The sequence below is a fragment of the Vipera berus genome, assembly GCF_964194415.1.
Source record: "Vipera berus genome assembly, chromosome: 9".
Taxonomy (NCBI): domain Eukaryota; kingdom Metazoa; phylum Chordata; class Lepidosauria; order Squamata; family Viperidae; genus Vipera; species Vipera berus.
In genome coordinates this window covers 19,403,837-19,548,015 of record NC_138212.1, presented here as the reverse complement: position 1 = coordinate 19,548,015, position 144,179 = coordinate 19,403,837, and the positions used below count along the sequence as shown (strand labels likewise).

The following is a 144,179-nucleotide window of genomic DNA, read 5'->3' as shown; positions in this document are numbered from 1 at the left end:
GGTGGCAGGCAAAACAGATGGCTCCATTCTAGATTCTTGGAAGTTGAAGTAGCTTTAGCTGCTAAGTTATCTTCAAGGCTTGTTCAAGTAATGGGGATGGGTGGGGGCCTAAACATGCAGTCCACCTGACCCAATTTTATTTAGAAGCAAATTCTAACTAAACTCACATTCCCTCTGTTCCTTTCTGTGAACAGAGTAATCCCGGGATCTTGTCATGCAGAAGAATATCAACAGAAGAAACTATTTGTAGCTCAGGGTTGAACTGTGGAGTCCTTGGCAGCCTCTTAATTTAATTGCTCTCTTGCAGATTATCTAACTAGGTAACCTCTTCAGTGTTCTTCACTGAAGATGCTACTTAGTAGGGCAATGGAATGTCTACAAGAAAACAACTAGGTTCAGAGACCACCAAGGGCTCCACAGAAGAATATGGCAAGGGATGGAGTAATCCTAGAATAGGAGTCATTGCAAAGCAGTAATTAGGTATTATAGTAATCTTGATCAAAGCATAGCTAAGGTTTCTAAACTGGGGTTTAGAAGGAGTAAATCAAGGCTGTCCAAGCCAACCAATGATTATATGAGCCCGCCTTCTTACTTGCCTCCCAAGATTATGGCATAGCCTTGGCCTTAAGTAGATTATTTGAGAGAAATATGAATGGGGATCAGAAGAAGAATTTCAAAACTTCCAGTCACATTGAGCACAAGGGGTTGTCTTGCAATGGGCAGTGGAGAGAACAGTTACTAATGGACCAACACACACACGCATACACACACAAACAAACAAACACACAGACAATTTTATACCTGTGCTCTGTAATGTTTTCTATGTGATGTGGTCTTTCCTAAATGTAAAACTCTTGTATTTTTCTGTGGATTTATATATGCAGCAGGACTGACAGCTTTGAGGGTGCACGCTCAATTTTGTAAATTATTATTGACAAGATTTTTTTCCCCTCTTTCCAAAGGAGACAAGTTGGATTTTCAAAAAAAAAAAAGGTTAATGTTTCTCCATTTGGCTTGTTAACTGCATGTACAGTACAGTATTTGGACAGCAAGTAAAGATAATTAAAGCCAGTTTTGAAAACTCTTTTGTTTTCAGGTGTTACTGTTACTAGTTTTTAACCAGTGATGTTTCATGCACACATACAAAACACAAAGGTGTACTATAGTTGAGTTTCTGTTGTATGTATGTGTACTTGATTTTGATATAAGTGTATCTTGTTTACATCATTCCTCTGAATACAGGGAGGAGAATGATTTATCAAGTTCCTTCTCTAACCACTAAAAGTATATTTAGCAGCTTGTTGAAGGTCTGAAATGTCAAGAGATCTTGACTATGGATTTGCCGCAGCTGCAAGACCCAGAAATTTCAACTTAATTTTCAGTGATAGCTGTGTTTCTCATAAAGCTGCATTTGGCACGCTTGGTCTCCCACTGGGCGCATGATATTTTTGATGCTTTTAATACAGGGAGCTTATTACTTTGGGTTAGATCAGTGTTTCTCAACTTGATCTACTTTTAAGAGGGGTGGACTTCAACTGTCAGAATTCCCCAGCCAGCATGCTAGCTGGGGAATTGAAGTCCACAGATCTTAAAGTGGATCAGATTGAGAAATCCTGGGCTAGATGAATAAGACTAGTCTTAAATAGTCTTGTAGGACTATTGCTGTGATTGGTGTGTGTGTGTGCCACCTATTCCCAGAGACTCTGGGTGCCTAACAGTGTCAACATACTCAACAGACTCAAAATACATATAAAAATTGGCATAATGAAAAAAGATAAACACCAAACACAGAAATGCCATGCACCATGAACTCATAAGTTATAACATGCCCTCCTCCTGGCAAGGCAGAAAAAGTAGGTTTTCACCATTTCCCTCTACTTCAAGAAGGATGACGGTGACCAAATGTCTCCTGGTAGAGAATTCCAAAAAGAGAAGGCCTTGGTGGAGCAGTGGGCTAATGCCTCCTTAAGTAACACCAGCTGCCTGCAATTAGTGCAGGTTCGCATCCCATCAGGCTCAAGGTTGACTCAGCCTTCCATCCTTCCGAGGTGGGTAAAATGAGGACCCAGATTGTTGGGGGCAATAAGCTGACTTTGTAATAATGCCGCTTGGGGGGGTGAAAGCCCTAATAAGCAGGCATATACATAGAATGAAGGCTATTGCTAAGCACATTGTGTTTCTTAGATTGTAAGCCGCCCTGAGTCTTCGGAGAAGGGCGGGATATAAATGGGATTAAAAAAAATGTTCTGAAAGCCTCATCAGTTGGCAATCTCAAAGAGATTGAAATCCCAAAGAGGATCTGCAGGAGATTGGTCCTATTTGATCTGGTTGGGCAGATAAGTACAAAAGGCACGGCCTCAGGTAACCAGGTCTAGAGTCATAGGAGGCTTTAAAATTGACAATCGGCATCTTGAATCATCTCTAGAAGCCAACTAGCAACTAATGAAGCTCTTGAAACAATGGAAGGAAGGTATCACTTAAGTATTTTGGGAAAAATGGTCTTGAGAGTATTGCTGTTGCATAAATTCTTGGTATGCCCTCCTTGCTGGTAAGATCAAAGTGAATGGAGGCAGGTAGAGCTATTTAGGCACGAGGGGAAATCAACTCACTTAGAAGGAACTGCAAAATGAAATCCAGAAAGTACTGCAAAATCAGTTTCTTTTGCTAGGAAAGCTGTATGGCTATGCCAAACATTTAAACTATCTGTGAAAACTCCCCAGTTCAAAAGGTACTCCCGTTACTGTGGAAGAACATCATATGCTTTGATAAGTAGATCCGACTGTGATAACATGGCCAGCTTAAAGCTGCAGCAAAGTCTCGATCACTGGTGGTGCCATTCCTGAGAGGCTCCTCATTTTGCACTTGGAAGAGCAGTGTCAGAAGCATCAGTGAAGGAAAAACTGAAATTGACATGGTGGAAATGAAATGAACTAAACTGGATATCTTAATGAATAAATGTATAGTCACTTTGCCACTTTTAAAGAATAGAATAGAGCTGGAAGGGACGTTGGAGGCCTTCTAGTCCAGCCCCCTGCTCAAGCAGGAGAACCTACACCATCTCAGACAGGGGAATGTCCAGTCTCCTCTTAAAAATCTCCAGTGATGGAGCGCCCACGTTTTTTGAAGGCAAGCTGTTCCACTGGTTGATTGTCCTCATTGTCAGGAAGTCTCTCCTTAATTCCAGGTTGATTCTCTCTTTGATCAGTTTCCAACCATTGTTTCTCGTCCTTCCCTCTGGTGCTTTGGTGAACAACCTGACCCGCTCTGCCTTGTGGCTGCCTCTCAGATAATGGAACACTGCTATCATGTCTCCCCTACTTCTTCTTTTCTTTAGATTAGCCAAACCCAAGTCCCGTAGCCATTCTTTGTATGTTTTAGTCTCCAGGCCTTTGATCATCTTAGTTGCTCTTTTATGTATTTTTTCAAAACTCTGAACATCTTTTTTTTGATATGGTTTTGAAAGAAATGGCGTGGCAATCATACTCAAAAGGGATATTGCACACTATGTGCTTAGCTTTAGCTCAGTAAACAGGATTGTGTCTATTAGAATGAGTGGATATCTAGGAAACAATCAAATCATACACAAGGTTGTGCAGCTACTACAAATTCAATGGAAGCTGCAAAAGAGCCTTGGTGGAGCAGTGGGCTAATGCCTCCTTAAGTAACACCAGCTGCCTGCAATTAGTGCAGGTTCGAGTCCCACCAGGCTCAAGGTTGACTCAGCCTTCCATCCTTCCAAGGTAGGTAAAATGAGGACCCAGATTGTTGGGGGCAATTAAGCTGACTTTGTAATAATGCCGCTTGGTGTGTGTGTGAAAGCCCTAATAAGCAGGCATATGCATAGAATGAAGGCTACTGCTAAGCTTGAAAGCCGCCCTGAGTCTTCGGAGAAGGGCGGGATATAAATGGAATTAAAAAACAAAAAAAAAAAACAAAGCACATAATGGTATTGACCAGTATTTGGAATGCAAGTGTTCAAAGGAAAGGGTGAACTTGGAATTGCAAGAAAAAATTATATTGAGTAAACAGAATAATGCAGGAAATGAGTTAGTGGAGTTTTGTGGAGAAAAATGGGGTTTAGGCATGCTGGTGAGATATGAATCGGAAAATATATAATTGGAATGCAAGACTAATGTGAAAATAGTTTTTGTAAACTTAACTTACGTGAAATAAAACTTGGGAAACTATGGAAAGAGAGAATGCATCGAGCACATAAATCAAGAAGTAGCATTGCTAACCTTTATCATAGAAACAAATTCCTCTTTCGTGCCATTTCAGTCTAAGACGTACACCTGCAATTTTCAACAAGCCAAATAAATGTGATTGACATGCCTCTATATAACAGGGGTCCTCAACCTTGGCAACTAAGCTGGCTGAGGAATTCTGGGAGTTGAAGTCCACAAGTCTTAACATTGCCAAGGTTGGAGACCCCTGCTCTATAATCTTTATATCTAAGTATCTCATTCTGGGATTCTCTATTTTTGTACAATTGCAGAGGGTTGGGTGGCATGCAGGTTTAACCCAGGAGACACGACAGTCATAGATGATTATGCCAGTTTATTATTGAGAAACCTCATGCCTCTTCCTCATATGATGCCCTCCAGTGCAGCAAAGGGATTTGCTAGCATAGAATAGTGGAGGTGGATCACTTAGTGCCATGTCTTTGAATCCTGCAACTCCTAAGTTCTACCCAGCAGATGAATCCAGCAGGCAGAAATTCAGAGATGTAGCATTGCAAACAACAGACTAGATTAATTCCATAGCAGTACATTAAAATCTAATGGCATTCACTGTAAAGTCTTTCAACAAATCTGAGAAAAAAATGTTATCTCCATTTGTTTTAACACAGGCATTTAATACAAGGACAAAGAAGGTAAAGAGTTTCATTGCAGCATTTTATTAATGAATTTACATTTACACAAGATAGGTGCCTGGCTTCAATTTGTGCTACAAAGTCTTTCAAAATTGTGGATTGGGTGATCACTGCCTGTGTGAAATGACTGAGATGGGAGACTGGCCCCATCTCTGATGCTTCCCCCACCCCCCTCCGATAAAAGTCATCATGCGGGCAAGCTGAGTGCTTGTGAGAGTTACACAGGGGAAAGCAAATGCAGGTGAAAACTTGCCAGGGTTCTGGACCTTCATCAGCTAGAGCAGTGTTTCTGAACCTCAGGAGCTTCAAGATATGGACTTCAACTCCCAGAATCCTCCAGCAAGCACTGGAATTCTGGGAGTTGAGATTCACACATTTTAAAGTTGCCAAGATCGAGAAACGCTAGGCTAGATCTTTCAAAGGTTAAAATAGAGAAGAGAAAGGAAAAAAAAAGCATTTAAATATGCCAGGACTAAACAAGCAGCACTTGCTTTTAAGAGGTATGTTTCCTCCCAACTCACTTTCAGAAAAGAAGCGTCATTTGTGCTTGAGGGCTCACGGAACTGCTCTTCAGGGATAACGCATTTCAAGCTCATGAAGTAGTTTTGGAAAACACCACAAAAATCATGGAATGTATTGGTGGAATAAAAAACAACAAGAAGAGTATCTGGTGCCAAAGTTCTAAAATACAAAGTGCCTTGAGGTGAAGCCTCGACTAAAGATGCAGAGGTCACATCAGCCATCATGACCGCTCCTTTCGCAATCCCAGAACAGGCTTTGAAATGGATGGTTACATCTACCAGAAAGGCCAGCTGCCATCTTTGGTCCACCCTCCAAAAAAAAAAAAAAAATGCTCGCCTACGGACAAGATGAGCCAAGGTAGCAAAGACTCCGTCGGTGTTTTGAACATGAGGTGGGAAATTGGTAGAATAGATCTCCGTTCGCAAGAGGAAGATCCGTCTGGAGACCCATCAGCAAGGTAAGTAAAAACTTAACGTCAGGGAATAACTGATGCTTCATACAGAACCGGGAAAACAAAACGAAGAGAGCCGAAGGTAAAAATGAACGAGAAAATGGTCCAAATCTGGTGTGTGTGTGTGTGTGTGTGTGTGTGTATGTACTATTTCCACACCTGGGAACTGAGGGCTTGATTGGTTCCTGGGGCACCCCCTCTGCCCATTGACTGTCCATAGCGCATCACCCCGTTTGTGCCACAGAAGTTCATCCCTGCCATTTGCTGCGTCACCTGAAGGAGAAGGCAAGGAGGGGTCAGTTCAGTTCTTCTTACACCCATTGCTCAAGCTTCCCTGCTGCAGACGAGCTTTGCAGTGGCTTTCTATACCCAGTGACACCTTTCATGCCCTCACTGCACTGGAGCTGATCAGCCACCTGGTGACAATCATGGTGCTTGGAAGCTTGAAGATACCTCATGTTCTTATCCTTGATAGGCATGGTTAATGGGAGGAAAAAACTTGGTTGTTGTTGTTTTTTTAAAAAAAATCTGCATAATGTTGGAAATCACCATGCGGGTAATCCATGCCAACAAGAGGTGTAAAACAGTGCTGAAGAACACGGCTGGCTATGATTAATGGGAAGCTGAAGCCAAACACATTTACAAGGCACGAGGTGCTTGAAGGATTGAGAATCTGATTACCTCTCAGCATTCAAGAATAAAGATAACACCAAGGCTTATGTTGACAGACGTAGAAGTTTTCTTAAAAAGGGTAAACTTAAAAGAAAGCCAGACATGTGCAGAAGAAACATTCTCCCTTCCCACAAAGAATTTAGGTGGAAAAAGATTGGAAAAAACTACATAATGAATCTTAATTAATCCAAATCATCCACGTGTCCATTGTAGGAAGCACTGACTTCATGTACGGCCTTTGACATATTACATAACATTTTGTGGCAGGTCACCAATTTACCAGAAAACTAGACTTCCCTTATATCCTGGTGAGCTATGAAATGCTCTTTTTGGGAATGAACTGAGGTTTGATTGGAGTTTGGTTTAGGGTACTTAGGAGAGAGGGTTATAACTATGTATATTAGGATGATTAAAGAATGAATTCCATTCCTAAGATCTGTCCTCGAGTCAAACCTGTATGTAAGCCACAGCAGTATTATTATATAATACTGTGTAAATATTGGTTAATGAAATAAATCAGTGTAATGAACTTGAACCACTGTATATTTAACTTGAATCACTGTGAATTTAATTCAAATTTTGCTACAATAGGCTCTATTCTTAACTATGGGTCATCCTTAAACTGGGCTACTCTTAACCCATAACAAGAATACAGATTTTAGGTGCTATGGTTGCCACTAAAAAAAGGTAGCTCTAAGGATGTGAAATTTAGAGGACATCAGAGAAGAGACCTATGGAAATACTGGTGCCTGTAGGCATTGTGTTAAAATTAAGCACATCTGCATATTATCCTCTACAGGAGGATTTTTGAAATGGAAGAATATTTTTCTATTTCCATCAAGTTGATTTATTTCACTCAACTTATGGGCTACATCATGAGAAACTGCTGATGCACAGAGAATATAAACATGATAGGGCTTCAGAAAATACTTCATCTTTTCATCAAGTGATTCTCAAAGTGGCTTATAAAAAACTTGGGAAAGAATTTTATGGTTGCTGCTGGCCATTCAGCATCTATCATTTTCGCTCTTGATTCGTGACTACCAGATCAAACTCTTTGAGAAAAAAGGGCAAGGTAAAAACTTGTACATTAGGACTAGCAACTTGAAAGAGACCTCACTCAGACGCACACCTGAATTCTCACGGTTGGCTCTTACCTGAGCAAGGTTCCATTGTAACTGGTGAGCTGGCTGTACAACATACACTGGTGGTGGGACAGGTGCCATGCCAGGCATGTACCCAGCTTGCTGTGTTGCCATCATCCCATTGGGGACCCCAATGACTGCAGTCTGCATGCCGCCTACATAACCTGCTGGGATCGCCATAGGTGCCGTCATGCCTGCTGCCGCTCCTGGCTGCGCCATCACCCCCACTGGTGGTGCCATCATGCCACTAGGCGGTGCCATGCCTGGGAAATTGGGATAGGTGGCTGGATAGCCCATTGGGGTTGGCGCTAGGAACACGGCTCCTATACAGAGACGTCAAGAAGGGAGAGATGCAAATGGAGATGTCACCTTCTGCCATGAAAACTCTCTTAAGCTACCTCCTCTATGTGTCCCACCAAGAGGAACTCAGAAACACTCTTCTGGGAAGAAACGGAGGACAGCCCTTTCCCCCCACAGCAACTGGGGCTGAACTTTAGGAAAAGGGATCAGACAAAGATGGATGAAGCATTCCAGGTTCCAACCCCGGGAAGTGCTTCGGGGGTGATGGGAGGGGAAGAGTTTGGAAAGAGGGGAAGGCCTGTAGGGATGGAGACAGGAGTGGAGTGTGATGCAGTCAGCAGAGGGACAGAACACTTGAACTAAACCTTTGGCTCCGGTGGGAAGCTTCTTAGTCCCAGACCGAGGCTGGATGAAGAGGAGATTAAGTGCCTTATTTTAGCATGAAACCCACCACGAGATCATTGGCTGCTCACCTTCATTCATCCCTGATCCTTTGGGCCAGTCACTTGAGGGAATGAGTGTGACTAGAGTGCCCTCTAACCCTCATTACAGAACTTTTCAGTAAAATCCAGCTGTTATTTGGCAGTGAAATTGCTCTGAACCAGGACAGGGAAGCAATACAGGAGGAGGAATTCAGAAATCTGCCCGCCAAAGCCAGGTAGCTTGTCCTACAGATATGGGTTGATCTCGACTTAGGATCACCATTGCGACCAGAAATTCCATTGCTAAGCAAGGTGTGTCAAGTGACTCGTGCCCAATTTTACATTGTTGTGTGGGGTTTTTTTGCCATGGTTGTGAAGTGCATCATGTGATTGTTAAGGAAATCCATCTTCTCCCATCAACTCTGCCCGTTGGAAGCCGGATGGGAAGGTCCGAAATGCTGGTCATATGTCATTGGGCTATTGCAACGACCATAAATACATGCCTGTTGCCAAGTGCCTGAATTTTGATTGTGTGACCATCAGAATGCTGCAACAATTGTGTGAGGACCAGCTGTAAGTAACTTTTCAGTGCCATTGTAGCTTCGAATGGTCACTAAACAAATGGTTGCAAGTCAAGGACTATCACAGAAGTGGGGGCCTATAAATTGAATATGGAACAGCCCCTACACTTAATGAGCTTCATTTCCGAGAATCCGTGGTTAGAATGCAGTATTGCAGGCTTACACTGCCCATAGACTGGAGTTCGATCCCGATGGGCTCAAGGTTGGCTCGGCCTTCCACCCTTCCGAGGCTGGTAAAATGAGGACCCAGATTGTTGGGGGGCAACAGGCTGACTCTGTAAAACTGCTCAGAGAGGGATGCAAAGCACAATGAGGAAGTATGTAAGTCTAAGTGCTATTGCTATTATATCAACCCATTTCTAACAGACCTCATTGGCTCCTAGGGCAAGAAAGGCAATCTTCAGCCATTGCCCACCACCACTCCCTGCACTGGGACCACAGAGCATTCCAGAATGCTACCCACCTCCCCATCGGCACTCAAGAGCTAAGGATATTTCTGCACTTTCCCTGATCCCTGAAAAGCAAATTGAAACCAATCCAGGATGTCTTCTTTCTTGCCAACTTGACAAGGATGTGAGAACCATAGGTGAAAATCTGCCCTGCCCTGAGTTATTACAGAGCCTGCAGTAACAAAGCCATCTTATTCCCACTCATGCAGAATGAAAATTAAATATATTGCTCGAAAACTCTAGCCACCCCCTCATCATTTTTAAAAAAACTTTCTCATGTTACACATTTTCCTGGGGGGAAGCCAGTCCCTCCTAATCTCAACTCAGTTTCAGATCCTTATTCACAGGGAACGGCAAAGGCATCATACCTATTTTACCCTTGAAAGATGAGACACTCGGAAGCCATGGAGGTGGACTGACTGCACAGTGTTAGCTTGCTTATTTTAAAAGCTTTACTGCACTTCCAGATACATCCACAGTTCAGCCAGAATTAAACCAGTTCAGCTTTTAAGTACGAGATCACTAAAGTCTGGAGTGCTTTTGAACTAGAGCAAAATTCTTGCCTAGCAGTATCCTACAATAACCAGGTTATTTTTCTGATGTACTCCTAGCACAGTGGAAAAATCAAAGAGACCATTCATGAAAACTCCTCCAACAAATCCACCTATGCAAATCAGATCTCTTAATGAGAATCTTCTAACCTGGAACGGCTACTCACCACTCGCTCCACGTACTACAACTTTATGTTGCCAATGACTCTCTCATAAAGCAGTGAGTAGCCGTATAGGTAGTTCTCGACTTAACAACCGTTTGTTTAGTCACTGAAGTTACAATGGCACTGAAAAAAGTAACTTATGACCATTTTTTCCACACTTAACGACCATTGCAGCTTCCCCATGGCCATGTGATCAAAATCTGAATGCTTGGCCACTGCTTGAATTTACGACGGCTTGCAGTGTCCCAGGATCATATGATCACTTTTTGTGACCTGACAAGCAAACTCAATGGGGAAGCCCGATTCACTTAACAACCGTGTTACCAACGGAACAACTGCAGTGGTTCACTGAACAACTGTGGCAAGGCCGTAAAATGGGACAAAACCTACTTAACAAGCATCTCACTTAGCAACGGAAATTTTGGACTCAACTGTGGTCATCCCTCAAGGACTACCTGTATGATGAATCCATTCCTGAGTATAAAAAGCCCGCCAGGTGTGTCTGCCGTGAGAGGTGGGGTGCATACCTTGTGCAGGGATCTGTGGCGTATGGGAGCCATAGAGGGAGAGGATGGAGTCTTTGGAGAGCTGCTTCTTCCCCATCTCCTCAGCCTTGCTGTCAGGCTCAGGGAACAGGTTCAGCTTTTCAGGAAGAGAGCCAGCGCTTCCAGCTGTGGGCATTGAGCCGACAACCTGGTGAGAGAATATACTGTACTTATTTCCAAAGTTGGGAGGCCAGAACTGACACAGCAATTTTATTAAAGGTTCCAGTTCAGGTTTTCCATTTTTTCAAAGTACTGCATAAACTAATTTACCACCTTAGAAGAATTCTGCAAGAGAGGCAGTATCTCTCTCCTGACTCTCAAATGGGAGATAAAGCCAAGTCAATATGAATCAACCCGTTCAGATAAGCACAGATTCAAGGGATCAAGAAAGAAAAATAGCTAAGAATTCTCTACAATCACAGTAAATAAAGAACGTCTTCACACCTTGCTAAATCAGAAATGAAGAAGCATACTTTCTTCACGCTGACCTATGCTGCTCAAAAAAATAAAGGGAACACTTAAACAACACAATGTACTGTATTTAATAGTAGGATGTCTTATCTTGTGTTCCCTTTATTTTTTTGAGCAGTATATTTTACACAATGATCTGTAAAGTTGGCTCTTGAATCTAACATGTAATGAAGATCTCGTTGACTGAAAGATTAAGCAAGACTTGCATCTTACTGAACATTTCAATTAAAATTTAGAATTCTTTACTTTTTTTTTAAAATCATGCATCTGTTTACATCTAAACGTAGTTTTAGACCTATTTTTCCCACTCTCATTCCTGGGATGAGAGTGAGGTTCTGGCTCAAGGTCTCCCACCATTAATATAACTTTCTTACCTTTCTCTCAGTACCCAGGGATCCAAATAGGTCCAACTCTTTCTCCAGACAACTGCTGGATCTTCCATTGGGCAGGGCAGCTGAAACAGGAACATCTGGGAGAAATGGGGGCGGGGGGCGGGGGAGGTAGTATCAGCTGGCTTCTTGAGATCACCCAAAGGATCACCTTCCCCAAATTAGCACCCTCCAATGTGTTGGAGTGCAACACCCAGAGTCAAAGGCTAAACTTGGTAAGCCCAAAGATGATACTGTGAGGTCCAAATCACTGTGAGTTTTTTATTTGCTTATATTTAATAAGACAAAATCTTGCCAGACTAAAGCTATAACCTTTTAACCAAATAGATATACCTTGGGAGATTCTAGGACCGTGGTGGCGAACCTTTGGCATGCGTGGCACAGGTGGCATGCAGAGCCCTCTCTGTGGGCACGCACACCATCACCCCAGTCCTAGGCCTTCAACTGGGTTTTATAAAACCTTTTTGCTTTAGGCCTCCGCCGCCGTGTCCAAAAAAAAAAAAAGGTTCAATCAATCAATTTCAACTTCTCACGGGAAAAAAAAAGATCTTGCAAAGTTGGAATTGATTGAACTTTTTAGTCCCACCCAGTAAGCCGTTACCACCGCAGCTACGCCCACCCAATGGGCCACGCCCACCTGGCACCCGACGATACATAAGTGGGTTTGGGGTCGCAGTTTGGGCACTCGGTCTCTAAAAGGTTCGCCATCGCTGTTCTAGGCTGTGGCTACCCTGAACCTTTTCCTCCCCTCACCATCCAGCTCAGGAATATGCAGTCTCTTGTCTTGGGCTTCTCTTTGGAATGTGCTGCCTTCTCCCTGAGAAGCTGCGGTGTGATTGCTAAGATTCCCTCCAATCTTTTATCCATCACAGGATGGATGTCTTGGCCTTCTATATGGGATGGTCCTCAAATCTTGTGGAAATCAACACATAGCTGCTAGGGTAGATCTGGATGGCAGAGAAAGGTCTAACCTTTCACTTTTAGGTTCTGCTTTTCTCCCCAACCCCAACTCCTCCCCCGTAGCGGGCTGTATACATCCTATTGTTAATAGATCACACTGATTCTCTTCAAGCTGCATAAATTGCTACGCTATGCTCCTGTGTTACATTTCTTTGCTTGTGTTACTGGTATGGAGGACAAGAAGCTGTACTGAGGAGTATGAAGTCTCATCATTCTTCCTCTGAATACTTGTTCAGACCCAACTCCTGTTTTTGAGATGACTTGGCAGCCATTACCATCACACCTGGCAAGCTGTTTTGGGTTTGGTGGAAAAGATAAGATTCTTATACAGCTAAACCATTGCCACCATCACACGTGCATGGATGTGCCCTGATGCAGGGGTGGAATTTGCTCGTTTTCAGTTTTATATGCAGAATTCAGCTCTTCAGCTATAATGTACAGATTATCCCTTACCTCTGCCCTTTTCACACTAGCTGAGCCGTTACTGGCCTTTAACGGCAATCATTCTGGTGGCCTATTTCCTCTTTTTAGCCTCAATCGTTTACCATATTTCCTTTGCACAGGAAATACTGATTGGCTCAGCCCTCAAAACGCAACTGTTGACGAGCTGTCGCTGATGAAAGAGGAACTGAAAAGCTTTCCAGCCCACGTGTATCTTCTGCCACTGGTGTGTTATGCAACTTTAGGCTAGGAAAGTCAGGACTGCTATTTGCAATGTTTTTGTTTTGAAAATGTTATAGTACTGTGTTTTCAGTGGGACTGGTGGCAAAAAAGACGTTAAAAAAAAAGATTCCCCGTCTTCTTGTGGAAATCTATCTGCCCTATCATTTTAAGCTGCAACCTTGCACTAACCTGCTCCACTAAACTGAAGAAACCTCTGAGCTGAACTTACTGCAAAGCATTCTGGGATGTTGGCAGGAGTACAGGTAGTCCTCACTTAACAACCAGTGGCTTAGTGACCATTTGAAGTTACAATGGACCACCCAAAAGATACTTACGACCCAATTTCAAAGTTACAATGGCTGCACACCGTCTTGGTCACTTCACTGCATTTTGGGCACTTTGCAACCGGCTCACCTTTACGACCATCTGCAGCGTCCATATGACCGTGATTTTTATTTTATTTTTTTTACTTTTTTTGCCAATTTCTGGTGTTTACTTCTGGTTCTGGCAAAAATCTCTCATGGGATAAAACAGATTCAATTAACAAACACCATGCTCACTTAATAACCACTGCAAAAATGGTCATAAAACTTGGCACAGTCACGGTGTGACCTGCTTAAAGACCACAACAACTTACAACCGTTAATTCCAGGTTTAATTATGGTTGTTAGTTGAGGACTAGTTGTAGTTCTGGGCCTCCTTTTCCTCCAATATAAAATTAGGGTCAACATTTCCCTGCATCTATCACAGCTGAAAAGATCTCACTACACAATAAACAATTGTTTGTTATTAATGACCTCCACGATAAACCTCCATGTTCTAGAAACACAAATAACTGATTTAGCAGGAAATAGTGAAATCACAGCCAGTATTTAGGTCCTTCTTAGCTCTCCTCCCCCAAATGCAATAAATATTGCAACAGGGCAATAAATACTTTGAAAAGAAATGAGTCTGTCAGCCGTGCTCTTACCAAGTCCCAGCAGGTCTGTGACTGGCTCTGAGGGTCTGGAAAGGCTTTTGGTAGGTTGAGCATCCTCTTTCTTCTGAGGCTGAAGGAAGCAGAAACCACCAAAATGCTTTGATGCATATTCCATGAAAAGAGCAAGTTTCTCATTTCTGTATCTCCAGAAAATGTTCCAGGAATGCTCGTGGATTTTGAAACCTATTCTAAGGCCCATCCCAATGATTCAGCCAGCCAACTAAGACAGTTGGGCTTAGTCTCTCTAGATAAGCGTTGCTCAACCTTGGCAACTTGAAGATGGATGGACTTCAATTCCCAGAATTATCCTGCCAGCATATGTGGAACCAGGGTATTCTGGGAGTTGAAGTCCACCCATCTTCAAGCTGCCAAGGCTGAGAAACACTGCCCTAGATTATTCTGTGGATGTTAGCAACTCATTCAGTTGACAACTGTTAGCATTGTTAGTAATCTCTTACTGACTACCTCTAGCCCCCTTCCTCCCCACAAGACACCAGAAGGAAGCCAGAAATAATCATAGCCACCTTACCATTTTGACTTTCTCAAAGATAACTGGCTCCACTCTTTTTTCAGTAGCTGCTTCCTTCTTCCATTTTTCATCCTTTTCTCTCTATGAACAAACACAGGCAGAATGGTGAGAAAGCAAACCAATTGGTTCAATGGAATAATTTCTCCCTCTAGGTCAAAGGGAAAATTTCCCTGCTAAACTTCAAGGGATGGTCAATGCAAAATGCTTCCTTTCGCCCAACCTAACAGTGCTGTTTGCACAAGCCTTTTAATTTGGATTGACCCATTTTTGGTGCTCACATAATACAGCGTTTCTCAAACTTGGTCATTTTAAAATGCTCCCAGAATTCTGGGAACTGAAGTGCAGAGATTTTAAAGTTGCTATGGTTAAGAAACACCGCCCTAAACCCTAAATTAACCAAAAAGGACTGGTTTTTCACATTATGCTAAACTCTTCCTCCCACCAGTGATCAAAGTTAAAACCAGCCAAATCTCATGAAGATGCATTGCCAGGCCTTTCATTAACCTTATACACACACACATATGCATGTGTATGTGTATGTATGTATATGCATATATGCGTATTTTATTTTTACGTATGTATATATGTATATATGCATGTGTGTTTATATGTATATGTGTATATATGTGTGTATGTATATGTATATATGTATATATATATATATGTGTGTTAAATGTTTGTTAAGTATTTAGAATGCACTTGCTTAGGCCCCAAACATGGGACAAATCTTATTTCCTGTTTCAGCCTAACCCAAGGCCATCTACAGGCAGTAGCCACAGGAGTGGCAGCTCATATTTGTGTAAATTTTTTGGCTTGCTAACAAAGAATAAAGGGAGACAGATATGATCATTTCAAACTTATTTGTTCTCATCAGTCAGCCATACCCTTCTGAGATTCGAACATATATGTATGTGTATGTGTGTGTGTGTGTATATCCATCCATCCATCCATCCATCCATCCATCCATCCATAGAGCTCTTTTCTGATTGCTTCAGTCTAATTTGTTTCTTCTCTGTACAGTAAGCAATTTAGATTTCTCTTTTCCACAGCAAACGTCTTAGAAGAAAGTGAAGATGATACCATACTCAAAGAAGAGGGTGATAAAACAGAGTGTCAGAGAGATATGGGTATTTTTACCTATTATGGGCTCTGCCCCATTCACTATTTCCTATATCCCCTCCCACACGACCTTGAAATACAGTAATGGGATCCTTCATAGAATAAAATTGTTCACCCCTCATCTCAAGACAGCTCCTGCCGGTCAAAATTCTGGATGGAAGCAAAAGAACAAGCATTTACGCGTTTAGAACAAACCAACCCGTAACATGTTGATGTCGAGACTTCTGTCCATGTACTTCTTCTTTTCGTATTTGTCTCTGATAAAGCTCTCCACTGCTCTGGAAGGAAGCTAGATAAGGATGAATAAGCCAAGAGCAGATAGTTTCGCTACCAAATTAAATGCTACAATAACTTTGGAGACAACCATCAGGAGGCTGAAGTTAAGCTAATCAGAACTGGCGGGGGTGGGGGGTGGGGGTGGAGAAATGTAGTTGTTTTCACTGTGATAAATGTAAAATCTGGACTGCCATTAGATTGCAGCACAAGTTATAGTAAACTCTAAGCATCTTCTGCCATCCATTGGTCTTTGTGGATTTTGCAGCCAAGATAATGGTAAAGATAATGGTAAAGTTGTGCTCCAATCCAGAGAGTATGGTAGTTTTGCTTCTACTATGCAAAACATGACAACAAATTATAGGATAGATTAGGGCTGTCAATATCAATCTGTGGCCATGGGCAGATAAATTGCTCCTGTCAGCATAGATATTGCTGGTTTTATGAGTTACCTGCCTCCATATAGAGCAGCGGCCAAACTTCACAACATTAAGATGTATGGACTTCAGCTCCCAGAAGTCCCCAGCCAGCCATCCTGGCTGGAGAATTCTGGGAGTTGAAGCCCACACGTCATAAAGTTGCCAAATTTGAAAACAATGATCTAGAGCCATCCTTTTGTTCCGTACAAAACTGTTTTAAAAGTTATCTCCAGCAAATCCAAGCGGTGTTAACTGAAGTAAAAAACAAAAAAAACAAACCCATTTTGGATAAAGGCAACAACAATTCCCATTCATACTGCTGCCAAAAAACCAATATGCAATCTCCAGGAGTGCATAGACTAGAAGGAGAACACTGCACACTGGCCCCCTAGCCAGGCTTGACCTATGAGGCTTGGTTTTCCAGAAGATGCTCGCTAGCAGGGAAACCTGACCAAAATTCTGAAAAAGGCTGCGGACTCCAAAAGGGTTCGTGCAGAAATTGATCTAGAGATATCCCCTTCCCAGACTCCCTCCAGGGATGCTAAGCCTTTCAAAGGCTTCCATCTTCTTGTGGGGAAAACAGGCAGAGAAAGGATGCTGGTCTGTCTGGGGTCGTCTGAAGTTCTCAGGCAGGTAACCCTCGTAAAGGCGATTCGCTTTCCCATTTCCCATTTCTTGCATGCACTGAAATGTAAAATAGAAAGTCTCTGTGACGTTGTATAATTAATTAGGCTTCTCTTGCATTCGTTTCATTTCTTTGAATTAACTTCAGGAAGTACGCTTTTTTTTTTTTTTGGAACCCTGACAACCAAAGCACGGGTGTCTGCCAGAATATTTCTAGAATGGTGTTTGGACATCAACCTGCAGTATCAAGGATTATGATGACTTGGTACTTAAATGCATTATCAGCTTCTATCAGCTCAGCAGAAAACTGCATTTGGATCTACTGGAAGGAGCAGTTATGTTCCCTCACAAATCATGGTGATTTTATCTGATAAAACGACAGGTCTAATGTAGGCCTCTCCTTCTGAAGTGATCGTTGCTTATTCTGAATCAACTTCTCTGAACCTGAAGAGGAATGGTGAAGAAAGGGGTCTTTATGAGCCCCATCAATGTGTTTCCTTACGAAATGTGTATACAGATTACTCCAGATTGGTTTTGTGGGGAATGAGGAAACTCTGAAGAGAGAAAACTAGCATATAACGTTAGTTGACAACTAGATTCTCTACAACTCATATAGTCGTTAGAAATGAGGAAAAATGAGATCAGAAATAGAGATGCCAACTATCACAGGATATGTTAGATTGGGTATGGGGGAGAAAATAAAAACTTGTCAAATAACTTACATTAAGGCCTGGGGTTACTACTGGGATATAAGACTACAATTTTATTTTTTTATTGTTTTTAACATTTTAATGTAATAATGATTAAGGCATAGGAAATGGGAGATTATGAGTTCTGGTCCCATCTTAGGTATAAAGCTAGCTGGATGACCATGGGCTAGACATTTTCTCTCAGCCTCAGGAACAATCTTTCTCAACCTTGACAACTTTTAAGATATGTGGCTAGGGAATTCTGGGAGTGGAAGTCCACACATATTAAAGCTGTCAAGGTTGAGAAACACTGACTAGGAAAGAGACAATGATAACATCACTTCTGAAAAACCTTACAAGAAAGATGCAGATACTGTCCAGGCAATCTCCGAAAATCGGACACAATTTTTGAAGAATACTAAATGTGTATACAAACAAATTACTCCAGACTGGTTTTGTGGGGAATGAGGGAACTCTGAAGGTACAAAACTAGCATATAACATTTGTTGACAAACTAGATTCTCTGCAACTTGTATTGTCTAGTGGGCATTTATTTGAGGACAGAAGAGCATTCCACTAATTTTAAAACTGCACACACACACACACCTATAACTTTTCTCTTATGCTGCTGACAAAAATCTATACTGACCTGTATTTGTTCTTGTGTCCATTGATCCAGATTGACAGATTTTACTCGGGAGATATGAACTCCCATGTTCCGGTGTATTCCAGCACAGCGGATGCAAATGAAGACACCGATGTTCCATGAGGCCCATCTTGGCCCTGCAAAAGTGTAAGGGAAAATGGTCATGAGAATGGCTGTAAGCTTCTGGGCAAGATCTCTCCTCCAAGAAACTGCTACAGATAGTCCTTGACTTACAACTGGCCACTCAGCGACCATTAGAAGTTATGAAGGACATTTGCAGGGGCATTAACGATGAGGATTTGAAGTCCCATCAGCCGCTTCCCCTGGTCGTATGATCACATTTTTGGTGTTTAGCAACAGGCCTGAATTTCCAGCTTTTTGCAGCATCTCATGGTGATGTGACTGTAATTTATGATGTTTTCATCCAGAAAGTGGCATTTACTTTTGGTTTCTGGAAAAAATGCCCATTTACTTAACAACCAGAGTGATTCACTTAATGGCTTAGCTGCAAAATCGGGTGTGCTCACATGGTCACCCACTTAATGCATGACATACAACCATAATTCCAGGTTTAATTACGGTACTGTATAAGCAAAAAAGTCTGGAGCTTCCAGCTATGGTACAAAGTGGTTTTTAAGTATTCATAATTTTATCAGATGAAGAAATAACTAAAAAAATACTAGAATGTGCTGAGATGGACAGACTTACTTTGAGGTTGAAAGAAAAAGAAGAAACAGAGTATTATCAAACTTGGGACTTATTTTATCAATGGCTAGAGAAAAGAATAAAGGATTAGGAATTAAATCTGTATTAGTGAATGTAAAACTCAGACAACACGTTTGTTGAACAAGTACTACTGAATGTATGAAAAAAATCAATAAAAATTTTATAAAAAAGAGAAATTCAAGCAAAGGAAAAAAACATTTATTAAGGGGGGAATCATGTCTTTTTACAGGGTACAGAAACAAATGATACATACATCCAGTACATGGAATATGTCAGTAACTTTGCAAGTTGTTCAAAATATCCACGATTTCTGGATTATGAATCCTGATAAGTTTATAAATCATTTGCCAGTGATTTGCACTCTCTGAAAAAAAACTCTTTCTGAATCATTATCAGCATTAGTAAAGAAACCGAGATGCTTAAATAAAACAAAACAAAATCCCCCCTCCCCCCAAAAAAAGAAAGGATGGAGAAACAATCTACCTATGATACTGTTGTAAAGCAGGGGTGGATCAAGAACAAGAGAGGGGGAAAAAAACCTACACCGGCTTATTGTCTTTTCCAATATTGAGTCCAAACTCTGCTCATGAATAGATCATCTCACTACGTGTACCAACGTTAATTAATCTGTTATTTAAGGCATGACATTCAAAGCTTCAGTTTATTTGAACAAGAAGAGGCATCATTCAACAGAGGCAAAATTACAAGTCTTATTTAAATGGCTGACTGTTTTACAAATGTCAAAAGGTGGGCACAGGATGACACCCAGAAGACTATTATCATTTTCATACTTAAGTGGAGTTTTTCCAGCTGGGTGAGAGGCTGAACAGAGTTTGCCAATGAAGACTGCAGGCAGATGAATGCTCTTTTTTAAAAAAAAAATCCATTTATATCCCGCCCTTCTCCGAAGACTCAGGGCGGCTTACAAGCTTAGCAGTAGCCTTCATTCTATGTATATGCCTGCTTATTAGGGCTTTCACGCGCCCCCCCCAAGCAGCATTATTACAAAGTCAGCTTAATTGCCCCCAACAATCTGGGTCCTCATTTTACCTACCTCGGAAGGATGGAAGGCTGAGTCAACCTTGAGCCTGGTGGGACTCGAACCTGCACTAATTGCAGGCAGCTGGTGTTACGTAAGGAGGCATTAGCCCACTGCTCCACCAAGGCTCTTTACTTGCACTCTCACCACACTCTTGCAAACCTGGTGTTTCAGGGCAGAGAGAAAGGAAAATCAGCTTTGTTATTGGTGTTCTTCCTTGCACACCAGTAGATGGAAAAAAAGAACTACAGGAAGGTGCCATTCCTTTTCCTTTGAATGCCCTTGAAACAGAACATTCCATTGTTTGCCTTGAATATGGGCAGCAGCCACAAGATGCAATCCAGCTCTGGCTGAGACTTTTTTGGCCTGCCAAGTTCTTGAAGGCCTGGAATCAGTTCTTCGAGTCCACAGAGAACCATCATCGTACTTGTAGGAGTGGGTGAAGCAGAGAATCTGGGATACTCCGTGCCAAACTGGGGTGTAAATGTCACTGAAATTCTTTGCTGTGCTTCAGTTTGGAAAAACGTAGCTTAAAATTCTGGGAGTTGGAGCCCTCATACCCGCAGAAAGCTCCAAGGAGAGGAAAATAGTTAAGAATATGACTTGTTCAAACAAGCAAGATTCAAATAACAACAATAGTAATATTGGGAGGGACCTTGGAGGTCATCTAGTCCAACCCCCTGCTCAGGCAGGAAACCCTATACCATTTCAGACAGATGGCTGTCCAGTCTCTTCTTAAAACCTTCCAGTGTTGGAGCATTCACAGCTTCTGGAGGCAACTCGTTCCACAGATTAATTGTTCTGTCAGAACATTTCTCCGTAGTTCTAGGTTGCTTCTCTCTGATTAGTTTCCATCCAAAGAGAGAAGCAACCTAGAACTAAGGAGAGGTTTCCTGACAGTTAGAACAATTAGTCAGTGGAACAACCTGCCTCCAGAAGATGTGAATACTCAGAAATCAGAGATAGAAGAGCTGATGGGATATTAGACCTTGAAAACAGCTACTTCAGGGCACTCTTCACATCGTCTAGAAACAAGCCTGAAGGGCAAATGGGTTTGGAGAAGGCTGCAGTGCCCAATGACAGCTTAAGGTGAATTACTGGAATTGGCAAATTATGGAATTTCCAGGCCTGACTTTGCTGTATGAACAAGACTGGCAAGACCGTAGTAAGGATTGCATCATCTATGAAGCACCATGAATGCAAATGTCAGATGAGTAAGACCTGCAATGTAGGAGAGGTTCAGTCAGTGCAAAGAGTCGCTTCTGTGTTTTTGTAATCTTATCTCACACACCACCATTTCGGCTTCTGCCTCTTTCAAAGAGTTGCTCTTTAGGGATCATTCGACAGTGTCAATCCAACTGCAGAGCAGCAGAGAGGAAGTGCCGAAAAGGAAAACTCGAAAGCAGATCCCACCCGGAGAACTCTCACATCAGACCTGGCAGGTCAAAGGAACAAAGAAGAGAAACTCAAATTTAACACACTGAAGTTGTACTTCCAGCTTCAAGAGCCAGCCAGGAATCATAAGGAGGATGGTATATTTCAGATTTACAATGTAAAGATTAGCAGCAGAGCCTAAACTCTGATGCGGGCACACCTGCCGACACTTTTAAACTATGATACTTGCTCCTTCCCAAACTTAAACATTCGGCCCCCCCCATATTTTAGCAGACTGGATTTATGACATTTCAGTGAGGAATTTCAGGCTGGTTGCCAACATTTCCTCCTCCCCGGCCCACATGCACAAATCTTGCAGCATGATTAAATCAGCTTTGCATGCCTGCAACATGCCGTTATGCACCTATCCTCTCCTGTTTTAAGTGCCTCTACCCAGCTCAAGCCCCAGCACTTTGCAAAGCCAGATCAAAACTCTTGAGGAGCAATGTGGATTGCAATGCTGGGGGGGGGGAACTGCACCTGCCACAAAGTCCCACTGTGACAGGTATGGAAGATACAGCACAACTCAAGACAGTCTTAATATGCCTCCCAGCTCATCTTCCATTTGTCTCTCTCTCTTTTTTTTTTGATAGGGGTGGGGGGGAGACAATCCAGGATAGTTCCAAATAAATTTCTGCATTGCAGCCACTCATTTTGCTTTTATTTTCTCCAAATGCCTGTGAGGTTTAGAGGTGACCCAGGGACATTGCAGCAGGGAAGTCAGGTCCTAGAGCAGTGTTTCTCATAATTGACTGGGCTTAGCTTTAAAGGAGGTATGGACCTCGACTCCCAACTTTGTTGGCCGGGGAATTCTGGGAATAGGAATCCTCACCTCTTCCAAGTCGCCACGGTTGAAAAGCACTGTTCAAGAAACGTATGCTTTGCCATGTAGCAGCCCTTCTGTCATGTGCTTTACAGAATTTTATTTTATTTTGCTGGTGAGTGCCTGGACTTCCATCTTCTTTATTCGTTTTGTATTGTGTTGTTTATCACTTTCGGTATTCATTATATGCGAAATTGTGAGCCATACAGAATTATCTGGGAATTGGACACCACCCATACAATACATACAGACAGACACGGGTGATAAGAAACAAGAAAATGTATGATGGCATGAAAAGACAACAAGATGGATAAAAAAATAGCGAGGTATAATTTTAAAAAATATATCTGCAACCCTGTCTTTATTGAGACTTACTGCCAGTGTATTACATGGTGTAATAAGATGGAGGGTTTGTGTCACTGTGAGTTGTGGGGGTGGGGGCACGAAGGGAGGCTCAGCCAATCTCAATGTACACATGGTTGTACTTTGACAATAAAGGTCCATTCATTCAGTAAAGATAGGAACTCAACCAGGGCTCATACACAAAGTTGAAGGGACTTATCTTTGTCTTGGATTGATTTCTAGGGCTTTCCAATAACACTCAACCCATAATTATTGAGAAAAGTCCCTCTTGCCTGTAGACTTCCTTTTTAGAAAAAAAGTGCAGCTGTTTCTCTTGCAGGATTATACCGTGGGTTCCATTATGCAAATTTTCAATGTTTTACGAAGTCAGGAGCCTTGGTGGAGCAGTAGGCTAATGCCTCCTTAAGTAACACCAGCTGCCTGCAATTAGTGCAGGTTCGCATCCCACCAGGCTCAAGGTTGACTCAGCCTTCCATCCTTCCGAGGTAGGTAAAATGAGGACCCAGATTGTTGGGGGCAATAAGCTGACTTTGTAAAAATGCCGCTGGGGTGTGTGTGTGAAAGCCCTAATAAGCAGGCATATACATAGAATGAAGGCTATTGCTAAGCACGTTTGATTTGTGCTTTAAATTGTAAGCCGCCCTGAGTCTTCGGAGAAGGGCGGGATATAAATGGGATTAAAAAAAATGCAAAACAAAAGGAGGAAATTCTTGATGTTCTTCTCTAAACAAGGAGAAGAAATAACTTCACTAGAAAACATGACACACAGGGAGAGAGTTTCAATTTTGCTGTAGCTGAAATGGGCCCATAAGAGATCTTCAGAGAGTATCTGGAATACTGGCACTCACCTGATGCTTTCTTTCTACTTGATAAAAAGGATATTATTATGGGGAGGACCTTTATAATGCTACTCCCAAGAATTATATAAAAACCCCAAATGTCCTTCTGTTCACGTTTTTAAGATCTTCAGAGGTGGTTGCTATCCTATGTTTGTTTGCTGTGGGAGCACACGGTATATAAGAAGTCGTCCTGGGGCCTGCTTGTGGTGCCCCATCTTTAGGAAGGTCCACTGAGTCCAATATTAATACAGGTAGTCCTTGACTTACGTCCAGTCACTTAACAAACATCCAAAGTTACAACAGACCCCCCCCCAGCTACTTGCAACCCATTTTCGAAGTTATGATGGCAGCACTCTGAACACTAGACAATCAGTTCCCCTTTACGGCCATTTGCAAAATCCCCTGGTCCTGTGACTGTAACTTTTTTCACTTGTTTCTGCATTTATTTCTGGTTTCCAGCAAACAAAAAAAAGACACTGGGGCAACTGGATTTGCTTAATGAGCATGGTATTTTCTTAACAACTGCTGCAAAAAAATGTCAAAAAAATCAGTTGTGTTTATGTCATGCATTGACTCCTGACTACAGCAACTTACTTCTTTTAATTCCAGATCATGGTCATAAGTCAAGGACTACCTGTATTTTAATACCAGAAGTTATGATGCTGGCTCCTGTTTGCATCACATTAACTGGTCTGTATGCTGATGCTTTAGGAAGAGGGGTCATTCAATACACCTAATAATTATTTAAATGAAATATTCCGCAGTAAGAACAGAGACGTAGATTCCCCAGATCCCAGAGACTTAAGCATTTTACAGGTTAGCTGCTAACAATAAAGCCAGCCAGACCTTGCTGGGCAGGAGAAACATTTAATTATCTTGCATACTTGATTACACATGTCACTGAGTAAACTCTGGTCTGCAGCATAGAGGACTAAGAGCCACACAAATGGAAAGAAATAGCCACTTCCGCACACCATGCTTATTAGCTCAATGGCCTCCAGGTTCGCATCAAAGGATTTTCTCAAGAAACTGGGCATCTTGAACAGGATGCTGAGAACTACAGGTAGTCTTCAATTTATAACCATTTGTTTAGTGACTGTTCAAAGTTACGACATTGAACGAAGAAGGGATTTATGACTTATGATTATGGGAACGTCTCCACAAAAAACAGGACCAAAATTTGGGCGCTTGGCGATCAGCACATATTCATGACTGTTGCAGTCACATGATTGCCATTGGCGACCTTTCCAGCCAGCTTCTGACAAGCAAAGTCAATGGGGAAAAAGTCATACTCACTTAACAACCATGGGCCAAAGGTGCTTTTTCAGGAGGCAACTGGACTTTCTTGCTTTTCTTTGTAGACGTTTCGCTTCTCATCCAAGAAGCTTCTTCAGTTGCCTCATGAAAAAGCACCTTTGGGACAACCATGACCTGGATGACGGAGAATCTCCACAGACATTTATCAACCATGTGATTCACTTAACAACTGTGGCAAAAAGTCATAAAATGGGACACAACTCATTTAACAACCACCTTGCTTAGTAATGGAAAAATGTTTCACATCTAAAAGAAAGCCACCAAGCTCAGAGAGCACCAAGGACCCCAAAGTTCAAACTTGAGCTACAAATAGTCTCGTCTATTAGATCTATTTCTTGTTCATCATCAACCTTTCAGGAAATTATTTTGGCATCTGCTATGATTTTAGCTGAAGAAAGAAAGCTCACTTACAGCCATATGCAGGTAGTCCTTGACTTACAACAGTTCATTTAGTGACTGTTCAGTTACAACGGCACTGGAAAAAAAGTGACTTATGGCCATTTTTCACAGCTGCAGTTACAGCCTTTGCAGCATATCTCCATGGTCGTCTGTTGAAAAATCACATGCTTGGCAACTGGTTCATACTTATGACCGTTGCCGCATCCCGTGGTCGTGCAATCACTTTCTGCAACCTTCTGATGAGCAAAGTCAATGGGGAAGCCAGATTCACTGAACAACCAGGTTACTAACTTATTAACTGCAACGATTCGCTTAACAATGGTGGCAAGAAATGTTGTAAAATGAGGAAAAACTCACGTAACAAATTCTCACTTAGCAACATAAATTTGTATATTTGTGCTATTGAGCAGAGGTCCCCAACCTTTGGGACACCAGGGACCGGTTCCATGGAGAGAGGTTTATCCACGGACCGGAGGGTGTGTGGTTTTGTGTGCTGCCTGCATTCCATAGATGGTGCTTTGCTTGTTTGTGCGGACTGGTTGCTGGCATGCCGCGCCCTGGTACCAGTCCACAGACTGGGAGTTGGGGACCCCTGGTCTTGAGAACCTTCACAAAGAAATGCACACCATCTCTGACACAGTAACCGAACAAGATCAATATCGCCATGACTGCTGCTGGGGCTATCCATAAGAAACAATAGATTAGAAAGAGAATACAACTGCATTGCTACTTGATCCAGCAAACCGAGACGTGTGCCTCTTGTAATGCAATTAAAGAAAAAGCAGCAGCAGCGTTTTCTGCAGTGACATCTAAAAGGCTGATTTTAAAAATATAGAAGGCTAGACCTCAGAATTAGCAAATGGCCTAGAATCTATTTGGAATTATTAGAAATGTGAAAGGATCTTTGGGGCTAAAGTAGTACCATAAAAACAGAAACACAGACACAGAGGGTGGGAGAGTATCTTCAAGATGATAATGAGTTACATCGAAAGAAACCAATTTTTCACAAGAATAATTTTAACAACAGAACTAAAACTGGAAATCCATGTGTATGAACAGTACATCTTGGATGTAGAATAGAAGAGAGCAGAGCTGGAAGGGACCTTGGAGGTCTTCTAGTCCAGCTCTCTGCTCAAGCAGGAGGACCTGTATCTCAAACAAGTGACTGTCCAGCCTCTTCTTAAAAACCTCCATGATTTCTGGGGGCAAGCTGTTCCACTGGTTAATTGTCCTCACTGTCAGGAAGTTTCTCCTTAGTTCCAGGTTGCTTCTCTCTTTGTTCAGTTTCCAACCATTGTTTCTTGTCCTGCCCTCTGGTGCTTTGGTGAATAACGTAGTAGTATTATTATAGCAATAGATGCAAGAGAAGTTGCGATACGTCGTGATACATCACGTGACGTGGTGAGTTTGATACCCGTAAGCTAAGCTTTGATTTACAACTGTTCCTTTTGTTCAAAATTACAAGGGCGCTGAAAAAAAATATCCTTGCACTTATGACCACTGCAGCATCCCTATGGTCACATGATCAAAATTTGGATGGGTGGCAAATGCATGTATTTATGACAGATATACCGTCCCGGGTTCACATGATTGCCATTTGTGACCTACCCAGCCCAACTTTCCAACAAGCAAAGTCAAGGGGGAAAGTCGGATTCACTTAACTGCACTGATTTGCATTAAAGGGTTGTAAAATTGGGCACAATTCATTTAAGAACTCTCTTGCTGAGCAATGGAAATCCTGGTCCCCGTTGTGTTCGTGAGTCAAGTGCTCCTGGGATGTTGAGGAGCCGTTTCTCTGCTTAGATGATAATGGATTTCCCCCCCTTGGACAGTCAACTGGACAAACCAAGTAGGCAGGAATTACATATCAGAGTATGTGCGAAAATCAGTGGGATAGTTTTCAAACCCCTCCCCCTCAAAATCTCTTTTACCCAGAAATGGTGAATGGGGTCCTCTAACAATATTAGCCTACAATATTAGCCTAACAATATTAGGAGAATGATGAGCGCTGAAGGTTATGTTGACCCAAACGTCACGTAGGGGTTTCTGGAGTTGGATAGAAATACATTAATCTCAAATTTTTCTTAGCTTTCTTTCACTGCATCCCATCTGGGGAACAGGATAAAAAAATTATATGCTCTTTTGGATACACAGTCATGCATATTCCCTAATACAACACAACACACAGACACACAGTCTGCACTTTTCCCGTCATCTGACTTTTTGCAAATAATTTTCCTGAACAATATGCTTCCGCTTAATGTATTCATTTTGGGGCATTTCCCCCATTTTTATACATTTTTGTACATTCTTTTTGGTTATAAACTGCACTTAAAATTTACAGATTTGGTGTGAAATTGAGTTCCCATTCTGCATTCATTTGGGAAGTACAAATTGATAATTGAATCTAATTTTGTAACTCCGGTTTTAGATCATTCCCTAGGGCACAAATCAGCTCCCACGGCTGTCCTCCACAGGGTCCTCTGGAACAAGGACAGGCAGAACCCAGGATGAAAACTTCTGCTAGATCCCAAGATGGCCTGCAACAGATTGGCAAAGCATCTGAACCACAGTGGCCTAAAAAGAGCATAATGGCTAGAAATTTTGGGCAACTCCACACCCAGCCATCTTGAGGAAGAACAATAAAGTGGCTCTGGCCTTCAACATTTCCTTCCCTACTATTTTTCCAGGAATCTGGAAAAGGATAATTGTGTGGAAACTAGGGACATGTTTTAGAAAAAGATATTTTTTGTGGGATTAGTTTTCATTATTAATCACAATTTCTTGGCTGAACATGTGTCCAGAAGCACATACCCACCCATCTGAAGCACAAAAAAAACTACTTGGAAGACTGAAGTTCGTATCAGAGGGGCTCAAAACTTTCCCACCAGCTACATGTGGCTGGAGAATTAATAATTTCTTGCCTTCCTCAGGAGGAAGGCCCTGTGCTCAGTCACTTATGCCTTAGTCATTTCTTGGTTGGATTACTGCAATGTGCTTTACATGGAGCTACCATTGAAGATATTTGGAAGTTACAGTTGGTACAGAATGATGTGGCACAGAAAGTTCTGGAGGCCCTTAAGGTGGTGCATGTTACACTGCTGTGAGGCAAACCTCTATGGGTTGCCAGTTTTTCCTGGGTCCACTTCAAGATGTTGGTTATCACCTTAAAAGCCCTTCACGGCATGGGATCAGGTTATCTGAGGAACTCTCTTGCATCAATGGGATTGGTTCATCCCACTAGCTTTGGCCGAAGGGCCTTGCTAAGGATCCCAGCGGCCAAGAAATTTCAGCTAATGGAGTCTAGGAGAAGTGCCTTCTCTTCTGTGGCCCTCACCCTCTGGGACACCTTGCATCTGGAGGTGAGATCTGCCTTCCCCTTTCTGGTCTTAAAACTTGGCTCTGCTGGTTGGCTAACCCAATGGGGGTGTGCTGGGGATGGCTGACTGAATGAGACACAAAAGGACGTTGATGCTTAACCTCTTATTCAATTTTGTTAATTCTAATGCTTTTATGTTTATGCTTTCGTGCTATTATAAGTTGCCCAAAGTCATTCTGGATAGTGAGACGGGCGGCATATAAAACAAATAAATGTCCTATAAGTGCATGTTACAGAACGCCAACATGGACCCAAAGCAACTTATTAAACATTTCTTAGCAGTCTTTCTCAGCCTGCAAGACATCTTGCAGCCTTCTGATTCTGGATTTGGGGAATAATTCTAGGACTTGCAGTCTACTACACATCTGAAGGAGACCAGATTCTCAGACTATCCCACTATCCTGAATTGCTGGGATGATAAAAGATAATTGAGGGACAGCATTAAATGCCACAATTAGTCTGCAAGAGGAATAGTTAATACAAAAAAGTCATCCAGAAATCCGAGGTACTCTGGCTGCAGTCAAACGGCACAGCATTTATTTCACCCTCCCTCATTATGAATGGGAGAACCTGACCTGTCCACGAGCCTGCAGAAAGCCAATTTATTTGTACCGTATTTATGAAAACCCAGCCTTGTTTCTGTCAGTGGTCCAGATACTGTCAATTTAGTCTCTGCTAAAATCCCAGGCAGATTCTGTTCCAAGAGAAAATGGCATTCCCGCTTTAGATCGGCATGTGGGTTTCATGAAGGCGTTCTGACATCTCCCAAATGCATTTCATAAGGCGGTTACCCTAGCAACCAGAAGTCATTGCATTGTTCAAAAAATAAATAAACTGAAAGTTCAGTTTTCTGTAGCAAAAGCTGCCTGTCTTATACACAAACCGGCAGGCTTTGATTTTATAATGCATCACAGGTGCTTGTGCTGTAAACCCAGTATAATAAAAAAAAATGTAAGAAATGCCATTGTCCATCTCTCGACAATTTAAGTGTGCTGGCCTCTAGGTGGTTAAAAAAATGTCTTGATTTTCACCAATATAGTATTCAAAACACATGAACAATGTTTGGAATTAGTTGAACTTCTACAATTGTTTGCAGAGAGCCAGTTTGGTCCAGGATTTAAGACATGAGGCTAGAAACCGGGAGACTGTGAGTTCTAGTTCTAGAAAACTAGTTCTAGAAATCTGCAGGGATTTGTCCAAACAGCATTTGAGAATCGGACGCGACTAAATGGAAGAAGAAAAAAACTGTTTCTAGACACTTTGCAAATTTGGAGTTCTAGTTATTCTTACAGGATAATCTTTGTAAGAATGTTTGAAGGGCTTCAAAATTTGAATATTTGAGGAGTTCTAATATTTGAGGGGCTTCTACAAAGACAAGGGGTCAAACTGTTTTCCAAAGGACCAAAAGGCAAGATGAGAAACAAAGGATAAAAACTAACCAAGGAAAGAAGCAACCTAGAATTAAGGAGAAATTTCCTAACAGTAAGAAGAGTTAACTGGTAGGACAGCTTGCCTCCAGAAGCTGTGAGTGCTCCATCACTGGAGGTTTTCAAAAAGAGACTGGACAATCATTTATCTGCATAGGGTCTCCTGCTTGAGCAAAGAGTTGGATTAGAAGACCTCCAACGTGTCTTCCAACTCTATTACTCTATGTTCTAAAATGCTTTCTGCTTCAGAGTGACATTGCCCTGAAGCTACATACTGTATGTCATGTGGCCTGGTAAACTGAATGCAGGCAGTGTCCACTTGGAAGATGACAAGACTGGGTGCTGTTCAGGGCAAAATAAGCAGGTGGCCCACAATCCAGATAGCATAATTGTCTCTCTGCAGGAAGAACTCATAGGAAGATCTTAACATCTTCCAGGTTTATTTCAGTTTGAGCCTTTATATAGTCTATCGACCCAGTGGTGGGATTCAGCCATTTGGCAGAAGCAGTAGCAAATTTTTTGTTGCCCAGGCCCAGAATGGACTTCCGGAAGTGGCATCCACACAGAGAACCGGTTGTTCACATATTTGAATCCCACCACTGAGTCTACCTTTTAACTGAAATACTCAAGTTCTCAATATTTCTCAATTACTACTGTTTGCTAAGGCTACTAGCAAATTCAATATTGATCTCAAGAAACCTATATTTAGCCATGTCTTCCAAACTGCCATTTGAAAGTTGGAGAGGAACACAGCTTGCTGCAGAAATACAAAGCCAAAGCATTGCCAGGAAATTGCATTGCAGTCTTGTTCAGCTACTCTGGAGACAGAAGTTAGATAAATTGACAAATAGGATTTCAAGAAGCTTGTTAATGTTCACTCTAAATATGGTTAAGAGTTGGAAAAACTATTTGTCTGATATTCCCTCAGGAGTACTTAGTCTACAATATGGGATCTATTCACGAATTCTTAATTTCTAAAATAAAACAATATAGGAAGCTGGCTTGCTATAAAGCAATGGTTTCTACTATCACTTTTCTTGCCAAAAAAATTTCTTTTTATCTTACCATTTCTCCTTCTTAGGAAGAAGAAATGGTAAGTGGAAAAGGGGGAAAAACAGAGAAAAATTCTCATTTGTTTTTGGCTCTAAGTATGTTTATGTAACTTCCTTTGTTGTTTTGTCTATTTTTGTACTGCTTGCATGTGTTTCGTCTAACATTTTAAGAGGAGCAGGGTGTATATCTTGTCTGTCTGTATTAAGACAGGCATTTTTCGGCATGTGTATCTGTGTTTCTTTTTGCTTTCTGAAATATCTTACTGTTATCTGTGATTTCCCGTGGTAGCTGTTTATTAGAATACCCATTAACGCCTTTCAAAATTCCAAATAGGGCCACATCAATCTATATAGTAATTTTATCTTGTTTGAATGAATCCATAATTTCGAACACATAGACAACAGATCAAATCTTAAGGACAATGTTGTTGTTGTTAGCTGCGAAGTCGTGTCCGACCCATCACGACCCTATGAACAACGTTCCTCCAGGCCTTCCTGTCCTCTACCATCTTCTGGAGTCCATTTAAGCTCACGCCTACTGCTTCAGTGACTCCGTACAGCCGCCTCATTCTCTGTCGTCCCCTTCTTCTCTTGCCCTCAACCTTTCCCACCATTAGGCTCTTCTCCAGTGAGTCCTTCCTTCTCATTAGGTGGCTAAAGTATTTGAGTTTTAGCTTCAGGATCTGGCCTTCTAAAGAGCAGTCAGGGTTGATCTCCTCTAGGACTGACCAGTTTGATTGCCTTGCAGTCCAAGGGACTCGCAGGAGTCTTCTCCAGCACCATAGTTCAAAGGCCTCAATTCTTTGGCACTCAGCCTTTCTTATGGTCCAGCTTTCACAGCCATACGTTGCAACTGGGAAGACCATAGCCTTGACTATACACACTTTTGTTGACAGGGTGATGTCTCTGCTTTTTAGTGTGCTGTCTAGATTTGCCATGGCTTTCCTCCCAAGGAGCAAGCGTCTTTTAATTTCTTGGCTACAGTCCCCATCTGCAGTGATCTTGGAGCCCAGGAAAATAAAATCTGTCACTACCTCCATTTCTTCCCCATCTATTTGCCAGGAATTGAGAGGGCCAGATGCCATGATCTTGGTTTTCTTAATGTTGAGTTTCAACCCAAGTTTTGCACTCTCCTTCTTCACCCGCAACAAGAGGCTCTTTAGTTCCTCTTCACTTTCTGCCATTAGGACAATATCTGTCCCAAAACAAATATTACATAAGCCTGCATAAAGGTTTTAGGTCCATTTGTCATGTAATTCTCAGGGAACCTTCATATCCATTCCTGGCATCTCAGAAAGATCTGAGAAGGCTTTCTGAAATTAATAGACACCACCTAAGGAGGAATTACATTGTGAACAATTAAGCTATTTGTCTCCCGGAGTTGTGCTCCTTGCTTAAGATGTCAAATGACCAGGGGGGCTTTTGCCCAGGTTCGCCTGGTGCGCCAGTTGCGACCCTACCTGATGCTCTACGCACAGTCACTCATGCGCTCGTGACCTCCCGTTTAGACTACTGCAACGCTCTCTACATGGGGCTGCCCTTGAGGACCACTTGGAGGCTTCAGCTGGTGCAGAATGCGGCCGCGCGAGTTGTGATGGGGGTTTCCCGACACTCCCATGTAACACCTCTACTCCACGAGCTGCATTGGCTTCTGGTTGCTCTCCGGGTGAGATTCAAGGTGCTGGTGATGACCTATAAAGCCCTGAATGGCTTGGGTCCGGGATATCTGAGGGAACACCTGCTGCCGGCATCAAGTTCCCTTCGTCCAGTGCGCTCGCACAGGGAGGGTCTTCTCAGGGTGCCGCCGGTAAAAGATTGCCGGCGGGTAACACCCAGGGGGAGGGCCTTCTCTGTGGGCGCGCCTGCCCTCTGGAACCAGCTGCCCGCGGAGCTTAGGACCGCCCCCAACCTTCATTCATTTCGCCGGGACCTGAAGACCTGGCTCTTCGAGCTCCCCGGCCCAGGCTGAGAGTTTTTAATTGGGGTTTTTATATTTTTTCAGGGATTAAATTTAATTCTTTTTAATTGTTTTTAATTTTTTGTATCAGTGTTTTAAGTACCCTGTAAACTGCCCTGAGTCCTTCAGGAAAGGGCGGTATATAAATCCAATAAAATAAATCTCCTGTGCCCAACATAATAGAGAGAGAAAAAGAGATGGCATTGGGCAGGTGCTAAGTTGTCATCACTTGCCTAATCTTTTTGAAAACAAAGTTCCAGTTTTTAAAAACTGTTTTGACAACCAGCTCTAACGATATTCCCAGAAGCTACTTCTATGTAACTTCCTAGAACAGGGGTAGGCAACCTTGGCTCTTTTATGACTCGGGGACTTCAACTCTATGAGTGGTAAAGGAGCCAAGGTTGCCTACCCCTGTCCTAGAAGCTACTTCTATGTAGCTCTCCCACATGAACTAAAACCAAAGAATAGTATGCCTTGAAATGATTATGGAACTGAAACAAAATCAAAACATTTTCCCTTGCAGCTGAGCCTGACCTGGAAACAAAATGTAAAAATGTTGTTTTGAAACCAGGGAAAACAGGAAAGTGTACAAAACAAAATCCAAACAAAACAAAAGGAGAAATTTAAGGTGGCAGCCTAGACTTTCTGAAAACCCCTAATGTAGCTTCCGTGAGCTAAGAGGCCCACTGGAATGATGATGGACACTACGGCCACTCAACCCTACTTTCAACCACACAGTTGGAAATTGTTGTGTCAAAGCTCCATGGTGAGATGAAAACCATCAAGTATTGAAAAATCTGAAGTTGACATCCAGAGGTTTTGAAGTAGACTATGGAAAGCAAGAACCTAGAAACGTTTCTGGTTGGAGAAAAGGTGTTTGCACTCCAAATTCTCCAACCTTACTCACAGGAAGTGCTTGATATACAAAGGAAAGTAAAATGTTATGATTAAATACGAAGAATAAAGATCATAAAGTTGGTTGGTTCCAAGCAAGAACTGCTAATGCAATCTATTTTTTTCCTATTTATTAACAAAAGAGGACTCTTCTGTTAAAACTGAAAAGTCCAAAGGTTCTCATAAAGCATTACTCAACTCCTTTTCCAGCACCTCCCCACCCTGCTATTTAACTGCATCTATAGTAATTGTACAATCGGCACCGTTTCACTTTGTGTATCTCAGTGCTGAATCTTGGGGGAAATTGTATGAAATCATTTCCAGCTCTGTGCAAAGCAATTTTTCACAAGCACATTTAGTCGTTCTAGATGCAAAAATTACCTTGACTCAGTTTTATTATGGATTCCTTGAAAAACAAAGGACAGAATATTTTATCCTTTCTTTGGGTAATCACTGGACATTAATGCAACAGGATCTTTGGCTTCTGTTAAGCAAAGAGTACAGGTAGTCCTTGACTTATGGCAGTAATTGAGCCTGAAATTATCATAAGTTGTAATGATCATTAAGGGAGTTATCATATAACCATGCCTGATTTTACAAATTTTTTGTGGTGGTCATTAAGAGAGCACTGTTTTCTTTAATGGGCATGTTTTGCTGAAAACCAGAAGTAAAGGTTAAAAATGCTAAAAGTCATGGTCAGATGAACCTGGGATACTGAAAATGGCCATGAGTGTGAGCTGGTTGCCAAATGTCCAAAATCTGATCGCATGACCACAGGATGCTGTTGTATGACTCTGGAGCCAGGTCATAAGCAGCTCTGGGGAGGTTTGTCATAACTTCAAACAGTTGCTAAGCAACCGGTCATTAAGCAAGGACTACTTGAAGGCTCGCTTGAAGCCAGGGAAATAGTCTTTTTTTTTAACCTAAGCCTTCTTCTCTTCCCGGATACACTATGAAGTTTGCGAATTTCCACTCAGCACAACCAACAGCATAATTTAGAGCACCTGGGCTGCAACAGGACAGAAAAGCTACCTTAATTCTCACTTCCTACATACAACTGGAACTGGGGAAAAAAAGTTGCTTTTGGTGAATTTACTTTGTTCTAGCACCATGTCAAGTTCCAGCCACATTAAACATGTCGTTGGTTGCAAGAGAATCCTTTCCTTGGAGCATTCTGCACAAGTAGGTTCTCAAATAGCAGGGAACAAACTGGAATAAGGGGGCACTTTTTTCTCTAAGAAAGTTTTTTTTAATTCCATTTATATCCCGCCCTTCTCCGAAGACTCAGGGCGGCTTACAAGCTTAGCAGTAGCCTTCATTCTATGTATATGCCTGCTTATTAGGGCTTTCACACACACCCCAAGCGGCATTATTACAAAGTCAGCTTAATTGCCCCCAACAATCTGGGTCCTCATTTTACCTACCTTGGAAGGATGGAAGGCTGAGTCAACCTTGAGCCTGGTGGGATGCGAACCTGCACTAATTGCCATCCATGGAGACATGCTTGAAAAAATTAGCTCTGATTTAGCCCAGATTTAAGCATTCCTATAAGCAGGTTTGGAAGATGCCTGCCTTTGATTTCTGCCTGTGGGATATTATATATATATATATATAGGGACACGGTGGCTCAGTGGGTTAGGACGCTGAGCTTGTTGATCAGAAGGTCAGCAGTTTGGCGGGTCGAATCCCGAGTGCCACGTAACAGAGTGAGCGCCTGTTACTCATCCCAGCTTCTGCCAACCTAGCAGTTCGAAAGCACGTAAAAATGCAAGTAGAAAAATAGGGACCACTACGGTGGGAAGGTAACAGCGTTCCGTGCGCCTTTGGCGTCTAGTCATGCCGGCCACATGACCACGGAGACGTCCTCGGACAAGCACTGGCTCTTCGGCTTTGAAACGGAGATGAGCACCGGCCCCTAGAGTCGGAAACAACTAGCACGCATGTGTGGGGGAACCTTTACCTTACATATATATATATTCTTTGTTAGCAAGCCTATATATACACACACACACACACACACACACACACACACACACACACACACACACACACATATATATATATATATATATATATATATATATATATACATACACACACACACTGTATACACACACACATATATACATACACACGCACACACATGCGCGCACACACACACACACACACACACACACACACACACAGAGCTTGGTTTTTCTCAGCCTAGTTGGCAGTACCCTGCAAGATATATTCAGGTCTACCTTTCTCTTTCCTGCAGCCTGTTCCATGGTGGGGGTGGGGATATCAGAAAGAGGAAGGAAAGGAGGGAGGGAGGGAATGAGTGCTGAGAAGATGACCTTGATGGAAATACCTTGATGCAAGAACTGTCAGAGAGGCTGAAACTGTGGTGATTCTTGCAAGCTGGTTTTTTTTTTTTGGCTTGTAACACCTAGAGACAAAATCTTGGCAAAATATCTATCACTCTAGTATCTGCATCTGCAATATATTCAGAGAACTAACAGGAACTATTATTTCCCTCACACATAACATCTGGGCTGAGTTGCCTCTTACTCCTCTGGAATGCAGCCCCTCCCTCCTGGGAATCCATGTCTTCACAATATTTCATCACATCCACATTGCTTAAGTCTTGAGAAGTGAACTAGTCTTGGGAACTGACTCGGGCAGAGAGGCCTTCCTGATTCACCGGAGAGCAAAAGGGGAAGGAGATACAGCCCAATCAGACTAGAAAGATTCCGCTTTAACAGCCAATCTAAACGAAGGTGAAATTTATTTCCTGGTCAATCTACGGGGTGGGGGGGCGATGGGTGACAGAAAGTGTGTCCCCAGTTTTTCTTATGTTCCCTCTCCCCCCCCACTCAGTCTTTGCTTCTACAACATAGCCCAAAGCACACCACAGGTTGTCCTCAGCTTACAACCACAACCGAGACCAGAATTTCAACTGCGAAGCAAGGCGGTTGTTAAATGAGTTGTGCCCAAATTTTTTTTACACTTTTTTGCCAGGGTTGTTAAGCAAATCACTGCAGTTGTCAAGTGAATCACACAGTTATTAAGCGAATCTGGCTTCCCACATTGTTGGAAGCCATCCGGGAAGGTCGCAAATGACAATCACATGAACCCAGATACTTACTGCGACTGTTATAAAGACATGCCGGTTGCCAAGTGCCCAAATTTTGTTCTGAATTTTGCCTGTGGGGATGCTGCAATGCTCTTAAGTGCGAGGACCAGTTGTGAGTTGCGAGGACCAGCTGTGTCACTTTTTTTCAGTGTCATTGTAACTTTGAACATTCACTAAATGAATGGTTGTAAGTTGAGGACTACCTGTATCCGGAAGTTTTCTGCAGAGAGGGAAGTCTGCTTCTGATATACGGCATCCAGTACATTTGTCATTAAATAACTTATTACAATACAAGAAGTTAGGGCAGGCAAATTTCTTTCCCTCAGACTTGAGCACTGCAGCAGGGTGAAGAACTCATTGCTCGATAATAGACAAAAATACCGTAATGTCAGGGAAACAGCAACTTTACCCAACCACTCGCTTTGTAGATGTAAGCTGATAATTGGCTGTACAAGGCATTCTAATTTAAATATAAGGATTGTGACCTATAGGTCCTCTAAGCCAGGGGTCCCCAACCTCTGGGCTGCAGCCCACTACTGGATTGTGGCCTATTCAGAATTGGGCCGTGCAAAAGTGTCTGGTCAGAATGCAACACAAGCGGTGGGCAATTGTGCATGTGTGCTGGCCTACCACTTGTGCAAGTCGTTGTATGCATACACGCCGCTCCGCCAGTCCCACAGCCCAGATCCCCTCTCCCCACCCCAGCCAGGCCACCAAGCTGCAAAGCTTGGGGACCACTCCTTTAAACCAACCTTCTTCATCATCATCCCAATTCTCCAAGACACATGTGGCTTCACAAGGTTGTGGCATTAGCCCGGAGAGACTATTCACTAACCTGGCACACTTTAGATGGAGAATGCAGCCCTTCCCCAAATGAAGCAGGTCTCTTGATATACAAAAGGTCCTATTTTCCAAGCTATAATGGCATATGCTTGCCAGAAAGAGAATTATTCTTCATACAACAATGAAAGCATTGCTCAACTACAGAAGCAGTGTGCTACTTATTTAATCTCAATTTTCATAATCATCAGAGTTGATATAACTGGTAGTCTCTAGATGAAACATGCCTAGTGGAGAATGGACATCATGTCTCTTAAGCTCAGCAAAGAACCCTATATTCTTTTTTAGTCAGAATATCTAGTGGTTTATAGTGATATATCTCAGTTGGGGACAAATAAAATTATCAGTTCATTTTTTTATGGGGAAACGTCTGACAGAATTGATGCAAAGACTCTATGAGAACAAGCACTTACCATCCAGCTAGCATCCGAGATGTTTATATTTAGGATTTGAAGAAGCTTGAATTCTCAGCCTTCCTCAAGAGATGCAGTTTATCCTGATCAACACACACAGAGACAAACCATACACACACAGAATGAAGATGCAACACAAAGGGGAGAGATTTCTTAGGAAAAGATGAGTAACATAGTACAAAGTTGTGGTCTAGTGAAGAAGTCTTTCCATATAGAAGTCTTTCCAGTTAACTATAAAATGAAAGAGAAATGGGTTTATAACAGCTGTTATTTTGAGAATCCATACATGGAGCAACAGAAAAGAAAGCATTACAGAAGGCAGAATTAAAAGACGACAATTGGGTAGGTGTAAAAACCAAAACAGTGAATACAAGAGTTTGCTCTGCATCCATGGGAAGAGGGAGGAGGCAGTACCCAACCTCATGGACGGATCCCTGCCCTTTTGAAGAAGCGGCAGGTGTATCAGTCATGCCTCTCTAGCAACTGAACCTCCAGAGAAACAAGGAAAATAGAGGGCATCCCACTGAGTAAATACTCATTACCAATAACATGTCTTATATTTGACTCTCCCACGTGAACTCAAACCGAAATGGTTGACTAAAACGAGGTGAAATGATTACTGAACTGTTATTGTCCACAACTGAAAAAAAAGCAAAGTAATTTTCCTACTTGCTCAGCCTAAACTAAACAAGCAAAACGGCCTGTTGGTTCACCATTCCTTTAGTGATAGTTACCACCAAGCCCTTTTACAGCCATCTTCACGTCCCCATGATCAAAATTGGGGGGCTGGCATATAGTTAGGACAGCTGCCATGTCCTGGGGTCATGTAATTGCCGTTTGTGACTTTCCCAGTGGGCTTACAACAAGCAACGTCAAGGGAGGAAGCCAGATATGCTTAACAACTACACAATTTGCTTAAGAGTCACAGTGATTTGTTTTGTGACCGCAGAAAAAGGGGTTGTGAAATTGGTTGCATTGGTTGCATCTTACTTAACCACTTCATTTAGTAATGGACGCTCCGGGTCCAACTGTGGCTGTGAGCGGAAGGTGACCTTTATATTTATCAGAGCAAACAAGTTATATAGGAATGCCACTCTACCAAAATTTCATGAAAGATGCAAAATAAACCTTAATATAAGGAATAAGCTTTGAAATACTAGAGGAGTTTAAAAAGAAATTAGATCAGGTAGTCCTCTACTTACAACCAGTCGTTTAGTGACTGTTCAAAGTTAAAACACTACTGAAAAAAGGGACTAATGACTGTTTTTTTTCACTCTTATGGCCGTTGCCACATCCCCATGGACACATGATCAAAATCCAGACACTTAGCAACTGGCAGGTATTTATGACAAGTTGAAATGTCTGGGGATCACGTGATCATCCCCTTTTGCAACCTTCTGACAAGCAAAGCCAATGGGGAAGCCAGATTCACTTAACTCAGGGGTCTTCCAACTTGACCCTTTTATGACTTGTGGACTTCAACTCCCAGAATTCCTCAGCCAGCGTGCCTGGCTGAGGAATTCTGGGAGTTGAAGTCCACAAGTCATAAAAGGGCCAAGTTTGAAGACCCCCTGACTTAACTGGTTTGCCGACTCCACAACTGCAGTTGATTCATTTAACAACTGTGGCAAGAAAGGTTGTAAAATGGGGCAAAGCTCATTTGACAACTGTCTTGCTCAACTGTACTCTTAACTCAAGGACTCCCTGTAAAGCCAGGAGGAAAAGAGGAAAGTCTTGCTTAGTGCAATGGAAAGCTGTTGTCTTATCTAAGTGGGAGATATGACAAGGGAGGCTACCGCTGAATCTTTACTGATGGAAAGGATATCTAAAATCATGCCTGCTTCCAAGCATCTCCCTCTCCAGCCCAATTATCAGACATGAAATCATTTCAATGTAAAAAAACAAAAAACCCTCTGGCAACTGTTTTATTGATGATTACAAGCATAGCCAAGGACAGTTTAGTCAAGCGAGTGTCCAAATATTTTTCCCCAACGGTATCTCCTTCCAAATTTATTTCTTTTCCCCCCTCTTCCCTTCAATCATCTCTGATTCTCGGAGACTGCCTGGAAAGTCCCTGATATTTTCTTGACAAGGTTTTTCGGAAGCCTTTTGCTACTGCCTCCTTCCTAGGGCTGAGAGAGTAACTGGACCAAGGTGGCTCCCAACTGGCTTTGGACCCAAGGTGGGACTAGAATTCACAAGCTCCTGGCTTCTAGCCTGATACCCTCACCAGCAAAATACCAAACTGCTGCTCAAAACGTAAACTCTGAGAACTATTTTTTTTATATTAGCAAAGGGCTATATAATGTAGCAACAGTGTGGATTTCTGCAGTTTCCGTTGTAAACTAACTGATGTGAAATGAAGGAAACATCTCATGTTTTATATCCATGTTATAAACTTTTCCAAGTGAAGTTTAATGATTAACTCTTTAACCCAGATGTTTTCAAACCTCAGGAAATGTACTACAAGGCTATACCAAACAATGCAGCTGTTGCATTGCTGTTGAAGTGACAAACTTTACCTACTGAAATATTGGCTAATCTGTTTGCTTTCACTATTATTGTGCAATTAGAAACAAACTAATCCACTTGATTATAATTCATATTATAATTATAATTCATTATAATTCATAATTCATTGCAGGGAACCGCTGATAAACCAACCTAACAAATCCAAAACCTTAATGATCCCTCCCTCTCTCCCTCAGTTGGGTCAGAACTACCTTACTGGACTCAATGCTGTCGGTTATATTTTGCTAATATTGTTCTTTTTATCATTTCTAATGTAATTTAATTTTAATGTGTTGTGAGATACCCATCCACATCTGAGATGGAGTGCCATATGAATTGTTTAAACAAATGAATAAAACATATCCCAAGAAATTCCCTGGTTCTAAAGGAATTACAAAAACAAAGCTTATAACACAAACCTCAACACATTTATCGGCATTTATTCTAAATGATTAGTGAAATACTACTCAGAAATCATTTTATTTGATTAAATGAATGCAGAATTTAAACAGGACAATTTATGCGCAAAATAGGAATGGCACTAATATTTAAATGTACTGCAGATATTATCCCCAATGAAAACTGGAATAAGATGTTTTACACTGGCATATTATTCCACTACTATTTGCTAAAACAAATACAGTAACTCAGAATACAGAATAACCAAGTTGGAAGTGACCTGAAGGTCTTTAATTTAGTCCAACCCCCGCCCAAGAAGGAGACCCTATCTCAGGGGTAGGCAACCTTGGCTCTTTTATGACTCGTGGACTTCAACTCCCAGAATTCCTGAGCTGGGAGTTGAAGCCCACAAGTCATAAAAGAGCCAAAGTTGCATACCCCTGCATTCTGGACAACTCACTGCCCAATCTCTTCTTAAAAACCTCCAGTGATGGAATACCCACAACTTTTGAAGGCAAGCTGGTCCACTAATTGTCAGGAAATGTCTCCCTAGTTCTATGTTGGACCTCTCTGATAAGTTTCCATCTATTACTCCTGGTCTTGCTCTCAGGTGCTTTTTTTTTTTTTAAGAAAACTCATTTTCGTAAAAAAAAAGTTGAAAATACATCATTGTTTCATATTTGGTGGCAATGTTATAAACTCAAAAATTCTGGAAAATGATTTATTGTAATTTTCGTTAAGTTGAATTCTCTTGCCAACCAGATAAGAGCCTTGGTGGAGCAGTGGGCTAATGCCTCCTTAAGTAACACCAGCTGCCTGCAATTAGTGCAGGTTCGCATCCCACCAGGCTCAAGGTTGACTCAGCCTTCCATCCTTCCGAGGTAGGTAAAATGAGGACCCAGATTGTTGGGGGCAATTAAGCTGACTTTGTAATAATGCCGCTTGGGGGTGTGTGAAAGCCCTAACAAGCAGGCATATACATAGAATGAAGGCTACTGCTAAGCTTGTAAGCCGCCCTGAGTCTTCGGAGAAGGGCGGGATATAAATGTAATAAAAATAAAAAAAATAAATAAATATTTTTCTATTAAATATTGCCATGTTCCCATGAAGGATAATAAGCTGGCTTTTTATATGATAACATCTACTCAGATGCTGTGTGCTCACATATACTCCCCTCTGCTGCAAAATGGCAAATTAAGTTTTAGGAGTAGACAGAATGTGGGGGGGGGAGGGGGGGGAAACATAGTATTTGAGCAGGAAATTTGATACAGAATTTAACTTGGAAATTATTCATGAATAATAGTTCTGCATATGGGCTCATACTACCTCTTAGTTTGGGTTTCTCTTAATATCTTTAATACTTAAAGATAAAGGTAAAGGTTCCCCGCACATGCGTACTAGTCGTTTCCGACTCTAGGGGCCGGTGCTCATCTCCGTTTCAAAGCCGAAGAGCCAGCGCTTGTCTGAGGATGTCTCTGTGGTCATGTGGCCAGCATGACTAGACGCCAAAGGCGCACGGAACGCTGTTACCTTCCCACCGGAGCGGTCCCTATTTTTCTACTTGCATTTTTACGTGCTTTCGAACTGCTAGGTTGGCAGAAGCTGGGACGAGTAACAGGTGCTCACTCTGTTATGTGGCACTCGGGATTCGTCCCGCCAAACTGCCGACCATCTGATCGACAAGCTCAGCGTCCTAACCCACTGAGCCACCGCGTCCCTTTCTTTAATGCTTACATTTTCCTAAATAAGGGTAGAATTTTTAGCTATGCAGAAATTTTGATCTATGATTCACACCACAGAATAGAACAGAGCTGGAAGGGACTTTGGAGGTCTTCTAGTCCAGCCCACCGCTCAAGCGGGAGAACCTATACCATCTTGGACAAGTGAATGTCTATCCTCTTCTTAAAAACCTCCAGTGATGGAGCACCCACAACCTCTGGAGGCAAGCTGTTCCACTGGTTGGTTGTCCTCACTGTTAGGAAGTTTCTCCTTAATTCTAGGTTCATTCTCTCTTTGATTAGTTTCCAACCACAATTTTTTGTCCTGCCCCTCTTCTTTGTGGAAGAAGATATTAGTTCTTTTCTAGCCAAATCTTCCAGCCATTCTTCATATGGTTTAGTCTCCAGGCCTTTGACCATATACACTATTATGGTTATTTATTGAATATTTACTCAATTTTAATATTGTTCTATAGTTTTAAATATAGGATATTTTAATATCCAGCACTATTTTAATAATACTTTTTTTCTCCAAATTCACCATTCTCCATTAAATTGTTTAAGAGCATCGACCCTGCCTTCAACTGAACTTAGATAGGTGCCTGCATAGTTGACTGATTTACCGTTTACCATCTTTATTTTTATTCACTCTTCTCCTGCTGGTAAATCTCTTTTGTATTTTTTTTGTTTTCCAGTGTTCCTTGGTTATGCTCTTAAATATCTGCTGCAATAAAAAGTATAACTTGTATACTCTGGATAGTTTGGATTTAAAATTATGATCTATTTTTAATTCTCATTTTAATAACATAGACAGTTTTGCATCAATTAAAAGTGCAATTGCAGACCCACTATGGTTTTCAAATAAACTTTAGGAAATGTTTAGAAAGCATTTCTAGCTGTCACAAAAGCAAGTCAAAATTTGGCTTCTTAGGGAACCATCACAGAAATCTAGTCTAAGGAAGAGAAGGACTAGGGGTGACATGACAGCAGTTTTCCAATATTTCTGGGGTTGTCACAGAGAAAAGGGGGTTGACCTGTTCTCTAAAGCACCTGAGTGAGGGCAGGACAAGAAATAATGGCAGGACATTTATACAATCTAGAATTAAGCAGAAATTTCCTGACAGTCAGAACAATTAATTAGTAAAATGGCTTGCCTCAGGAAATTGTGGGTGCTTCATCACTGGAGGTTTTTAAGAAGAGACCAGACATCCATTTGTCCAGAATGATACAGAGTTCCTTGCTTGAGCAGAAAAACCTCCTACTCTGCTATTCTATATTCTGTAAATATCATCCAACCCTCCAACAGAGGAAGCCTAGAATAGTCAGCACCGCAAATACACAGGAAAACATGCAAATAAAGTCAAGAAACTTTTCGTTTGACAAATGAACAGGAAGAGGAAGACTGAATATGGCAAATAAGCCATCAAACAGACAAAACAAAGCATTACGCAGTGCTGGCATTTACAGTCTCTCTAGTACATATGCTGAACTATCCACCAAAAAATTACCTTTTTTAAAAAAAACAATTCTTCCTTTAATGAGGCAACATAAGCTTATCTCTACCAGAAACTGAAATCTGGTATCTGTTGTACCTGATCCTGCAATTCAATTGCTAAAGCTATTTGTTTGTCCATTTGCAACCTATTGTAGGAGAAAAGTCTATAGTAATAAAAAAAAAACAGAAGAAGTCTGGGACAGCATCTTTTCTATCAAATTTTATTCAATTATTAAAAGGCTAAAGGACTTGTGAGCCACAGTTCATCTTATCAGATGGCTTGAGTATCTAAGAGATAGATAGTCTATAATTCGCAGACAGAAGCACACTTACTGAATTTCTATGGCTGCCCATCTCAAAGTGACTCTACATAACCACAACCTGTATCTACAACCTATTTATGCATCTGATGAAGTTAGTTGCAGCTCAAAGAAAAAAGGAAAAAAAAAGCTTAGGCTGTTTAATAACATTTACTAGTTGAAACAGGAGCTACCAGATTCTTTGAAACCGAGCAACTGATAACAAGCAAATGGCCCTGAAGAGAATAGGAAGTTTATTTTTATTTTTTCAGTTCCTCTTTAGGACAAAAGATGAAAACAGCATTATATGGGGAGCCAAAGGTATATATATACTATGGAAATTTAGTTAAAAATTGACTCAAGGAAACACTTAAACCAATTATTTCCTTTGTACAGAAGCAGCTACTGTACTGTAAGCTGAATTCACAGAGTTTACATAGCATTTTTAATGTGTTATTTGACTGCCAAGTAAGTTTGCTGGAATATACATTTAATTTTATAGGACTCTGAACTACTGTTTGTCATCTATATTTTTCCTCTTAGATCAGGGGTAGGCAACCTTGGCTCTTTTATGACTCATGGACTTCAACTCCCTGAATTCCTGAGCCAGTCCACGAGTCATAAAAGAGCCAAGGCTGTCTACCCTTCCTTGTCTTAGATGGAGGCCAAAGGCCCTGCAGGTATTCAGCCTTCTGGGTTACAAACCTGACCATGAGCATGCAGAGTGAGTAGCTGGCAAGGACCAGGTGTGCCTCCAAACAGTAAATGCGAAAGCAAGTCATCACCAGACAACTCAAGTCAAAATATGCAAGAAGCAAAATAAACAAGCCGACTAACAAACAACAAGATTCCATTCTTTTTTTTAAATCCCATTTATATCCCACCCTTCTGCAAAGACTCAGGGCAGCTTACAATTTAAAGCACAAATCAATGTGCTTAGCAATAGCCTTCATTCTATGTATATGCCTGCTTATTAGGGCTTTCATACACCCCCCAAGCGGCATTATTACAAAGTCAGCTTAATTGCCCCCAACAATCTGGGTCCTCATTTTACCTACCTCGGAAGGATGGAAGGCTGAGTCAACCTTGAGCCTGGTGGGATGCGAACCTGCACTAATTGCAGGCAGCTGGTGTTACTTAAGGAGGCATTAGCCCACTGCTCCACCATGTTTCATTTTTTTGACCCCAGGGTAGAGTAATTATATCATAACTAAACTCTTCTGACCTATCTTCTAAAATGAAGTTTAGGCCAATATCTTTAATCAGCCTTCCTGAGACTCTTTGAATATACATTTTGAAAATCAGAATTAGTTCAAAAACAAAAGCAACCGTTTCTAGGTACAAAGTTTTCCAACTTCCCAGCAATCATGTTAACTAGAAAAGTATGGCGTTTAAGGATAGGAAGCTGAAATTTTTTAAAGCAAAAACCTGCCTAGGTAGACAGCTATTGGCCAAAAAAAAAAATATATCCAAAAAACTCACAGCTGATTTTTTCTATTTGATTGAATCAAATATTTGCCAAGTTCAACCTACCCATTTCTTTTCTGATGCTTCTTTACTTTACATATGAACCAAAGGTAAAGCCAAAATTCAATGCCAATTTGCTTTCTCTGGGTAGAATACCTGTAACCACAACTGCTGCCAACTTTTGATGGCATTATATAACAAACTGCAAGCAAGCATCCCCTAAATTACAAATGGGTTCCTTCCCTTCTCATGAAAGCCAGCAACCTTTATATTTCTGCATCCTACCACTCTAATTCTCAACACCAGCCACAAATCCTTCACAGCAAATATTTCCGAGAAAGGAACCTGCACTGCATACTATTTGAAGAGTTACTAGGTTCAGGGAAGACAACCTGAAATGCACAGCGCTTGCACCTAGAACCAACACTATGACGCTGCTTACACAAAGCAAAAGCTTACCTGTGTGGGAGTTTGCGTTATTTCTTGCTATCGGCAAGTGCTCACCTTTCAACAACAAAAAAATATGCCTGCCAGTATAGACACTCGTCACATCTACTCTTGCTATGGGAAGACCAAATTCAAGGACCATTCTGGCCCCTAAGACAGACATACACACACACACACACACACAAAACACTTAAAAGCCACACAGGTTACCTTTCGCCTGACAGTCTGCACAGTATTTGTTCTCTTCTTCCAGCAGCAGGTTGGTAAGGACAGCCTGGTATCTGTCCACATCCCGCACGGATTTCCCTGTCATTGCAGATCAAAGCTGGCTCCGTAGAAGTGCAAAGAAATAAAGGGGGGGGATAATTTAAAGGGAGGAAGACCCTTTCCTTCCTCAATGCTTCAAAGGAGCCTCTCTGGCCATGCAACTCAGAGAGAGAGAGAAAGAGAGAAAGTCAAGAACAGCCAGCCAGGGCTTCCCTATTCCCTTCTACATAACCAGCTGCGGCTGCTTGAGAAGATAACCTCCAGGCAGGACTTCCTCTTTCAGTTCTCAGCAGATGCCCTGCTCCTCCTCCTCCTCCTCCTCCTCCTCCTCCTCCTCCTCCTCCTCCTCTTTCTTCAAGGTTGTCCCACAGCCTTGACAACGACCAGAGGGCTTCTCCATTGCCTTCATGTCAATGCCGGGCACAGGCTGGCTGGCACAAGGCAGGCTGGCGAAGGTTGCACCTGCAAAGCCCCGCGGCCTCTTTCTGGGATCCCCAGATGGCACCGGCTAACCCAGGCACCCTGAGGGCAACTCCAAGAGGCCAAGACCCCCCCCCCACACACACACACCACTTGTCCACCCCGGGGGTCTGCGGGGTCAGGGTCTCCCACCCCTTTGGGCCTCTTTTCCAGAAGGACTGGAGCCCCCACCCCACCCAGACAGACAGACACACACACACACACACACACACACACACAGAGTGGCCCTGTTCTGCTCTCTCCACCCACCCACCCAGGCCTGGGGGAGGGACCCTGAGGCACCCCCAAATCAGTTGGGGGACTTTCCAAGCTGAGCCCCTTCCCCTTCAGAGAAGCCCTCTTTTGAGGTGCCCCCTCCCCCAGGCAGGGTCCCTAAGACCCAGCTTGGGACCCCCCCCCAGCCTCTGGGAGAGACCCCGCCCCAGCAGGACAAAGGAGGGACCCGAGGAGGAGGAGGAGGAGGAGCGGTGCCCCTCACGCTTCCCCCAGCCGGGCTGCCTTCGCCTCCCCCCGCACCCCACCTTCCCCCAAATACTGACCCCCCCAAGGCACCGACCACCCCCCCAGCCCCTTCAGATTGGCCGCTCCCAACCTCCTAGGGTCCTCAGACGAGCCCCTCCGAAGCCCCCATTTTGCCTCAGCCTTGGAGTCTAAAGAGAAGAGGAAGGGGCGCTCAGAAAGGGAAGCACCCCCCCAGTCCCCCCCCTCCTCCAATGGGCGGGGGAAGGAAGGAAAGAGAGGAAGAAAGGAAGGAGGGAGGGAGGGAGGAGCGCGCACGCGCCCGCCTACCCGCCCGCGTCTCCAGGCAGCGGCCGACCACGGCTCCTCCCCTCTCGCCGCCTGGCGCCGCCCACCGGCAGGCGCACGCGCTCTCCTTTCCTCTCTCTCTCTCTCTCTCTCTCTCTCTCTCTCTCTCTCGGCCGCGGAACGCGAGCGTAGGCGGGAAGGGGAGGGAGGGGGCGTGGCTTGCCCGTTACGGCCGCCTCCTTCCTTAGGCGAGAGTGCGCGCCAGCTAAGGGAGAAAGAGCGAGCGAGCGAGAGCCAATCCGAGGAGGGGGGCGGAGCGAAATAGGCCCGGAAGGGCCTGGGCATGAATGGAGGAAAGGATGAATGAATGAATGAAGGCGCAAAGCGAAGGGGAGATGCGGGGGGAGTGGCGTAGCGAGGAAAGTCTGGGCTGGGGTGGCGGGGTGTGTGTGTGTGTGTGTGGGGGGAACAGACCCGGGTATCTCCGGGAGAGAGGGCTGGAAAAGGATTTTCCCTGAGGAGGAATGCTTGCGAGCTGGCTGGACTGAGCCAGCCTGGGAAGCCCTGTTGGGCGTTGCCTCGCAGGGTGAATTGTAAGCTGCCTGTCTCTTGCAGAAAAGAACCCTGGAGGCAAAGGAAAAATCTCATTTCTGGGAATTGTATTGGCCATTTTTTTTTAAATTCCATTTATATCCCGCCCTTCTCCGAAGACTCAGGGCGGCTTACAAGCTTAGCAGTAGCCTTCATTCTATGTATATGCCTGCTTATTAGGGCTTTCACACACACCCCAGCACAGGGGTCAGCAACCTGAAACAGTGAAAGAGCCACTCGGAACCGGTTCCCTCACAAAAGGAAAAACTGGGAGCCGCAAAAAATGTGTGCGCATGCGCGTACATGCACGCATGTGCAGAACAGGGTTTGACTGAAGAGTGGAGACAAGGCGAGATATGCACCTACCCTGCATATTTGAATTGATTGGTTGAACTTTTTTAGTCCCACTTTTTTTGTTTTTTGGACTGCACATGGCAGAGGACTGGGAGCTGCAGGAGACGGCTGAAAGAGCCGCATGCGGCTCTGGAGCCGCGGGTTGCAGACCTGTGCCCCAGCAGCATTATTACAAAGTCAGCATTTTGCCCCCAACAATCTGGGTCCTCATTTTACCTACCTTGGAAGGATGGAAGGCTGAGTCAACCTTGAGCCTGGTGGGACTCGAACCTGCACTAATTGCAGGCAGCTGGTGTTACTTAAGGAGACATTAGCCCGCTGCTCCACCAAGGCTCTTATTGACGGGGAGCCTGTAGCTCTCCATAGCAGTGTTTCTCAAGCTTGGCAGCTTTAGGATAGGGGAGTCGGGATTGCAGCGTTCTAATGTTTGAGGGGGCTCCTTCAGATACAAAGGGGTCAGAACTATTTTCCAAATCACCAAAAGGCAAGACAGGAAAGAGTGGATGGAAACTAACCAAGGAGAAAAGCAACCTAGAACTCGGGGAAAAAAAATTCCTAACAGTGAGAGCAATCAGTGAGTGGAGCAGCTTGCCTTCAGAAGTTGTAGATGCTCCCATCACTGGAGGCTTTTAAGAAGAGATTAAAGGTAAAGGTTCCCCCGCACATGCGTGCTAGTCGTTTCCGACTCTAGGGGCTGGTGCTCATCTCCGTTTCAAAGCCGAAGAGCCAGCGCTTGTCCAAGGACATCTTCCGTGGTCATGTGGCCGGCATGACTAGACGCCAAAGGCGCACGGAACACTGTTACCTTCCCACCGGAGTGGTCCCTATTTTTCTACTTGCATTTTTACGTGCTTTCGAACTGCTAGGTTGGCAGAAGCTGGGATGAGTAACAGGCACTCACTCTGTTACGTGGCACTCGGGATTCGACCCGCCAAACTGCCGACCTTCTGATCGACAAGCTCAGCGTCCTAACCCACTGAGCCACCACGTCCCTTTTATGAAGAGATTAGACAACCATTTATCTGAAGTGGTATAGTCTCCCTCTCAAGCAGTGGATTGGACTAAAAGACCCTCAAGGTCCCTTCCATTTTATGTTCTATGTTCTAAGATGGATGGCCCGATTCCCACAATCCCCCAACCAGCAGGTTGCAACACCATAAAGAAGCTGAGAGCTGACTTTGGCAAGAAAAACCTTGCAAGCCCCAAGAATAAAATGTGCCCCTTTTAAACAGAAGAATCTTAAAATGGCTGTGGAGTTACATTGGGCCACGCTTGCCTGATAAGAGAAATATGTGCTCCAAGATAAACCTGCAACTGCACCTCAAGATATTTATAAGTATGTACCTGGTCTATTGGGCTCCCATTAATTTGCCATTTATGTAACCTATAGTTTTGTGCAAACACTAGCACTTTTCGTTTTTGACTGCACATCGTTCTTTTCAGCAAAAGGATGCAAAATGTCTTCAGTGCTCTTCTCGTTCACACCTGGGAGAAACAAAATTACTACATGATTTGCTGTGCTGTGCCTCATTGCCTGACATGCATTTTTTTTGTATTCTCCTCCCTTGCAGAGGGGAAGAGATTGCTTGACAAGCTACCTCTTTCTAAATTTCTTTACTTTGCCCCATTAGTTAATTAGCACTTTTGAAGGTTTGCCCTGCTATTTAAAATAGACATGATCCTAAATAATTTTACCACAATGGTTTCCTTTTGTATTCTAAGCAGCTAGGCCAGAAGCAGACTAAGCTTGCCAGTGCCAACTGTTTTCCTGTTGTGTGCTTGCTTACTCTCTTGTAATTTCTTCCTTTTCAATGAATGTAAATACAACATTGATTTTTCCCTTGCTAATAATCCCAGAACAGAGATGAGGATTATAAAGGGTGGGGTGAGTGGGGAAAAGGGCTATAATATTTACGGTATCCCTTTTCCCCAGCTTCCTCATGAGTCAAATTCTGGAATATGAACCTTTCCATCATTAGGGCTCACCCGGCTAATTGGGGTTGTACCCTCCTGACATTGTAAGAATTAAGGGGGATTAAGAATGTATAGGTAGTGCTCATTTAGCAACTGCCTTGTTTAGTGACTGTTTGCAGTTATAACAGTGATGAAAAGTAACCTAGCTCCCATTTCCAGATCCTCAGATTTATGATCTTCGCAGGTCTGCAAAGCAAAAGAAAGCTGAAATAAGATCATAATCTCAGTTTCAGTTAGTGGCCACTTTGCTTAACAACCAAGTTGCCCATCCCAATTGTCATTAAGTGAGGACTATCTGTAAACCCACAAATTTCCAGTTTTGGGTGGTACTACTGTGGGGCTAAGCATCTAAATTCTGCTTAAGTTGACTTATAGGATGTTCAGATTTGAAATCAGCATTGTGCATAACTCCCAGTGTGTAGTGGGCTTTGCTCTGAAGTTTGTCAAGATAATGCTTGTTGTTGTTGTTAGTTGCGAAGTCGTGTCCGACCCATCGCGACCCTATGGACAATGTTCCTCCAGGCCTTCCTGTCCTCTACCATCTTCTGGAGTCCATTTAAGCTCACGCCTACTGCTTCAGTGAATTCATCCAGTCACCTCATTCAGTGAATTCATCCAGTCACCTCATTCTCTGTCGTCCCTTTCTTCTCTTGCCCTCAACCTTTCCCAGCATTAGGCTCTTCTCCAGTGAGTCCTTCCTTCTCATTAGGTGGCCAAAGGAATTGAGTTTCAACTTCAGGATCTGGCCTTCTAAAGAGCAGTCAGGGTGGATCTCCTCTAGGACTGACCGGTTTGATCACCTTGCAGTCCAAGGGACTCGCAGGAGTCTTCTCCAGCACCAGATAATGCTTATTAATCTTATTTGGGAGTAAAAATGATGCATCTTAAAATTGCTGTCACCATTAGCTTATTTGTCAAGAAAGTGATGAGAGATTAATAATGTGTGAACACATTAATAACTAGATGGGTAATATTATCTGGTGCTTTAGAGAATTTTTTTTCAGTCAAAAGAAAAGAAGGCCTTATAGAGATGCCTGTCTTATATGCACAGATCATGTAAGTCACAGTTCATGGTTTGTTGGAATAAGGCATAGTAGCCAAATTCATAAATAATGGTTAGTCATAAATTTTGTTTTATCTACAACTGTCACTGGGTGTACACAGAAAGCTAATGTGTAATGTGTAAAGCATTTGCTGTGCTTGCTTAATGCACTTAATGTGCTCAGTTGTAAACCTAATAGTTTTTTATTTTTTATTTTTTTATTTTAATCCCATTTATATCCCGCCCTTCTCCGAAGACTCAGGGCAGCTTACAATTTAAAGCACAAACCAATGTGCTTAGCAATAGCCTTCATTCTATGTATATGCCTGCTTATTAGGGCTTTTGGGCCCCCCCAAGCGGCATTATTACAAAGTCAGCTTATTGCCCCCAACAATCTGGGCCCTCATTTTACCTACCTGGGAAGGATGGAAGGCTGAGTCAACCTTGAGCCTGGTGGGACTCGAACCTGCAATAATTGCAGGCAGCTGGTGTTACTTAAGGAGGCATTAGCCCACTGCTCCACCAAGGCTCTCACACAATGCACTATTGCATTAGTTTTGCTTTTCGATTGGTTTATGTTTTGTATCTTCTAGTATCCTGTGTGAATCCAGGCTGTTTTATGAGACTGACAGTTCGATTTCTGTCAGCTGTCTTTCCCTTGCAGAAAGAGACAGAAAAATATTTTGATCTCAGAGGGAATGTATGTATCCGTATGTATTTATTTCTATCCCACTTTTATTATGTTTACAAACAACTCAAGGCAGCGATCATAATATCCAACATACCTAATGTCAACCATCCCACTCAGTCATTCAGCAAAGAAAGATTCCTGGCCGTTTGTGTTTCCCAAGACTCTATTTTACTGAAGCTTAAGTGGTGACAGAAGTAGTGCAAGTTGAATCGGAGGTTTTCCCATGCAAACAATACAAGGTAATTTTTTCTCTTCACCCTCCCACCATTCCCCCCCACACATCCCCTCCCTTATCTGGAAATATCCAAATAGGTACTTGCATATTGTTTAGGACAGGGGTCCCCAACCTCCGGGCCGTGGACCGGTACTGGGGTATGGCACGCCAGCAACCGGTCTGCACAAACAAGCAAAGCCCCATCTGTGGGATGGAGGCAGCACACAAAACCACGCCCCCTCCGGTCCACGGAAAAACCTCTCTCCACGTAACCGGTCCCTGGTGCCCAAAAGGTTGGGGACCTCTGGTTTAGGAAGCAGGTTCTTGGTTCCCAGCTCTGCATACTGATGGTTGACCTGGGCTGGCTGAAGCTTCTCACAAGACTCAGCTGGGCTTCCATTCCCCCCATTCTTCCTCCTTACATTCCAATCTTTCCCTCTCCCCCCTCCCCCCTCTTGCTTATGTCAGGCTGTCACCTCATGAAGTTTGGATAGGAGAGATGCAGCCATGACACCTTCCCCTTCCTATTTTCCCTACAACAACCCTGTGAGGTGAGTTGGGCTGAGAGAGAGAGAGAGAGTGAGTGAGTGGCCCATTGTCATCCAGCTGGGTTTCAGGGCTAAAGCAGGACTAGAACTCATGGTTTCCTGCTTTCTAGCCTGGTGCTTTAGCCAGTAGACCAAACTGGCTCATATAGTAATAGCATGAATAGGAATAGGAACAGTAGTCTGTTACAGAGAAAATTGGGTACGAATGGAATATGATAGTCCTTATATTGGCTGTAGCTGTGCTCATTCAGTATGTTAGCTTTCTTTAACCATAGCTTGTTGAATAAGCTATCAGTGGCTAAGTTCATGCAATAGGTAAAGTAAAGGTAAAGGTTCCCCCGCACACGCGTGCTAGTCGTTTCCCACTCTAGGGGCCGGTGCTCATCTCGGTTTCAAACCTGAAGAGCCAGCGCTTGTCCGAGGACGTGTCCGTGGTCATGTGGCCGGCATGACTAGACGCCAAAGGCGCACGGAACGCTGTTACCTTCCCACCGTAGTGGTCCCTATTTTTCTACTTGCATTTTTACGTGCTTTCGAACTGCTAGGTTGGCAGAAGCTGGGACGAGTAACAGGCGCTCACTCTGCTACGCAGCACTCGGGATTCGACCCACCAAACTGCCGACCTTCTGATCGACAAGCTCAGCGTCCTAACCCACTGAGCCACTGCATCCCTTTTAAGTTCATGCAATACCATACACTAAATGAACTGTACTCTTAATGCATTGTGTGAACTCATACATAAAAGTAAAATATTAATATTAATAATAATTGTACACTATTTGCAGTTACTTGTGTGATTGGGCAAGTGATGTATAGCCTAGTCTTGCAGCTTCAAATCTCTCCAGTGTCAATCACTGTGACCAATTTAACATAACTGGAATTTGATAGCTTTTCCATCTAGTCCTTCTTTCTCTGTTTCTGAATGTTTGCCTGCTTCAACTCCTGCCTGCAGTCTATGAGAAGAGCGGGGCGATAGAATAGCCTCAGTCAGTGGTTAAGGAAGGGCGTTTCAGTTCCCACCTTTTCCTCCCCTTTTCCCCAAATGCTAAATATTAAGGTTCCCACCTCCCTTCCTGACTTTCTCCGCTCCTCTTAGCTCTCTTCATTCAAAGGCTGGCTGTGTCCCAGCCTGAAGCTTCTAGATATGGCTAGATTGCTGGGACTCTGCCTCTTTCTCCAAAGCTTTGTCTTCTCCTTAGGCCAGTTGGTAAGTTCTCCCATCTTCTTCTTTTTTTAAAAAAAATGTATTGGGGGAAGATATAGAAGGTGCTGCTGATGACCTGAAAGGGAATAATGTTTGGGAAACAATGTCAGTCACCGTTGAGGATGCAGTGTTGGCAAAAGAATGGGCCAGTGCAAATGTACATGTGTCAACATCCTTTTCTGCATGCCTTAGAATCAGTATTGTGTAATTGGAAAGCCCTGGGCATTCTCAGACTCTGTGAGTTTGATTGTGTTTGTTTTGTGTTTCTGTGTGTTTTGGGGGTGAGAGGAGAAAATTCTTCTTGATTTACTTTGTATTCCTTCTATAGGTCTAGTCATTCTTGGAAGTTAGTTTCTTCTGACTTAATGGACTAGGTTTCTTTAGGTTTCAGTCTTTATATGCGTTGTGAGATGGTTTCTGCTGTCTCTATGTGCGCTTGGTTGGGAATAAGTTCCACTGACCTCTACAAGGTTTGCTTCTAAGCGGGTGTGCAAAATCACACTGCTACGGTGAGACTTTCAGTCCATTGGGCGGATAAACTATTTCTCGTTTAGTGGACAAGAAGTCCCAATGAACTTTATGGAGCCAATTTTGAGTCCTAAAATATCTGCATGGTCCGGGGCAGAATCTAGGTAGGTAAGACAGGTCTCCATCCAAAATCTGGGTTAGAGAACCAGTCGCATCAAAGAGGCAAGAAGGATGGTGGTGAGGATGGGGTGAAATTAAGATGAACTTATTTTGGAAACCCGTAAAAACACCCCTTTTGGAACAGGATGGTATAGACTTTCTTATCTGTTCCCCAAAGGCAGAACAGGCGACGAGAGAATGCAGGAGGGTTACAGTGGAAGACTATAGCATCCATTCCTCTGTTCTCAATGTTTCCTCTGCACGTATCTTCTGTAATTCAACAAAAAACAGGGAGGCTCTGTCTGGTGAAATTACTATCTTCCGACTGCGGTTTAAGAATGAATGAATGAACCTTTATTGTCAAAGTACAACCATGTATACATTGAGATTGGCTGAGCCTCCCTTCGTGCCCCCCCCACAACTCACAGTGACAACAAACCCTGCATCTTGTTACACCATGTGAGCTAATTGCACAACACACCGACCTCGTAAGTCAATCATACATAAAATTATTTCCCGTTCAAGAGCCTAACAGCCCATGGATAAAAGCTGTTCTTCAGCCTGTTGGTACGGCTGGCTATACGCCCTATATCTCCTACCCAATGGTAGGAGAGTAAAGAGGTACCGACCAGGGTGTGAGTCGTCCCTGAGAATTTTCCTCACTCTTCCAACAACAGCAAGTTGGCTGTTGTCTGGATAGCAGGCAAGAGTTGGAGTCAAATTAAGATTGCATTACATTTGAGTTTCAGAAGCAATCGTTTCCATGAGCAGCAAGGAATGTGAAAGTTACTCCTTTTAAGAAGGAGAGAGTTAGTGTCAGGATATCTGTGCCCATTTTATGATGCTGTCAGTCCCTGCTAGGAGCTGAGTGCTGCTTTCTGAAAAGAATCAAGTACTGTTATGTAGCGTGGTAAGGACAAAGAGGGCCATTCACTCATCAAATACCTTCTGGAAACCTTCACTGCAAAGGTGGTATTTTAAGTTCAGTAGTTCAGTTGTCTTCTTGGAACTTGCAAGCATTCCATACTCAAAATATCACCTTTAAATATATTTATTCATTTCCAACATTCACATAGCTGCCCACCTTCTAACCGACTCTGGGCCGCTCCCAGTCAAAATTAAGCAAAAGTGGAAATACGTAAACAGTTTCCTCAACTTTTTGAGGGAGGGAGGCATTGGGTGTTTGTTTGAAACCTGTGGCATTTTGATTACCCTGGAAGGCAGATGTTCTATGATACATGGCATTAATTAAAGGATTGAATTAGGAGTGAAACATTCTAGCTGATGACCCCAGAAAGTGAAAGTTGAGAGACTTGGGCCTATATTTTATGACAACTTGTTCTTACGTCTTATGACATCTTGAAGCTCATTTTAGCAATTTTGCTGCCCCCATCCCTAAATTAATTTCAGATTTAATTTAACTTAAATGCAGTTTGTCTGAGGGGAAGATATTGACTTTGTAGCCTTCTAGAGGCCCACAGTGGTTCCTTGTTTGCAATTCATTTCTGATTTAGTCTACCTATCTGTAGACAAGCACGCAAAAGTCTCAAACCAAGAGAATCAAGGAGAGATAATTATACTTCGTTTTGACATGTCCCCAAACAATTAGGATTCTTAACCCGACATTATTCTGCAAACAGGTTAAAGGTGAAAGACATAAAACTTTCCAAGTGGGCTCTCAGTGCAAGTAGGTTTGACATTTTATTTCTGAGGAAATAGATTTTGTCCACATGTCTACACAAACTCTAGAAGACCTAAAGCTGTTCAGCGATGGGGCAGACTAAGCTGGAAGTCTATCTATTAGAGATATTTCAGCAGAGGCTGGAGGTCCTTTGCCAGAGACTGTAAGAGCAGATCCAGTATTGAAAAAAGAAGGGTCCCCATGACCTTTAGATCCCATGGAGTCTAACAAGAGTAAGCATGATAGGCCCAGAAGGCAATAAGAAATGTTTTGAGTCTTTCTTTTCTCCCTTCTAATGGTATTTATGTGGTATTGTTGATTTCTTTTTGTCTGTCCTTTAGAGTAGGTAAAGTAACAGAATAACAGAATTGGAAGGGGACCTTGGGAGTCTTCTAGTCCATCTCCCTGCTCAAACAGGAAACCAGTTTCATTTCAGACAAATGGTTGTCCAAACCCTAACCCTAAAAACCTCCCAGGGTTGGTGCACACACAACTTCTGGAGACAAGCTGTTCCACTGATTAATTGGTCAAGAAGCAGACAGAGCGGAAGATTTCAGGAATGCTACTTTTCTGTTATAGGATCCAACCAAGGGAATCTTGGAAAGCCTACCAGAATGTCAATCTATCTGCTCTTATTCCAAACGGAATCCAAGTGGAGTTAAATTTTGAGTTTCTTTCTCGCGTCTTCTCCTCCTTTCCTGGGACTGAGTTTTCATTTAGTTTTCCATAAATTTCTTGCATGCCTTCACTGGTGTTATCTCCACGTGCTCCCCCACCTCTGAAGAGTCTCTTTTAAAAAGAAATATGGAGCTGTTCTTGCTCTTGAATTAGAAAACTTGAAATGGAGATTTAAGTGAACGAGTGCCAGCAAACAAAAGACTTATCAGTTAAAAGACAGCTTTCCTTTACATCTCTGAAAAAGTCCTGCTAAGGGACGGGACTGCACCTACGTTGTGACACCTGAAACAACACTTTCTCAATGGGGTTTCGTCCTTCATTCCCAATGTATTGGGATGCAACACTCAGAGCTGCAAAATTAAGCAATAACTGTCTAAATGTAAAGAAGAAATATCTAATTGATTTGCAAAGACTTAAAGGCTGACTACTTCCATACTTTAAGGACTATCTATTTTACGAGCTGCTTTACAGCTTAAAAAAAGATAGGCCCCATGTTCACTTTAGTTCTTTAAATATATGTAATTATTCACAAGTACTTATCCTATTTTAGAAAGCTATAACTTCTGTGACAATCTTAAATTCACGGTTTGCTCTTTATGTTGCATTATTATTTTTATTTTTTCATGTTCTCTCTGGACCTTGTTATAAATAATAATAATAATAATAATAATAATAATAATAATAATAATAATAATAATAATAATAATAATAAATGACAGATCTGTATGAGAAATAGGTAACTCAAGCAAAGAAGTCAAGCTGCATGCTACTGGGGGAAGCCACTTCTTTTTAGAACTGTAATTCAGAGAAAATATGTGCTCATTTCACAATGAGTTTCTTAGGAAATGAACTACTGCTAAGGTACTCTTAATCCCAAATATAGTACATCCAGGACCGCATTTTTTTAAGAACTAAAAAGGGATTGTTCCTCCTCTGAATGAGATATTATAATTCCAACCTCTGGGCAAAGTAGCAATTGAAATATTACTGTCATTTCCCCCCCCCTCTTCTTTTTTTTCTCTTTTGGATTGAGTGTTTCAAAACTAAAATGTGTTTTAACCTTTCAGTCAATTGGATAAAATTGCACTGCGGCATTTTTTTTGGACTTGGTCTGAATGCCGATCGGGCTTTTCCGGTGGGTGGTTCTGGAGAGTGGCCAAAGAGTCTGGTTGGGCCCCCTGGACTCATGATTGTCCCTTCCTGGCATTTGCCCTATGATTTTCAGGGTTAAGCAAGACTTCTCCAGCCTCTTCTCCAGCCACGGTGTCTCTCAAGATTTGGTGATCCTCAAGAGTCTCTCCTGTTTTCAGTGTGGTTCTCAAACATGGATGGGTCTTCCCAAGTTTCTGTTTTCCCACCCAATTGCCAGGGTGCTTGAGTTTGGATTGACTGAAGACTTGTTTTAATGATCCAACCAAGCTCTGAGGAGCTTCAGACCTCCAGGGCCTCATCAAATATTAGGGTGACGCTGAGGTCCGAATTCAGAATATATTTGGCCTAAGGCAGTAGTCTTCAAACGTGGCCACTTTTAAGACTTATGGACTTCAACTCCCAGAATTCCTCAGCCAGCCCTGGCCTAAGGGGTTCCCCACAGGTCTGCTCTGGGTTGCAGTTTGCCCTTCAGTCCCCATCCTTGCATAGCCCTATAGATTCCAAGCCCTTCTAGGGGAAAAGGTCCCAGCAGCTGCAATCCAAAGATCCTTTCCATCGGCCATATCTCTTTTTTCCCCCACTCTTATTTTGCAATGGTGGAAGAAGTGCCACGGGTTCAGCTCTTCTTCTGTTTTCCTGCGGTTCTTTTCCTCCACTAAATAACTTTTTTCTCCCTTTCTTTCCTTAGCAAGGTCCGCCAGGAGAACCTGGGCCACGGGGCCCTCCAGGCCCGCCCGGTGTGCCAGGATCGGACGGCATTGATGTGAGTCCACCGCTTAGCTCAGAAGCCAAAGCAGGCAGGGAGAGCACCTCTGCGCACAAAGATGGGCATTGTATCCAGAAGGAAATGTGAGGCTCTGTCCCTCCCGTGTGGCCCAAGGTTGCAGGGAGGAGGGGGAGGAGTTGCTGTGGGCTCACTCCCCCCCCTCCCCAACTGGCTTCAGCTGCAAAATTATCCAAAGCCAGCACACCCTATTTTATTTATTTATTTTTTCCGCAGGGAATTTTGCAGCAAAATTGTGAGAGCAGCAGAAGGGGAAGTTTGCAATTGGCCCTCAGCAGCCTTCATTCGTTCACTGGTTTTTAAGCAGAAGTGTTAACTTTTTTTTCCTCCTCCCAAGTGAAGGTAGAAAGGATTCTGTGACTATGGGAAATAGTCCTGCTGGTTACTTTTGGAAGATGGAGTTGTGGGGGGGGGGGAGGAGAGAGAAATGGGGTGGGGAAATAAAACTGAACTAGTTTGCTAACTTGGAGATGAAATTTGCAACCTGCAGCCGCTGTCCCTAAAGAGAGTCGGAGTCTAATTTAATCCTTCTCTCTTTCCTTTCTTAGCAATGGAACATTATTCATAGAGGTTTTCAGTGTGTGTCTGTATTGGCAGTATATTGGCAGTGTAGTCCTTGACTTACAATGCTTTATTTAAGTGACCGTTTGAGGTTAGAACAGCACTGAAAAAAGTGTTTTTCACACGATTGCTGCAGCATCCCCACGGCCATGTGATCGAAATTCAAATGCTGGGCAACTGGCATGTATTTATGACGGTTGCAGTGTTCCGGGGTCATGTGATCACCTTTTGAGATCTTCTGACAAGCAAAGTCAATGGGGAAGCCTGATTCACTTAACTGTGTTACTAAGCTTTAACAACTGCAGTGATTCATTTAACAATTGTGGCAAGAAAGGTCATAAAATAGGCCAAAACTCACTTAACAATTGTCTCGCTTAGCCACAGAAATTTGGGGCTCAAGTGTGGTCGTAAGTCAAGGACTACCTATACAGAAATTGGTATCCGGACTGAAGTAGAGAAATATGGAGACTTTGAATTTCAGTGTGATTTGAAGTGCAAGTTTCTAGTCCTTATGGCTGCGTGCAAGCAGGCACATACAAACACATAGGGATTTGGGGAAACCCATGGGAGTAAAAATGAAGAAGTCAGAGGCCTCATGGTATTAAGGAAGTACCAGCTCTGGGGTTTTACTGTCCTGGCCATTGTTTTCCACCATCCTCTCCAATCATTTTTGGTTACCTTGATCAGGATGATGAATTTTTCTTTCCCCAAATACTTCATTTCTATATGATAGAAGGAGTTACAAGTTGCTGGCAATGTGGTTTTCGAACCTGGATGGTTCCTCCAAGAGTGCCCCCCCCCCAAGTTTCTGTTTTCCTGCCTTACACTGAGGGTGTTTGAGAGGTCCTTGGTTCTCTATGAGCTTAGTTGTTTTCTTGCAGACATTTCATTACCCAAATTAAGTAACATCATCAATGCTAGCACTCATTAACAGAATACCAGAGTTGGAAGGGACCTTGGAGGTCTTCTAGTCCTTCTCAGGTAGGAAACCCTATATCATTTCAGGTTGTCCAGTCTCTTCTTAAAAGCCTCCAGTGATGGAGCACCCACAACTTCTGAAGGCAAGTCGTTCCACTGATTGTTCTAACTGTCAGGAAATTTCCACGTAGTTCTAGGCTGCTTCTCTCCTTGATTAGTTTCCATCCATTGCTTCTTGTCCTGCCTTCAGGTGCTTTGAAGAATAGGTTGACCCCCCTCCTTCTTTGTGGCAGCCCCTGAGATATTGGAACACTGCTATCATGTCATCCCTAGTCCTTTTCATTAAACTAGACATACCCAATTCCAGCAACTGTTCTTTATATGTTTTAGCCTCCAATCCCCTAATCATCTTTGTTGTTCTTCTCTATACTCTTTCTTGTTTGCAACATGGTGAACTTTTTTACATTATAGTGATTATGTTACCTACTTTGGGTAATGAAATGTCTGCAGGAAAACCACCAAGCTCAGAGAGCATCAAGGACTCCTCATTTCAACCCTGAACTACAAATATTTTCCTTTATTTGTAGGGTGTATGAGTTTGGGATGCAGTGGCTCAGTGGGTTAGGACGCTGAGCTTGTCAATCAGAAGGTCGGCAGTTTGGCGGGTTGAATCCCGAGTGACGCGTAACAGAGTGAGCGCCTGTTACTCGTCCCAGCTTCTGCCAACCTAGCAGTTCGAAAGCACGTAAAAATGCAAGTAGAAAAATAGGGACCACTACGGTGGGAAGGTAACAGCGTTCTGTGCGCCTTTGGCGTCTAGTCATGCCGGCCACATGACCACGGAGACGTCCTCGGACAAGCGCTGGCTCTTCGGCTTTGAAATGGAGATGAGCACCGGCCCCTAGAGTCGGAAACGACTAGCACGTATGTGCGGGGGAACCTTTACCTTATGAGTTTGGATTGTTCAAGATCTGTTTTATTGAGTTTGCTGTCTCCTTAGAAGTATTTTTTATTTTTATTTTTTTTATTTATTTTAATTCCATTTATATCCCGCCCTTCTCCGAAGACTCAGGGCGGCTTACAAGCTTAGCAGGAGCCTTCATTCTATGTATATGCCTGCTTATTAGGGCTTTCACACACACACCCCAAGCGGCATTATTACAAAGTCAGCTTATTGCCCCCAACAATCTGGGTCCTCATTTTACCTACCTCGGAAGGATGGAAGGCTGAGTCAACCTGGAGCCTGGTGGGATGCGAACCTGCACTAATTGCAGGCAGCTGGTGTTACTTAAGGAGGCATTAGCCCACTGCTCCACCAAGGCTAGGGAGAGCCTAACTGTTGGCATTAGTGTTTTCTCTGATGAGCCATCCTGAAGCCCAGGGCCGCCTCCCTGGCTGCTCAGCTTCCCAGTCTCAGAAGGGTCCAGGAGAGGCCTTCCCTTGGAGTCGAATGGAATGGTGAGAAGCCAGGGAAGCTGGAGACAAAATAGTCCCACGAAAGGCAGGACGTTTGCCCTCCCATCATGTCCCACGCTTCACTAAGCCAGTGCAAGAACATCTAATCCCAAGGCAACTTCCCCTGGATTCTTCTCTTCGAAGGACATTTGGCAATCCGAGCAGAGCTTTGAGCTTTGAGAGTGAAACGTGCAGTCTCTAAATTTGATAAATAAACAAAATATTGCTGCTCTATCAGATGCTTTGTTTTTGCCTTGAAAGGATGACTTCCCAAAAGGGGGCTGAAAAACTATCAAACCGATTAATAATGACTATTCTTTTTTTCTTCTTCTCCTCCGTAGGGTGATAAAGGTCCCCCCGGTGCAGCAGGCATTCCTGTAAGTATGCTGACTTTGCAAGCCACGATCTGCAGGTTTCTTATGCCTACATTAATATACAAGGCTCAGGATATGGGGCAGAACACCAGAGGGAGTCCTGCAGCTATTTTCAGGGTCTCGTTTTTTGCTAGATGTTGCAAAAATAGCATATTTTGAAGACACTCTTTGTGGACAACTAGAGTATAAGTAGTCCTTGACCTATGACCAGTTGCTTGGCAACCATTCAAAAGTTATGATGCACCTACCTTGATCTACATATGACCCATTTCAGATGATCGGGCTGCTTCTATAGTCACATGACCAAACTTCAGCCATGCAGGAACACAGTTGACTAGGGGGATTTCCAAGATCATGCAGTCATGTGACTGTGTTTTATTTCCATTTTATTTTATTTATTTTGGCAAAACTATGCCCATAATGGGGATGCGGTGGCTCAGTGGGTTGGGACGCTGAACTTGTCGATCAGAAGGTCGGTAGTTTGGCGGGTCGAATCCCGAGTGCCGCATAACAGAGTGAGCGCCTGTTACTCATGCCAGCTTCTGCCAACCTAGCAGTTCGAAAGCATGTAAAAATGCAAGTAGAAAAATAGGGACCACTCCGGTGAGAAGGTAACAGCGTTCCATGTGCCTGTGGTGTCTAGTCATGCCAGCCACATGACCACGGAGACGTCCTTGGACAAGCGCTGGCTCTTCGGCTTTGAAACGGAGATGAGCACCGGCCCCTAGAGTCGGAAACGATTAGCATGCATGTGCGGGGGAACCTTTACCTTTACCTTTATGCCCATAATAAACCATGGGTTTGCTTTATTACCATAGGGTTTGTTTTATGACCACTGTGGTCACATAATAACTGCTGCAAAAAGGGTTGTAAAATCAGGTCAGTCACCTGATGACTGATCCATTTTACAACAGTCACAACTTACAACCGCAATGAACAGGCTCCATCACAGTCATATGGCAAGGAAGTCCTTGGCTTGCAACCATTCATTTAGTCACCAAAGTTACAACAGAATTGAAAAAAAGTGACTCAGATGAATTTTTACACCTGGACTGGACTGGACTAGGAGAGGAGAGGACAGGACAGGAGAGGACAGAATAGAATAGCAGAGTTGGAAGGGACCTTGGAGGTCTTCTAGTCCAGCCCTCTGCTCAGGCAGGAGACAACCATTTCAGATAAATGGTTGTCCCATCTCTTCTTAAAAACATCCAGTGTTGGAGCATTCACAATGTCTGGAGGGAGGTTCTACTGATTAATTGTTCTCACTGTCAGGAAATTTCTCCTTAGTTCCAGGTTGCTTCTCTCTTTGACTAGTTTCCATCCGTTGCTTCTTGTCCTGCCTTCAGGCGCTCTGGAGAATAGCTTGACTACTTCTTCTTTGTGGCAGCCCCTGAGATATTGGAACACTGCTATCATGTCCCCCCTCTTCCTTCTCTTCATTAAACTAGATCTACCCAGTTCCAGCAACCATTCCTTGTATGTTTTTGTGGAGCAGCTTTCACAAGAGATCGATGGAACGTTAGGGTGCTTCCAAGTGAAATAGGCAGAATGCAGAGATGCAGTCATTATGAAGCTTTATTCATCGACAGGTTATATAAAAAGAGCTATATGGCATGGAAGCATCCATGCTTGTAAGATAGAGAATGCATGCGAGAGAATAGAAAGAGAAGCAGAACTAGAAGCTTAGAGGCAGCCCCAGAGCAGAGGTATTTATGGGGGGTCTCGGCCCCTCCCTAGCCATAAAACTCTCTCGCCAATGGGGCTGCTGCAGGGGAGCAAAGAAGCCTCTTTGCTCCATCTGATGACCTATTTGGGGAACTGCCATGGGCTGGCACAAAACATGTAACAGTTTTAGCCTCCAGTCCCCTAATCTTTGTTGCTCTTCTCTGTCCTCTTTAGTCTCAACAACTTTTTTTACTTACAACTGTTGCAGCATCTCTGTGGTCACATGATCAAAATTTGGGTGTTCATATTTATGGCAGTTGCAGTGTTCCAGGGTCATGTGATCCCCTTTTGTGACCTTCCTGGCTGGTTTCCGACAAGCAAAGTCAGTGGGGAAAGCCAGATTTGCTTAATAACTGCATGATTCACTGAGCATCTGTAGTGATTTGCTTAACAACTGTGGCAAAAAGAGGTCTTTAAAGGGGGTACAACTCATTTAACAACTGTCTTGCCTAGCAATGGAAATTTTGGGCTCAGTTGTGGTCGTGAGTCAAGGACTACCTGTATTTTAATTGGGGGAAATGAGGGAATTTTGACAGTCTAACTTGCCCTTCCCAGATAGGCATTTTCCAGATACGTTGGGAATACGGATTCCATCCTTCTCACCCAGCATGGCTAAAATCAGGATTGCATGTCCCAATAGATCTGGAGAGCATGAAGTTGAAAAACAACAGCTTAAGTTTTTCCAGAAGAGCTAGGCACGAGGCCCCTGCTTCTTCTTGAATTTTTGAAGACTCTCTTAATACCTACATCATTTCTTTGCAACAGGGAACCAAAGGAGATCCAGGCCTGCCAGGACCAGATGGAGCTGCAGGAAAACCCGGAATAGATGTGAGTAGTTGCTCAACCCAAAATCTGAACCGCATATTTTATCATTGCTTTTTTTAATTCTGTCTTCTACCCTGATTGCAAGCTCTGACGCTCCATTCTTCCAATCCGCTTTAGTGTGCTTTTACAAGTTTATGCATTATGCTTGACTTGGTTCGCTGCTATTATGGTTAACAACCACCCTGTTACATCCATCACTCTCCAATGATCAAATGTAGGCAGTCATTTTCTAAGTCTAGGCCCTGAGTCTAGGTCTAAGGTTCAGTCTAAATATTGTAAAGGAGGCTGGAGGAAAGCAAAGACTATCTCTCCTTTGAGGGCACCATTGGCATAGTGTTATGTAGTGGGTCCGACGCAAGGAAGAGACGCCAGCCGGAGTACGTGTTCAGCTCTTTATTGGGGGGGGAACGTACTGAGGAACAAGGGTTACCTGGCCTCCTTAAATACCTAGCCAGGTAGGCATCCAGCCAATGGGGTTGGCCCTAGGTTTCCCGCCGAAACTAGGTTTCCCGCCAAAACCATCCAGGCCAACGCCCCCTGGTGGCTGTTGCTATGCAGATGCCTGCATTGGATACATAACACATAGAGTCCCTTTATTTTCTGCCTTCCGGTTGCTGTTGGTAAGTGACTCTTGTGCCATTATTAAGTTCAACATCCTATGGATTTGCGACCTCTTGCTGGCTTCCCCATTGATTTTGCTTGTAGGAAGCCAACAGAAGTTTCTGTTGTTTAAGTGAGACGTTCGTTAACTGAGTTTTGCCCCATTTTACAACCTTTCTCGCCACAGTTATTAAGTGAATCACTGCAGTTGATAAGTTAAGTGAATCTGGCTTCCCCATTGGCTTTGCTTGTCAGAAGGTTGCAAAAGGCGAACAAGTGACCTTGGGACACGGCAACGGAAACACAGTCACTTTTTTCCAGTGCCGTTGTGATTTTGAACAGTTGCTAAACGAACCGTTGTAAATCAAGGGCTACCTATAAATATTTTTCAACTACCTTCCCTCACAGCCCCAAATTGCCAGAAACTCAAGGTTGTGTCCTAGAGTGTTAGTAACCAAGGGACCTTGCTAGATCCTTTTAATATAGAAAGCTTTCGTTGAGAGTCAACCTGCCACAATTTGCTCTCCTCCAGATTGGCTGGAGCAGAATTCTCCAGCCAGAGTGGATGAGACTTGCACTTCAGCAGATCCATGGGGCTCTGGGTTCTTATTTACAAGATTAATTTGCTTCATATAAGTATGCAAATATATGCAAACACATGCTTCTCCCCCCAAATAAACAACAACAACCCACCTTGATTTGACACTTGCTAATTCCTTGATCTTTCTCTTCTTGGCTTACTTTCCAGGCTTCAGCAAAGCTTGTACTTCTCTCTTACAAATGCTGGTTGATACCCACAAGCTGATCCCTATAATTCTCCTTCTTATCTTTTTTTTTCTTTTTGTTTGTTTCTTCTGGCAGGGCGTTACAGGAGCGAAAGGAGAGCCAGGCCGTGTTGGGGGACCAGGTCCCAAAGTGGGTAACTCTTTCTCTGCCTGGGGGAGAGATTTTGATGCATGTAATGTGCTGAAGTGACTGAAGCACCCTTCCTCAGCTTCTTATTCCCCACGTGTTGGAATTGCACCTCCAGATATCCCTAGTCAGCCTCACACATATGGGTGTGTGTGTGTGTGTGTGTGTGTGTGTGTGTGTGTGTGTTTGTGTGTGTGTGTGTGTGTTTGTGTCACAGTTTGGAGAAAACTGCTTTGAAATAAGGCGCAGGATAAAGAACTGTTGGAGAACGACTCTCTCATCTCTCTACCTCACTATCATTTCTCTGTCTTCTATCGTATCTATTTACCTCTCACCTCTTTCTCTATTTCTTTATCGACGGAATCATACAAAACATAGGGCTGGAAGGGACCTTTGAGGTCTTCTATCTTCTAGTCAAGGCAGGAGATCTCATACCATTCCCAACAAGGGGCTCTCCACTCTATCTTTGGAAACTCTAGTGATGGAGCACCTACAACTCCAGGAGGCATCCTTTCCTTTCCTTTCCTTTCCTTTCCTTTCCTTTCCTTTCCTTTCCTTTCCTTTCCTTTCCTTTCCTTTCCTTTCCTTTCCTTTCCTTTCCTTTCCTTTCCTTTCCTTTCCTTTCCTTTCCTTTCCTTTCCTTTCCTTTCCTTTCCTTTCCTTTCCTTTCCTTTCCTTTCCTTTCCTTTCCTTTCCTTTCCTTTCCTTTCCTTTCCTTTCCTTTCCTTTCCTTTCCTTTCCTTTCCTTTCCTTTCCTTTCCTTTCCTTTCCTTTCCTTACCTTACCTTACCTTACCTTACCTTACCTTACCTTTTGCTTTTCTTCTTTTTTCTTTTTTCTTTTTCTTTTCTTTCTTTCTTCTTCTTTTTTCCTTCCTTCCTTCCTTCCTTCCTTCCCTCCCTCCCTCCCTCCCTCCCTCTCCCTCTCCCTCTCCCTCTCCCTCTCCCTCCTCCTCTTTCTCTCTCTTTTAGTTGGTTACCTGCTTTGTATGATGGGCTAAGGCATTGAGCTGTCATATGATGGCGAACCACAAACTACCTGGTCCCATTGTAGTTGGGTTTACCTTATCACACTTCAGCCAGAAAGCAAGGCTACCAGGGAACCATGGGAACAAACAGGTGGCTTTGAAAGCAGATCTGATACTAAACACTTCATGGGAAAGTAGACTAATTCTTTGTTTAGGAGGGTAGGGACTTTTCACCACAACGTTTGCTTGGGAGGAGATCAAACCTGACTAGCAGTGATGATGTTACCCTAGTTTGGGTAATGAAACATCTGTAAGAAAGCAACCAAGCTCAGAGAGCACCAAGGACCCCTTCAACCAGACCTTATTTTCCCCAGGAGTGGTCTTCCCAGAAATCGCCATCCCTTATGTAGCTATTCGTCTTGGAATAAAAGCTTCAGTCAGGCCCCCACAGAGTCAGGGGCAACATGTGTGCCAGGAAGCCATCATCAAAATGCCATAACTAAAACATTTGTAATAGACACAAAAATGCAAGTGCGTAGCTGTGTCATGTCAATATGATTGTGGCTTGCGATGGATGCCACCAGCTTCAGTCATTGCGATTGCCATCCTAACAGTCTGGTGAGATGGAACAAAGGCTGAGAAATGCGGTAATCCTCTTAATCATCCCTGACGGGCGTTTAACAGCAAACGGGCTTTCTAGTGCCACGAGTAGAGTTCCATCTAGCTTTGCTCTGACTTTATAGAAACAGTACCATTTCTGCATAAAATGTAATGGCAGGTAGGTGAGGGTGCCTGCCTCCAAGGGGTGCAAAAATCCACATATTGCTGTGATGACATACAAAGTAGTACCTAGAACAGGGGTAGGCAACCTTGGCTCTTTTACGACTCGTGGACTTCAACTCCCAGAATTCCTGAGCCAGCATAGCTGACTCAGGAATTCTGGGAGTTGAAGTCCACGAGTCGTAAAAGAGCCAAGGTTGCCTACCCCTGACCTAGAACATAGAATCATAGGGCTGAAAGGGACCTCATAGGTCTTCTAATCCAACCCCCTGTTTAAGGCAAGAGACCTTATACCATCCTGCTCAAATCGTTGTCTAGTTTATTTTTGAAAACCTCCAGCGACGGAGCATCCACAACTGCAGGAGGCTGCTGGCATCAGGATTGCCAGGAAGGGCATGCAGACTTTTCTCAGTTGGGTGAGAACCGTCCGTTGGGTTGTGTTCTACTTCCAAAAAAGGTTTGGGGTTCAGCTTTGCAGAAAGGAATGCAAGTGCTGTGATGTACAGGAGATGTGTAGGACTGTAAACAAGCTAAAAAAAAAAGTAGAGGGCCTTTCTCTTTTGTCATATTTGGAACATTTCCTTTGAAGCACATCTGTCTTCAGCCTCATGGATGCTGGGAAACGTATCCCAAGATCCATGACTGGCCTCAGCTTTTGATCCTGGTTTCTAACACCATGATCTGCTGCTGAAGAATTATTTATTTATTTATTTATTTATTTGATTTATATACCGCCCTTCTCCCGAAGGACTCAGGGCGGTGTACAGGGCAATAAAAATAAGAATACAGGATACAAGATTTAAAGTTAAATGATTGTGCCCAATGTAGTAAGTTAGTTAAAAATAATGTTAAAGCCCCAAACCCATCAGGCCAGGCCGGCTTGTTCGAATAGATAAGTTTTTAGATCACGCCGGAAGGAGCGAAGGTCGGGGGCCATCCGGAGTTCAGCCGGTAAGCGGTTCCACAGGTCTGGCGCGCCCACAGAGAACGCCCTCCCCCTGGGGGTCACCAGCCGACATTCTCTGACCGGTGGCACCCTGAGGAGGCCCTCTCTGTGGGAATGTACAGGACGGAGGGAAGTTGACGCCGGCAGTAGGTTCTCCCGTAGGTAATCCGGACCCATGCCATGTAGGGCTTTGTATGTCATCACCAGCACCTTGAATTTCACCCGGAAGGCAACAGGAAGCCAATGCAGCTCACGGAGCAGAGGTGTAACATGGGAGTATCGGGAGACCCCCAAAAGAAGAATGAAGGGCAAAGGTCCCTGTGTCTGTTAGGCATGGAAGAAGAGCTACTGTAGGTCATCATTGCTACCTGGGACAGACTGCCTGGTTTTCTTCTTTTCCTTGCTGATGATGGAAGTTGCCCAAAAAAAATATCCAGGCCTCTCAACAGGTGGCAGATCAGGTTTGGGACCTTGGTGCTCGTTCCCTGCATCTGCCCCAAGAAATGAGCATTTGGGAAACCTCTGAAATGGGAAGTTGAATCAAAAGTCTTGTTTTGTGGCTCCTGCTACATGGCTTTTCTCTTTTCTCTCGCGATGATACAGGGTCAGCTTGGGCTTCCAGGACCACCAGGGCTCCCAGTAAGTATCTGCTTTTATTTCCACGTGCTGGATGAGAAAATGCCGAGCTGAAATGCCTCCAGTGTACACAGTAATGCCAGATTTAACGCAACTAGGGGAAGTCATTGGTTTTCCAATCGTGGCTTGATATTTTTTTTTTTGATCTAGCCAGGACTCCTCTAGAGGCCAGCAAAAGCCAAGCCTTTGTGTATGACATTAGATTGTTAACAATACAAAAGATTGTTGGATTGTTAGGTTGTGTTCTGTACCAGCCTGCTACCGGCCTTGCAGAAAAGGCAACCCCTTTACAGACGGCAAAAGGCTGGAATACGTCTGCCAAATTTATTACAAAAACAAACAAAACATGAAACAAGATACCGGAGCTTTGAAACTCTATCGGAGCGGTTGCTTTCAGCAAACCAGCCCTCCCCCAAACATTCCCTTTATAAAGAGTTCAGGGCGTGGCCTCTCTTTGCCTCCTTCCGAGAAGTCCCACAGCCTTCCTCTACTTGCTCCTACTTGACTGCCTCCTGCGTCGGGCGTCCTTGAACAGGGCCAGCTGTGGGTCATCTTCATCCACACTGTCAGGCTCACACAGCTGGGTCTGGGTCTCCACCAGGTAGGAGGGGCCTGGCTGGGGGCTCTGCGGAGCCTCAAAGCCATCATCAGCAAGTTCTTCAACACCCCCCTCCTCCCCCTCATCTGAGTCATCCGACCCAACTGCCGAACCCACAGGCTGACCCTGAATCACAACAGGTTGTTAACAAAAGAGCCATGGTGGTGCAGTGGTTAGAATGCAGTATTGTAGGCTACTTCTGCTGACTGCCGACATTTTGGCAGTTCGAGTCTCACTGAAGGTTGACTCAGCTTTCCATCCTTCCAAGGTGGGTAAAATGGGGACCCAGATTATTGGAGGCAACATGCTAACTTTGTAAACCACTTAGATAAGGCTGTAAAGCACTGTGAAGCGGTATGTAAATCTAAGTGCTATTGCTATTGCTAATACATCACGCAAGAATGCAAATTTCTCTGAACCTGCAGAAAATCAGAATTTTCTGATTCATTTGGCAGCGGGATCCCCTAATGGAGCATAGAAATGGGCTCAGGTTTTGCCCAAACCCCTTTTGGTCTTGGAACATTCCTATGGAGAACCAGAATTAAACCGTAAATATTTACCTGATCCGTATTTAATGCAGTGCCACTAGACCCAACTCAGATCCCAGAGGTGCCCTTACAAAATTAAGTCATGGGTGGCTGCAGCCAGGTAATTAATTTCCCTCCGGCCATAGAAGTGTTTTATGGTTGGCCATGCCCAGCACGGTGATAATTTTGTGAGAATCGCTCTAGTATGTTCTCCAATTCTACTTGTCTGCCATTGTTGAAAAGTTATGACCCCCTGCCCCCCAATTCAGTGATTGGAGAAAAGCAAGATGTTTTCTGACTCTTGGAAGTTTTGGTGCCAGTGCTACAGCGCTTAATTTTTCAGCAATGGCCCTCATTGAAAAATGATAACCTATTGTATCTCTTTGTTTCAGGGACCCGGAGTTCCAGGGCCTCCCGTAAGTGTGGCTTGTGACATGTTGGGTTAGGCTGGTGATAGGTAGTGTGTGCTTGATGACAGTAGAGAAAAAAATTGCTTGGTTCTCATTTAAATGCAAAATCATCAAGTAACTCCTGAACGATGACCATTCGAAATGACGAGGGTGCTGAAAACTGTGGCTTGTTATTGGTCCTTGACTGTCACAGCATCCCCATGATTACATGAACCGGGTGCTTGGCAACTAACATGCATTTATTATGACAGTTGCCATGTCCCGGAGTCGCTTGTGACCTTCCCAGCGAGCTTCCAACAAGCAAAGTCAAGTAAGGGAAGCTGGATTTTCTGCCTGATTCACTTAACAACCGCAGTGATGCCCTTAACAATCGTGGCAAAAAAGGTCAGGCACGACCAGCATAGCATAGCATAGCATAGCATAGCATAGCATAGCATAGCATAGCATAGCATAGCATAGCATAGCATAGCATAGCATAGCATAGCATAGAATATAGAGAAGAATATGAAGTAGAGTGGAGTAGAGTAGAATAGAATAGTATAAAGGAGTTGGAAGGGATCTTGGAGGTCTTCTAGTCCAACCCCCTGTTCAGAAAGGAAACGTATCATTTCAGACAAATTGTTGTCTAATCTTTTCTTAAAAATTTCTAATGCCCACAACTTCTAGAGGCAGGTCGTTCTACTGATTAATTGTTCTAACAGTCAGGAGATTTCTCCTTAGTTCTAGGTTGCTTCTCTCCTTGATTAGTTTCCATCTGTTGCTTCTTGTCCTGCTTTCAGGTGCTTTGGAGAATAGCTTGACTCCCTCTTCTTTGTGGCAGCCCCTGAGATATTGGAATAACTGCTATCATGTCCCCCCTCGTCCTACTCTTCATTAAACTAGACATACCCAATTCCAGCAACCGTTCCTTGTTTGTTTTAGCCTCCAGTCCCCTGATCATCTTAGCTGCTCTTCTCTGCACTCTTTCTAGAGCAGTGTTTTTCAACCACTGTTCCGCGGCACACTAGTGTGCCGCGAGATGTTGCCTGGTGTGCCGTGGGAAAAATTGAAAAGTAATTATAAAATACTTTCTTTGTGTTTATTTGATTCCTATTCAAGAGAATTACTTTATACTGTATATAGTCAATATAGGCACAGAGTTAAATTTTTTAACATTTTCTAATGGTGGAGTGCCTCGTGATTTTTTTCATGAAACAAGTGTGCCTTTGCCCAAAAAAGGTTGAAAAACACTGAACTAGAGTCTCAACATCGTGGTGACCAAAACTGGATGCAGTATCCAATCAAACTGCCTTGTTTAGCAATAGAAATTCTGATCCCAATTGTGGCCATAAGTCAAGGACAATCAGTATCCAGAGACAGAATTTTAATAAGAAGGAGATGTAATCCAATCAACACAGCAGGTATGGGTAGTCCTTGAGTTACGACCTCAGTTGAGCCCAAAATATCTCTTGCTAAATCAGACTTTTGTTCAGTGAGTTTTGGCCCATTTTATGACCTTTCTTGCCACAGTTGTTACGTAAATCACTGTAGTTGTTAAGTTAGTAACATGGCTGTTAAAGTGATTCTGGCGTCCCCCATTGACTTTGCTTGTCAGAAGGTCCCAAATGATGATCACATGACCCCGGGACACTGCAACCGTCATAAATACGAGTCAGGTGCATCTGATTTTTGATCACGTGACCACAGGGATGCTGCAATGGTCATAAGTGTGAAAAACGGTCATAAGTCATTTTTTTTCAGGGCTGTTGAAACTTTGAACGGTCACTAAATGAGCTACTGTAAGTCGAGGACGAACTGTAGTTAAACTGATTTGAGGCATTGAAATCAATCTGGTGTCCTGCACATGTGCAACCTTTTATTTTTCCAACTGGAATAATACTTTGAAATCAAAAGGAGGGAATTTGCAAATTGGTGTGCCTTTTTTTTTTTAAACAAAGAAACAGTGGGCGAAAAAGTGCTTCCTTTTCTGCCTGAGATTTTAGGCAACTTATTAGTCACGTCGACAATCTGATTCAGCATTGGAGAATTTGGGATGCTGCTAAATGCTGACCCAAGCAGAACTCGCTGCTCTTGGCCGGTGATCAGAAGCTGAATGTGCAAACCTTGGAGCATATCCAGGTCGCTTTCAACTTAACAACAGTTCGTTTAGTGACTTTTTGAAGTTACAACTTGAAAAGAGTAGCTTGTGACCTTTTTTCACGCTTGTGACTGTTGCAGCATCCCCACGTGATTTACATTCGGATGATTGACAACTGACTCACATTTATGACCCTTTTGCAGCATCCCGGGGTCAGGTGATCCCCTTTTGTGACCTTCTGACGAGCAAAGCCAATGGGGGAAGCCAGATTCCACTTAACATCCGTGTTACTAATTTTAACAACCGCAGGGATTCACTTAACAAATGTGACAAGCAAAGTCGTAAAATGGGACAAAAGTCACTTAGTAAATTTCTCACTGAGCAACATAAATTCTGGGCTCAGTTGTGACTGTAAGTTGAGGGCTACCTGTACAGTTGATTTCCCTACTCTTCACTGTACAAAAGAAGCACACAGTGATTTTTTAAAAGATACTTTCCATTTTTTTTAAAAAAAGAAGTTAATACATGAGCAAAACAAACCAGCAGTCTTACAAAGTCTTTTTATTTCCAACCATGCCTTTCGGCACTACTACATGCCGTCCTTGACTTACGACTGTAATGGGCATTATGGCAATAAGGTGTGGTTGTTAAGCGAATCTGCAATTGTTGATAGAACATCACGGTCGTTAAGCAAAACACCAGTTTTCAGCAAAAAAATAATAATTGTAAATTGCACTCATGCAATTGCCAGATGCTACAAATGGCCACTAATGCAGGCTGGTAGCTGAACACACAAAATACAGTCATGTAACTGCTGGGGTGGAGCAGCCATCAAAACTTCAGAATTGGGTTATACGTACCTTTGGGGGGTTTTAAGTCGAGAATTGCTTGTAGGCTGGTTCAGTGTATTCTTGAGATGGATGAGTTAATTGCATTCTAGTTGCTTGCTTGCTCTTATGACAAGCTACACCCATGCTGTGAATAGGCAAGTCTTCCATAGATGGAGGTCAGCAAGGGCGCAAGTGGCAAAGCTTATACCATTTATTTATTTATTTTATTTTATTACATTTATATACCGCCCTTTCCCTGAGGACTCAGGGCGGTTTACAGGGAATTAAAAACCAAAAATACAAAAGTTAAAACCAGTTTAAAAAAGATTAAATTTAACCCTGTGCAACTAAAACCCCAATTAAAATAAATTAATCCTCAGCCTGGGCCAGAGAGCTCGAAGAGCCAGGTCTTCAGGCCCCGGCGGAATGATCGGAGGTCGGGGGCAGTCCTCAGCTCCACGGGCAGCTGGTTCCAGAGGGCAGGCGCCCCCACTGAGAAGGCCCTATCCCTGGGCGTTACCCGCCGGCAATCTCTTACCGGTGGGACCCTGAGCAGACCCTCCCTGTGGGAGCGCACTGGACGAAGGGCACTTGATGCTGGCAGCAGGTGTTCCCTCAAGTACCCCGGACCCAATCCATGTAGGGCTTTATAGGTAATGACCAGCACCTTGAATTTCACCTGGAGGGCAACCGGAAGCCAATGCAGCTCGCGGAGTAGAGGTGTTACATGGGAGTATCGGGAGACCCCCATTACAACTCGCGCGGCCGCATTCTGCACCATGACACCGATTCTGCCTCGGACCTCTTCTAGTCCAACCCTTTGCTCAAGGCAGGAGCCTTAGACCATCCCAGTCACGTGGTTGTCCAGTCTACACCCTGCAAGGATGTTAGGGCAGGATCCAGTATACACCCTGCAAGGATGTTAGGGCAGGATCGAGATTTGCATAATGAAATATGGCTTTTGCCATATTTCTCCCGTGGCAGCCATTGTGTGGGTATATTTGCTACATGCTTTGATGTGCTCCTGGCCCAAACGATTTGCTGTCCTGGTTATCGATAGGCCTTATCATAATGCAAGGTTGGTTTTGAAGGATCGTTGCTGAGTAACACGGCACGTCTGTCTGGCACGTAGATATTTGCAGCATCAGTTCCTGCCTCTCCAGGTAGGACCAAGAAAGATACCGCGCTGAAACCCTCAAGAGTTACCAGGCTAAGTGAAATGAAGCTCTTGTATGATATCAGGAAGCTTTCAGTCTTCCTATCAGCCAAACAAGGAGCCCTCTAGTCTTAGTTTTGGAGAGCTTCCAAAATATGCCTTTCATTCTTTAACCAAGCAAATCTTTTCTGCCAAGGAAGAAGTCCAGCTCAGTCTGCATGGTGTCCTTCACTCTCTTATTCTGTCATCTAGAATACAAATGATGAGAATAATGCTCCCTCCCTCCCTCTCTTTTTTCATGTCTCAGGGGCCTCCAGGTCAAGTTGGACTTCCTGGAGAAATGGGACCTTTGGGACTTAAGGTAAGGGTTCAGTTGAGATACATACCTATTCCTCGGGGTTACTGAGTTGTCTAAAAGTGTTCTGGAAGCAGTATCTGGGTACATATTGAAGAATGATGAGGGTCCTTATAGAAAAAAGATAGAAAGATGGATATAGAATGGATGGATACAACATTGGTGGGGGGGATGGATAGGATATTGGGTGGGTGGGTGGGTGGGTGGGTGGATGGATAAGATAAGATATTGGATGGGTGGATGCGTATGATATTGAATGGATGGAGAGATAGAGGGATGGATGGAAGGAAGAATGGATATACTGTATATTGGATGGATGGAGAGAGAGAGGGATGGATGGATGGATATAAGAATAGATATACTGTATATTAGATGGATGGAGCGATGGATAGTTGGAGGAATTGAGGGATGCATGGATACGATATTGAATGGATGGATGGAGGCCACTCAGAAACTTCTCTGGAGCTGGACAGAATGTTCCAAGGAGAAAGCAAAGTTTGCCAGAATGAGAGAAGAAACAAACAAGGAACACCTCTCCTTCCAATTTCCCAAGTCTTTTAGCCATGAAATTTAAAGTTGGTCGCCAGGTGGACATTGTCAGCCTGAATGTCTTATTTCATGGTGGATGTTGCGCATGCTTGATTATATTAAACAGAGGTAATAATGATGGCTAATGTACTTCATTCCAGGTCTGGAAGTAGGTTTTCTGGCTTTTTATCTGGAGACAAGATACATGATTCTTGTATCAGGACATTTGTAGAAATTGTCCAGAAAATACTATAAATAAAAAATAAATCTGATACAAAATATAATCTGGAGGCAACATGTATATGTAAACCTGTATATAACTAATATATAGTTACTGCCACCATATGGCTGAGGAGACTTTCATCTTTGAGACTAGCTCAACAAACTAGGAGAGAGAGAGAATGAAAGATTCAGAAAGAGACCCTCGTTAGAAATTTTAAAAAATGAAAGGTGCCCAATCTCTCCCTCTTTTCTTTTCCTACGATTAGGACTATGCATGCTAAATGAGTTAAATCAAATTAGATAATGCAAATCTTGTGTTCAGAATAGGGTGGTTCTGCATCCTGCATAATTTACCTTCTCATATCCGCATTCTAAAAATAAATACTGCATAAGTTATTCTGTTGTTGTTGTTTTAAATAAATCATCCATTCAGCAAAACTTTGCTCCATTTTGGGCAGAAGGAGGCAAAAAATAAAGCTGAATTGAAGACCGCCCCTCAGAAATCATTCTTTTCCCTCTCCACCTTGCTTAGTAATTCCATTTTTTCCTTCCTTGTTTTCTTATCTCTTCATTCTCTGCACTCCGGGTTGCTTCTTTGGCTGCTTCACTGTGTAGTTTAACACAGCTCAGGTGGCAATAGGAGAGCCATCCTGAGCAGTATGTCTCAACCTTGGTAACCTGAAGATGGGTGGACTTCAACTCCCAGAGTTCCCTAGCCAGCAAGCCCACACATCTTCAAGTTGCCAAGGTTGAAAAACGATAATTCCAAGAATTATGACTATTAGTACCCACTCCTGATGCCCGTTCTTAAAGACTGTGGATGCTCACAATGGAAATCTTGCTGGAGAACTCATGAGTGGTAGATTGTCTTTTGGACTTTGCTGCTGGAATGCTTTTGTGATTCATCTTGTGTTTTTTAGGGGGAACGTGGACCAGATGGACCACAAGGGCCTCCAGGACCTCCTGGAAAGCCAGTAAGTTCTTGTCAGGCTCCAAAAACCAAGAAAGACACCGTGAGATTCTTCCAAGCAGATTACTTTATTGTTCCTTACCCATAGACAGAATCTTGACAAACTAAAGGACGCTAGCACCCCCTAAAGGCATATACCTCTGGGAACTATTAGGGAGGAGCCATCTTCACCCTCTTTCTCTCACACAAATTATCTGAACTGAGTTGTCTCTTGCTCCTCTAGAATGCAGACCCTCCCACCTGGGAATCCAGTCTACATTCCATCACAGCTCCGTTGCTACTGGTTTGGGTGCTTGACACCGCAGTTTGAGGATGAGTCATTTGTAGATTTGAGAGTAATGTCTAGTGAACAACTCAAATACATCAACACCCGTGATGTATCCCAGAAATGAATTCACTCAATGTTTTGACCAGGCATGCTCGTTCTTATTTCTGGCTATAAAATGGGTTATCAACTGATGTGCATAGCCTTCACTTACTTCAGGGCAGGCTTTTACCATTATATGACTGTGCCTCAGGTGGTGGGATTTTTCCTTTGTATTTCTCCTATTTTCCATTGCCAGTCCCTCCATCATTTCCCTTATCAGAAAGAAAGAAAGAAAGCCATGAAGGGAGAAAGATGAATCAATTTCATGGTGCTTTTTAATCAGAAGTGCTAAAAGCCTTCACTCTGGATAGTTATAGCCACAAAAACTTTTATTTCAGTTAAAAATGAAAAATAAGCTCTTTCTTTCTTTCTTTCTTTCTTTCTTTCTTTCTTTCTTTCTTTCTTTCTTTCTTTCTTTCTTTCTTTCTTTCTTTCTTTCTTTCTTTCTTTCTTTCTTTCTGCAAGTGAGAATGTTCTGCATTTTTGACAGCTTTCTGCTTTCTCATGTTTTCCAAGGGCCCAATAGGTCGCATCCAAGGAGCCGAGGGCAGTGCCGATTTCGTGGTAAGAAGGACTACATTAAATTCCCATTTCAAAACAAAGACCATCGTGTTTTGGGCTATTTGAAAAATAGTAAGATGCAAAGAAACTCTTTCTTCTCTTCCCGTGGTTGGTTTTTCTTGCACTTCGTGATTGTTATTAGGACTTTTATTTTTCATAGCTTTACCATACTGGATGCTCAAGAAACTTCCTCTGACCTTTATTTGAGGCTGGCAAATGTCCTGAGCCAGTCAGAGGCTATTTGGAACATAAATATACTAATGTAGCTTTCGCTGGTTTGAGTTCACATTCACACTTTAATAGGAGGAAATTAAGGTGGGGGAGGAAAGAGAACAATCAGACTTGCAAGTTTGTGTTCTCAATAAAAAAAAATAGTTTTAACCCTGATGTGGAGTTGATTCCCTGGCCTGGTCTACCTAGTGGGGGGTGAGATCAGTCTTGCCTATCTGATTGTGCCGTATCTCCTCCACTTTATCATATTCCTGTGAATTAGAGAGGTGCCTGTTTAAGCCTCTTTGGTATATTTCCTGTTTATTGTGGACTTAAGTATGCTTCCCCCCTCATCGCTTTGGTAACGTATCTTGTATATCTCCTGTTGCCTTCCTTAACTGTACAAAATACGTGGCTGGGCCAGGTAGACCTGCCGTCTGATCCAGCTTCTGGGTGTCCTTTAGGTTCTTCTTTCCTGCTCAGTAACGTACTGTAAAACCAGTGGATTTCCCAATCACCCTGCATGATATCCATATAAGGTCCCAACATTTTCATCTTAGTTGAACATCTTAGGCAACCAACCCATTGGCTAGCTTTTATTACCAGCCCACCCCTCTCTCCCTCTCTCCCTCCCTCTCCTTCCTTCTTCTTCCACTATTCCTTCCTCCACTCACCTTCTTTTCCTGAATTACTCCTTCCTTCCTTCATTCTTTCCTTCCTTCCTTCCTTCCTTCCTTCCTTCCTTCTTTCCTTCCTTCCTTCCTTCCTTTCACCCTCCCTCCCTCCCTCCCTCCCTCTTTTTCCTTCCTTCTTCCACTTCTTCCTCCACTCACTCAGCTTCCTTCCTTCCTTCCTTCCTTCCTTCCTTCCTTCCTTCCTTCCTTCCTTCCACCCTCCCTCCCTCCCTCCCTCTTTCTCCTTCCTTCTTCCACTTCTTCCTGCACTCAATCAGCTTCCTTCCTTCCTTCCTTCCTTCCTTCCTTCCTTCCTTCCTTCCTTCCTTCCTTCCTTCCTTCCTTCCTTCCTTCCTTCCTTCCTTCCTTCTTCTATAGCCACCCAACTCAACCAAGTGTCTCTTGCACTTATTGCTATCCAAATTGCTACTTGGATGAAAGATCCCTCAGATTTTTCTTTTCTTTTCTTCCTTTCCCTTCATGGTCTGCAGTGTCCAACCAATTGCCCACCTGGACTCAAGGGGCCTCCAGGTTTACAAGGGTTGAAGGTAAGGATTTCTCTGCTCCACGATCTGTGGAGGTTGCTTTGTTAGTGATAATTGCCATACAGAGTTTTATAATCACGAAGAGTTTCTCTAGGTTAAGCACCCATGGCTAAACTTAATTAGCTCCCGCCCCTAATTCTGACTCTTGAACAGCAGGAAATATTAATCTATATTACTGAAACTGCCAGTAATATTAATACAGATTAATATTTCCTGCTGTTCAAGAGTTAGCAGAAAAAAATGGCTATATCACGTTGGAAACAAGCAAGGGACATTGGTTAATTTTATTAATACTGTGTTGTTTCGATAGGCAGATAGATGGACAGACAGACAGATGCAATTTTTATTGAAACTTTTGAACAAGGTAAAAAACTAATGCAAACTAATGTAAGATAAGGAAGAAAAAGGAAATCAAAGAAGGGAAAGCATGAAAGGGTAAAAAAAGAAATATAGGAAAGGGGGAAATGGGGGGGGGAGTAATAAAACATAAAACTCAGGCTGAGTTTTAATTGGGTTTTAACTGGGGTTTTACATGTTGCAGGGACTTAGTTTAATCTTTTTTAAATTGGTCTTAATTTTTGTATTAATGTTTTAAAATTATACCCTGTAAACTGCCCTGAGTCCTTCGGGAAAGGGCGGTATATAAATTCAATAAATTAAATTAAATTAATATTTTTTATAGCAGTTATAAGAAGAAGCATATTTTAACCCCCCTCTCTCTAAAGTTACATCATGACTCTCTTCTTTCCAAAATCTTATCTCATCACCAGAACCATAAATCACAAGTTCATTTTTTCCCCCAATTTTACGCAAAATGTCCACAAGAGGCTTCCAGTCACCAATAAATGTAGGTAATGTCTTGTCTCTAATCAAACAAGTCAAGGTTAATTTTATTAGTATCGTATTGTGCAGGAGACAAAAAACGAGCGACGCAACCACCTCCTTTTCATATAACCCTAACCTCTTTCGTTATTACTAGCTTCCATTCTGATTAAAAGGGACCTTTTCTAGCTTGGATTTTCTCCTTCTATTTGCTTATAGATTTTTATTTGTTTGTTTGTTTATATATCACATTTAGAGCCTGCCCATCTCCCTCACAGAGCAGTTCAGGGCAATGTGCAAGTAGGCAGAAAAATAAAGGCTATATAAAGAGCTTATACTAGAAGGCACTTAAAACAAGAATAAAGTATTTAAAAAGATGGAGAGGCAGTAAGCAGCTCCGGGGGCTGCATTCTCCTCTTTGGTCCCCAAGTGAATTGGCACAAACGGGTTTTTTCGAACATTTTTGAAAGGCCGGAAGAGGGGAGGGGGTGTCCACCTCACCTCTGGGGGGGGGGAAACGTTCCAAAGAAGGGGAGCAACTGCAGAGAAGGATCTCTTCCTGCACCCTGCAGGTCAGTATTCTTTAATTCAGGGGTCTTCAAACTTGGCCCTTTTATGACTTGTGGACTTCAGCTCCCAGAATTCCTCAGCCAGGCATGCTGGCTGAGGAATTCTGGGAGTTGAAGTCCACAAGTCATAAAAGGGCCAAGTTTGAAGACCCCTGCTTTAATTGATGAGGTTTACAACGTGCTCTGTCTGCCAGATCCAGTGGGGTGGGCTGAGATAATTTTTATTTATTTATTTATTTATTTATTGATTGATTTGATTTGTATACCGCCCTTCTCCCGAAGGACTCAGGGTGGTGAACAGGGACATAAATACCATAAATACCCAAAATAAAGAAATTAAAAACAAATTAAACCATAGTGCCCAAATGTAGAAAATAAATTACATTAAAACAATAATTAAAAACAAAACCCATCAGACCAGGCTGGATTGTTCAAACAAATAGGTTTTTAGGTCGCGTCGGAAGGAGCGAAGGTCGGGAGCCATTCGGAGCTCAACCGGTAAACGGTTCCACAGGTCAGGCGCGCCCACAGAGAACGCCCTCCCCCTGGGGGTCACCAGACGGCATTCTCCGAACGGCGGCACCCTGAGTCAAAGACGGTTCCATAGGCACTCTGGCTCCATGCCAGATGAACAGAATAAAAAGAGCTGGAAAGGGTCTTGGAGGTCATCTAGTCCAACCCCCTGCTCAGGCAGGAAACCCTATACCATTTCAGACAAATGGTTGTCCAATCTTTTCCGAAAAACCTCCAGCCATGGAGCACACATACATTCCAGAGGCAGGCTGTTCCACTGATTAATTGCTCTCACTTTTAGGAAATTTCTCCTTGGTTCTAGGCTGCTTCTCTCCTTGATTAGATTCCATCCATTGCTTCTTGTCCTGCCTTCTGGTGCTTGGAATAGGTTGACCCTCTCTTCTTTGTGGCAGCCCCTGAGATATTGGAACACTGCTGTCACGTCTACCCTACTCCTTCTTTTCTCTGGACTAGGCATACTCAATTCCTGCACAGCTACCACCTCAGAAGGAAACCAGCACCCAGAGCTGCAGAGGTGTTACTTGTACCTTTCCTCCTATGATGGTGGTTGCTGACCCTGATGAATTGTACAAGTCTGAATGTGCTTCGCTCCTCCTCTTGGTTTCGTAAGAACTAGGGTGGGTCTTGTCTGAGTCATTTTTTTCAGATTATAATCCTGGCCCACACTCGGATTTCTTTTATCTGACTGCTGTCTTGGTTGTGTCTCTTCCTTCTCAAGGTTTTTCCTTCTGCCCATTTACAAATTGTTGATTGACATTTGTTTTGAAAGTTTGATTCGCTTTCCTTTCAGGGACACAGAGGCAAATCAGGTGTTGCTGGAGAGCCTGGAAGACAAGGCCGGCCGGTGAGAATGGAGATGCTTCACCTTCCCTTCATTTTCTTTTTGTTTGTTTAACTGACTGAACATTAGCTAGGGAAGATTAAGGGGCTTTGTTCAGATCCTGTACTGTTTTCTCAGCGCTCTTGGGAGACTGTAGCTATCGAATTCCATCCCAAAATTTATTGCCAACCAAACTAGTGGATTAGCATGTAAGAAAGGGTCATCCAATCCAACCAGGTTTGCCAGCTGAAGAAGTCTCAATCATGTAACCCAATGTTTCTCAACCTTGGCTAGTTTAAGATGTGCGGGCTTCAGTTCCCAGAATCCCCCAGCCAGCAATTCTGGGAACTGAAGTCCACACACCTTAAACTGGCCAAGGCTGAGACGCACTAATGTGGCCAACCTTGCCTGCTTGTTAAACTTTGGGGTATGTTGTATGTTAGCTTTCCTTGAACTGGTGGCCCCTGAGAACAGAGCGGCTGGCACCCCCAAAGTCATTGCCAACAGGATCACTGGCTCCATTTGACTGATAATTTAGAAGTGGTATAATTCTGACAATGGGTAGGGCACCAGGGAAACCTAAATTGGTATGATTGTAGTTGACAGTTTAAACAAGCAGTCAGGCTGATTTCTAATCCTCTGATTTAAAGCCCGTCTCTAGATGTTTGTCCTTTCTACCACTTTGATACTTGTCTGCTTTTATTTCCTAGGGTCCGAAGGGTGATGTGGGCCTGTCTGGAGAACAAGGCATTCTAGGGCCTCCGGTAATGTATTTAATTATTGCTACTTCTTAATCTCGTTCCCTTGGCTCCCGAGATTTTATTACTCTTGTGCCATAGACCCTCCTGTAGCCTTATTCCCTTTTTCCACTCTCCCATCAAGGCTTGATAAGGACAAACAAGAAATGGGAAAAGCTGGAGATGCATTTTTTTTTTACTTTAGGAGCCTGACAAGCAAGCATAATTATTCAACTTTCTCACAATTTCTAAGCTTCCATATCTGATCATCTAGAGGTGATTATTATGTACAATATAGGACATCTCTCTTCATAAGTACCTGTGTTCCCCCCAAAATAAGACCGGGTCTTATATTAATTTTTGCTCCAAAAGACACATTAGGGCTTATTTTCCAGCTAGGTCTTATTTTGGGGGAAATATGTGTCCGTCTGGCTGACAATCTTAACTGGGGCTTATTTTTGGGGTGGGGCTTATATTACAAGCGTCCTGAAAAATCAGGCTAGGGCTTATTTTCCAGTGAAATCTTATTTTCGAGGAAACACAGTAGGTGCTGAGACCTCATACATCCAAGTAATATAATTTTTATTATACCATATATCCATTTTTCTCAAGACTGGTAACTTTAACGTGTGGAGGTCCACTCATGGGAAGAAGATAGGTGGAAGTCAAGAAGGTGGTCATGACCACCCCAATCCAAGCCCTCTCCCTTTTTACGCACATTGCACATTTTAAAATACGCCTTCAGTGACCCCTTCTGGGCCATGGATGATGATGGTTTGTGGGATATCATCTTCCCAGGTTGCAGATTTCATAATCCCTTCTTGGTTTACCTTTCTTTCCTAGGGCGCAGAAGGTCCCCGTGGACATCCAGGAATGGCAGGACCAAAAGGGGAGATGGTAAGTGAATTAAACCCTGGGGATTTGGGGATTGAGGTTACAATAACGCCACAGTGGTATCCCGTGAGGTCTAATCCTACCTTAGACCTGAAAGTCATCTGGGTGACTTTGGGGCCAGTCGTTCTCTCTCAGCTCAGCCCACCTTGCAGGCTGTTGTTGTGGGGAAAGTAGGAGGAGGGAGGATTATTAAGTGTGGGTCAGGCTCAAAAAAAAAACCCAAGAAGGACATGTGATTTCTCCAAGCAAATTTCTTAATTGTTCCTCGCCTATAGACAGAATCTTGCCAAACTAAAGCAAACTACTGCCTCTGTAAGGCATTTACTCTGAGAACTATGAGGAAGGAGCCGTCCTCGCCCTTGGTTTCGCTTGTACACTTGTTTTAAGAATTCTCTGACTTAATATATATATATTTGATCCCAATAATGTCTAGCTTTCTTGCCTGCCTACCAAAGGTGATAGAAGGTGTCTTCGCCTCTTTTTCTGAAAATCTTGTTGTTATGTACTGGAATGTAATGATGCAAGCCATGGACCCTCGCCTATTGTGAAGAAGCTAAGTAGGCATTTCCTGCCAAGCCGAGCTAGCTTAAGGGTCAGCCCCAACAGTTTCGGCGGGAACATTTGTATTTGGGGCAAGAGAATTCATGCAGGTAATTGGAGGAACACCTAAGGGCTTACGTGTATAAGTACCAGCCATTGCCTGTAGCTGAGCATTTTTTTGCTGGAGACTATAAAGAGATGCTTTGACGTTTTGTCGCTCCTTGCCTATTGACTTAACCCACTACATAAAACTTGTGTTGGCAGATAATTTAGAATTTGCAGGATGGATATCAGAACTGGAGGATTTGAGAGGTCGTCACAGGGAAGAGGGTGTTGACTTATTCTCCAAAGCATTGGAGGGCAGGACAAGAAGCAATGGATGGAAGCTTGTCAGAGAATCTTAAGGAGAAACTTCCTGACAGTAATAACTATTAATCAGTGGAACAGCCTGCCTGCCAGAGTTGCGGGTGCTCCATTGCTGGAGGTTTTCAAGAAAAGATTGGACAACCCTTTGTCCGAGATGGTATAAGGACTTGTGTCTTGTTAAGGTGGTTGGACTAGAAGGCCTCCAAGGCCCCTTCCGACACTACAATTCTATGAGGATATTTAAAAAGGTGCCAAATAGCATCTTGTTTGTTTAAATTGTCCTCGTGAATTAGTTACACCACCAAGGGTCACCCCTCCATCTGGAATTCAACTTGCAAAGGGGTGGCTTTAAAAGGAAAGTGACAGATTAATGAGGATCAAATTTCTAGCTGACACTGGATGCCTGCTATGACCAAAAGGGAAAATAATTATCTGAATGGGGTTAGAGTTGGAAGTTTGTTATCTCACAGCTTACAAGAGGGAATAAAAAGAGGTGCTACCTTGCTTCAGCAGCTTCTCTTCCAAGTCAATTAATTAAAGCTAATTAAAACACGCAGGTCAATCACAAGATGTCCTAACATACAAAACTTTCAATGTACTGCTTTTCGGGCACATAGTCTTTTACATTTGGATTCTGTTTCTAGGATGTGGAGCACAAATATCCAACAAAACTCCTACTACATTTAAGGGTCTTGGAAAGAGACCCCAGCCTAGGAAGGGAAGAAATATAAGAGACTGCAATTCAGTGCAATACCGGTGATTATTTGTCCATCTATTTTTTATTGCTTGACTTCAAAACAGCTCCAGGCTTCTTTGCTTCGAATAATCCCTAAGTAGCAGGCAGAATAAAACCAACTGAAACATCTGATGTAATAAATCAATTTCAATAAAGCTATATAGAGAAAAAGGTAAAGATTCCCATGGATCAAGCTCAGCTGGTGGCAACAGGAATATTTCTTTGCAGTTTTCTTAGCAACAGTTTTTAAAACTTCCTGGTCCAGTCCTACTTTAATTTCTGAGACCTGCCAAGGTCACCTAGTGATTATCTATTAGGACATTGAAAAAAAACCATTCATGTAATAAATAGGTAAAGGTAAAGGTTCCCCCGCACATGTGTGCTAGTCGGTTCCGACTCTAGGGGCCGGTGCTCATCTCCGTTTCAAAGCCGAAGAGCCAGCGCTTGTCCTAGGACGTCTCCGTGGTCATGTGGCCGGCATGACTAGACGCCAAAGGCGCACAGAACACTGTTACCTTCCCACCGTAGTGGTCCCTATTTTTCTACTTGCATTTTTACGTGCTTTCGAACTGTTAGGTTGGCAGAAGCTGGGACGAGTAACAGGCGCTCACTCTGTTACGCGGCACTCGGGATTCGACCCGCCAAAGAGCCGACCTTCTGATCGACAAGCTCAGCATCCTAACCCACTGAGCCACCGCGTCCCTATGTAATAAATATGATGAATAAAAATGGATAAAAAGAATAAAACAGGTCAGAGCTAGGGGCAGGGTGAGTTAAGAAGGATATCTTGAAGAGGCATTGAAAATATAGCGGGTGAGAAGGATTAGCATGTGTCAGAATCTATAGGAAATAAGCCAAACAGATTTATTTATTTATTTATTTATTAGATTTTTATACCGCCCTTCTCCCGAAGGACTCAGGGCGGTTTACAGGGCAATAAATACAAAAACAGGATACAAAAGTTAACAGCGAATTAAATAAATGCCCAAGGTTAAAACAGTAGTTAAGATGTATTAAAACCCCAACCCTAACCCATCAGACCAGGTCAGACTGCTCAAATAGATACGTTTTTAGATCGCGCCGGAAGGAGCAAAGGTCGGGGGCCATCCGGAGCTCAACCGGCAAGCGGTTCCATAGGTCTGGCGCACCCACAGAGAACACCCTCCCCCTGGAGGCCACCAATCGACATTCTTTGATCGGAGGCACCCTGAGGAGGCCCTCTCTGTGGGAGCGCACTGGACGGAGGGAAGTTGTAACAATTGCCACGTAAATATCTTGTAAGATTAGTACCGTCATGAAAATGTCCCTTGGTCTTACTGGTTCAACAGGGCAATAATGAGGGAAATGGTCTTTCAAGTCAGCTGATCCCAAGTTCCTTCAAATTTCATATATTAGCCACTGTTAGAAGAGAATAATGGTACATCAGGTTTGAACTGAAGGGTCCTTGCTATTCTTTGAGCTTGGCTGTTTTCTTGGAGACATTTCATTACCCATCCAGGTAACATCATCAGTACTGATGACTGTGGTATTTGTTTCCTGTTTAAACTATAGACCAGGGGTCTTCAAACTTGGCTCTTTTATGACTTGTGGGCTTAACTCCCAGAATTCCTCAGCCAGCGTGCCTGGCTGAGGAATTCTGGGAGTTGAACTCCACAAGTCATAAAAGGGCCACGTTTGAAGACCCCTGATATAGACTGTATACTGTTATAATAGTAGCTTGACCTACCAGTGAAGGACTGAGAGATGAAGCACTTATGATGTTACCTAGTTGGGGAATGGAAACTTCTGAAACAAAACAACCAAGCTCATTGAGCACCAAGGATCCCACATTAGCCACCATGTCCTGACATAGTCCTGTTCTGTGCAGATGGTCAGTCTAGTTCTCTGAATCTCAATAATGGAAGCATAGTCTGGTAGCATCAAAATTTAGCATCGGGCTCTTGACAAGTGTTGGGTATGACTTTCCATCATTCCCAGCCAGCTATCTGGGATTACAGGAATTGAAGTCCTATTCATTCTGCTAGTGATGCCATTGGAGAAGGCTTTGGCTGCTCTCCTCGATACTGCCCCACTCCCCCAGTCTACCTATTTTGCCTCTGTATAATCCCTCGCACGTTAAATCTTCTGAATCCAAATAAATTTTCATGATGGGACTTCTGTTTCCCAAAAGCCAGGGTTGATCTGGAGAGGAAGAAACACAATCTCTCCCTTCTTCAAGTTGTCTGAGCTTGGTTTTCTTTAGAAGCTTCCTGAATGATTTTGCGGTCATCACTTGCTCTCAGATCCCCTGAGTCCACCAGGGTAAATATGGAATAGAAGGCTCTGAGCCTTGTGTGTCTCAGTTAAGGCACCATAAGATTCCATCCATCCATCCATCCATCCATCCATCCAAACATCCATCCATCCATCCAAACATCCATCCATCCATCCATCCATCCATCCAAACATCCATCCATCCATCCATCCCTTTTCTATACTGCCCATCTCACCTATGTGACTCTGGGCAGCTTACAGTTAAAACAGGTCAATAAGAACCAAGTTAAAAACAGAATTAGAAGGAAGGGTTATGGTATTAAAAGTTAAAATGGTGGAGAGAACATCGTTACAACATCAACCTTCCCCACAGTTGCCTACACTCTTCGACACCACCACCCCATGCCAATTGGCAGAGCCATGTGGTGAAGGTCAAAAGAGTAGAGGCCGGCCTCACCACTGATGGTAAGGTAACAGAGTTGGAAGGGACCTTGGAGGTCATCTAGTCCAACGCCCTGCTCTCGCAGGAGACCCTATATTCCAGACAACTGGCTGACCAGTCTCTTCTTAAAAGCCTCCAGTGATGGAGCACCCACAACGTCCGAAGGCAATTTGTTCCACTGGAGTTAATTGTCTTGACTGTTAGGAATTTTCTCCTTAATTCTAGGTTGCTTCTATCCGTGGATAGTTTCCATCCATTGTTTCTTTTTTTTTTATTGAAAAGTTTTAAAGTACAATTTTCCTTTAAAAATCCCCCCTTCCCCCTCCCTCCTCCTCCCCCCTACCTCCCCCCCCTCCCCCCCTCCCCCCCCCCCCGACTTCCCAAAGCTAAATACAAGGTATATATATAAAAAGCAATCATAAACAATCATATACTAACAACTATAAACTCTAAAATCCAACACTCTCTAGCTTATATAGGATAAGACAAACCTTAATAATATCAAATATGTATAAAAAGAAACTAAAATAAGAAAAGGAAAAAAAAAAGAAAAAACGAAAGAAGACTCATTCAAATGCTACATAAAACTTCTTGACCCTATACTTGATCTGGATAAACTCAATCCATTTTCTCCATTCCATAATATAGCGTTCTTGCGAGTGATCTTTCAAATAGGCCGAAATCTTCGCCATCTCTGCCAGGTCGGAAACCTTTAAAGTCCACTCTTCTATGGTCGGCAGTTCCTCTTTCTTCCAATATTGGCCTATCAAAAGTCTTGCTGCCGTAATTAAGTTCAACATCAACTTAGTGTCCACAACTGTAGCGTCTGCAATTATTCCCAACAAAAAAAGTTGCGGACAAAACTTTATCCTCTGTTTAAAAATCTTCTGCATGTTCCACCAGACTTTTATCCAAAAAGCCTTAACCTTCTTACATGTCCACCATATGTGAAAATATGTTGCATCTTCATCTCCGCACCTCCAACATTTAGGCTGATAATTCGGATACATACTTGCAAGCTTTTTAGGATCTAAATGCCATCTATAAAACATTTTGTAAAAGTTCTCCCTTAGATTTTGAGCTTGAGTAAATTTTACGTTCCTCACCCAAATCTTTTCCCAAGTGTCCATTGTAATAACTTCCTGGATGTTTTGGGCCCATTTTATCATACAATCCTTAACAAGCTCTGTTTCTGAGTCAATCTCTATCAATGCAAGATATATCCGTTTGATATGTGCTGGTCCCTGATTTCTAATTTGCTTTATCAAATTTTCATCAGTCATTGTAAATCCATTTTTCTGATCTTCTTTCCACCTGGCCCGTAACTGAGTATATTGAAACCAATTTTGAACAACCTTCTCATCTCGCAAGAGGCTATATGATTTCAAACACCAAACATTTCTTTCCAAGCTAAGGATCTCCTTGTACGTAGTCACATCATGTTTGAAGCCAGCATGTATATTTTCTATTGCGTGTTTTGGAATTGCCCACAGTGGTATCTTACAACTTAACTTATGTCTATACTTCTTCCAAACTCTCAGCAATGCCTGTCTTAAAATATGCACCCTAAACACGTTGTCTACCTTCTTATCATACAACAAATATGCATGCCAGCCAAACAACAAATCATGGCCCTCAAGATTTAATAACCTCCCTTGCGTCAAGTTAATCCAATCACTTATTCCTACTAATGCAGCAGCTTCATAATATAATTTAAAGTTAGGCAATTTAAGGCCACCTCTCTCACGAGTATCCTGCATAATCTTAAGTTTAACTCGTGGCTTTTTCCCTGCCCACACAAATTTATTGATACCTCGCTGCCATTCCTCCAAATTAGAATCTTTCTTAAGAATCGGTATCATTTGGAATAAAAATAAAAATTTAGGCAGGACATTCATTTTAACTGCTGCAATCCGTCCCAACAAAGACAATTGCAATTTTTCCCAACTCTCCAATTCTTTTTGAATTTTCCCCCATAGTTTTTCATAGTTATTTTTATATAGCTTTGTATTAGAGGGCGACAAAATCACCCCCAAATATTTGACCCTTTTAACAATCTCAAATCCAGTTAATCCTTCTAAGAGAGCCTTTTGCGAAACTGTCATATTTCTGGCCAAAATTTTGGTTTTCTGTGTATTAACTTTAAATCCAGAAACCTTCCCATATTGTGTTATTATCTCCATCAGGTCCACAACGGAGTTCTCTGGCTGGGTCACTGTAACAACCAGATCGTCTGCGAATGCTCTCAATCTGTAGTCCTGATCTCCAATTTGTATCCCCTTAATTTTTCCTGAATTCCGAATTTTAACCAATAATATCTCTAATGTTAACACAAATAACAAGGGCGATAATGGACACCCTTGCCTTGTGCCCTTCTCAATATTACATGCTTCTGTCAAGCTATTATTAACTATAATTCGGGCAGTTTGTTTTTGATATAATGCCCTAATCGGTTGTAAAAAATTTTCCCCAAAATCCATTTTGTCTAAAACTTTCAGCAAAAATTTCCAATTCAATTGATCAAAAGCTTTTTCAGCATCTAAAAAAATTAGCACCGCAGCGATCTGGTTGTTCCTTTCCAAAAACTCTAACACATCAACTATATGCCTCACATTATTTTTCATTTGCCTACCACTAATAAACCCCGTTTGATCCCCATGGATCACCTGTTGCAGAACCCTCATTAGTCTATTAGCCAAAACCTTAGCAAATATCTTGTAATCTGTATTTAAAAGCGATATTGGTCTATAGTTTTTAACTTGAGTAGCATCTTGGTCTTCCTTCGGAATCAAAGAAATAAAAGCTGTTCTCCAAGACGGTGGCACCTTTCCCCCCCTCTGAATTGTCTGGAACAGTTCCTTTAACGGTTTTATCATCTCTAATTGTAAATTTTTGTAATAGGCCGCAGTCAAGCCATCCGTACCTGGTGCTTTATCCACCTTCAATTCCTTAATTGCTGTGAAAATTTCATCTTCTGTAATCAGTTGATTAATCCCCTCTTTTTGTACTTGCGTAAGAACCGGGATGCTAGCATTCTCCAAATATATATCAATATCTTTTTCATTAATTTCCTCTTTAGCATATAGTTTTGAATAAAAATCCACAAAAGCGTCCTTAATAAGATCCTGTTGAAACACAACCCTTCCTTTATGCTCAATTTTGTCCATATTAGAAGCCCTTTGTTTTTTCCTCAATCTATAAGCTAACCATCTACCTGGTTTATTAGCGTTGCAAAAAGTATTATGCCTGGCAAACCGCAAATTGGTTGCCACTTGGTCAGCCATTAATTTATCAAATTGTCCTCTTAACAGTCTAATAGCCTCCTTGGTCTTCACATCCTCTGGGTTCAAAATCAAAGCCTTTTCTTTTTCTTTTATTTCATTCTCCAGTTCTTTCCTTCTAGTTTCCACTGCACGTCTATGTTTATTATTCATATATATCAACACCCCTCTCATATAGGCCTTGCTAGCATCCCAAACCATATCCATAGAGGTACCCTTATTCATGTTAGTCTCAAAAAAATCCTTCATCCGCTGTTTGCATTCTTCCACATTTCTCTGATTTCTAAACAAATTCTCATTTACGCGCCACGAGCGCCTGTCTCTTTTCTCCTTATCAATCTCTAACCAAACTGGACTGTGATCAGAGATAGTTCTTGCACAAATCTTCACCTTTTTGATCCTCCAAAAAAATCATTAGTCAGCAAAATAAAATCAATCCTCGAAAAAGATTGATGTCTATCAGAATAAAAAGTATAATCCCTCTCCTGCAAATGTCTCTCATGCCAAATATCTCGCAATTCCAGGTCATCCTTCATTTCAAAAAAAGATTTAGGCAGTCTAGCATGACCTGGAATGCGCTTGAAAACTCCAGCCTTGTCCAGCTGTACATCCAAAACACCATTCCAGTCCCCCATAAAAATAAAAGATTTATAATCCAACTGGGTAAGCTTTGTGTGTAGTAAACTAAAAAAGTCAGCTTGTTGTTGATTAGGTGCATATAATCCAACTAAAAGCGTCTTTTTACCTTCTAACAGCAGCTCAATCATGACATATCTTCCATGCTTGTCTGCTTCAATTAAGTCTGCTGTTAAGGCACTTTTAACATAAACAACCACTCCATTTTTCTTGTTCTCTGCAGAAGCAACAAATTGCGTACCCAACCTCGAGTTCGATAAATACTTTTGATCCAAAACTCTAATATGCGTTTCTTGCAAACATATAACATCTATCTTAAATTGCTTTAAATATTGAAAAACTTTCTTCCTCTTCTGTGGTGAATTTAGTCCATTAACATTCCAAGTTAAGAATTTAGTTGCCATGCATAGCCTCCCAAAGCTCTTGGAGCACAGCTTTGATAGGACTATCTTCTTTAGGCCGTGCTCCTCCCACTGCTTGGCTATGAGTACGTTGTAAAGATTCTGAAGACTTTTGCTGGTCTTGTTCTTTTATTTTCTTTGCTCGTTTTAAAGCAGCACGCGTTACCCTTTGCTCTCTAGGATCGTCCAAGGAAGTTATAGCTTGATCTCCTCCAGCACCATTATCCTCCATCCATTGTTTCTTGCCCTGCCTATAGGTGCTGGGGAAGAAGACAAATCACATGAATTGCAACACTTGTGTTTTAGCTGCAAAACTCTGTGGGAATCTGGCAATGGTTTGCAAGAGAGGAGGGGCCAAAGAACTAAAGATCCTCCCTGAAATCTGGCAAGATTCTTACCTCTAGGCCAGGAGTAGGCAACCAGGCTGGCTCAGGAATTCTGGGAGCTGAAGTCCATGAGTCATAAAAGAGCCAAGGTTGCCTACCCCTGCTCTAGGCCAGGGCTTTTCAACCTTTTCACCCATTGTGCCACGTTTAGGATATGCCAACATCTGAGTACCACCAGTCGCCTAGCAAGGTGGTAGATGACCAAAAAAGGGAAAAAAGTGATGAAGTACAGGTAGTCCTTGACTTACAACAGTTTGCTTAGTGACTGTTCAAAGTTACAATGGCATTGAAAAAAATGCCCCCCAAGCCACAGCTGAGCAAGTCACCTGCCTGCCCGCCTGGCGGCGCTCTTCCTCCTGTCCAAGGTTTTCATTGTTGTGAGCATTTCTGTTGAGGATTGGTAGCGGGGGTGGGGTGGGGGAGTGTTTGGTTTTTATTCCCCCCTATCTGCTGGGTGCTTGCAGCAGGTTTGGTCACTTCAATGACACTGGGACACTGTGACCGTCATAAATATGAATCGGTTGCCAAGAATCTGAATGTAAATCACAAGACCCTGGAGATGCTGCAACGTTCCAGCTGATCGGCGCTTCTGGGCTCAGCAGAAGGACCAGGATCAGCGCCGAGCTCCAGCTGGATCCTGGCACTGATCCTGGCGCTTCCGCTGAGGCCTGACAGCCCTGCAGCTCCAGCCGTCTCTCGCTCAGGCTTGTGTGGTGCTGCCACCAGTTCAGCTCATTCCCCTCCCCCACTACCACTTTTCTAGGATGCTCGCGTACCACCTGCCAGATGCCAATGTACCACAGGTGGTACCCGTACCACTGGTTGAAAAGCCCTGCTCTAGTCGAACAGCAGTAAAGGAACTAGCCTGAGCCATTCGTTGTGATAGTCTCGGTTCCTTGATCCTGACTAAAGCACACTTGGATAAAATTCTGAGAAGCTTTAAGGGAAGATCCCTCCTGGACGGATGAAGTGCAGAGGAGTTGTGATCCTGATATTCAGCAGAGTGAGATTTCCGCTTTACTTTTTTGCTGTTTTCTTTTTTTAGGGTCCTCAAGGTTACAAAGGCATGACTGGGAGTATTGGAGCTGTTGGTCCCCGGGTAATTTTCTGTCCCTTTTATGTTCATTTCTATTTTTTTTTCATTAATTACCCAGCCCCATGGGGCTAGTAGTGTCGGGGTAGAAGAGCTCCTTCTCTCGTTTTCCTGGGCAAAATTCCTTAGATGAGGAGGGGGAAAAAATAGCAAAATGTCACATTTCCCTTGAAAGACGTGTGGTTTATGCACGTTTCCCTGTATTCTGCCTGGCTTGCCACAAGGAGGTTGACTGCCAGGAAGAACTTCTTGGATGGATTCATAAGGGACGCTAAAGGAGCCATGCACCCATTCTCCTTCTTGGTGTATTTTTGAACTTTGCAAATGGTGGACACTACTTGGAAATGGGAAATGGCTTGATCTACCCTTTGCCTCCAAAAAAGCACGGTCGTAATAAATAGTAGCATTTTAAGAGAAAGAGGGAGGGAGGGAGGGAAAGAAAGAGAAAGAGAAAGAAAAAGAAAAAGGAAGGAAGGAAGGAAGGAAAGAAGGAATCTGTAATCCTTTCATGACAGCATTTAGAATTTGGGGGTGATTCTGATCCCGAGAATTTCCATCCTAAAAACCCTCCTGTACCCACTTATAAAACCTGATGATTGGCATTCATTACATCCTGTAAATTTGACTCTTAGAGAATATGGGATGCTTAAGCAAGGCAAGATCTGAGCGATGGATTTCTTGATTTGCAGCTCTCAAGGTTACAGCACTTGAAGTTACCTGGGCCCGTCTCCAGTGCTGCTCACCTCTTAGCCATACATTTTCTCACACTTTCAGAGTTTAAGAGTAATGGTGCCCAGATTACCCCCATTTTCCTGACCTGGCAGCTTTTTCTGATGTGCTGGGATTATTTTAGTGAGAGGCCAGGAACCTCAGTTCCTTGCATCACACGAAGCCTCAAAGAACCCAAACTGGTGTAACTGGTATGTTGAGCAAAGGTAGTCACTGGTTTGCAGTTAGCCCATTATGCGTATTGAAGGGCCGCAGCCAAAATGGATTTGCTCAGGCCAATCCTGTTGCATAAACACTTTTACTCATTATTTTCTCTGTAACCATGATTTAGGGCGAAGATGGTCCCAGGGGCCCCCCAGGACAAATTGGAGAGAAGGGAGAAATTGTGAGTAATTTCCCCCCCCCGAAGAACTGCATTAAATCTTTGAAAAGCGGAGCTCCATACAAAAAGCGCTAATGACACTCTACAGATAGTTCTCAAGTTGCAGTTGACCCAAAAACGTAGCTTATGACCAGATTCTGGAGTTCTGATGCTTCTCATTCACATGACCAAACTTTGGGCGTTCAGCAACATGGCTGCTGTGGGACCATTTGCAGTATCCCACAATCTTGGAGCTGCATTTTTTATGATAGTTTTGCCAAAAATGGCCCTTCCAATTTTTGGCAAAACTGTGCCTATAGCAAACCATTGGTTCACATAACGACCAAAATGTTCACTTAACAACTACTGTGGCTGCTTTAGGACTACCACATTTGTTTAACCACCAACTGCAAAAACAGTCATAAACGGTCACGTATGTGGTAACCGTTATGTCGTACGACCATAATGGGGCACACTCCGTTACAATTGTCTGTCAAGAACTACCGGTATCTGTGTTGTAGTTAATTTATTTGTTCCTTTACCATTCCTGGGGGAGAACTGAATAGCTCCCACCACACAGTGGATTAATATATGTGTGTATTAAAGCTGGTGATTCTACTTCCTCCTCCTTCCAAGGAATTTGCAGAACTTGAATACTCTTCTGCAAGAAATACTCTTCTCCATGTATTTTTGGAATTATTTATTGAAGTAAATAAAGCTGAAAAATCGGGTTAGAGTTTCAGAGCTGAGGCCTCTGTGACTTCTCAGTCTGGACCTACAGTCCTGGGATGTCTGAATGGTCTCTCATTCAAGAATTAGCCCAGTCCAGCCTAGTTTGTATGTTCTGATGCCCTTATTCATGAAGCAACGTTTGCTTTTCTTAAAACCCTGAACTTGGGAGGTTAGCATTCAGTTGATTTCCTGGACTTACCGTGTTTCCCCCAAAATAAGACCCAGTCTTCCCCCCCCCCCCGCCGCCAAAATAGACACCAGGTCTTATTTTGAGGGGATGCCTTTTCCCCTGTGTCACCTTGCAGTGGCGGTACTGACAGCTCAGCTGGCCCACTCACTGCCTCTCGCATGTGTTGCCGTCCCCCCTCCCCCCCAGCCTCCATTTTACCATCAGAGGCCTTCAGGAAAGGCCTCTCCAGCTGAGAATGGAGCTCCGGATTGATGCGCGTCACCCCCGGCCTCCATTTTGCCGTCAGAGACCTTCATGAAAGGCCTCTGCAGCCAAGAATCGAGCTCCAGATTGACGCACGCAGTGCCCCCCGTCCTTTTTTGGTTCTCGGCTGCAGAGGCCTTTCCTGAAGGCCTCTGACAGCAAAATGAAGGCCAGGGGTGACGCGCGCGAGCGGCCATACAAGAATTAGGGGTCAGGGCATGGGAAGCCTGGCTGCAACGGTAAGCAAATGCAGGGTGCGTGGGGTGGCTCCATCCCCCCACCCCCGCCCTAGCTTGATTTTTAAGGTATGTGCCTTACCCCAAAACTAGGGATTATTTTGGGAGTAGGGCTTATATTAGGCCCATCCCACCAAAAAATCAAGCTAGGGCTTATTTTTGGGGTAAGGTAAAGGTAAAGGTTCCCCCGCACATGCGTGCTAGTCGTTTTCAACTCTAGGGGCCGGTGCTCATCTCCGTTTCAAAGCCGAAGAGCCAGCGCTTCTCCAAGGACGTCTCTGTGGTCATGTGGCCGGCATGACTAGATGCCAAAGGCGCATGGAACGCTGTTACCTTCCCACCGTAGCGGTCCCTATTTTTCTACTTGCATTTTTACGTGCTTTCGAACTGCTAGGTTGGCAGAAGCTGGGACGAGTAACAGGCGCTCACTCTGTTACGCGGCACTCGGGATTCGACCCGCCAAACTGCCGACCTTCTGATCGACAGGCTCAGCGTCTTAACCCACTGAGCCACCGTGTCCCTTTACCTTTACCTTTATTTTCGGGGTAGGGCTTATTAAAACATGGCAGTACTTCGCAAGTACTTGTTAGTATTGTTAATGGTATAGGGCAGGGGTCGGCAACCTCGGCTCTTTTATGACTCGTGGACTTCAACTCCCAGAATTCCTGAGCCAGCATAGCTGGCTCAGGAATTCTGGGAGTTGAAGTCCACGAGTCATAAAAGAGCCGAGGTTGCCTTCCCCTGGTATAGGGTTTCCTGCTTGAGCATGGGATTGGACTAGAAGACCTCCAAGGTCCCTTCCAACTCTGTTATTCTGTTATTCGTGATGGTTGCTATACTAACAGAGCCTTTGCTTTCTTCTTTTTGAGGGTCCTCGTGGCTTCAGCGGTTCTCAGGGCGAAATGGGCCCCAAAGGAACACGGGTGAGTACAATTTCTTTCCAGCCCAGCGAGATTTGGGATTAATCACCTAGGGAAGCTTGCTTAATTTTCCATTAGAGGTCAGAAATAATGTCTCACTCTTTTTCCCCCCCTCCTTCTAGGGGCTTCCTGGGATTGATGGCAAAGATGGATTTCCTGGCACTCCTGGGGTGAAGGTAAGAAGATGCCCTCAAGAAGTGCAACATCTGGCTACTCATGGTTAATCTCAGAAAGCTGAGTAGGGTCAACAGCAGCACATTTGGACGGAAGAACCACCATGACAGCATGGGTGCTGTCTTGACTTTTTTGACCAGCCCTTCCATCAGCCCACCTTCACCTAGGGGAAAAATATCCAGAGATGAAATGGGGGAAGTTATTCTTTTAGGGCCATCAGAACTGGGGCTGCAAGCTAAGAGTCTAGGACAGATTTTCTTGTGTTTTCCTGAGCAGGGAGCCGGGTCCTAACCTAGAAAATACAGATGTCCCTCCCCACTTTATCTCCCTGCAGATAAATAAATTATTCTCTGGTCCAGTTTGATTCCTGATGACTTCAGGGAAATGGTCACCTATGATGTTTTCTTGGAAATGATCCTGAAGTGGGTTGCCAGACCATTCTCCTAAGATGCTTTTCAACTTCCCCTGTAATCCTCCAGATCTGTGTGACAGTGGTTGGCCTTACTAAGCTTTTTGAAATCAACCAGGAATAGCCAGATGTTGCCATGACCGTAACATGTTTTGGATGTCTTAAGACTCATGAGGTAGTGTAACTGCTAATTTAATGGAAGTCACGTAACCCTAACCCTATTAACATTACTATTTTTATGTCCTTGTTAGTGGGGCTGAATGCTGTAGGTTGCAAGAGAGGATGGTGGGGGTTAGAAGAAGCATGATTCTGGATCAACATACATTTGTCTCGGTACGATTTAGCCTTCCTTTTCCCTTGGTTAACATTTCTATTAACATCTTGGTTGATGAGGTGGTGAATTGTTTATTGATCTGCAGAGGACATAACTTTGGTGAATTAGATTATACCTTGCATGCTAGAAATGGAATTCAGTTCAAAACAATGTTGATAGATGAACGAAATGGGCTGTAAAGCACACAATGAAGTTACGCACACTTAAGAAAGAGAAATCCAGTGCAGAGGTGGTAGAAAAAAAACACACACCTTGAAACCGTGCTTGATAGCAAAACTTGATATGAGACAGCAAGGTGAAGTCAGAACAAAGAAGGGAAATGCAATTTTAGCCTGCAGCAACAGAGTATAATGGCCAAGTCATGGGAATCAGTCCACTTGACAGGTATTCCTCGAGTTATGGGCACAGTTGGGGCTGGGGTTTCTGTCCCTCAGTGATGTGGTCATTAAGTGAGTCACCACAACGACTGCACCCAGTTTTGCAACCTTTCCCACTGTTTAAATGAATCTGGCTTTCCCCATTGACTTTGCTTGTTTGAAGCCCTCTGGGCAGGTTGACAGTGGTGATCACGAGACACCCCGCCTCCCTCGGGACGCTGCAACCATTGTGAATAGAAGCTGGTTTCCAAACATGGCCCAAATGTTGGTCATGTCATTATGGAGCTGCTTCGATTGTCATAATGCAAGGACCAGTCATAAGTCCACTTTTTTTAGTGCCATCATATCTTTGAATGGTCCCTAAACAAATGGTTCTACATTGAGGGATAGCTGTACTTTGCTTTAGTCAGATCTACAGGCTGGGATATTCCATTTGAAATTTAGTTTAAGTTCTGTTTTAGTTTTAAAGACAGGAAATAAAAGATCCCCTCTGTCGGGTAGCCCAGGGGTCCCCAACCGCCGGTCCGTGGACCAGTTCTGGGCCACGGCATGCCAGCAACCAGTCCGCACAAACAGGCAAGGCCCCATCCGCGAGATGCAGGCAGCACACAAAACCACAAACCCTCCGGTCTGTGGAAAAATCTCTCCACGGAAACGGTCCCTGGTGCTCAGAAGGTTGGGGACCTCGTTTTACGACCATAATTGAGCCCCAGAATCCCATTGCTAAGCAAGATGGTGGTTTAGTCAGTTGTGCCCCATTTTATGACCTTTCTTACCACAGTTAAGTGAACCCCTGCAGTTGTTAAGTGAGTAGCACGGTTGTTAAGCAAACCTGGCTTCCCCCATTGACTTTGCTTGTCAGAAGGTCGCAAAAGGGGATCACACGACCCCGGGACAACCGCAACGGTCATAAATACATACCAGTTGCCAAGCATCCAAATCACGTGACCATGGGGAGGCTCCAACGGTCATAAGTTTGAAAAACGGTCATCAGTCACTTTTCAGTGCTGTTGTAACTTCACTAAATGAATGTTGTAAGTCGAGGACTACCTGTATTTGCCATTCTCTTTGCATCTTTCCTAATATTATAGAAGATAGAATAATGGAGTTGGAAGGGACCTTGGGGGTCTTCTGGTCCAAACCCCTGCTTAAGTAAGAGACCTTGTGTCATGTCAGACAAATGGTGGTCCATTCTCTTTTTGAAGAGTTCCAGACCTTCAAGCTTAATCAGGAAGCTAAGATGGTCCTCACCGTGTAGATGAAGGACAACTGAATGTTGATCAGCTCCTCAAGCTTGGTTACCTTACTCTTGAGGTTCTGGCATCTCTTAGACTTGTTTTATATGTATTATTTTTTTTTTATTCCCATTTATATCCCGCCCTTCTCCGAAGACTCAGGGCGGCTTACAAGCTTAGCAGTAGCCTTCATTCTATGTATATGCCTGCTTGTTAGGGCTTTCACACACACCCCCAAGCGGCATTATTACAAAGTCAGCTTAATTGCCCCCAACAATCTGGGTCCTCATTTTACCTACCTTGGAAGGATGGAAGGCTGAGTCAACCTTGAGCCTGGTGGGACTCGAACCTGCACTAATTGCAGGCAGCTGGTGTTACTTAAGGAGGCATTAGCCCACTGCTCCACCAAGGCTCTTACTGCCTTCTATGAAATTATCTTACCGGGACTTCACAGCAGCCTGAAAGCTGGTCCAGAAAAAGGGATTTTAAGTTTAGGGCTGAATGTTTTAGAGACATGGGAAGAGAAAATCAAGTGGTAGCAACAGAGGAGGATATTTGTAGCTCGGGGTTGAACTGTGAGGTCCTTGGTGGCCTCTGATGGACCTCTCAAGTTTTCCAAAATACAGCCAGCCGCTTAGCTCCAAAGTCATAAACCTTCCCCACTGTAAACTCTCAGTCGCTTTCACGCAGACATGCACACCCCACGGCCAGGTTGATGGAGACTTAGCGACGTCCATTTATTCCCTCTCTTTTTTTTTGTCATATAGGGAAGTGTGGGTCAGCCAGGCCTTCCAGGGCCTCTGGGACACAGAGGAGTGCCTGTAAGTATCGTGTGGTTCCAAAATATGTTCCATCCACCCAAAACTAGATTTGCCAAAGTTTAAAAATCAAATACCTGCTGTTTAATTCTCCTCCAAACAACAACACCACCAACAACAAAAACCAGCCCAAAGCCCCCAACATCCCTGGAAGCCTTTTCTGATATGAAATCACCAGGTTTTTGTTAAAAATCGGCTGGTACCTGCCCAAATTGTAATTGCTGCAAATTGGAGATCTAATGGAAAATTATGTATTATGGGCAAGTTCAGGAAATCTCCTACCAAAAGTGAAAAAGCCAGACAGATGGGGAATTGTCGGGAATGGCTACAGAAATGGGTTCCTTCCAATAAAACAGGAGAGTCACTTGTGTCCAGCGAAATAATTGCATCCGTAATTGTTGCTGAATTTCAAAACACCGCTTATTTTTCCCAGGCTGGCAGAAGTTCTAAAATGATGCCAGGGCATCGTGACAGGACAGTTGGTGGAGTAGTTAAAAGGCACTGGAATTTTTTAAAAAACCTTCTGTTTCTGTTTAGAAACAATGTAGATGACCTTCGTCCAGATCCTCTCTCTCACCCCTGGAAGGAAAAAAAAAGATTTTCTGAAAATGTTGCCAAGAAAAGCGACAGGAATTTGTTCATGCAGACCAAGGGTATCTTACTTTGGCAACTTTAAGACTTATGGACTTCAACTTTCAGAGTTCCCCAGGTGGCCAAAGGGAATTCTGGGAGTTGAAGTCCATAAGTCGTAAAGTTGCCACGGTTGGACACTCCTGATATACACACCAGACGTCAAGTCTGACTTGAAGGCAATGACAGCCAGTTTGGTGTTGTGATGGTGATGCTGGATTGGAAGCCAGGAGACCATGAGTTCTTCTCCTGCCTTGGACACAAAGCCAATTGGGTGGCCTCGGGCCAGTCACCCTCTCTCAGTCCTAGGAAGGAAACAATGGCAAACCACTTTGAAAATCTTGCCAAGGGACTTGGCCAGGTGGTCAAGTCTGTTTCGAAGGGACATCCCAGGCCACTAAGGTGTTGTTTGGCTGAGCTTCCCATCTCATGCTATTTTGGAACAGTGCCCCACTCTGGGAGAAAATGATTCCAGAGCTTCCAATTGGCTTCTCTGTAGCCAGATCATCGAATGAATCATCCTATAGGGAGGCTTGGTGTACAGCAAGTAATTTGGATTTTTCTTATTTCCCCAAAGGGTTTGCCAGGCACTCCTGGGAGCAAAGGTGGTCCTGGGGAGAAGGTATGGTCGTGAGCCTCTTCCTGTTCTTCTTAACTTGAATCATTCGCTTCATTTACCTCTTCCAAGCGCTTCTGATGAATTGGGAGTGGGTTATATGCATTTTCTTCTTAATGTCTTCCCAGGGCCAGCCCGGGGCACGTGGTCCGTCAGGCTTACCTGGGCCATCTGGAAAAATTGTAAGTAAAAGAGGATTTCCATCTCTTTCTCTCTCCTCTCAACCTCACTTTGTAGAACATTGGGGGGGGGGGGGAAAGTTCCTTTCATTGCCTTTTTTGTTTCCTATTACCCCCTCCCTTTTTTTCTTTTTTCTTTTGCATTATTCATCCTTTTTTAAAACCAAGATGATTCCCAAAACAATTCCTTTCTGTTTGGCTGTCCCTCCATCTCACCGTTTCCAGGTTTCAGCCGAGATTGTATCTGGAGATACTTAGAGGCCCTTGCAGAAGGAGAAGCGAGGGTCTGGGGAACTCCCCAACCCGAAATCTTGAGCGCCCTGCCTTTTCAGAGGGCCTCACCCACCTTTGCTGTAAAGCTTTGGGGAAGCCCGTGGCCTTTGGTGTTCCGAACCCCTTGAAGTGGCCAAAACCCATATTCCCACGGGGAAATGGAAGCTTTGCTGCTGCTTAGATGGATCTGCACGGTCAAGGCGTTCTGTGGTTGTTGTTTTGTTTTTTTCATATTGCAAATAATTGTGTCTAATAGTAAAGTCGGAAAAGGGAAAACGCAGAAGTTCAGACTGGCTGGCTTAAGAGGGTTTGAGGCGGAAAGTCCTTTTAGTAATAAGGATGAGTGATCTGCCATTACTTTCAGGCAGGCCTTTTTAAAAAATTTCCTAATACAGGTAGTCCTTGACTGATGCCCGTAACTGAGCCCAGAATTGTTGCCGTTCCTACCTGAGATAGTTATGAAGTGAATTTTTGCCCCATTTTACGATCTCACTGGCCACAGATGTTAAGTGAATCGCTGCAGTCGTTCAGTTAGGGACACGGTTGTTAAGTGAATCTGGCTTCCCCGTTGACGTTGTTTGTCCGAAGGTCACAAAAAGTGACCCTGGAATCTTGGGACACAGTGACCGTCATAAATATGAGTCAGTTGCCAAGCGTCTGAATTTTGATAACGTGAACCTGGGGATGCTGCGACGGTCGTAAGTGTGAAAAATGGCCATAAATCACTTTTTTTTTGCATTGTAACTTCGAACAGTCTCTTAATGAACTGTTATAGGTCAAGGACTACGTGTATATTATTGTTTTATAATAATACTATATTATTACTGATAATAATATATTATGATTGGTCACATAGCCAGATGTTTAGACTGGATTTGACTTTTTTATCCAGTTGTTCAGTATTTCAGGAGGGGGAGGAGGAGGGGGAGGGGCAGGGGTAAGAATAAGGGTAGAAGGACATTGCGGATGACCCCTGACCTTCGGTCCTTCCACCGTGACCTGAAGACGTGGTTGTTCCAACAAGCGGGCCTGGACTGACTACGGTTTTAATTAGCTTTTTACTGGTTTTTTAATTGTCATATAATTATTTTATTTATTGTTTAATTCTTTTTTTAAATTTTCTATTTTATGTTTTTAATTTTTATTGTTGTGCGCCACCCTGAGTCCTTAGGGAGAGGGGCAGCATATAAATTTAATTAAATAAATAAATAAATAAATAAATAAATAAATAAATAAATAAATAAATAAATAATATAGCTGCCTTTTCCAGTGGATTCTACAATCGTGTGGTGTCTCCTCAAGAACTACCCAGGTCATTTAGCCCAGGTCGGCTAATAATTGTTTATTTTTTAAAGCCATCTTCATGTCACCTTTCTTGTCTATAAACATAGAAATAAAGGAATTCAAGAAAGAAAAGCTTGAACTTTGTACAATTCCCTGCGTGAAGAGAAAGTCCCGGGCTCCTTATCTGCCATTTTGCTGGTTCTATCAAATTCCCCAAAAGGGGGATGGCTATGATGCCTGCACTTCCAGTTGCTGCCAGACGGGGGCAGCATTGCCCTATGAAATAATACAAGCAATTCAGCAAAGGCCAGGCAGGAGCTGTGCAGAGTTGAACAAATCATATGTAAATAACTTTGACTTACTTTCATAGCAGGCATTTTCTCTTTCATTCAGTATTTATTTCTCCTGCCACAGGTTTTTGAAGCAAAATGCTACATATTTTTTTGTCTTTTTTCCTTCACTGCCTCTTTTAGGGAGAGCCTGGTCCACCAGGAGCAGTGGGTCTTCAAGGCAGCGCTGGTTTGAAAGTAAGTCTGCAAAGAATTGTAAGCTTACAAGTTCCTACAACTTACCACTCTCCTATTCTAATATTCCAACTTTTCCCCTGTGAGGTGAAGTCTTTCTTCCATCATGTGGGTGACAGAGAATGGATTTCAGTTGTCCATTTAATTTTCCAAAAAAAGTCTTGATTTTTTTCCCTAAGACTTTTGAGAGGTGTGATCCATCCTCTCCTCTTAAGATACAATGTTCTTTTTTTTTTTTTGCAAATCCTGCTCTTCCATTCAGGCTGGAGTTACTGTGTGTTATAATGGTCCTTCAAGGATTGAATGACAACTTTGGGCCTCTCTCATCATGGGCCTCGGTGGCTGGGACTTCTGGAAGGTGTAGTTCCACCCTTTGGGGGGAACTCAGGTTCCTGAACTCCTGTTTTGGGTCGAGAGCTGAGAGTGAAGGGCGAATTGGACCTCCTGACTCAGTCTTTCAACACAGACTCAACTAGGAAGTCATGCCTGCTAATAACTAATTTTATTATCGTGTTATAGAAAGAGAACCTTGCAAGGCTGAATATGCTCTATCTTTGAGAACAAAGGAAGGGCTTGTCTGAGTCACTTAGATTACAGTTCTAGCCGGGTTTTTTTTTTGTCATAGAACGCTCAGAACGGAGTTCCGGCACCTTTTTTGGATGGAACCTTGTATGGTAGGCAAGGCGGGTTGTATGACATGTGTGAGTTCCGGCACCTTTTTCTTTTACAAAAAAAGCACTGGTTCTAGCCCAGATCCAGATTTTTCCTTATCTGACTGTGGTCTTGATTGCACCTGTTCCTCATGGTTATTCCTTCTGCTCATGACCATCTGATCTTCCACCCTCTCTTTTGCAGGGAGATCGGGGTGAGAGGGGGCCTACAGGACCTCCAGGGCCACAGGGAAAAGTGGTGAGTATGAACCCTTGGATCCAAACAGATCCCTTTTTCTTCCTGCCAAGAAGGAAACGGAGATTCTTGGAAAAATCCAACTCCTCCAGACGATGGTCTCTTCTATCTGCACGGCTGTTCTCCACATTCTTATGACTCCTGTGCTAGTAGACTATGTCTGTTGCTTGGTTCATTGAAGTACATTGATTCAAAAATGGTTACCCTAGGGCAGGGGTAGGCAACCTCGGCTCTTTTATGACTCATGGACTTCAAATCCCAGAATTCCTGAGCCAGCTTGGCTGGCTCAGGAATTCTGGGATTTGAAGTCCATGAGTCATAAAAGAGCCGAGGTTGCCTACCCCTGCCCTAGGGTGCACCACTGCATCCAATCGAAGGTTACAAATAGACAGACACAAGAGAGTATGTCACTGTTTTTATGAGGTTTACGTGACTTCCACCATACCTCTTGCTTTACACAGTGTAGGGATATACTTATTCTGACACCAGGAGGCAGTACATGACCAATTTCATTCTTTTGGAAATTCACAGAGTTGGAAGGCACCTCAGAGGTCATCTAGTCCAACCCCTTGCTCAAGCAGGAAACCCTACACCATTTCAGACAATGTTTGTCTAATCTCTTCTTAAAAACTTCCAGTGTTGGAGCATTCACAATCTCTGGAGGCAGGTGGTTCCACTGGTTAATTGTTCTAAGTGTCAGGAAGTTTCTCCTTAGTTCTAGGATGCTTCTCTCTTTGGTTAGTTTCCATCTGTTGCTTCTTGTCCTGCCTTCAGGCGCTTTGGAGAATAGCTTGACTCCCTCTTCTTTGTGGCAGCCCCTGAGATACTGGAACATTGCTATCATGTCACCCCTAGTCCTTCTCTTCGTTAAACTTGACATACCCAGCAACCGTTCCTTATATGTTTTAGCCTCCAGTCCCCTGATCATCTCTGCACTCTATCCAGAGTCTCAGCATCTTTGTGGTGCCCATATGTGTGTTTGTGTGGTGTGTATGTGTGCTTTCTGAAATGGGGACAGGAGAGAAAGGTGTTGCTTCCTAAATTTTGGCATGCTAGGAAAAGGAAGGTTCAATTCCCTTTAGGATAAATAGCTTGAAAGAAAATTCAAAATTTTGTTACCATCTGCGTTGACAGCAGTGAGAATCTCACACAGACAGTCCTCAACAACCATTTGTTTAGAGATGGTTCAAAGATACAACAGCACTGGAAAAGGTGACTTATGACCATTTTTCACACTTATGACCATTGCAGTATCCCCATCAAAATTCGGGCACTTGGCAACTGGCTTGTATTTCCTGACGCTTCCGTTGTCCTGGGGTCCTGTAATCACCAACTGTCACCTTCCTAACCGGCTTCTCACAAGCAAAGCCAATGGGGGAAGCCGGATTCACTTAATGACTAGATGATTCGCTTAACACCTGTGGTGATTCGCCTGTGGCGATAATGGTCGTAAAAGTCGGCAAAATTCACTCAACAACTGCCTTGTTCAGCAACGAAAACTTTGGGCTCAGTTGTGGTTGTAAGTTGAGGAATGGCCTATTCATCATGATTAAATCAACACTGGGCAACCTTCTGATGACAGATGGTCACCATGAACACAGGGGGAGAGGCGGGGGCAGACTGAAATCCAAAGCAGGTGAGCCAGATTAAAAGAGTCTCTGCATTTTTTCCTGGATGTTTTTCTCTGCAGGATTCAGAGAGAATGACATTTTTCAACAGTAAACCTACAGAGACTCTTCAACGTACGACCACAGCAACTTTCTTGCCATGGTTAACTTTGAACAGTCACTAACTGAACTGTTGTAAGTTGAGAACTGTCTATAATTCACACCAGCGTTGTGGGATGATAAGGGTTGCTCCCTTTTTGAACTTTTTTTTAAAAAAGGGAACAATCCCATCAGGTGGGTTGGAACATAATTAATTTAATTTAATTATTTAATTTAATTTATTGAATTTATATACCGCCCTTTCCCGAAGGACTCAGGGCGGTTTACAGGGTATAATTTTTAAAACATTAATACAAAAATTAAGACCAATTTAAAAAAGATTAAACTAAGTCCCTGCAACATGTAAAACCCCAGTTAAAACCCAATTAAAACTCAGCCTGAGCCGGAAAGCTCGAAGAGCCAGGTCTTCAGGTCTCGGCATAAAATTGCTTGACGTAGCCAAAGTCTGATCTTCAAAATATAGCTGGCCTTACTATGAGGCAACTTGACACAGATGACTGACATGTAGCCTACATGTCAATCATCTGTGTCAAGTTGCCTCATAGTAGGGCCAGCTATATTTAAGGCAAGAACACTTATTTATTTATTTAATTAATTAGTTTTTCTATGCCGCCTTATTCCCGAAGGACTCAGGGCGGTTTACAGGGCAATATTTAAAAGACAATATAAATTAATTAAAAAGAATTAAATTAATAATAGCCCAACAATAAAACAATGTTAAAACTTAAAACTAAAAACCCCCTCAGTCCAGGCCAGATAGATCGAAAAGCCAGGTTTTCAGGTCCCGGCGAAACGAGCGCAGGTTGGGGGCAGTCCGGAGTTCCACTTAACTTTGCTAATTGTTTAGCTTTCTCTAACCGTATGAAGAGAAAGCCTGTTTGGTGTAGTGGGGAAGGCATTATTAGGTCCTCGAGAGCCAGAAACTGGGAACTGTGTGAGTTCTAGTTCTGCCTTAGGCACGAATCTAACTGAGTGACCTTGGGCCAATCACTTTCTCTCAGCCTTAGGAAGAAGGCAATGACAAACCAATTTTGAAAGTCCTTGCCCAGAAAACTCTGGAAAATTGTCTAGTCTCACCAAAATTGGACCCAGCTCAATGGAAGGAAATACATTTACAAAAATCTTTGAGGATACCCTTATATTTGGGGGAAAAAAGCCTTGATCAGTGGCTAATGCAAAGATTTATATTGTAATCCTTAAAATGAATTTAGATCCTTCCTATCATTTAAGATGCAAAGCACAGGGGCTATCAGCCATGTCAGACTTAAGAGCTATCATCCCCATCCTCAATTTATGGCTTTAGCGTGTATCCACCAGGCAGGGTAGAAGTTATGGCTGGTTAATTAACAACACTTTGCTTTTATGAATTGTATATCTTTCAGACAGCCTGTGAAAGTAGCTAAGCTATTCCACATAAAGTCCTTGCCAGCTATTCTTTCGTGGCCTGCAGATACAGTAAAACTTTGATTTTTATGGCCCAACTGGGAGGAAAGGATGCATTAAACCCAAATATATTCAATCTACAGACATTATCTGGACTGATTCACTAAAATTTGTTCTTTGGCAAATTCAGTTTTGTCCTTTACATCCAAAACCTCTTCAGAGGACCTTGGTGCTGGCTGAGCTTGGTTGCTCAGACAGCATCATAATTGCTAGCGCTGATGATGATACCTATTTTGGTAATGAAACATCTGCAAGAAAACAACCAATTATCAGAGAGGTCCACGGAGCGCTCATTTCAACCCTGAGCTACAAATATTCTCCTTTATTGATTAAAACCTATTGAGTGTAAAATTCAGGCGTTATTGTAGGAGAAAGAGACTGTGTGTGTGTGTGTGTCTTGTCTTTGTTCTATTCCTTTTTTTTCCTGCCTCACATTTTATTTTCCTTTTTCCCCTCTTCCCTTCCAGGGCCTTAAAGGAGAACAGGGCCCCCCTGGAATTCCGGGGCCACAAGGCCTCCCAGGAGTTAAAGGCAGCAAGGTAACCTTTTGACCTTCCTGACTTGAAGTCAATTTTCTGTGATCAGTGGTGGTCAATTTGAAATCCCTGATTTTGTTTTGATTTTTTTTTTAAACACGCTGTGCAAGATTTTTTTTTTTGCAATCCTCATTTTTCCCGGCAACGAGATTTTTCCAGCAGTGTTGCATGATTTCATGTAGCATTGTGAAGTTTAAAATGTTAACCAATTCACAAAGACCAGGGGGGGTGGGGAAAGCAGATTGGATAATAGCTTATACCAGGGGTAGGCAACCTCGGCTCTTTGATGACTCATGGACTTCAACTCCCAGAATTCCTGAGTCAGCTGACTCAGGAATTCTGGGAGTTGAAGTCCATGAGTCATCAAAGAGCCGAGGTTGCCTACCCCTGGCTTATACGTTCTCACAGAACAGATCAGATTCGACAGTGTAATGAGATTTGGGCCACTTGAAATATTTAATGAAAATGTTTTGATTGTGGAGATGTTTGAGTGCTATTTATTTGAGTTATTGTGGTCAGAGCACTCTGATGGGTTAAGTTACTGACCCTCAGAGTACAGATGCCCCCCCAAAAGGGGTTTTTGTGTGTGTGTGAAATGGTGGCCTTGCCCACTTCTAAGGGCATGATGAGAATGACCTTGGGAAGAGATGCTGCTTAGAGAACAGAATTATTGTTTTATTTTTAACAACCCTGAAATCCCTCGCATCAGGATGGAGTCGACTGAACAGAGCTTGAGCGTTTACTGGCTGGATTCCCTTCCTGATGTCTATGCGGAGTTTGCAGTAGACAATTGCTCCCTGTGCCCAAGAGAGACATATCTGCCGCTACCTAGGATCAAACTTGCAGCCTCCTGATTGCGAGGCGAGAGCTCCACCACTAAGCCACCACGCTGCTCTGCCTAGAGAACAGATAAGAGAGGGAATAACCCACAGCTGCATAAAGGGTGTAGAAAGAGGGTCAGAAGGGACCCTTCACAAGTTCTCAAGCTCTAAAGGTGATGGCAGGAGGTTTGTACTTTCAAACGTGCAAGATTCTGTTCATTATGTAGCCTTACAGTAAAGTAGAATGAGCTCACCCGGTCATTTTTTTTCTTACCTGGTCTAGCTGGGAAGGCTTATCTCAATCTTACATTTTGTAGCTGTGGACGATGCCCTCTCTTATCTGACCATTCCCTGGGCAGCTTCTCTCACCTCCAAGGTCATTCTCATCTAGCGTTATATCGCTTTGGGCTGTAGCTCTGCCCTCTCCTTTACTCAGCCCCACCACCATTGGCATGCAAGGCAGTTCTTAACACTCTTATCCCCCACTGAGACCCTGAATGAGCCGAATAACATGTAAAGTTGGTGGCCCAGAATGGAGACTTGGGTTCCTAATTAGAAGGCTGCTAGTAACAACAATAGTAAAGGTAAAGGTTCCGCTGCACGTGCGTGCTAGTCGTTTCCAACTCTAGGGGCCGGTGCTCATCTCCGTTTCAAAGCCGAAGAGCCAGCGCTTGTCCGAGGACGTCTCCGTGGTCATGTGGCCGGCATGACTAGATGCCAAAGGCGCACGGAACGCTGTTACCTTCCCACCGTAGTGGTCCCTATTTTTCTACCTGCATTTTTTACGTGCTTTCGAACTGCTAGGTTGGCAGAAGCTGGGACGAGTAACAGGCACTCACTCTGTTACGCGGCACTCGGGATTCGACCCGCCAAACTGCCGACCTTCCGATCGACAAGCTCAGCGTCCTAACCCACTGAGCCACCGCGTCCCTAGTAACAACAATACAAGAACCTTTTTAGATCAGATGTATTTGTCCAGCATTTGGTTTTCTGCAGTAGCCAACCAGGTGGTCCATTAAAATCCTGTAACTGGTGTTGTTTGGTCATTCCCAAATGACATTGGTGGTGATTAGATTATATAGTTTTCCTGGATATTCAATTTGGGAATTCTGTAGTCCCAAACCATCTGGAATAAACCTGTTGTGGACCTTCACAGAGTGCTGCAATAGATTGAACATCTTCTATATTTCATAATTTTTCCCCTTTTCCTTCCCGTAGGGCTTCCCAGGGAAAAGTGGATCCAAAGGAGATATTGTAAGTACATCTGTTGCATTTTTTCCCTTTTAATCATCGTTACTACACAGCTAGGCCAGGAAGCAACCAGCAATTTATTGTCTACTCTTTTGATCATATTTCATTTCTTTAACTTTTGATCTGGCGGTGCCTTCGGCATAAAATATTCCCTAGGCAGCCAACCAAACGTACAAAGAGTTGTACAATTAATCCATAGAAATCGATGGAGAAACAGTAACAGATGCAGCCAAGTCAATAACTGTGAAATAAATAAGGAAAAACAGAAAGATTTTCGTTAGCTCAGAAAGTCTCAGCACGTGGGCAAGTGGAAGGATTAAGTGGCCTGGGATAATGGAGACAAATACAGTAGGTGTCAGGCTCCTAAAACTGCAGCACAAGCTCCTAGAAGCAAGAGCTGACATGGACTCCCTTTAAGGAGTTTTAAGACCAACAGTTCGGGGTTAAAATACAGAATCTTGCGAAGTGAGATAAGAACCCTCCAAGCTTCTTTTATTAGTGCATTTATTAAGGCAGGATCTCTCTGAAGCTTTTTAAATCTCTTTTCCCCCAAGCAATCTGCATGATCAGCTAAGAATCTGCTTTTGCAAAAAAAAAAAAAAATCAGCAACGCTCTCTCCGATCTGATTATTTGAGTCAGCTCAAAGTGGGCTTCAACAGTATGGATTAGGGGGGCTTCCTGCAGCCTCCTCCCCCCCAGCATGCCATTGCTGCCCACCCCCACCCCCTAGGATCCTGAAATCACATTGTTGGCTTGCAGTAAAATGGCTGAATTTCAGAGGTTGGCAGTTGACTCCTCTTCAGATGGTGGGGGGGAGGAAATGAAGCTGGATGGACACCCTTCTACCTAGCCACCCCTCTCCCCGAAAAGTGGGCTGAATGCGCTTGACCCTACCCCTCCCACCAGTAGATCTAAAGACTGACATGTATAAAAGGGACACAATCAGTCATTGCAATGGCCACAATGCTATTTTCACTCTGTTGACTTAAAGCAGCAGATCCGGTGGATGTCTCTGTCCAGAGGTCAAAAACTATCTCCAAAGGTATGTTCCCTCTGCTCTGGTAGCTAGAGGACCTCTTTTTGTCTAGAACCTTCCAGATCAGACCTAGGCATTTTATGGCCCCTGGGCCACCTCTGGCCCTTCGGCTGTTTCTTTCCGTTTCACCTCAGGTCAGTTGGAAATTAGAAATGAAAAGTAAATAAGCAAGCCGCATGATGAGGAGGAAGAAGCTGAGTCACGTCTGAATCTGTGTAGTTGCTCTGCACGCCTTCAGTCAGCTGGCGGTCACTGATGGGCAAAGAGAGAAAGCACTTTTTTCTGCCTACACAATGCTTGCCTGTCAAGGTTCCAACTGACGAACCCAACCAAGCAAACGCCTTTGAGATGTTCCGATCTCTTAATGTAAAACTTTATTGAGTACATCACTTCGGCACTAATGAAAGCAAAACCGGCTCTGGCAAGACCCCTCCCAATCCCATATAGTAAAAGTATAGAATTTCCCCTTCTCCTTCTTGATTAGGTCGCGCTGCCCAATTAGGTGGATAAATATTGTTATGAGAAAGTGTCTCTGGGTCTGGCCAGACACCTGGTGCACTGTCCTTGGTTCTCACAGTCTGGCTTTTCGATCTTTGAAGTCTGCATTCCAAACCCTTTCCCTCCCCCCCAAGTTCATTGGCAAGCTGAGAAGCAATCATTGTCACACCAGCAAAACTGTGCTTCGAAACCTGACACACCCCTTGCCTGGAGCAGCTTGAGGAGGCAGCGGCAGTGGTCATCCCATGAGGGGACTTGTCTGACTTTTATTATGGCTTATTCTTCTTTTCTCATAGGGGGATCCTGGTGTCGAAGGCCTTTCTGGAGGAAAGGGGCAGAAGGTGAGATGGTCTAAAGCAGGGGTGTCAAACTCAATTTCATTGAGGGCCGCATCAGCATTGCGGTTGCCCTCAGGGGGCTGGGTGGGTGTGGCCTGGGTGGGTATGGCCTACTGGGTGGGCGTGGCTAGAGTGTGTATGGCCTACTGGGTGGGCGTGGCCAGCTCTACATCGTTCGCATCAAGGGTACCTATGGGGGCCTGGGCAGGAGTGGGACAGATCTGAGGGTCTCTGGCAGAAGGAGGGTCTCTGGGCCAAGGCCAAGGCAGTGGGGGCCGTTCCCTCACTGTTTCCAGGATGGTTTCGCGGGCCACATGAAACTACTTCGCGGACCGGATCTGGCCCCCAGGCCTTGTGTTTGACATGTCTGGTCTAAAGAGTTTCTTAATCTGAGCCCTTTAAAGAGGGGTGGACTTCAACACCCAGAATTCTCCAACCAGCATGCTGGAGTTGAAGCCCATCCCTCTTAATTATTAACAAGCAATTTCCAGAAATGATGAAGAAGGGAGATAGGAGAATCCAGTATCCTTTCAAAGGGACTGACTATTGTTTGTGTGAAGATGGCTATTCCCTTGGTCCCCAGAGCTCTGAGCCTGCTGGAGACCACTGTCTCACAGTCTCCTGGTGGAGAGCTGCTGTGTGGAGTGAGTATGGGTGACTCTGAGTCCTCTCCCTGTCCAGAGAGGAATTCTGAGAAGCTGGTTAATTTGCCAGCTCCTTAACAGTCTAAAAGTATTAAAAGCTAAAATGGCGGAGAGAACATCCTGGGTTGCCTAACATTCTTTGACCCCCATGGCAAAAGTGGTGAAGGTCAAAAGAGTAGAGGCCTCACCTTTGGTGGTAACAACAACAGAGTTGGAAGGGACCTTGGAGGTCTTCTAGTCCAACCCCCTGCTCTCGCAGGAGATCCTATACCATTCCAGACAAGTGGCTGTCCAGTCTCTTGTTAAAAGCCTCCAGTGATGGAGCCCCCCACAACTTCTGGAGGCAGGTTGTTCCACTGGCTAATTGTTCTTCCCCAGAAGTCTCAAAATCTCTTACCTATTTGGAGCCTTAGCTCAACGTTTCTCTTTGTTCTTTATTTTTAGGGTGAATTGGGTGAACCTGGACCAAAGGGGCAGGTGATTATTTGCTACTATACGTTATTTTGAATAGTGTGGTTTATCTTGGGTATCTATATATCTATATCTATATATCTATATCTATCTATCTATCTATCTATCTATCTATCTATCTATCTATCTATCTATCTATCTATCTATCAATAAATAAATACAGAAAATATATATAACAACTCTTGATTGGGGATGAGAAATAATTGTTCTTATTAAAAAAAGTCTTGAATAATGGGTTATTTTGTGCTAAGAACAAAATGATAATTTTGCTGGATCTGTAACTTTATATGAAAAATAGTTTTTATAGCTCTGTAGCTTATCCCTTGCATATGCCATATAAGTACGCTGTTTTACATTTTTGAACGCCTTCAAATAGCAAAGAATAAAAAATTGATAGTGAATGTTAAGGCAAACATCAGGCCATTTTCTTTAATATGATACAAAGCCACGTTTGTTACTCTCTGGAAGATTTTTGCATCAATGTTTTTTTTAAAATAGCTAGATCTTAAATTCCGCCCCCCCTCAGGACGCCTTCTCACTTTTAAGAGTTATGGAGGATCCCAAAAGAGTTTTTGTTTGTCTGCGTTATATTTATTGGTATTTGCCATATTAAAGATTAAAATGGACGCATCTGCTGCTACTTCTGCTTCTCAGCATTGTTTGTTGGGATTTTAATACAGGCGGTTCTCAGTTAATCACTGTAATTGGGTTCAAAAACTCATTTGCTAAGTGTCATGGTTGTAAAGTGAAAAATTACAGGGCTATGTCAACGTTACAGTGACACTTCCAGCAGTTCCACTTCTGATTGTCAATTGATTCATGGGCACAAGGCTGGGGAATTTGGGGAACTGAAGTCCACACATCTTAAGGCTGCTGAGGTTAACAAACACTGCTGCTCTCGTCCTTTCACAGCAAGGCATCCGTGGGGAGCCTGGTTTTCCTGGACCTCCTGGAGACATTGGAGCACCTGGAGTCAGAGGTTTCCCAGGACCTCCTGGCCCTCGAGGACCTAATGGGGAACGTGGTGTGCCTGGAATACCTGGGTTGCGAGGTGCCCCAGTAAGTAAATATCATAATAGTTCCAGGTCGTGGTAGGATGCCACCACAGAGCTGGCATCTCGGCAATTTTTAAGGCCAATCAGGATGTTCTCCAAATGTACCCACTTCAGAATTCTCTATCCTGTGTGGCCATTGTGGAGAATTTGAGGGGTTCATTTCCACACCTCTGAAGGATGGTGTCAACCTGCTATATAGACCTTAGAGTCATCTTAGAGAAAAAAGATCTCTAAGGTCTTTTCCCCCCCCCCTTAAGATCTATTGAGAAGATTTCATTATGGGTCTGTACATGCAAGTTCTGTCTTCTAATTAGCATCAAACCCGGGCAGGACCTTCCTGGCATGGAAGTTGATCACTGATCCTTCCTGGAACAGAATAGGAGAATTACTGACCTTACGTGGGATGCTTGTTAAAAATCAGTGGGGTCCTGTTGTGGCCTTGGCCTTCTAATTGTGTGGTGTCCCTTTCACCGGCTCATTCAACCGTTCTCCCTTCAGAGGTTGAGTATTAGAAGAGGCTGCCCACTCCAGCATGGAATGAGTCCCTTGAAAGGAGTCTGCTTTTGAAGAACTTTGATCCTTGACTTTCGAGAGCCATTTCATTATTGTGACAAAACAGACGGTGTGAGCTGCCTCTGCATGTGTCTCTTCTCCCTGAGATCATCTCCTATATGCAGAGAGACTCCTCTAGACTGCCACCATTTTAAATGTAATTTCGCTTTTGTGAGAGATGTTTTGCTGAAGCACCAGTACTACAGTTGTGTAAGGACCTTCAGCTGACGTGGCTGCAAGGGGAATTCTATGAACCGTAATTCCCAACTCCTGATTTTTGGGGAATGTTTTAATTAAGCCATCACCCTGTCAACAAAAGTGCGTATAGCCAAGGCTATGGTCTTCCCAATTGCAATGTATGGCAGTGAAAGTTGGACCATAAGAAAGGCTGAGCGCCAAAGAATTGAGGCCTTTGAACTATGGTGCTGGAGAAGACTCCTGCGAGTCCCTTGGACTGCAAGGCTATCAAACCGGTCAGTCCTAGAGGATATCAACCCTGACTGCTCTTTAGAAGGCCAGATCCTGAAGCTAAAACTCAAATACTTTGGCCACCTAATGAGAAGGAAGGACTCACTGGAGAAGAGCCTAATGCTGGGAAAGATTGAGGGCAAGAGAAGAAGGGGACGACAGAGAAGGAGGTGGCTGGATGGAGTCCCTGAAGCAGGAGGCGTGAGCTTAAATGGACTCCAGAAGATGGTAGAGGACAGGAAGGCCTGGAGGAACGTTGTCCATGGGGTCGCGATGGGTCGGACATGACATCGCAGCTAACAACAACAACAATATGTGTGTGAGTGTATATACATATATACAGATACATATGCATATACGTTTATACATATACAGATACTCTTTGAGATTGTGCTGACTCCTGGAGACTAGTCCCTGCTGTTTCTTGGCAAGATTTTGGAAGCATTTTCCTATTGCTTCCTTTCCAGGGCTGAGAGAGAGTGACTGGCCCAAGATCAGCCAGTTGGCTTCATGCCTAAAGCAGGACTAGAATTCACAATCTCCTGGTTTCCAGCCTGGTGCCTTCGCCACCCTTCTTCACTCTGCTGGCCTTGACATTGGCAGGAACAGCAAATACCAGTCAATTCTCTTTCCAGCCAGCCAATAGAAAAGTTCACCCGGGGCCTTGTTCCTTACAGAGGAAGATAATTCTCTACGGAAAGGAGGAAAAAAATGAAAAATAAATGCTTTCCTGCTTGTTTTAATGCATGTTGTACACATTTCTCCAGGCATTATTCATCCTGCATATAAATTTCCACTAAAAGCTGCATCTGCGGCTGAGGATTTTCAATGCAAGAGTCTATCTCTCTGTTTGTTACGTGTGTAAGTGTGTGTGGGGGGGGGGTGGGGGGGGGGAGAGGGAAGGAGTGACAGGCTTGAGCCCAGAGGCTGGCAGGCCAGTGAAGATTGCATGAGAACTGAAGCAGGCCAGCTTTTGACAGACGCTGCTTGAGTATAATAACCTGAAGCCTCCCTGCAGGATCTCGGGTCCTGACAAACTGATTTAAGAGTGTTGTGGTTGCTGGCATTGTGATGTAGGAGAAGATCACCATCTGCGGCTTCTCTTCCATTCTCCAGGGCAGGGACACCGGAGACCAGCATATTGTTGAGGTCGTGGTCAAAATGCTGCAAGGTCAGTGTATCCAAAGGTCACTGCTGGCCAAACCGCACGCTAACCAGTGTGGTGACCCAGGGCCAAAGGGAAATTAAAGCTCACGAATCAAATGCCACGAACCTGGCAGGGATTCATCCCTGCGGGCCTGGCACTTGGCTGTGGACATACTTGGGGGCTACAACTTGGTTTCCTGATTGACACTGTATGACATCCCTAGAAATGTGTGTCTTTTATTTTAGTCTTGTTAAAATTAAAAAAAAAAATTAGGGTGGGGATGGTGTGGAAAACCTCACAATCCTCGCACTTAAAATCCATCTCTAACTACAGCCTGAATTTTTGACCCGTTGAAATTCTGCTGGCCAGTTCTTAACTATATAGGTAAGACCCCAATTGAGCCTAAACGTGTATGTTGTCAGGTGAGACATTGGCTCAAGGAGTTTTGCCCCACTTGTCTTGCCACAGTTGTTAAGCGAATCATTGTAGTTGTTAAGTTAGTAACCCGGTTGTTAAGTGAACCTGGCTTCCCCCATTGACTTCGCTGGTCAGGAGGTCACAAAAGTTGATCACGTGACCCTGGAACACCAACTGTTGTTAATTTGAACCGGTTGCCAATCATCTGAATTTTGATTATGTGACCACGGGAGTGCTGCAACGGTCGTAAGTGTGAAAAAACGGTCATAAGTTACTTTGTTCAGTACTGCTGTAACTTTGGGCGGTCACCAGACAAACTGTCATAAGTTGAGGACTCCCTGTAGTGTGAAGTGGGGATGACTGCAGATGCGAATCAGATGCAGATGGCCTGTGGTTGGTCTGACACGCAAGTCCCATTTAGCCTTAATTAATGGCCATTCATTGACCCTTGTTCAGTAAAACAGTCTAAGCCAGGGGTGGAGAACGATGGCCTCTTTCTGACTTCTGAACTTCAAGTCCCAGACGTTGGCTCAGGAATTCTGGGAGTTGAAGTCCACAGGTCACAAGAGGGGCATCATTGCCCACCCCGATCTAAGTAGAAGCAGCCCCGACACCACATTGCCTGGACTCAGAAGTTAAGCAGAATCAAGACTGATGTCTTTGGAGATTCTCAGTCATCCAGTTGTCCCAAAGGTGCTTTTGGGATGTCACCATCTAGTCAGAGATGAAGAAGCTTCTTGGATGAGAAGCTAAACATCTTCAAAGAAAAACAAGGAAGTCCAGTTGCCTCCTGAAAAAGCCACCTTTGGGACAATCAAGACTGATCAGTGCTTGAAAGAGGAACCATTAGGGAATACCAAAGCTGTAGGCTAGACTGAGAGGTTGAAAAAAGATACACACAAATGTTCCATGTCCATATCTTCAAAGTCCCCAGGAATCAAGCAGCAGTTACAGAACACATTTTACCTGGTTCTGATTGAATCCATTTTCCGACTGTCTACAATAACTTGAATCATAAGCTAACAAACTAGCCGGGTTCATATAAAACATTAATCTAGAAATCGTCAAACCGAATGAAAACTAATCCAGCTCATCACGTTGGGCAAATACAGCTGCTAGGTTGTTAATTAACACAGTTTTGTAAACACAGCTGTTGAGGAGCAGCCGTCTCCTTAAACCGGAGTACATTTGTGGAGAAACGTGTCCTCACAGTCTGTCTGGATATCTCCTGAATTTGGGAAGGGTGGCGACACCTGGGAGATAACGCACTGCTTTCTTTTCACCTTTGCCTTCCAGAACAACTGGCTGAGTTAGCAGTGAGTGCAAAAAGAGAAACTTTGGGTGGAAGTGGCATGATGGGACCACCTGGTCCTCCAGGGCTTCCTGGACCACCTGGCCCCCAAGGTCCCCACGGACATCCTGGTTCCCGTGGTCTTCCAGGAATCATTGGAGCTGTTGGACAGATAGGCAACACTGGGCCCAAAGGTAGGAAACATGGGCACTTCGTATAAGGGCTTGTTATCTGACTGATGAGGGTTTTGTAGACATAAATAAGGTAAAAGATAAAGGTTCCCCCGCACATGCGTGCTAGTCGTTTCCAACTCTAGGGGCCGGTGCTCATCTCCGTTTTGAAGTCGAAGAGCCAGCGCTTGTCCGAGGACGTCTCCGTGGTCATGTGGCCGGCATGACTAGACGCCAAAGGCGCATGGAACGCTGTTACCTTCCCACCGTAGTGGTCCCTATTTTTCTACTTGCATTTTTACGTGCTTTCGAACTGCTAGGTTGGCAGAAGCTGGGACGAGTAACAGGTGCTCACTCTGTTACGCGGCACTCGGGATTCGACCCACCAAACTGCCGACCATCTGATCGACAAGCTCAGCGTCCTAACCCACTGAGCCACCGCGTCCCTTACAGACATAAATAGACACCTGCAAGTTCATTCATGATCGTCATGAAGAACTTTATCCTTGAAGTTCCCAGAGAAGCCATTAGCAAGAAATTACAAAAGGCTCCATCCTAATTCTTTAGGAAACACATGGGTTCTAAATGGGGGAATGCTTCCTTTGCCAAAATTCATACAAACTTTCCACAAATCTTGCTAAAGAAGACTTAATTCCTGCTGGGAAAAGAATTACTCTCAGCTAGAGTCAACCACCCAAAAGCTAGATACCTCATCTCTACTCTACTTATTAGATACCAACAACATCTGGAATTAATAGCATGGAGAATCTTGCCAGGAACATCTGCTCAATCCCCCAGTATTTTGAATGGTGGACTTGGTGCCAATAAAAATTCATCCTGGACTGAATTCAGACTCTACCATTTGGGCCTGTGTAGTCATTGTGGATCTTCCCATTCTCCCTTTTCAATCTCACAAACTGTAAAAGTTTCATTTTGTTTTTCCATTATAAATCATGTTATTGGCAGTTGTTATCTCGGTATAGCTGCAGGATGTCAAATTTGAAAGAAAAAAAAATCTAGAGTATTTTCTTGATAGAATATGCACGGTCCATTCAAGCACCAGGAACAGGAAAGGATTTCAGAGTAACAGAATAACCGTGTTGGAAGGGACCTTGGAGATCTTCTATTCCAACCCCCTGCTCAGGCAGGAAGCCCTATATACCATTTCAGACAAACGGTTGTCCAGTCTACTCTTGAAAGCCTCCGTTGAGGGAGCACACACAACTTCTGGAGGCAGGCTATTCCACTGATTAATTGTTCTCACTGACAGGGAATTTCTCCTTAGTCCTAGGTTGGTTCTCTCCTTGATTAGTTTCCATCCGTTGCTTCTTGTCCTGGTTGTGCATTTCTCTGAATAATGTCTTTCATGTCAGTTACGTAGAGATAAGGGCTAGTGTCAGCCCTTTGAGGTGGGCCTGGTCAGAAAACAAGACTCCACATTTTAGAATTGTATTGACACAGCCTATAATAGCAGAATCTTAGAGAATTAGTTTGGTGTAATGGCTAAGGGAATGAGGTTAGAAATTGAAAACCACTAGTTAGGCACAAAGCCAGCTGGGTGTGTTCTGTACCAGCCTGCTACCGGCCCTGCAGAAAAGGCAGGGACAACCCCTTTTACAAGAAGGCAAGAGGCTGGAACTAAGCCTGCCAAATTTATGGATACAAAAGCAAACAGAACAAGACATGAACCATGAAACAGGAGCTATCCAAGCGGTTGCCTTCAGCAAACCAGCCCTCCCACGCATTCCCCTTTTATACAGTTCAGGGCGTGGCTTCTCTCTGCCTCCTTCCGAGGTGCCCCATTGCCTTCCTCTGTTTACTCCTGATTGACTGCCTCCTGCGTCGGGCGTCCTTGAACAGGGCCAGCTGTGGGTCATCTTCATCCACGCTGTCAGGCTCACACAGCTGGGTCTGCGTCATGACCAGGTGGGAGGGGCCTGGCTGAGGGCTCTGTGGAGCCTCAATATTATTCTCAGCAAGCTCTTCAACACCCCCCTCCTCCTCCTCTGAGTCATCCGACCCAACTGCCGAACCCACAGGCTGACCCTGAATCGCAACAGGGTGATCTTGGGCCAGTCACACACTCTTAGCTCTAGGAAGGATGCAATGGCAAACCGTTTCTAAAATCATTGCCGAGAAAACTGCAGGGACTTGTCCAGACAGTCATCAGGAGTCACAACTGACCAGAAGCCACCAAATCACAGAATCTTAAATGCCTGTTTCCTCACCCCCACTTCCCCCCCTTTCTTACACTCCAGCGAGCTAGGGCGGAGGCAGTCTGAGCATCTTCCAAGTGTTTTCTCTGTGTCCTGGATTTAAAGCATTTTTTTTAAAAAAAACACACAAAAAACCCCTTTCCAGTCTCTTCAAGGTCACCTTTGTGGCTTCGTTAGCTAGAAAGAATTAGAAAGAAGGTCCAGTCAAACCGTATGTCTACAAAATACGAATCTAATAAGGGTTAACTTTTGTGGTTTCCTTCTCCTACAGGGAAGAGGGGTGAGGAAGGAGACCAGGGAGAACCTGGCCATGGACATCAAGGGATGCCAGGGCCTCCAGGCCTACCAGGTGAGAGGATCTTCTGCAGTTACCTTGTGAGAAACAGACACACAAGATTGGGTTTCACCTCCCCGTGTGGAAAGTCATTCTAGCTAGGCGCTGATACAGGATATCTTCGGAGGACAGTCAGAGCCACTCAGGCCCACCTTTTAGGGGAGATGGGTGGCATAAAAGCATTAATAAATAAAACAAAATAAATAGCTGCGGAAAGTTCCATCTCCAGACCCTGCACGCAATAAACCACCTGTGAGTCTTCTGCAGTTTTAGAGAAGGTGCTGATATGTTTACAGCTGTGGATCTGAAGTAATAAAATCAGTGCCGTGTGCTTTCTCCATAGTTTCCCTTGAGGAAGATTTTGGAATGATTCAAACGTTCTTCATGGTGGGAGGGATGAAGGAGCTGCTGCCAAAAATGGTCTGGAGGAGGTCACTTTGGGGAATGTTAATAATAATAATAATAATAATAATAATAATAATAATAATAATAATAATAATAATAATAATAATAATAATAATAATAATTATTATGGAAGGGACCTTGGAGGTCATCTAGTCCAACCCCCTGCTCATTTAGTTATAGGTAAGATAGATTTTGTAGATAGTTTTCACTCCCAGGAAGTGAAAGAGCTATATCTGGAGAAGTAAAACAGTGGTAAGAAAAAGCAATGGCAGAAGAGACCTTGGGGTATATAGACACTATTTGGTGATGTCTTGCTTCACTACTATGTCTTTTGCTCACACTGCTTTCTAAACAATTGATATCAATTGTACCAATCGGGTTTCAGGCCCGGGTACAGCATGGAGACGGCATTGGTCGCGCTGGTGAATGATCTCTGGCGGGCTTGGGACAGAGGCTACTCCTCTGTCCTAGTCCTTTTAGACCTCTCAGCGGCTTTCGATACCATCGACCATGGTATCCTGCTGCGACGTCTCAGGGGGTTAGGAGTGGGAGGCACAGTTCTCCAGTGGTTCTCCTCCTACCTCCTGGGATGCTCGCAGTCGGTGTTGGCAGGGGGGCAGAGATCGACCTTGAGACCTCTCATTTGTGGAGTTCCTCAGGGATCGGTTCTCTCGCCTCTCCTGTTCAACATCTATATGAAGCCGCTGGGTGAGATCATTCGTGGTTTTGGAGTTGGGTATCACCAATATGCTGATGATACCCAGCTTTTTATTTTGACCCCAAACCACCCCAGTGATGCCCTCGATGTGATGTCCCGCTGCCTGGAGGCGGTCCGGGTCTGGATGGGGAGGAACAGGCTTCAACTTAACCCTGACAAGACTGAGTGGCTGTTCGTGCCGGCATCCCGGGAAATTCCGATTATTCCATCTTTGGCCATGGGGGGTGAGCTATTACCCCCCGTAGATAGGGCGCGCAACTTGGGGGTCCTTCTAGATTCACAGCTCTCTTTAGAAGAGCATATCGGAGCTGTGACTAGGGGGGCCTTTGCCCAGGTTCGCCTGGTGCGCCAGTTGCGACCCTATCTAGACCGGGATGCCTTGCGTACAGTCACTCATGCGCTCGTGACGTCTCGTCTAGACTACTGTAATGCTCTCTACATGGGGCTGCCCTTGAAGTCCACTCAGAGGCTCCAACTGGTGCAGAATGCAGCCGCGCGAGTTGTGCTGGGGGTTTCCCGATACTCCCATGCTACACCTTTGCTCCGTGAGCTGCATTGGCTGCCAGTTGTCCTCCGGGTGAGATTCAAGGTGTTAGTAATGACTTACAAAGCCCTACATGGCCTGGGTCCGGATTACCTACGGCAACACCTGCGGCCGGCGTCAATTTCCCTCCGTCCAGTGCGCTCCCACAGAGAGGGCCTCCTCAGGGTGCCTCCAATCAAAGAATGTCGATTGGTGGCCCCCAGGGGGAGAGCGTTCTCTGTGGGCGTGCCAGACCTATGGAACCGCTTGCCGGTTGAGCTCCGGACGGCCCCCGACCTTCGCTCCTTCCAGTGTGATCTAAAAATGTATCTATTCGAGCAGTCTGACCTGGTCTGATGGGTTAGGGTTGGGGTTTTAAATTCGTTTTAATTATTGTTTTAACCTTGGGCATTTATTTAATTGCTTTTAACTTTTGTATCCTGTTTTGTATTTATTGCCCTGTACACCGCCCTGAGTCCTTCGGGAGAAGGGCGGTATAAAAATACAATAAATAAATAAATAAATATCAATAGCTCCCAGCTCTAGATCTTAGAGACTGTAGAGACTGTTGGACCTCTCAAGGGACATCGGTGTACGGTCTGCATTGTCTCTTTTCCTGTGGTGTTCCTTCATCACCAGATCTGAAGCATTGGCCATTAGGATCTAGCTGACCTCCAGTTTGCATCAGCTTGGGTGTTAGATTTTGTTTGTTGCGTGTCCAAGTACCTATTGTTCAGGCCTTCTTTCCTGAAAGGCGATGGTGGCAAGTAGGTGGCTAATAAAACACTAATTCTGAGACTTCACCCAAGTCTTTTAGAGGTGATGGGGTCTTTAGAACTTTGAGAAGCAATAGTGATTGTGGAAGAGGGCATGGCACGCAATTATAAACTGCTTTATTTTGTTTCATTTTTCCAGGTCCCCCTGGTCAACCTGGTCAAGCTCTCAATGGCAAACATGGAGAGCGAGGTATTCCAGGTGCTCCAGGAGAAGCAGGACGTCCTGGTTTACCTGGAGTTCCGGGCCTTCCTGGCTTTTGTGAGGCAGTTGTCTGCCTTGGGGCCTCTGCCTCAGCTCAGCTAACTGAAGTAGGTTCTGTCAAAGGACCTTCATACTGAATGCTGTCAAGTGAAAGAGTTCCATGGTTGTCCACACTGATTCATCAGAAGCTTCACTACTTGCATTAAGCAATGAACACCCCTGGATTGGGCCCAAAGAGATGTCAAAGCCACCAATCCAAAACCTCTTGACTGATGAGAAACTTTTGCTTGGATCTGAGCATCCCTGCATATCCAGTCACCTTTGTTGGTGAGAAGACACTTAGGCATTCTGAGTGGCGCCAAATGGACATTCACATCCATGCAAAAATGGCTGGTGTCTTGGATCATGCTTGAGTTTCTCACTGAAAGGATTGCTTCTTTTTTTTGATTTGTAAGAAATAGTGGAGTCCCCCGCAAAATTATATGCTATCTTGAAGAAATGCGGGGAAATTCTCATTTTGGGCCCCAATAATTTTTCTGAGGTAAGAGTTCCAGACGGTAGCATTTTTATGTTCATGGGATCCTTGCTGCTTTTTCTTGCAGATGTTTCACTACCCATCTAGGTGACACCATCAGTATTAGAAGGGAGTGGGACAAACTCCCTTCTGGCACTGAAAACGTTACCTAGTTTGGTAATGAAACGTCTTTAAGAAAGCAGCCAAGGTCAGAGAGCCGCAAGGAACCCCCAGTTCAGCCTTGAACTACAAATAGTCTCTTCTGTGTTTTAATCTGTTAAGGATTATGAAATATTACTATGTGGGAGAAATTCAAAATTCAGATAGAAAAAAATCCTTGAAAAATGATAGCACTTGTGTTTCGGTCTCTTGATTATTATTTTTTTAATCACTTGAGGTTGACTTCTTACAAGCACCTCATCATGGAAAAAGAACGCCGTAAAATATGTTACAAGATGTCTCCTTTCCCAAACAAAATCTCATGAGTGAGTTGAGATAATTCTTGATTTACTGCCCTCCATGGGCCCCATCATTTCAGCTGCTTTTGTACCGAGTGTCCATTTTTTAAAATGTTTTTGGTCAATTATGTATTATTATATCAAGTTGGCTGATGGAATTGATCTGTCCAAATTAATTGCATTTTTAATTACAAAATTAGCCTTTTTGATCTCCCTTTTCTATTATAGTCATTATTTAATGATGTACGATACTCACTCTGAGTCATCTGCCAAAAGTTGTAAATCTTTGTAAAATAAGGCTTTTTAAATACTAATTAAAAATATTTTTCTCCACAAAAGAAAACAAACAACATAAAGAATGAATGTCGGTGAACTTAACAGTTGTGTCCGATCCTCTTGATTGAACAGACTTGTAAAAACAGTTATTCTTCAGTAATTATTTTTGTAAGTTGATTAATCATCTTCATGAAAAAAAATCATTGGATCTTGATATTGTTCTAGATGTCTGCTTGGATTAGTCTGGAGCAGGGGTAGGCAACCTTGGCTCTTTTATAACTCGTGGACTTCAACTCCCAGAATTCCTGAGGAATTACACATCCAAGAACGCTCATTCTGGCTAGGGGGCGCTCAAACAGTAAAGCTGGACTAACCAATCAGCACGCAGGATGTGCACCTCCGTATAACACACAGTTGGGATTTGGGACGTGTTTACATTGGCTGCTCTGCAGCCCTCTGCAACCTCCGTTTGCCCATCCACCCCTTCACAACATAGTTGTGCCGCGATGGTTATGGGCAGTTCCAGGCAAACTACATCAGCCTACAGTTATCAAGCTGACATAGGACTTCTAACGTAGTTTAGTGTAGGTAGCATGTAAATGTTGCCTAAACTTGAAGTTTGCTCACTGGAACTTTGTATGTCCATTCTATTTTGATTTGAAATGTAGTGTTTGCTTTATTAAATATGGGCCAGGTGTCAGTAATACGCAAATGTAGATCTTTACTTGTTAACTCTCCTTTGTTTGTGGCTATTCTATGGTACCCATTGACTATCCTAGATCTGTTAATTGGCCTCCAGCAAATTAAAAAAAAAACACCCCATAATCATGACTCCCCCACCCTCTTTTTAGGAAAACTGTGTCCATTCTTTCTTATCTCACCTTTCTCTCCTCCCTATCTTGGCTAAAAAGGCATGTTAATTTCCAAATTTATATCTGTGAAATGGAATTCAATCAAGAAATTAAGCCACTTGAATACTAACAAATCTTGATGTATCTGTCAAATGGCAAATATGGAAAAAAAAACCCTTTCCTCTTTCTTTCTTTCCCTCCCTCCCTTGCGTGCTCCCATCTTCTTCATTAAGGGCCTTCATAAATATTCATTGAATAAATAGAAGATAGGATGTTATTAAAGCGACAGGGGGGAGAGATTGAGCGGGGAGCATTTCTGCAGGAATGAAAGGCCAGCCGATCTTCCCAACGTCTGTCTGAATAGCAATAAATCACCGGGATAAGCAAGCTGAGAAACAGCCCTGTCATAGCAGCGTCATCGCAGCCTTCTGGGGAAATCAGAATAAAGTGCAATAAAAATTCCTTCCTTCCTTCCTTCCTTCCCTCCCTCCCTCCCTCCCTCCCTCCCTCCCTCCCTTTCCTTCCTTCCTTTCGTCCTCCTTCCCTCCCTTTTCTTTCCTTCTTTCCTTCCTTCCCTCCCTTTTCTCTCCTTCCTTCCCTCCTTCCCTCCCTCTTCCTTCTTTCTCTCTGTCTCTCTCTCCCTCCCTCCCTTCTTTCCCTCCCTCCCTTTCCCTCCCTCCCTCCCTCCCTTCCTTCCTTCCTTCCTTCCTTCCTTCCTTCTTTCCCTCCCTCCCTCCCTCCCTCCCTCTCCTTCCTTTCGTCCTCCTTCCCTCCCTTTCCTTCCTTCTTTCCTTCCTTCCTTCCCTCCCTTTTCCTTCCTTCCTTCCCTCCCTTTTCTCTCCTTCCTTCCCTCCCTCTTCCTTCTTTCTCTCTGTCTCTCTCTCCCTCCCTCCCTCCCTTTTCCTTCCTTCCTTCCTTCCTTCCTTCCTTCCTTCCTTCCTTCTTTCCCTCCCTCCCTCCCTCCCTCCCTCTCCTTCCTTTCGTCCTCCTTCCCTCCCTTTCCTTCCTTCTTTCCTTCCTTCCTTCCCTCCCTTTTCTCTCCTTCCTTCCCTCCCTCTTCCTTCTTTCTCTCTGTCTCTCTCTCCCTCCCTCCCTCCCTTTTCCTTCCTTCCTTCCTTCCTTCCTTCCTTCCTTCCTTCCTTCCTTCCTTCCTTCCTTCCTTCCTCCTTCCTTCCTTCCCTCCCTCCCACCCTCCCCTTTCTTTCTTTCTTTCTTTCTTTCTTTCTTTCTTTCTTTCTTTCTTTCTTTCTTTCTTTCTTTCTTTCTTTCTTTCTTTCTTTCTTTCTTTCTTTCCTTTCTTTCTTTCTTTCTTTCTTTCTTTCTTTCTTTCTTTCTTTCTTTCTTTCTTTCCTCCCTCCCTCCCTCCCTCCCTCCCTTTTCCTTCCTTTCCTTCCTTCCCTCCCATCCCTCCCTCCCTCCTTCCTTTCCCCCCTCCCTCCCTCCCTCCCTCATTACAGACAAACAGGTAGGTAGTGACTGAGTTGTATGAAAAGAGTTGGGTGAGTCTCCAGGAACTGGCGCTGGTTATGTCCCTTAACAATTGGAATAACTTAACTGGAAGTGCTGAAAACAGATTTTGTATCACTTTTCATGCGTACCCTGTGCCCTGCCAGCAAGATGTTTCTCTTCACTCTGCTTAGGCTTGGCCAATCTTGTAGGTCAGAAAGCGGGATCACAGTGACCACCTGGGGGTGGGTTAAAGACTGTCCAAACTGACCTCAACAGGATGAGGAATTAATGCAGGTGGAGGTAGGAAGAATGAAAGAAATTGTTCTTCTTGACCCATCCATGCTTCATCGATAAAAGCCGACGGTGACCGACTTGCCTTCTGCTCTTTTCCAAATGCCTCATGAGAAGCTGCTTTGAAGTTCCTAATCCTGAATTGGAATTCCAACTAAATTAAAAAGCCTTCAAAGGTCAGTTGTCCAAGTTATTACCCATCAGAAGTCATTTCAAATCTTTTTTTCTGCTCATGAAGGGCTTTAACATGATATTGAGTTTTTGTTTTATTTTTTAAAAAAATGCAAACATCACAATGTTCAGATTAAAGCAACAGTCAGCCAAAACTCTAGTGCAGGGGTCTTCAAACTCGGCCCTTTTATGACTCATGGACTTCAACTCCCAGAATTCCTCAGCCAGCATGCCTGGCTGAGAAATTCTGGGAGTTGAAGTCCATGAGTCATAAAAGGGCCGAGTTTGAAGACCTCTGCTCTAGTGGAACGATGCGGCAATTATTGTTCATGTAAAATTTTATTAGAACTGTGGAACAGCTGCAGTCCATCACTGTTTGCTGTGTTGTTCTTCACCCACCAGTGTGTATGAAATTCCTCTTCTTCTCAGAATGACCAAACAGCCATTGATCATTTTGGGAAACAATGACATTGAATACAGGTAGTATACAGGAGTTTTGCCCCATTTTACGACCTTTCTTGCCACCGTTGTTAAGTGAATCACTGCAGTTGTTAAGTTAGTAACACGGTTGTGAATCTGGCTTCCCCATAGACTTTGCTTGTCAGAAGGTCTCAAAAGGGGATCAAGTGACCCCTGGACACAGCATCGGTCATAAATATGAGTCAGTTGCCAAGTATCTCAATCTTGATCACCTGTGCATGGTCACTAAATGAACTGTTGTAAGTCGAGGACTACCTTTATTAGTTCCCGGGTGACCACATGGACCCGTCAATTCCTTGACCTCTACAGGAATAATTTGTAGCTGCTCTAATAAATCCCAGGTTACGATTTGAGCTTAAAAATTAATTTCTTAATTGTTCCTCTTCTTGAACGCGATGGCCTTCAAAGTCACTTTCCTGTCTTTCCCTGGCCAGAGGGGCTTCCGTGAAAAAAATGCCTACCTTGACTTTCACATGGTAGAAAACATCAAAATGGCAGTGACCCTTTCTTTTTGCTTGCTCAGATCCAAAGGGTGCTTTCTCCCCTTCTACCACCAGGGGGCACTGTTTGCTTTCCAAAGACTGCTTGAAGAAATTTCACAAATCGGAGAAGCATCTTAGTTTGTCTGGCGTCCAAAGGAAGAAAAAAAAAAAGAAGAAGCAGCAGCATCAGAATGAATTGGTAGACGGAGCAGATGTGAAATGGAGAACGAATTGGCATATGCTCGTGTGTATTGTACTCTCATGCATGTCTGCTGTTCGTGTGTGTGTCCTGGGAAGGCTTTACTTGATAGTTTCCATTTTTTTAAAAAAAATATAATTGGTCGGAGACCCTCACATTTTAATTGTTGTGGATTTTGCTCAGAGAGTCAAAAGTTCTAATTTCTGGCTTCAATCTATAACTAAGATGTTAGGATCAAAATAACACGATGCAAGTTAACGGGGATGCACATAATATTCTATATATTTGTTTGAAAAAATAATGGCGCCGTGACTTAAGATGCTGGACTTGTAGGCTGGGAAGCTGGCAGCCCAGGTTTGAGTGTCATGTGATGGAGTGAGCTCCTGCCCTCACCCCAGCTCCTAGCAGTTTGAAAGCATGCAAATGCGAGTAGATAAACAGGTAGCAGCACTCCATGATGTCTTTGATGAGTTTTGGTTGATGTTCCCCAATCCTAACTAGTGAAAAGCAACAAAAGCTGATATTTAGAGGGTCCCAGGTGGCATTTATCCTATGGAATATTCTCCCCCACCACCCCCAACGTAGCTTAGTTGCATCTTTCTTGATGTTCTAGAAATCCCTCAACACCTGGTTAGGTTATCAGGTCTGGGGGCCCTCAGGAACTGGAAGCATGTGTAGGCGACTTTACTTATTGAGGTGGTTTTATTCCTTCTCCTCCTGCCTGGGGTTTGAATATATTTTAGTTAACATTTAATTTTTAATGTTGACTTTTTCTATTTTTTTTCTATTTTTAACGCTCGTTTTCATAGATATATGCATTGTTCTTTCTTTTATTATATAGCATGCCACAAGAATAATGTCATGTGAGCTGGGTAGCTACTGTATGTAAATTTGATGAATGAATGAATGAATGAATGAATGAATGAAACAGAGATGAAGCAATTAAAAATAAACTACTGTACCTTTTCAAGGCAAAGGCAACTGAAGAGAATTGCAAGAGCAAATTGAAAATTATTTTAAAATAGCTGTTCAGGTCACACTGTTGTTGATCAACCCACATCTCAGAGTTGTGAGATTTCACCTGAGTCCAGGAAAAATAACCTCCCATTCAATTTAGCTGCCTCCTTCTTTATAAATTCTAAACTTATACACTTTTATCGTTCCTTCCCGGCAAGATTTCAAAGGCCTGTTTCTCATCAGTTGCCTCAACAAATTAGTAATGGGAAGAATGACTAATAAGGATAGGAAGAAAACACATTTAGTTCATATTTAAAAACAACCTTCTGTACCTTTACACATTTGAACCAATATATAAACTCAGGCTTTAGAGTCTTTGGAGCTCTCTGAACTTGGTTGTTTTCTTGCAGACGTTTCATGACCCAACTAAGTAACATCTTCAAGGTAGTGAAGATGTTACCTAGTTGGGTAATGAAACGTCTGCAAGAAAACAACCCAGCTCAGAGGGCACCAAGGACCCCACAATTTATTCTATTGGCATTCAGACTTGCAATGCTGCTCATCCGTTAAAGTTCATTTGGGAATGTCTCTGTAAAAACAAAAATATTTGTGGAAATAATTGATAAACATGCATGATATGACTAGAAACTGCGTAATGTACTTTTGATGAACTGCAAACAAAAATCTTTTTTTAAAAAAACAAATGTGCATCAAAATGCAGATAAATTTTAGCGCATATTTTTAAATGACCAGAAAATGAGAATAACCAAAATTCACCCATTCTTCAAAACGAGTGATTGTTGTGGTGGAAGAACCTGCCTCCAAATCACCAACAATTGATCCAAAGCACAGAACCATTTTATTAGTTCCAAAGCCAACAACTTACAGTGGGTCATTATCGTGAGTCCTTGGTCTCTTGCGCCAGAAGTGTCAAGAGCCAAGAGCTTAAAATTACATACTGTAGATCCTAAGCAGAACATCGATCAAAGACCATTTGAGCAATATAAACTCTAGCAGGAGATCTCCAGTACAGAAATAATTGCTTTACACTTGATAATGACACCAGATAACTACAAAGGGAGATGATGAGAGGGGGGGATTACAGACATATTCCTAGTACATTTGATGTGTGAATTGAGTCAAGACTCTGACTGTTATTCCAATGGACTTTAGAGCATGAGAGAGAAGAGGTGTAGAGCCATAACCTTGAAACATGCCACTTTCCTAAATTCTATAATCAGCTAGACTACCTGTGACCCATTGGATGGTCATCATTTCAGATAAATTTCCTTACCTAAACAGGGCAAAAAATACACTAGGAATAGGAGTGACCTCTGACTTCCCGCTGGCTTCCCCATTGACTTTCTTTGTAAGAAGCTGGCAGGGATGATTGGAATCGGCAATCACATGATTGGGGCTGGCTGTGGCAGCACAGTGGTGCAGCAGCACTGATGCGACCACAACTTTGGCAAATGTCAATCCCACGGGAGTCATGGGTCCCAGATTTTGGGTGCATTCTATAAGTTAGTCCCATTTGATTCAAAAATTGTTGCCTTATAATGTACTGCTTTGCCCAATTGCAGGTTACAAACAATAAAACAGACAGAAGAGTCTTAGAAGTATATAGATTAGTCACTACACACTGGCACAATAGTAACAATTTCATTCTTAAGTCTGCTACATGACAGATACAAGAAAGGATTTCTGTCCCCCTGGAAACATACATGAAGTTCTCTGCTTATAGTTACACAATTGATTCAGTGTGAGTTCTTATTCAGCTTTCCACAGTGAGAAAGAAACAAAATGATATACTTACAAAAACAAGAAATTGAAAGAATCAAAACTCCCACACAAATGAGAGAAGAAGACAATCTGATACGGACAGTCTGTTTCTTCCTAAGTGCTAAATGTAAAGCTGCGTACACTCAGAACTAAATCCATGGCACCCATTCACACTATCTACCTCCTTACATACTCCTCCTTTCGTATTCATTCTTTCTTCCAACACCAATAGTCCTTGAGTTACGACCACAATTGAGCCCCAAATCTGTGTCGCTAAGTGAAACATTTGTTAAGTGAATTTGCCCCATTGTATGACTTTTCTTGCCACAGTGGTTCAGTGAATCATTGCATTTGTTAAATTAGTAACGTGGTTGTTAAGCGAATCTGAATTTCCCGTTGACTTTGCTTGTCAGAAGGTTGCAAAAGCGGATCACATATGACCCTACGACCCTGCAGCCGTCATAAATATGAACCAGCTGCCAAGCGTCTGAATTGTAATCACGTAACTATGGGGGTGGTGCAACGGTCGTAAGTGTGAAAAATGGTCATACGTCGCCCTTTTCAGTGCCATTGTAACTTGGGATGGTCACTAAACGAACTGCTGTAAGTCGAGGACTACCTATAGTTAGAGTGGTAGAGAATATCTGTAGCTCATTGAACTTCTGAATTCTTGGTGCTCTCTGAGTTTCATTGTTTTCCTGCAGACATTTCATTACCAGGCTAGATAACATATCAGAGGTGGTGCAGTGATTCTGCAGTTAAGACGCTGGGCTTGTTGGTTGGAAATCCAACACATATGGAAATCTGGCAGGCTGGCTTCAAGACCCAAGCATCATGCAACAGGGTGAGTGCCCATTCTCACCCCAGCTCCTGCCAATCCAGCAGTTCAAAAGCATGCAAATGTGAGTAGATAAATAGGTACCACTTTGATGGGAAGATAACAATGCTCCTTGATATCACGCTAGTCACATGACCGCAAATATGTCTTTGGATAGCGCTGGCTCAATGGCTTTGAAACGGAGACGAGTATCGCCCCCTAGAGTTGGCAATCCCTAGCGGAGTAAAATCAGCCGGGACTCTTTACTGGATAACATCATCCGTGCATAAGTGATGTTTCTTAGCCTGCTAATGAAGCATCTGTAGGAAAACAACCAACTGAAAAAACACCAAGAATCTAATCAATATTACGTCCCAAGTGATACAAAGGGATACACAGGGAAGTTCATTTCCTTCATTCATAATTCTGTTTGCCATTATGTTGATGTGTGCCTATAGGTTTGTTTGTTCTTTTTCCAGGAGAGGCAAAGCTGTGATTGCAATGGCAACAAAGAGTTAGACTCTTCTGCTTCTATTTGCATCTGGATTTTTGCCACCCGGATCTGATAGATGTCATAATCATGCATCTGATTTCAACAGAGTATGTTTGATTTTAGCTAAAGGTAGGGTACCGAGTACAGGTAGATTGAAATACAGTTGTATTCCCTTTGGACCTTCCAAAAACAATCTGTGCCCTTCGCAAGGTCATTGAAAGATCTAGCAAGTTCTTTTGTAAAACACACTTAAGCTTAGTTACTGCTTGTTCTGCTAAGGTTTGGCTTAGTCTTTTGCATGGACTCTGTCTATTATTGTTAGTTGATGGGTCAGTAAGTTATACAAACACAGAACACAAATTCATTTCATAGCTGGGTTGTGCAAATACAGCCTACAGTATATTGGATTGCCATTTGCCTGAAGGTCTTGACAACATCAACCTGCAGTGAGTGCTGCATTCAAACAATTGAAGAAGACCTGTTCAAGGGAAGTTAGCTCTCCCTTGCCATAACTATTTTACTGGCTGGAGGTCTGTTTCCAGCAACAAAACTCTGTGCAGGATTTTTGGGGAGTGAAAAAATACTCCTGCATCCTTACCATGGAACCAAAATAGCTTTAAGTGTCTCTTGATCTCACCACCATCAGGAACATGCCTGGTTGACATGCACAACAGGATTATTTCAATGGTGGTTCCCACATTCTGGAATTCCCTGCCAAGGGAGTACAGGAAACTGAAGATGTTACCTAGTTCGGTAATGAAACATCTGTAAGAACATCTGCAAGATTTTGCTTCCCAGTAGCAAACGACAGGGAAGAATGGAATCCAAAATGCTTCTCTGTTGTTTGCTATTGGGAAGCAAAATCTCTTGAAGGTAGAGACATGTAAATTCACACATATGTGTGCATAAAAGGTAAATGTAAAGGTTCCCCCGCACATGCGTGCTAGTCGTTTCTGACTCTAGGGGCCGGTGCTCATCTCCATTTCAAAGCCGAAGAGCCAGCGCTTGTCCGAGGACATCTCCGTGGTCGTGGCCAGCATGGCCAAAGGCGCACGGAACGCTGTTACCTTCCCACCGTAGTGGTCCCTATTTTTCTACTTGCATTTTTTTTACATGCTTTCAAACTGCTAGGTTGGCAGTAGCTGGGATGAGTAACAGGCGCTCACTCTGTTATGCGGCACTCGGGATTCGACCCACCAAACTGCCAACCTTCTGATCGACAAGCTCAGCGTCCTAACCCACTGAGCCACCGCGTCCCTTATGTGTACATATGGACACACAATAACTTACATGAAATGTGCAGAATCAGCCTGGCTCTGAATAGGTTCCTTGGTATAAGGAACCCTGTTGGTCCAGTGGTTAGAATTCAGTGTTGCAGATAAATTCTGCCCACTGCCAGGAGTTCAATACTGACCAGCTCAAGGTCGAATCAGCCTTCCATTCTTCGGAGGTCCCAGATTGCTGGGGGCAATATGCTGACATTATAACTGCCCAGAGAGTGTTGTAAAGCACTATGAGATGGTATATTGTATATCCAGTATTTAATTCCACTCCTAGGTCTTCAAATCTACAAATTTATTGCCATCTATTAGAAAGTTATGATGTTATTATGCAAACAACATGAATTGGCACACATTGTGACTTTAAACTACAGTGACACCTCCTTGACTTACAACCATTCATTTAGCAACCATTCAAAGTTACAGTGGCCCTGAAAAAGGAGACTTACAACTGGTCCTCGCCCTTACGACTGTTGCAGCATCCCCATGGTTCAATTTGTGTGCTGGGCAACCATATACATTTACAGCAGCTGCAGCATCCCAGGTCTTTTGATCACCATTGGAGACCTTCCTAGCTGACTTCCCACAAACAAAGTCACTTGGGGAAAGCCAGATTTGCTTCAGCAACCATATGATTCACTTAACAACTGTGGCGATTCACTTAACAACCGTGGCCAAATAAGTAATAAAATCAGGCATGACCCAGTTAATTAGCACCTTGCTCTGCCGTGGAAATTCTGTTTGTGCTTGAAAATCAATGTCTCTCTGTAACGCTGTAACCATTGGATTGTACTTTCAACTGAAAATTGCCCAATTGAGGCTTCCGTGCAGATCCAGGTGCAGTTAATCAACACCGTGCAAAAAAAAATAATATGGATCTGCAATTTGAGACTGAACATATTAAAAAAAAAATCCACAGTACTTAAATGCTTTATTTTGATTCTGGCTCATCCTTCCAATAATTTTCTTTTATTAAGCGCCACGCGCTGCCCTTTTAAAATTTAAATGACCATTAGCCGAATTTATCACTGATAGCGTGGGATTGCCTTCACATCATATTGCCTGTTCCATTCAATTTAGGCTTGTCTTTTCTTTTCTCTCCCCCCCCTCCATTTCTGTAATGAGAAAAGTAACGAGGAGAGAGAGAGAGAGGAGACTGTCAGCTCTCCAACAGCAAATGTGTTTTTTAAATGCTCTGTCCCTGGTTCCACTGACTGCATCTTCCATTATTCTGATCAAATAGTCACCGAGGTTTATTTTTCAAACCAATGGAGACGAGGGTCTCTGGGGCTTTCCCCCCCACCAAAATAACAGCTTCAGCACTACATAGCTCAGGGCCTGGGTGTCATGGTGACTGCCCATCCCAAGGTAAATTTCTTCCATCCAATCCAAGCAATCTCAGGATGCCAAATAAAAGTCCCCAGCCTAGACCAGGGGTTCCCAACCCACCCGGGCTGTGGCCTGTTTGGAACCGGGCCATGCAAGCGGCAGGCGTCCGTGTGCAACTCCATTTGTGTGAGCGGTGAGCACCAGCGTGCGCATGTGAAGCTCCATTTGTGCAAGCGGCAGGCACACCTGCCGCTCGCACCGACGGAGCCTCACACACAGGTGCGTGAGTGCCCGCCACTCGTGCAAATGGAGCCGTGGGTGCCAGCACGGGTGGCTGCTGCTCACATGCTGCTCTCCATTTCCTCCACCCTTCCCCTGCTGGTCCGCAAAGCCAGAAAGGTTGAGGATCGCTGGCTTAGACAATGGTCTAATGAAAGAAATCTGAGTGCAGAGCAACAACACAGACGGAGAACTCTCAGAATCTGTCCTTTCTAGGTCTCTGGCAGGGGAGGGGGGGGGAGGGGGAAAGCATTGTCAGATTTGCAAGTTTTTGTTACCGTAGCCTTACCGTGAAGGCAATAGTAGTACTCTTGGTTTTGGTTTGCTGGTCTTCACTACCTTGGAGAGCTACAAGAAAGACCTACCAAGAATACCAAGCTTCATCTTTATAGTAAGGTGACACTGACAGAATCCTACAAGACTGATAGTATTTCTCCCCTCTTTTTACTCTCTGGAGAGCTAGGAGGTCTCCCTTGTGAAATGTTTCCCGTGCCCCTTTTCCTTCTGTGGACTGAGCTACCTCTTCCCCACCCCTTGTCCAGTCTGCGGCTCTCCCTCCAGTCTAGCATTTTCTTCAGGTCCCACCGCTGGTACGGACCACCCCCTGCTTCCTGAGGGCAGAAAGGGATGACAGGGCCCTCACACCCCCAGCCCACTGCAGATGCATTCCAGATGCTTGCTTTTCCAACTGTGATTCAGAACATTTTCTGACCTGTGCCATTCAAAGCAAATGTTCACCGGTGCATTATCATATAAAAATAAAATCACCATTATTAATATGATTAGACTACAAGGAAATGAAGAGGGAACTCAGAGCATCAAGGATTTGTCTTAATAAAAACAGGGATAGGAAATGGCCATGGCTAGAAGTCAAGCAGATGTTCTTCACAGCTCTCCACAGACCATTTGGTGGCACCGCCCAACACATCCACATTATTGTCGACCCACGGAATGATGTTGCCAGGCATGTTGATGGAACAATTCACAATTTTCATAATATTGTCTGGCTTTAAGACTCTGTCCCAAATATTGAACTGGCTCATTTCTCCAACAAAAGCTTGGGTGGCGTCAAACCTGCCTCCAATGGTGTCCTGTTCCTACCTAAGGATCAAAACCCCTCCAGGTTTAGTAGAATGCCAAGGGGCTAAATTTTCTTTGGTACCCAATTTCTCTCCATCCTGAAAAGCTTCCCACATCTCATCTCTGGTGGTCCAGGTGATGCAAATGTGGTGCCATTTTCTGTCGCTGATGAAGAGGGGAAGCTGAGCAACCTTGTCATTGATCATTGATTCATTTTGATGTATGCCAATTGTTGTTAATTCAAAGTGAGAATAAATTATTATTATTATCAAGTTCTGGGTAGCAGCTCAGCTCTGCTGCAGTGGCTGAAGTGGCTGGAATGCGCCTTGCTCTTAAGTCCTACATGCTGGGCTGCTCGGCTGATGTGCTCTGATGGTTATTGTTTTTTATTAGATGTGTGTATGTGTGTGTGTATAACCAATCCCAGCAATGGCTTGTTAAGTCAATAAACTATCCTCAGTTCCAGAGGGACATTCATGACAGCTCCTTTTGGTGGAGGTTTTCAAGAAAAGATTGGATGGCCATTTGCTCAGGATGATATAAGGACTCCTGCCTCGGTAGGGGGTTGAACTAGAACAGGGGTAGGCAACCTTGGCTCTTTTATGACTCGTGGACTTCAACTCCCAGAATTCCTGAGCCAGCCATGCTGGCTCAGGAATTCTGGGAGCTGAAGTCCACGAGTCATAAAAGAGCCAAGGTCGCCCACCTCTGAACTAGAAGACCTCCAAGGTCCCTTCCAGGCCTAGGATTCTATGATTCTAAGTTCATGCTCCATTCCGCCCTTCATGTGCCAGTGGCTACTTTTTTCCTTTTCATCCAGCTGGGTGAACATCCTCCCTCTGCTTTCCCACACCTTGCCCACAGGACCTCAACACTTCCCTTCTCTTGGTTTTATTTTTTAAAATGTGCAGATACTACTACTTCGTTTCTGCGAAGCTCCACTCAACACTTCATCTCCCTGCCCTTCACCGGCAGGGCAAGCTACTCTATATATACAGGAAACAAACACCACACTCTCCAGCACTGAAGAGGTGACCTAGTTGGGTAATGAAATGTCTGCAACCAAACAACCAAGCTCAGAGAGCACCAAGGAGTCCACTCATCCTCTTCAGCAGCCATCATCCAGATAAGCAGGAACGAAAACCAGAAAAACAGTCCAGCAAAAAAAGAGAAAGTTTTTAAGGAAGTACAAAGGAGAAAAACCACACCCCACCAACGTTGCTTGGCAAGCTGTTGTATATAAACAGGGAACAACAGCCCCCCCATACACACACCAGCACTGATAATATTACTTAGGTCGTGAAACGTCTGCAAGCAAAAAACCAAGGACCCTACGGTACAATCCTTTATTCTTTACTATTCTTCAAGGATTTATTCTCTTCTATTTGAGGAATAAATCCACCTCCTAAATATCGGCCCAGTTCTGTCACATGCCATCGCACATTCCGCAGCCATCCTTACGTTACCTGCTTTATGTCGGTTATGCTGCGGTTGTAAAAAAAGATCTATATTTAGTGTTTATTTCAACAAAAACCAACCTTAATTGAGACAGTGCTTATTTTTGATTCAGAGGATGGGTTTATAACCTGATTTTTTTGGGGTGGGGGGTGAAAGTTTATCAGCTTCAGGAGTCCGGTGGTTAAAAAATCCCCAACCCAATCTATCTTTTAGTATTTAATAACAACTTCTCTCCAGAAATTGTGAATGCTCCAATATTGGAACTTTTAAAGAAGAGACTGGACAACCATTTGTCTGAAATGGTATAGGCTTTCCTGCCTGAGCAGGGGGTTGGACTAGATGACCTCCAAGGTCCCTTCTAACTCTCTTATTCTGTTAATATCTCATAAACCAACTTTTCATAGTAGATTTTTGCTTTTTGATGTTTTGCCCAAATGCCCTTCCTAACTTTCTGCCTCACTGTTCTCTTATTTATGCTATCTTTTCTATTTGTTTTAAACAATCATACTATCATTTGCATATAATTATATCTTTTTTCCCCATTTATGGCTCCAGCAAGCAAACAATTTTTGAGGCTGAGATAATGAAAATTTTCAGATGGCTTCAAGTTAGGAACAAGTAAGTGTGGTTTATTCTTTCAGAAAGCCATTTCTTTCAATTTCTACTTCCTTCTCTCTGCAATGCCCATTCCCAGAATTCCCCATCCAGGTTTCAGTATCTTCCATAGTGGCCTGGTTATTCGTAGAATCATAGAATCCTATGGCTTGGAGGTCTTCTAGTCTAACCTTCTGCCTAGGGCAGGAGACCTTATACCATCCTGGAAAAAAGGGTTGTCCAATCTTTTCTTGAAAACCACGAGTGGTGGAGCACCCACAATCTAGGAGGCAAGCTGTTCCATTGCTTAATTGTTGTCACTGTCAGGAAATTCCTTCTTATTTCTAGGTTGGATCTCCCTCTGATGAGCTTCCACCCACTGCTTCTTGTCCTGCTCTCAGGTGCTTGGGAGAACAAATTGAGGTTGTTCTCCAGTGGTGGGATTCAAATACGTGAACAACCGGTTCTCTGTGTGGATGCCATTTCCAGAAGTCTATTCTGGGCCTGGGCAACAAAAAATTAGCTACCGGTTCTGTCGAAGTGGTGCGAAATGGCTGAATCCCACCACTGTCCTTCTCCCTGTGACAGCCCTTCAAGTATTGGAAGACTGCTATCATGTCTCCCCTAAGCCTTCTCCTTGTTAAGCTAAACTTTCTGGCTCCTTTAGCCATTCTTCATAGCATTTACCTTCCAGAGCCTTACCATCTTTGTGCTTCTTCTGTGCACAATTCCTAGGATCTCAACATCTTTACAAGAAAGATGGTGACCAGAGCTGAGTGCAGTGTTCCGCGGGTGGCCTCACAAGTGCAGTATAAAGCGTGATCCGTTTTACTTGTTAGTATTTAGTGGTCTAGCTTGTGTTAAAGGCCCCAGAAATAAGGCGAAATTTCAATGGTGAAGTGTTTCTAGGAAATATACAAATTTAATTCTGAGCCATGCCTGTTTACAACTTGGCAACGATAGAGACCTCTTTAGCCTATACATCTGCATATAAGTGTTCTCCATGTAGAAAAATGAAATGTTTATGAGCCATTATAAATTCACCATTTTCATAATTTATTTATGGATCATTTAGTAAGCTTGAACTGAGTTAATTTTCAATCCCCAAACAGCTCTCCAGCAGAGGTCTGTGTGCCCAGATCTTTAAAATGTACCGATACTTTGGTAATGAGTTAAAATTCTTCTTCACCACGTTTTTATCTCGTTGTTATCTTTAACACCCAGCAGAATGCAATATGCTAGCAATTTTTCAGTGCCTGATGAACTTATTGACCACCAGACTGGCCTGAAAAAATGCCACATCCAAAATGTAGGATTAGAGTTCAGTAAAAGAGCATATTATTTCTGAGGTAAACATTGGAACCCTCCAAGCAAGTAGGTTCAATTTAAAAGACTGCCTCACGTAATGTTTGCTTACTGTCTTACGTCAACGTCTTCCTACTATCTTATAATTCCCTTTTTAACTTTTGTATTTTGGTTTTTTAATCACCCTGTAAACCGCCCTGAGTCCTTCAGGAAAGGGCGGTATATAAATGTAATAAAATAAATAAAATAATAAATAAAATGGGGTGTTAATCTTTTCCTCTGTCCCTAGCATAACCTGCCTAGCCCTTTCTGCTGGATCAATCTTGAAGACCAGATCTAAGCCTGCTGACAGAATGACTACCAACATTTGTATCTAATGGAGGTACTGCTTTCTACTTTGGGTCCCTATTTTCTATTCAGGTTTAGGATATGGAGGTAAAAGGATGAGAGAGAGAGAGAGAGAAATCAAAATAATTTATGAAGAAAAATGGATGCCTTGGAAAACAAAGCTAGCAAGAAGTGGTTTAAGCAGTGCTTTTTTTGTAAAAGAAAAAGGTGCCGGAACTCACACACATCATACAACCCGCCTTGCCTAGCCTACAAGGTTCCATCCAAAAAAGGCGCCGGAACTCCGTTCTCAGCATTCTATGAGAAAAAAAGCCCTGGGTTTAAGAACTTGGGCAGTTTCATTGCCCCTAAAGCTTCTGGATCAAAGTAGGCTTGTAAAGCATCCCTACATCCATTGGCTTGGTGGGAGATTCAGTGGGAGACATTTGTCATCAGGCCCTGTCAGCCATTTCAGTATAAATATATGGCAGTGTTGTGATTCAGGGTCAGCCTGTGGGTTCGGCAGTTGGGTCGGACAACTCAGAGGAGGAGGAGGGGGGTGTTGAAGAGCTTGCTGATGATGGCCTTGAGGCTCCGCAGAGCCCTCAGCCGGGCCCCTCCCACCTGGTCACGACGGAGACCCAGCTGTGTGAGCCTGACAGCGTGGATGAAGATGACCCACAGCTGGCCCTGTTCAAGGACGCCCGACGCAGGAGGCAGTCAATCAGGAGTAAACAGAGGAAGGCAATGGGGCACCTCGGAAGGAGGCAGAGAGAGGCCACGCCCTGAACTGTATTTAAGGGGAATGTGTGGGAGGGCTGGTTTGCTGAAGGCAACTGCTTGGATAGTTCCTGTTTCATAGCTCCTGTTTCATGGTTGGTGTCTTGTCTTGCTCTGTTTTATGTTAATAAATTTGGCAGGCTTTATTCCAGCCTCTTGCTGTTTGTAAAGGGGTTGTCCCTGCTTTTGCTGCAGGGCCGGTAGCAGGCTGGTACAGAACAGGCAGTCTCTAGATACTGCTGAAAATGGATTTCCAGCATTCCAAAGTCCGGATCAAAAAGTATAGCGGTGAACGTCATGCATTAGGAGCAGGAAGACCCAAGTTAAATTTCACCCTTAGCCATGGAATCTCCTTGGGCGATTATATGTCAATGTCCTTCACAGGATTGTGGTGCTGGCAAAAATGGAAGGAGGGACCACTAGGTATGCCACTTGGACTTCCTGAAGAAAATATGGAGTATAAAACGAACAAAATGTACAAAATTAACAAATAATTAAATTACAACCCGCCCCCACCCCCGTGATCATGGTTTTCCTCCGTGTGAGAACCCTGGGGGCTGCAGTGATGCAGATACAGGATTGGGATAGAGAAGATCCAGGTTGAAGTCTCCTTCAGGTGGGAACATTTTCAGGGTGAATTTGGGAGGGAGGGAGGGAAGGAAGGAGAAAGGAGGAAGGGGGAGGAAGGGCAAATGAGAAGGAGGGAGGCAGAGAGGGAGAATAGAAGAAGGGGAGGGGGAGGGGGAGGGAGGATGGGAGGAGGAAGAAAGGAAGAGAGGGGGAAAGGAAATAAATCCTACCGTGCTTTCTGTGATTTTGATTCTAAATGCAAAACTGTTTTACATTCATCATTATGCCTTGCTCCTTCAGCTTATCGTTTTGAATCTTTTCAGCCTTCTTGATTAGGTTTTTTTAATTTTTTTTACAAAGTAAGCTGTTTCCGCCGAAACTCCCAATTCCTCTCTCCCATGCAATCCTATAAAGGGAGGGGAAAATTACTGCCCTCTCCCCTTGAGAATGTTTTTCATGAAAGCACTACAATTTTTCTTTTTTTTCTTTTGGGAGTCTGCTGAGGCTTTAGGAAGCATCATCCCTATCACTGTGGGATATTCCTACCATTTAGCCAGAAAACCTTAGAGAAAGCGCATCTTTTAGGGGGGAAATTCAGCTGGAACGGGTTCTTTTTTCACAGAACGCGTGAAACCTTTCATGAAAAACCAGGCAGTTCAATACCGAACTGCGCATTTCTTCC

At 43.5% G+C, this 144,179-nt stretch overlaps 2 protein-coding genes and 1 long non-coding RNA gene across 6 annotated transcripts; 1 reads left to right on the top strand and 2 right to left on the bottom strand.

The window, feature by feature from the left end:
- Positions 1–4,874: 4,874 nt before the first annotated feature.
- Positions 4,875–48,261, bottom strand: SMAP2 (small ArfGAP2). Of its 4 annotated transcripts, none has more exons than XM_081335199.1 (11): positions 48,132–48,261; positions 47,003–47,117; positions 18,440–18,573; positions 17,076–17,161; positions 15,985–16,063; positions 14,667–14,747; positions 14,129–14,207; positions 11,521–11,615; positions 10,658–10,823; positions 7,676–7,986; positions 4,875–6,119 (listed from the first exon to the last, which is right to left on the bottom strand). In XM_081335199.1, exons 2-11 carry the CDS (start codon positions 47,103–47,105, stop codon positions 5,994–5,996), a joined length of 1,260 nt encoding a protein of 419 aa, XP_081191325.1. In that variant the 5' UTR covers positions 47,106–47,117; positions 48,132–48,261; the 3' UTR covers positions 4,875–5,993. The 4 variants fall into 4 exon arrangements, with proteins under 4 accessions (XP_081191325.1, XP_081191327.1, XP_081191328.1 ...); XM_081335201.1 differs by having other exon boundaries at positions 7,676–7,830; XM_081335202.1 differs by lacking the exon at positions 48,132–48,261 and adding an exon at positions 38,457–38,539 and having other exon boundaries at positions 47,003–47,114.
- Positions 19,345–22,506, bottom strand: LOC308672369. The gene is made up of 2 exons (XR_014027403.1): positions 22,468–22,506; positions 19,345–21,636 (listed from the first exon to the last, which is right to left on the bottom strand). It is a non-coding gene; the product is annotated as an uncharacterized lncRNA (long non-coding RNA).
- A 6,545-nt stretch (positions 48,262–54,806) lies between the features above and the next one.
- COL9A2 (collagen type IX alpha 2 chain) lies at positions 54,807–126,612 on the top strand. Its single transcript, XM_081335410.1, has 32 exons — positions 54,807–54,907; positions 59,731–59,805; positions 63,102–63,137; positions 65,625–65,687; positions 67,146–67,199; positions 70,493–70,528; positions 72,043–72,066; positions 76,431–76,484; positions 78,149–78,202; positions 79,082–79,129; positions 80,502–80,558; positions 83,271–83,324; positions 84,011–84,064; positions 84,881–84,934; positions 95,018–95,071; positions 96,126–96,179; positions 98,426–98,479; positions 98,599–98,652; positions 101,773–101,826; positions 103,031–103,075; positions 103,198–103,251; positions 105,279–105,332; positions 106,185–106,238; positions 109,873–109,944; positions 111,981–112,016; positions 113,845–113,889; positions 114,975–115,007; positions 115,914–116,060; positions 118,193–118,247; positions 119,937–120,125; positions 122,589–122,666; positions 125,213–126,612. The coding sequence occupies exons 1-32, from the start codon at positions 54,845–54,847 to the stop codon at positions 125,410–125,412; spliced, it is 2,058 nt and encodes a 685-aa protein (XP_081191536.1). The 5' UTR covers positions 54,807–54,844; the 3' UTR covers positions 125,413–126,612.
- The last annotated feature ends 17,567 nt before the right edge of the window (positions 126,613–144,179 follow it).

What these genes read in the sequence shown, in the direction of transcription:
- SMAP2 (XM_081335199.1), bottom strand. Translation starts at nt 47,105, where the DNA reads ATGACAGGGAAATCCGTGCGGGATGTGGACAGATACCAGGCTGTCCTT. An exon ending in CACAGACCTGCTGGGACTTG is followed by an intron (nt 11,616 to 14,128) that starts GTAAGAGCACGG and finishes CATTTCTCCCAG; the next exon opens with ATGTTCCTGTTTCAGCTGCC. An exon ending in TACAATGGAACCTTGCTCAG is followed by an intron (nt 6,120 to 7,675) that starts GTAAGAGCCAAC and finishes CTTCTCCTTCAG; the next exon opens with GTGACGCAGCAAATGGCAGG.
- COL9A2 (XM_081335410.1), top strand. Translation starts at nt 54,845, where the DNA reads ATGGCTAGATTGCTGGGACTCTGCCTCTTTCTCCAAAGCTTTGTCTTC. An exon ending in CAGGATCGGACGGCATTGAT is followed by an intron (nt 59,806 to 63,101) that starts GTGAGTCCACCG and finishes TCTCCTCCGTAG; the next exon opens with GGTGATAAAGGTCCCCCCGG. An exon ending in TGGGACCTTTGGGACTTAAG is followed by an intron (nt 76,485 to 78,148) that starts GTAAGGGTTCAG and finishes TGTGTTTTTTAG; the next exon opens with GGGGAACGTGGACCAGATGG.